The 144157-nt window shown below is 38.4% G+C and overlaps 6 protein-coding genes across 7 annotated transcripts; 3 read left to right on the top strand and 3 right to left on the bottom strand.

Moving 5' to 3' along the window:
- The first annotated feature begins 3340 nt into the window (after positions 1–3340).
- On the top strand, positions 3341–17822 carry LOC115921772. Its single transcript, XM_030979933.1, has 15 exons — positions 3341–3466; positions 4798–4961; positions 5306–5452; positions 5920–5980; positions 6605–6770; positions 7149–7346; positions 8016–8283; positions 8885–9081; positions 9946–10114; positions 10594–10745; positions 11267–11477; positions 13071–13564; positions 14194–14342; positions 14834–15038; positions 15562–17822. The coding sequence occupies exons 2-15, from the start codon at positions 4835–4837 to the stop codon at positions 15811–15813; spliced, it is 2796 nt and encodes a 931-aa protein (XP_030835793.1). The 5' UTR covers positions 3341–3466; positions 4798–4834; the 3' UTR covers positions 15814–17822.
- An 856-nt stretch (positions 17823–18678) lies between these two features.
- On the top strand, positions 18679–35622 carry LOC100893236 (sodium/hydrogen exchanger 9B2). The gene is made up of 11 exons (XM_030979934.1): positions 18679–18810; positions 26342–26903; positions 27245–27363; positions 27740–27891; positions 28594–28769; positions 29350–29456; positions 31019–31168; positions 32473–32581; positions 33273–33409; positions 34038–34115; positions 34891–35622. The coding sequence occupies exons 2-11, from the start codon at positions 26375–26377 to the stop codon at positions 35134–35136; spliced, it is 1803 nt and encodes a 600-aa protein (XP_030835794.1). The 5' UTR covers positions 18679–18810; positions 26342–26374; the 3' UTR covers positions 35137–35622.
- A 4696-nt stretch (positions 35623–40318) lies between these two features.
- LOC115921773 (transcription elongation factor SPT5-like) lies at positions 40319–51939 on the top strand. The gene is made up of 9 exons (XM_030979935.1): positions 40319–40981; positions 41847–42080; positions 43023–43151; positions 44595–44813; positions 45265–45420; positions 46663–46739; positions 49603–49655; positions 50700–50870; positions 51485–51939. Exons 4-9 carry the CDS (start codon positions 44729–44731, stop codon positions 51786–51788), a joined length of 846 nt encoding a protein of 281 aa, XP_030835795.1. The 5' UTR covers positions 40319–40981; positions 41847–42080; positions 43023–43151; positions 44595–44728; the 3' UTR covers positions 51789–51939.
- A 3790-nt stretch (positions 51940–55729) lies between these two features.
- LOC115918467 lies at positions 55730–60155 on the bottom strand. The gene is made up of 4 exons (XM_030979937.1): positions 60045–60155; positions 59183–59302; positions 58200–58387; positions 55730–57422 (listed from the first exon to the last, which is right to left on the bottom strand). The coding sequence occupies exons 2-4, from the start codon at positions 59291–59293 to the stop codon at positions 56768–56770; spliced, it is 954 nt and encodes a 317-aa protein (XP_030835797.1). The 5' UTR covers positions 59294–59302; positions 60045–60155; the 3' UTR covers positions 55730–56767.
- Positions 60156–68355: 8200 nt separating this feature from the next.
- Positions 68356–81992, bottom strand: LOC593133. Of its 2 annotated transcripts, none has more exons than XM_030979939.1 (4): positions 81580–81992; positions 74408–74507; positions 73794–73981; positions 68356–70429 (listed from the first exon to the last, which is right to left on the bottom strand). In XM_030979939.1, the coding sequence occupies exons 2-4, from the start codon at positions 74504–74506 to the stop codon at positions 69763–69765; spliced, it is 954 nt and encodes a 317-aa protein (XP_030835799.1). In that variant the 5' UTR covers position 74507; positions 81580–81992; the 3' UTR covers positions 68356–69762. The 2 variants fall into 2 exon arrangements, with proteins under 2 accessions (XP_030835799.1, XP_030835798.1); XM_030979938.1 differs by having other exon boundaries at positions 81529–81989.
- Positions 81993–88313: 6321 nt separating this feature from the next.
- Positions 88314–102537, bottom strand: LOC115918468 (rhodopsin-like). The gene is made up of 6 exons (XM_030979940.1): positions 102237–102537; positions 94795–94892; positions 94085–94400; positions 92550–92769; positions 90875–90965; positions 88314–89714 (listed from the first exon to the last, which is right to left on the bottom strand). Exons 1-6 carry the CDS (start codon positions 102515–102517, stop codon positions 88996–88998), a joined length of 1725 nt encoding a protein of 574 aa, XP_030835800.1. The 5' UTR covers positions 102518–102537; the 3' UTR covers positions 88314–88995.
- Positions 102538–144157: the final 41620 nt, after the last annotated feature.

A 144157-nucleotide genomic window follows, 5' to 3' on the forward strand; every position in this document is an offset into this window, starting at 1 on the left:
AAACGGTCTAGCGACGCCCCTGAGTCTACCCCTACCCTACCCCAGCTGTCCTTCCATCCTACCTCAACTACTATCCTATGTCTTCTACCACCCTACACGTTCATAATGCAATCGCATGACCGTAACTGGTCTTTATCTTTAAGTGATTCGCACACTTCGCTTACTCACCACCGCCCCCAAAATAAGAATCTAGCTACGTGCTTGCTGTTAAATATATAGCTCAAGCCCGTACAAGCTTTTAAGGAGGGGGGGGGGGGGGGTCTTATAGGGTTGCCACTTTTGAGCCAGTGGTGAGAGTGAGTCATTGCGAGGGGTGTAATGAGCACTTAATTTTTTTTCGTGAGAAAAAGTTTATCCGCGAATTAGCCGGCGAAAAGGCGGGGGGGGGGGGGGTGGGGAGGTGGTGGTGAGCACTAATTTGTACGGGTGTAGCTACGATGTTGACTAAGTTAACGAAATAAATCTTAATATATTTATGTTGTCGTGGAAAATGACCATGTGCCAATATCGCAAGTAGGCCTATTATACAGCGCGTCCCAGAAAAAACGAAACCGAGAATTAATCACAATAATAAATGACATATATTTGTAAAGCATAGATCCTCCTCTTTCATTTGATGTAACTCATATGATGCATATTTCACGCACAAGTGATTAAAAACAAATTGAAGAGAGGGTACCAAAAAGTCATTTGGCGGGCGTTATCTGAATTTCAAAGAGAAAATCACATTTCTAGAAAGTTTATTTTTTGCCCTTTCATACGACACCTCAATCAGGAATAACAAAGTTCTGTTTGTTTAAATTAATGCTTGCATTTCCATAATTTGATGAAACGAATTGGTTTTTATTGGTTGCCAGCAACGAGCAGACTTGACAAAAGACTTAACTCCGTTTCGTTGACAATCAGCCATGCACAAAGAGGACGACAGAGCCCCCAGAAGCTTAGGGGTTTGGGGCATTAAATTTCCATCAGATTAGCATCCAGTGTACCGCCTTAGGGCAAGCGAATCACTTAAAGAGCGCGCGTGGGGGAGGGGATGGGTGAAAGGCCTCCCGCGCGAAGCGCGGTAACTTAGACGTTTCATTAAATTATTATGAAAAGAAGACGATTTGTTGTATACCGTTCTCGACTCTTAATCCTTGTCTGAATTCAGTTTCCCCATCCCACGCGCAGCGCGGAAGCTTAGACGTTTCATTAAGTTATAATAGAAAGAAGACGATTTGTTGTATACCGTTCTCTACTCTTAACCCTAATTGTCTGAATTCAGTTTCTCCCCCTCTCGCGCGAAGTGCGGGAACTTCAACGTTTCATTAAATTATTAGAAAAGAAAGACGATTCATTGTACCGACTCTAAATCATTGTCTGAATTTTCAAAAATGTTTCTTTGTCCGATAAAAAGTCAAAGTTCGAAGGGAAAAAAAATTGCTGGCCGACCGACATAAAAAAAAATCCCACCGACTTCAACCCCACCCCCCCCCCTTTAGCGACGCCCCTGAATGTAGAGTGGCCTGAGCGGGTAGGCACAGGGCGTGGTTCTATCTGAGATATCTGAGCCCCACCAACATATGGGGGGGGGGCGCTCAATGATATCAGAGTCCCGCCAAAATATTTGGGGGTTACAATGATATCCGAGATCCACCAAATATATTTTGGGGGGTCAATGATATGCGAGATCCAATGTCTGGCATGATAGTTAGGGCTAGTTCTGACCGGAAAAACGACACAAATATCGGATTATGGCTAGCTGCCCCAGGGCCTTGTCCTATATACGGATCAGGGAAACAATACTTGTCAGGTCATGTGGAACGGCGGGCTTGGGGGCTCAAGCCCCCCCCCCCCCACATTTTTGAAAAAGTATATTAAAGATAATCAAATAGAAAGAAATAGAAAAGAAAGTATGCTCATGTGACCGTAATTAAATGCCCATACCACTGAGCTTCCGGGGGCACTGCCCACTGGACCCCACCTTGTGCCCCAAGGCTGGCCCCTGGATGCTCATCTGACCGTAATTTTAATGCCTAAAACCCCTGCGCTTCCGGGGGCTCTACCCCTTGGACCATACGCCAATTAGTGACCTGCTAGTGTCATGAATAAGGTATTAAAATATGCTCACCTGACCGTAATTAAATGCCCCTACCCCCTGAGCATCCGCCAATTTGTGCTACGCTCTACCTTATCTTAAATACTCTAGCCTCCCCCACTCACTTTCAACCACATTTTATTTCCCATTTAACTCCTTCATTAAACCTCGAAACGCCCCCAAATACTTGGGGGCGGGGCCTGGATCACGAGTATTATACTAGTAGTGAGTTGGTTGAAGAACGAAGCCACGTACAAAAGGGGTAGTAAGCACATTTTTTTTTTTGGTCCTCCAAAATTTTAAAATTTGCACCCCCAAAAAGGTAAAAATAACGTGATTTTACATGATTTTTTTCTCAAAGGGGGGGAGGGGGGGTCTGCAGGTACAAACCCTGGTCAGTCGTAAAAGAGAGTCTGCACTATAAGACCAAAGGCCATGTACTCTAGCTGCTCCTGACACAAGTAGGTAGCTGGGCTAGGCTTCTCTCAAGGCACAATGGTTTTTTGATGAAGTGTCAAATTAGGGTCTGTGTTTGCAGAATTACTACCACCCTACCCGTCCTTACTACCTCTACTACTATGAGTACAATCCTACGTCTACTACGTATGTCACCCGTCTACCCGTTCTTCCATCCTTCCTCTACTATTCTATGTCTACTTTCACCCTATACATCTACTACCATATAGGCCCTACTACTAAAATAAAATCCTAGTTACGCGCTTGGGGTGATAGTGATAGTGATGGTTATTTTACTTATTTTACCTGACAGCTAAGAAAGCAATTTTTTAGTAAGCAACCAGAAGACCGACGGCTTAAGGTCCTCTCCGAGGGACCTGGTAACAAAGGGCACTAGCGCATCGACTTGGTTTCGAACCCGGGTCACCGGATAACGGATAACGAGACCACTGCTCTACAGACTGAGCTAAACTTCTAACTTATGCAATATTGTTTGTTTATACTAAATACAACAACTGAAATAAAGAGAGAGAGAGAGAGAGGGAGGGGGAGAGAGAGAGAGAGAGAGAGAGAGAAGAGAAATCGAAATAGCACCCCCCCCCCCCCTCGTAACCCCAGGGGCTGCCAATGGAATTTCGCCTCTGACCTATTGCATCCATCTCTTTACGCGAAACCTGTTCCTGTAAACTTTTAAATATGACAATTTGTATGCATAAATAGGAATAGAGAAAAGGTCTGCAAACAAGACTAAGTACCTGTAGACGACTTTGTTGTAATGCGCATGCGCATGGAAGCCATCTGTGAAGTTGTTATGGGAAACTCGTGCAAACAACTTGTGGATTCATGATTCCATTCTGCAACCAACGAAGGACGAGTAGATATTCCTGGTAAAGAGGCACCAAGTTAAACACCAGTAAAACCGAATAAGAGGTACGTTTCAAACGCATTTTAATTTCATGTATAAATAGACGTTATATTCATACAAATTCATTAAATAAATTAAATTATAGTCAGAAGAAATGACTTTTAAAGGTACGTCGACTGATGCAGATACCCAAATAACTTTAACAAGCGCCTACCCCAACGGAGTGGCCACCGCACCGGTAGCGCACCGGCGCGGCGCCGAGGCAGCTTGTGCCTTTTTTTAGGGACCAATAACCGACACGATTTGTCAGCTTCATAATTACTTCTCAAAATTATGGTCCCAAAAATTGAATATAGGCCTACGTCAAGTTATCTTCAATGTTTATTTGAAAACTATGTATCAAATTGGCAATAGACCTATGAATATTCATTTGGGGGTAGCTCTAGAAAAACCTTCCTTTCCATATTTTTACTTGTTTTTGATTGGTTCGATTGTAAAGAGTGAGGTAATTCTATTAGTAATAGCATAATGTTTTGATCAGCTTTGTTTTTTAATTGTTTATGAGTGACGTCATAGCAGATATGGCGCCGCACACAGAGCGCACGTAATCGAGTCTATGAGAAACATACGTGTGCGCAGTCAAGCCATCTTTTTGGTGGACGACCTCTGCCTCTGGGTCGATTTCCTGTAATGTTTCCTTCAACAGTAATTTTTGTTAACAGAAGGGAAAGCCGAATGGAGTGACACTGCCAGTGACTGAGGGCCGAGACTGAGTGCCGAGACTGAGAGAGTTTATTTACTAACTTTTTCAATTCTAACAGAATATTTCATAATATTAATTTGCCAATTTGCAGTCTGGGCAAGCCTGTGATGATGCCATCTGGTGTTGTGCCTGTGGCAAAATAAAAAATAAAAATAAAAAATAAAAATCCAACAAGTGACTTTATTAATTTCACATTGATTTTAACATCAATGGACATGGCATGATATTAGTTTTTTATTTTGTTTTGAATGGTGATTTCTGACTCTTAAAATTAAAAGATACCTTTACTTGATACAAGTCTAATGTAATTGCCTTTTTGGATCATCATTGAGTTGTTCATTCTTTAAATTGATTATTTTGTTAAAAATGTTAACAAAAAAAAATCTTTTTTTAATAGTTAATTTCCAAACTGCAGCCTCACAAAGTCAAGCTATTTTTCACCAAATTCATACTTTTGCCTAATGTGTGTGTACAAGCATATCCCAAATCTGTACACATTCTAGAGTTACAAAATCTATCAAAGTCTAAAAAGATTACAATCCTAGTTGATATTCAGTCCTGTACTGGTATATAATATAGCCTATTGATATGTTGCTGATAAAATATGTATTTCTTTTCCTCTTGTATTTTTAGGAAGAGACTCAAGCTTCAGATCAAGAGCCAGAGCAACATGCCTGAATCATATGGTGCAGCTGAAGCTGTGGAGGACCACATCAGGACTTTCGTTCTCTCCAAAAGCGTCCGAGTTGCAGAGTTCTTCAAAGATTTTGACAGCTTGAGATCTGGCTTTGTAACACGTAAGTCTCCATTAACATAATTTTGCATTTTATTTGTCTTCAAAAAGGTTAGTACTATTTGAAATTCAAATCTAGTTAATGATTTGTGAACAAAATAAAGATAATGAGCAATGAAACAAGGAAACATGATTGGAAATTTGACTCATAAATCTTTCTTTTGGTGTCCATGTTTGTAAATGTGATGGCAAAGGAAGGCATACTTAATCTTAAATGTAAAAGAAAGAATGAAATGAATTAATTACACTAACATATATTATGCCATGTCTATACAATTTTCTTTTGTAAATTCTTAAAATTTTATCATTTAGTAAATAATTGTCCTATTTTTTTAAACACAATTATAGGGGGTCAATTCCGAAGATGTCTTGACCAAGGATTCAACCTAGACCTACAAGAAGATGTTCAGGCAGCGCTCATTGCTAAATATGAAACAAGAAAGGATGGCGCTGATCTGGTCAACTATCAGAGATTTGCAGATGTCATTGAGAGAAGTAAGTGTATCTACAATAGAGTAATCAAACCCTGCAGGAAGGGTTATTGGATTTAAAAAACAAAATAATCATATTATTATTTTTTGTTTGTACATTCTAAGATTCATTTCAGTTTTGTCCAGCCTCCCCAAATAGGAAACCTAATGGAGCACAGAAAAGAGATCTCCCATAGTGTTACTTGAAATTAGAAGTAAATGTTTCTTCATCAGCTGAATGTTAATGATATTAATTTATGAATTATGTAACTTTTGCTTAATAGAGTATTTTTTCTTTGAACCTGGTATGATTTAATTTTAGTATATGACACACATTTTTCAAAGGCTCCAGGTCAGGCATAGCATACAATGGGTTTATATGGGGGATGGTGGTAATCACTTCTTTTTCTTTTCTAATTCAAATTTATTACTCCCAGGGAAAATTATCTGTTTAAATCATTGAAATATTTTTGTTTTGCTTTTTTGTTACAGCATTTCAACCAGATAAACTCCAGGAAAGACCAGAGACACAGATTATCCAGGCACCAGAAATGTAAGTTTTTTTCTTCCCTCCTCACTTTGAAATGTTTAATTCTTTACTGAATATGGTCAAGTAATGGGACAAATAGTGGACTGCCACATTTCTTTCACACATACATTGCAAATGTAAATGTACTATATACTCCAATCAATGTTGCAGTGTGGGGTTTCAATCAGTAATAAGCAATTAAGGTATGGAATGTATTACAGTAACTTATTAAGTACTATTAAGTTTTAATCATTATAAGGGGCATGGAGAGAGCGATCTGTAAAGATTACTATTACTATTACTATTACTATTATCAGTCTCCTTGTTCTCATGTAAAAATGTTGTTTTCCTTCCATTTCATATTAAGTACAGTCAAACCTGTCTATAGCAACCACCCAAGGGAAACACAAAAAGTGGTCTTTGTAGACAGGTTCCTTTAGTACATGATTCAATGAGAAACCATTTTCAAAGGAAACAACAAATGTGGCCTTTGTAGACAGGTGGTCACTAAAGCAGGTTTGACTGTAAATCATTATTTCTAAGATATGTTTCTTTGTTGTGTCTGTTGTTTATACTGTGTATGTTTACTGAATACTGGTGATGATAACTTTTCTAATTATGTGACAACCAATTACACTTCGTTGACAGTCTTGGAACATCCCGAACGATCAGACCTCTCAGCCCTGCTTCACAGAGCCGCATCACGGGCATGATCCAACATATCGCTCCATATTACAAGTACCATGAGATAACCATTCGCAGCTCCTATGAAGACTTTGACAAGCACAACAAAGGCATCATCACAGAACCTCAGGTATAGTAGAACAATGAATGTACAAACAAAAAAAGGAACAACATAATTCAAACATTTATTTATCCTTTTCTGACAGGCTTAATAGACTTAATTAGGGCAACCTTGGGTGTAGAAGTACATGTGTGTGCATTCTTGAGTTAATGTAACACAATTTTGACATTAAAAAAATAAAAAAATTCTCATATGCTGTAAAGATATTTTACTGTGAGGTGTGCCATGCATGTCTGGAGCTGATAGATACCAGCATTATTTCCATATGATATATATATCGCATAAAATATCAAATATATATTGGGATTTGTACTGCCACAGCACTTGAAGAGCTAAATAATCACATTTGTTATCTAAACCCCTTCTCTCTTCCTTTCATCATCACAGTTCTTTCGTAGCTTTCCCTACCCTCCTGGTATAAATGAAGAAGACGTGAAGCTCCTGGCCAAACGCTATCGTGACCCGAGCAAAGAAGGCATCTGTAACTATCTCAACTTTCACAACGATGTAGAGAAGGCAAAAGAGGGAATGGTGGAGAAGCTCTTTGAGGGCAAACCTCCTGCAACATACAACATTCCTAAAGAGGTATACAGTGTTTAGTAGTTGAAATCTGTTTCTGTCTTGACCTGAAATGTCTGCATTCAGAGAGAAGAAATAAACTGAGATTGGGGAGCAGTTTAGATCAGGAGAGAACCCTAGCTGGAAATCATAGAACAAATATTAAAGTGATAAAAACAAATGCTGTGAACTGCAAGGGGGAAACTTTATTTCAATGCAGCAAATCAACAAGGAGAACTCATGAACTAAAGCACTGAATCGTTAAATGTCTATCTTTTTACTCAAAAGCTTTTTATGCATTATGTTATGGCCATACCAATCCCAAAGAAATATGTATCTTTCAACATTCCTTACTATTTTGATAAATATAATATTGAGCATTTTAGATGTGCCTACCATTTCTATTCCAAAAATTCTCAGCATTTAGAATTACATGACATTGGTAAAATGTAATATCAATATTCATCTGCTTAGATTGATTGGTTTACCTCACGTTTCAATGTGTCTGTAATGGGAAGATGTACTAGCAAATTCCCTGACAAAAATCAAATTAAATTAATTATTTAAAGTGGAATCAACTATCTTGGATTATCCTCAATGTAAGTACGAAAGAAAAGTCAAAACAGTTTACAGATGACTAGTCAAAATGGAAGATGATGCATGATTAACACATATTTTTCACCTCTTTCCCCTCAGATTGAAGCTGATGGTGAACTAAACCAAATCTTCTCCAAGATCCAAGTAGCCATCCATAGGTTTGGCATCCGTACCCCAGAGTTCTTCCGTGACCATGACAAGCTCCGCAGCTACATCATTACTGAGAACCAGTTCAAGTGTGGTCTGTTGCTGTGTGTAGGTAACAAGGTCAGCTTGACCAGGGATGAGGTCCAGAAGCTCGTGGATTACTACAAGAGGCCAGATGGAAGGGTGCATTACAAGGAGTTCTGTGATCTCATGGAAAATGGTAAGATAGTAATATTAATAATAGCTTGTTCTTATATAGCGCTTTGCAGGACTGCAGGCCCTCTCAAAGCGCTTTACAGATATATATCATTACCCCGGTCATCAGATGCATGTTCAATACTGTTCAGTTCTATTCTAGCAGTGAATAGATATCCAATACAAGGATCTAGAGGATCAGATATGAGTTTGGCCTAGAAAGAGAGTTGTTTTCTTTCTGAAAATAAAGCAGTCTGTTCCATGTAAGAAATGTCAATTCTACAACAACAAAAATAATTCAGAGAGCTCTATTCAGTATACATGTCTATTAGATTTGATAATAATAATAATAATAATAATAATAATAAAAACGGTGCTTAGAAAGTGCTTACCACCGAAGTCTCTAAGCGCTATAACAAAAAAAATACAATGATAAACAATTACATATTAAACAAAACGAAAAAGTGCAATAAACCTACAAATTACACTACATATAAAATATACATTAATGTGAACAGAGTAAGGTAATCATCAAAAGCAATTGATATCATTAATTGTTTGGTCTAGTGTGAAATAAGTAAATGAGCAATCTTTATTACAATCTTTGACCACCTTTTCCAATTCAGCTTTTAATGACCCAAACCTTGAGAAGAAGCCTACGACTGAGGTTTATCGTCCCCGGCGAGGAGAGCTCTCTAGAACCCTGAACACGCTAAGTTCACCCAATGAAGAGGATAGGTTGAGCATCATCTTGGATAGGCTGTCTACCGACGTCAAGAAGAGGAGGCTCATGATGATACAGTACTTCCAAGATTACGACAGGGTGAGTAAACGTTTGGAATGTCTAGTGACTGGAACTGGCGGGGGGGGGGGGGGGGGGGGGGGGTTCACAGAGACTAAGATCGTCTTTAAGTTGAACTTAACTATGGCAGGCCATTCATGCCACCGGTTGCTTTCACTATTTACTGGCGATGGTCTCTCAAGGGACGTACAAATCATGGTCACGCACATCTACAGAATTCAGCTTTTTTGATAGTTCATTATTGAAGGAAAAAATATTATCTAATGATCATAATTGAGAGACCAATGGTGAGAGCAACCAGTGGCATGAATGGCCTGCCATATTTAAGTCCAATTAAAGTTGATCTTAGTCTTTGTGAAACTCTCCCCTGGCGTTCAAAAATGATAAATCTGGCTTTAGCATGGCTGCCATTGTGGTGCTCTAGCATTTCATGTAATTAATTCCTGCTAGGTTGCCCATTTACCTCACCTAGCTGGGTGGAGTGTGGAAAATTTAGATTAATGTATTAGTCACTTTAACTTTGAATAAGTGAAGAAAGCAAAGGAGAAAATCAATGTGTTTTTATTCAGGATCTATGGATTTAATTTGCAAAAATGATATGGATGTTATCATTAGGTTTTCATTATGATTTCCCAATGTTTAAAGACTGAGTAACTTCTTGCATAATCTTATTATATGATTTTTACTACAGCAGTATAGACTTTAAGACCACTGATATATTTTTAAGGCCAAAGACCCTATGTTGAAAAGATGTCCCCTTTCATTCTGAAAACAGCCTTTAGCTGAAGTATGCCGCCTTGCTAAAACAAACAAACAAACAAACAAACAAACAAACAAACAAATAAACAAACACAGTTACATTTATCTCCATTTTCTTTCCTGCAGAGCAAAGCCTACACCCGTAACATGACCAAGATCCAGTTTGGAAGGATGCTTCACTTCTTGACTCTCAATGTCGGCAAGGAAGATTTTGAGATTCTTTGCAGGAAGTTTGAAGATCCATCTACTAAGGATACCATCAACTACCCAGCATTTGTGCAAGCAGTTGATAAAGGTATGTCTATCAACACAGTTCTTCCATTAGTGATCAATAAATAATGATTTCCTTAGAAGTACCTACATGTATAAGGCCTATAAAAAAAAGATCTCGTATTGCCCTTTGCGACCGACCCAAAAATCTTGAAATCTATGGTCGGCTTTTAAAAAAAGAGTCTTTTTTCTTTTCTGTTTTTTAGAGAAAAACAATATTAAAGCATTAAAAACTGAAAAATATCAGCTCAAAGAGGGAGAAAAAAACAAAGATTTCTGACCGACCGACTGACCGACCAATGTTTTGGCACTTTAAGGGCAATACAAGATCTCTTTTTTTAGGCCTAATTGATGTCATGTTTTTATTTAACCTAACTTGAAAGAGGGAAAGCAAGTGTATGCTTGAAAATATATATGTTCTACTCTATGTGTAACTGTGGACCTGATATTTTTGGTGTACTGTAAATTGACTTATTTGAAAATTTGCTTTATCCTCCATTACAGAATACATTGGGTTTACAACTGATAAGAGTGGTGATAAGGCTAAGAAAAGACCCAGAACACCAACTGCTGACAAACCGATTGATTCCAGTAAAGTGAATGTGGCTGAGCTGGTGGCTCGCATCAGGCATCATATACTCACAAGCAGAATACGAGTAAGATTCTATTTTATATTTTCTTACAACAAACAAAAACTCCATTTGCATTATCTTGAAATCTCCTGGATATATGGCGTGAATCACACAAAACTTAACTCTTCTTGCATCAATCCTAATGCCAATCTCTGTTCAGTTGCATAGTATTCCAATTTCACTAAAAGGAAGAAGAACAATTTTTTTTTTTTACTATTTACTAATCGTGGTATACATGTTTTTATAAAATTATTATAATCTGTATTTTAGTTTCAATTTCAGTGATTCAAAATACCTTATTCCCACATACAACAATAAACCAATCATGTCTTCACTGGCAAATAAACCATGCTGTAGTGATGTTAGGGATCGAGGGAATTCTGTATGTGTACTATGATTCAATCCATGATGCCATGTGAGGTAGTTAACATTGTAATGTAGGGATCGAACCTTATTATAATGTATATGTGTGTTTTGAGAGAATATTTATTGTGAATTGTTACAAATAATATATTTTTTCCTCCTTTTTCTTCTGCTCCTGTCAGGTTTGTGAATACTTCCATGACTTTGATCCACTGAGGGAGAGGTCCATCCCACGTAGCAAGTTCCGCATGGGTCTAAGTGCAATGGGACTGAGTGCTCTAGGTCAGTTCAACATGACCGAGGCTCAGTTCAAAGCACTCAGTGAAACCTATGCAGACCCAGCCAACTCAGATGCTGTTCTCTGGCAGAACTTTGAGAAGGATATTGAGACAGGTAAGACCAAAGTTTCAAAGGTCAATTTTTTTAATTTGGTCATTCTAATGTTATAGGAATTCTTGTTAAGCGTTTAGAATTGTTATGGAATGTTATGAACGGAAAGTGGTATTCCTATTCTGAAAGTGTCACATGAACTGATGAATCATAGTTTGTTCAGATTGTTCCCAAGCTTATGAAATAGAATTGTAATCCTCCAGTACCATGCACTAGAGCAGGCTTGTATTCGAGCCTGCCGAAATCACCCTACAACCTGTATTTGATAAAGCATCATTACAATTGCAGAAACAGACGACTTTCTGTGTATTTCTTGAGAAATATGTTTTCATTGTATGACTGTCCCAGGTCCAAAATCCCATAGAGACCAATAGAGACCATTAGAAAAATTCTATTGGTCTCTAATGGTTTCTGTTGGAGTCTATTGGTTTCTATTGGACCCATAGAATTGAATCCAATAGAGACCATTCAAACCATCAGAAACCAATAGAAACCAATAGCACCCATAGAAACCAATAGAAATAGAAACCAATAGGACCAATAGAAACCAATAGGACCAATAGAAACCAATAAGACCAATAGAAACCAATAGGACCAATAGAAACCAATAGGACCAATATAAACCAATAAGACCAATAGAAACCGATAGAACCGATAGAACCAATAGGACCAATAGGACCGATAGGACCAATAGAAAACCAATGAGACCAATAGAACCCAATGGGACCCATAGAAACCAATATGTCCAATAGAAACCAATAGAAACCAACAGCTAAATCTATCTCATGCATATTCATGATTACTTTATACGTGTTCACAGAAAATGACATTTATCATAATTTGTTAAGCAACTTATGACAATGTACATCAATTTTGTGATTTTTATTTTCTTTCGGCAACTAATGACCAATAGATTATTTGTTTAATCATGTTACAATTTCATTCATGTTTTAGCAATAGATATATTGATTATAATGATTACTAACCAAAAAACAATTCATGTATGTTTATTATATAGAATAGTACAAGCCTTCAGTTAAAATAAAGGATATTCTTAAACTCACTTCAAGTGATCTATGTGATGAAGTTAATGCAATTGAGATTAGAATATACTTTTTTTGGTGGACAGTTGCTAAAATCGATTTTGATTTATCATTATTGATTTACCAATAGAAGCCATTGGACTATTGGTTTCAATAGGGAATTCAGAATATGGGACCATCAGAAACCCATAGAAAGATCTCTAATGGACCAACAGGAACCCATAGAAAATATCTAATGGACCAACAGAAACCCATAATAGAAGAAAATATCTAATGGACCAACAGAAACCCATAGAAGTCATGGGTGGATGCTGGTCCAATAGAAGCTTTCTGTTGGTCCATCAGCAATTTTTCTGTGGGTTTGTGTTGGTCCAATAGATATTTTCTAATGGTTTCTGTGGGTCCATCATTTCACTTTCCCTATTGAAACCATTAGGCACCAATAGCTCTAATGGTTTCTGATGGTCCAATAGGATCGGATCCTAATGGAATTTCGACCTGGGTTACAACTAGATATTATTTTACTGTTTCACCCTTGCCATCCTCTCTGCAGTTTTCACTCAAGTGGTTCCCAACCTAGAAAAGACCCCCACCAACTCTGTCGTTGCTACGGAACAGTTCTTATTGGACAAACCAGGCACAATCGACTGGAGCACTGCACCTAGTGAGGTCTGCATGACTGTTGACGAGGCTATGAACCGCATGAGGGAACGCGTGGAGCAACGTCGCGTCCTGCTCAAGCCTTGCTTCGAGGACTTTGACAATCACAACATGGGGATCGTCACCAAGAGCCAGTTCCGCCAATGTCTCTTCTACCTTGGTCTGAATGCTTCGGAAGAAGAGATGCTGATGCTGGAAGCCAAGTACACCAATGTGATGGGATTCAACTATATCAAGTTCCTGGAAGATCTGCAGCCCAAGGCCCAGCAAGAACTGAAGTATGTCCAACGTCTGAAGGAGCTTGATCTGGTGAATAACAGGAAGGTGTCTCTGGAGAAGAACCCACTCAAGGATGCAGACAGTGTCATGGAGAAGGTCAAAACAAAGGTATGTATGTCTGCATTTTTAAAGAATTCAAGGTCTTTTTTTAAATCACTTTTCTCCATTGCGTTTCACTTTGCTTATTTATTGAATTCTATTGGAATGATGATAATGTTGATAACAGCTACATTCGTATTGTGCACATATCAGGCCTGATAATTACCCGATATTTTCCCCCTGATTTTTCCTTATTTAAAAAAAAAAATATATATATATATATATTTTCTCTATTCCTCCCGATTTCCCCCCAATTTTCTTACTCAAAAGAGGGGAATGTTGTTAAAAAAAAATTTCCCCCGTGAATCCTGTTTCAAGGTTGGCGTGGTTGAGGGAGAATTTTTTTTTTTTTTTTTTTTTAGTGCTCACTATCACTCCTGACATATTCATCAAAGGGGATCTTCAAGGTGGACGCTTGAGGTGTCTTCAAAGTACTGATATTACTGGGGATTTAGCAAAATGGAAGACTGATACTAAAGTAACCTTTACCTTAACTGAAATTAAAATTAAAAATATTTCAATCTCGCATGTCTTGCTTGAGAAGGTGAACATGTTGAAAGAATTGAATTCAAATGAAATATTTTAGAGTAACTAGAATTACATTCCATTGTCATTCTTTTTCTGTGTTTTCTTTTTAGGTTATAAAGGAGAGGATGAGGGTACATGAGTTCATGCGTAATTATGACAAGCTTCGTACTGGCCGTATGCTGAAGGAAAACTTCAGACGAGCTTTGGACAATGCAGGCCTTGGTCTCCAACCGTCAGAAGTAGAAATCCTCATAAATGCGTAAGTTTTCCTATACTAAACATAGAACATTTTTTAATGATTTCCTCTGTATGCCAAAGTGATACTTCCAAAATTTCGATTTTTGTGTCATTACAAAGATTTGTAGTTTGATGTATTTTCAGTTGTACCTAATTCTGTGAAGTTTCTAATGCGATTATATTGTTAAATCAATTACAATATGAAAGTAAAGTTTGCAATTTTTGTGCTGATGATTGAAAAATATAGATAAGCTAGAAAGCTTTAAGTCAGCTGGCCTCAAAATCCATCTTTTTAAACAAATGTGTGGTACATGACTTTAGGAGGAGCGGGCGCCTTTGAATGTTTGAAACAGATAAATGGCGCCATACAAGTGCTGTGGATCATCATAAACCTTTTTTTGTTTTTTTTGTTTTTGTATTAGGTACTCAAGGATAACATAAAAGCCAACTGGCTGTTTACAATAATGTTCAGGAATGTATCACTTATTATTTTGTTTTATTATCATTTAACAGATTTGAATCTCCCAGAGATGCCAGTTTTGTGGAGTATCTTGCGTTTAGTGATCACGTAGAGAGCATCTTCACATTGAAGAACCTTGAGAAGGATCCTCTGATCACCCCAGAGCAGTTCAAGCCAGCGGTCCAGGTGGAGAAGAACATCCTGACTGGAGCCGAAGAGAATATCCTCAAGAACACTGTCGAGAAACTCGCTCAAAAGGTAAGGCGCAGATCATCTCTTTAATTGATTCATCCGAGGGCGCAAGTTCGAAAGTGAGTCACGTCTTTCGGATGGTGACGTTAAAGGTCGGTCCACAGACGTAAATAATCATATCTAATTGATACACGTCTGTAAAAACCCAATTATACACACACATATCTTTAATTCATGAGTTGTTACTTTTTAAGCCCATCTAAGGACGTGTATTAAAAACTAATGACAAATGAAAAGTACACATCACTGTTTGATGAATTCGGTTATTACTGATATAAATTGTCTGTATCTAATGTTTGCTCTTTAGACTACTGAGCAAATATAAATTTTCGACCAAAAAGTATGACAGATATCGTATATTTTTGTAGTCTTGAAAATCCAATGTAAAATTAGTTTGATTAAGTGAGAATTAAGAATATCAATTTGACATGGTATGGCTTGGAGGATATGACTTATGTTGGTATGTGTTATGAATTCTCAAAATATTTCCTCTAACATTGACTCCCTGTATATTGTTTTACACTTACAGGTCAATAAGGGCCGTGTTCAACTCTACCCTCTGTTTGAGGACTACGACCGGGTCCACAACGGCACAGTCTCAAGGTCTCAGTTCCGCCGTGTCCTCAGTGAACTCGAGCTTGCACCCCTGGTCAATGAAGTCGAACTCGACGTCCTTTGGAAGAAATTTGAGATCACAATTGGCGGGAAGTTTGATGTGGACTATTGTTCCTTCTGTGATTTGATCTACAAGAAAGCAAAGATTGAACTCTTCAGGCCATGAAAAAATATCTGTTTAACAAACATAATAAACTATTCAACATTGCAATTTATTCAGCTGTATGTGAAGGAAACAGCATGCTCATGAAATAGTCGACCTAGTCGCTGGATACAAATATTTGCTTTAAACAGGAGCATGGAAGAAACACATCTGCATTACAGTACAATAGGGCCATAAATGATTTGTGAGCAGGATGTTAAGAACTTACACATATAAAAGTTTGGTTTCAAGTCAAATATGTAAATGAGGCTAAATTAAAGAGCGGATAGATTAAATTGGTGAAAAAATAAGAACAGGTAAAGCAAGATTACCAAAGATTTGTTGTTGATGGCAAGATGAGAAAAGTTTGTCAAATTGTAGACAATGAAAATATCATCCAGTTTGTGATTGTGTCTTTTAAAGAGCAGAGAATTTAAATATTTTGGATATCTTTAAATTGATAAGACTCTAAAAAGTATTGCTTATCTATAAGTATCAAAGTCAAACGTGAAAAGATGAATTCCTCATTGTGTAGTGTCACTTATATGTTGAACATATGAAGCATATATTGGGATAGATACATATTGAATAAATTGAAGTATAGATACAGGCAAACACTGGCTTTCATATGGGTGTTCATAATGTACCTTTTCCATTTCCATGATGTAGGCTTGGCACGAGTTACATTTACCTATATGTGTCATCTTTGCCTCGATCACTGAAGATTATTGATATTGTGTATAAATTATGAGTAAGAAATGTTGGTCAGAACAATTCAGAATATTGCAAGGAGTCGAGTTAAGCCTTCTATCATGTACAATAGAAGGTGCTTCACACAAAAAACTTTGGTAGAATTTGTATTGTAATGAGAAGATGAGAAAATGTTATATAACAATTACAAGAGTAAATAAACTTCAAGGCTATCCGTTATGAAGCGACCAGTCTAAAATCATATTGGCGATCGGAAGTCTCTATTCTGATGCTCTGCAATTATCTTGAGCAGACATCCATTCCTAAGGCATTGACAATGACCAAGTTCCAATGTACGAGGGTATACCCTTGTACATTGGAACTTGGTCCTTCAATGCTGAGTTTGATTCACCTGTACAGAGAATATTTATGTATATAATAACAAATGTAAATAAAATGATAACTTTGTGCATGTTGAAATGCATAAAGAGATTGAATGAAAATCATTTTCCTTTCTTCAAATGAAACCATTACTCTGGTAATCTATCTATCTTTGAATAAGTTGCATTATTATGTATTGATATGCGTCAGCAGCTTATAGCCTTTTTATCATATAGGATTTACTATGCAGAATAAATCACCTTGTTAATGCATGATGGTATGATTATATAACACAGTTGCAAATATTTATGGCTGCTTTTTTGTGTGTGGTAAAATTGAGGTCAGGGTATTTATACCTCTATAATTTATAATTTACATTAGATTTTATGTGAGGATTTTTGAATGACCAGATAGGTTATCATTTGACTCGAGTTGCTGATACTCAATGTGTTACAAACATTTTTAATGAAAGACACATCATTTGATAAAGAGATGAATCTGGTCATGAGAAAATATTTTCTCTCCTTCTTTTGTTTGTTTAATTGTAGTAAAAAGGATATAAAATAAATTTTGAATGATTTTTGTTTAAGAAAGAAATTAAATAATTATTATATTTTCAATTTCTTATATTGTTTCTTAGGACCATCAATTTGTAATATACATGTATAACAGTGTTTTGTTTTTATCATACAGCATGGCACACTATATTTAATGAGTCGACTGTATGTTCCACCTTGACATGATTAGTGCCTTTGTCAGCTGCACACATGTGTTTTATAGGTCTATGCAAAGTTTCCTTTGAAGTATTCAATAGAATCACCAAAATTTGTATGCAGCTTTTATGTACTCTGCCATAGAAGCACGATGAATTGAATATATGAATATGTTTTTCAATTATATACCATATGCAACTATTTCATTCCAATTGATAAATAAATGTTTTTCTGTGGTGCATATTGAAATTAAAAATTTCCGTCCTATATATATATATATATATATATATATGTGTGTACTATTTTGTGTATTATATAGAGCTGATTTCTACCCTACATCTGTGATTTAGAATGGCTTCAGAGAAACATGATAAAAATAAATGTTCAACAAAATGACTATATTGCATATAGTATTGAATATGTGGTGCATTTTCCATCTGCCATATGTTGCTTCTATTTGTCTTCTGGAGATTGATTAAATGTAAGATTTAATTCAATTTAATTGTTTGTTATTGTTCTTTGTATATGTTTTGTGTGCTTGATATGATTTGTGAGTTATGGAATGAGAATATAAACATACTTCCAGGGGGATGACATATTTATAATATACATACATCATATGCATAATATACCATGACATTCATGACATACAAAGACTCCTGAATGTATCACATTTTTTTTACAACAGTGTTTAATACATGCATGTATATGAAAGTGATAAATGTTGTGTTTTTAATTGTCTTTAAAAGCAATTTGGTCTTCTTTTTTTGTAATACAGCACAAGATGCTCCGTGGAAAAATATTTTCGCCAAGTCCATAAGGAGTATAAAACGTTGGCTTTTAGAGTTGATAAATGGTTAAAATCTAGAGAAAGATACTAATCAGCTTTGTGAGCAAAAAAAATAAAAATAAAATAATAAAAATAATAATAAATAAATAAATCAGTTTTATTTTTGATGAAACGTTCTCTATCATACTTCTCCGTTTCTCTTCCCCCACCTACAGCACAAGCAACCTTTTACATGTTTACTTTATTTTCTTTCTTAAAATTCTATTTTTTTCTTCTTTTTATTTTAAGTGAAACCTTCCCTTCGAAGATACCGCAACTAAAATTGAACGTAAGACCTATTTACAAGTTAGCAATGTAACTTGTAAGCGGCTTTAAAGTAGGAAAATACCAAGGTAGAGGCACAATTGAAGATAGTAATTCCGGGCAAGCATCGCAGCTATTTTGGAGGTAAATTTAGGTTTTCATATTGCAATTTGGTGTGATCATTATCCGTATTGCCCGACTCGCTGTGCCGCTCAGTTGCTACGGAACGCGGACTGCTGATCCGCCGTTCCTCTCCCGATGACTGATGTGATGGTCTGGCAATTTGGCATGCCCCTCCTTTCGTGAGCTGTGTGCATGTAGGCCTAAAATCTAAATTGTTTTGACTTTGAGATGAAAAGAAGACACCAAACTTGACGGGAAAAATTAGAAGTACTACCCCTCAGAGTGCTGTTGCTATTGTTGTTGTTGCCGATTTGAATTTGTTAAAAGTGACTGATGCAGTCTTGTGAAATAAATCATTAAAGATAATATTAATATTAATAAGATTAATGAAGCGGACGTGCTGATCAAAATAAACTCTTCTAATATTTAATCTAGACAGTCTGTCATTAACAATCTCAATGGTGGCATTTAACTCACCTAGAATTCCCATACTAGGAGGCCATTCGAGGAGGCGCGATAGCTCAGTCGGTAAAGCAGTGGTCTCGTAATCCGGCGATGCGCTATAGTGCCCTTTGGTAAGGCATTAATCCTCATTACCACTACCACTACCAGGTCCCTCAGAGGAGACCTAAAGCCGTTGGCCATCTGGTTGCTTACTTACAAGCATTTATGCTTACTTAGCAGTTGGGTAAAATAACCACCACCACCATATAGGGATTGATATCGTTTAACCGATACCGATACCGAGATGATCGGGATCGTGATCGGGAGACTAGAAAATGGACTGTTGTCTGTAAGATTCTGATTGTTGTTTCTAAGGCCGTTGTCGCCTTATTAAAGGTGTTTAACCCAATTCCTGTCTGATATCTAATCATTCCTGTCTGTACTTAGTGAATCCCCTTATACTGGCGTAATCGGCAGGATTTCTTTGTACTATGGCCTTTTGGAAATCTAAGGATTGGGTGAGAAATTAACACGGTCTTTTCATGCAGTGTGTGACTGTTGTTGCCCCACTTGTTGTTGTGTAGGCCTAGGCCTAACAAGTTAGTGCTTGTTGATCTAGTAGTAGTAGATCTAGGGTCTAGATCTAGGTCTAGACTCTACAGATAGACTAATCAAAGTTAAGGTAGCTATTAAACAAGTAGGTTTAGTTTAGTATTGAAGTAACATTAAAAATAAAATAAAAAATAAATAAATAGACTAAGGTCTAGATCTAGATAGGGTCTAAATAAATAAAAGTTGATTAAAATAGTAGATTTAGTAGTCTAGACCACCGGCAGACCTATTCTAGATAAATACTAAATAGGTCTAGATCTACTGACGGAAATATTTCTCTCACTAACCATACACCATACACTAAAACACACACGTTTCATAGGTCACTAAATTAAATTTAAACTAGATCTAAAGTTAGGTCTAGATTTAGTCTAGTATAATATTCAGTGCTCAATGAAAGATAAAATTAACCATGACAGACCGAGCAGCATATCTCGGCAGATTTACAGCTGAGCACATAGCACACTTGTGTGAATTGAATCATATTGATACCAATGCTGTAAAGACCAAGCAAGAGCGGATCTCATGTTTATGTGATTTGCCTAAGCTGGTAGAGGATGAACCAAAAAACACAGGTGTGGGTGTGGATGACCTTTTGCGGGTCATGAAGCACCTTGAAGATTCTCATCAGCATGAGACTGAGAAACTATGCAAATCCTTACTGTCTGCTGCAATCGGTAACTCTGCACAAACTGGTCCTCCGTTAAAGGGATTACATCAGCTAAGTAACGATGATGATATGGTGTGCTACCTTAGCACTTTTGAGCGACTAGCCCTGGCAGCAAACAAGCCAAAGAGTGAATGGCCACGGCTGTTAGAACCATATCTGACCGGAAGAGCTCAGCAGGCATTCCACGCCCTGAGTGCCAGAGAACAGAATAATTACGACGATGTTGTCCTGGCCATAAAAAGAAGGTACCACCTCACTCCGGAGGCATACAGAATAAAGTTCAAAAAAGAACATAAGAAGGCCAATGAAAGTTATGAAGAATTCGCTAGTTATTTACAAGACTATTTTTTGAAGTGGGTGGAAATACCCCAGGAGGCAATAGAGATGCCTGAAGTCTCTAAGGGGCTCAATCTGGTCATGATTGACCAGTTCTTAGAGAGAGTACCCGATGAAGTGTTGAGATTAAAACTGAGGGAGCTACAGGCCACATCCCTCATGGTAGTTGCGCGCAAGGCGGACGAGTTCATGATCCAGAGAGGGGCGAATTATGCTGGTAATTACGCGACCTCAGGGAGTGATCCCTCCACTCCACGAAGGACAGGTGCAAGCAGTAACCCCACAGGACGGAGATCCTTTAATGCTGCTTGCTACCGGTGTGGCCAGCTCGGGCACAGAATTGCCAACTGTCCGGTACCTCCGGGGGCCACGGGGTCGGGCTTCCAGGGAGGACCTCCACAAGGCTTTGGTCGAGAACCGTCGCCAAGGTGCAATTTCATTGCAAAGGATAGGGGTGATGCTACAATTGCAGATGTTGTTGTTCAGGGTCTAGATGACAGAGTGGTGAAGACCCGAGCCCTGCTGGACTCGGGGTCAGAGGTTTCCCTGGTCACCTTTGAATTGTGTAAGGAGTTAGGGGTAGAGGTTACTTTTGAAACTGAAGGGGTGTTAGGCATGATCAATGAAACTGCCTTAGTGCCTGATGGTTTAGCATCCCTGCAAGTGGGTCTAGGAGGCAGCACTGCGACTGAGGTCTTTCATGTGGTTGGTAGGCTCCCAGTACCGGTCCTCCTTGGTGCTGACTTTGCTGAAAAGGTGAAACTTATCATAGATTTTGGCAGTCGTAGTTATAGCACAAGTAGCAATGGGGCCAATGAGCGGCCAGTTAAGTTCTCGTTGAATGGAGGGCAGGAGATGTCACATGTTGGAGAAGAAGTCGATATTCATCTCCAAGCTGAGGATGAGATGAAGAAACTTGATCTAACTGAAACAGATAGACATAAATTAGATCTGGTGTTTCAAGATTTCCCAACTGTGTTTAGTGAGGTACCTGGTCATACGAACATGGCTATTCATAGAATTGATGTAGGAGGGGCTTCCCCCATCCGCTCTCACCCGTACAAGGTGAGTCCTGAGAAAAGACAAGCTCTTGATGAAGAGTTGGATAAGCTTCTGGACATGGGGAAGATTGAGCCTTCAGATTCACCTTGGGCCGCTCCTGTAGTGATGGTTCCTAAGAAGAACGGGAAGTACAGGATGTGTGTCGATTACCGGAAATTGAATACAGTGACAAAGATTGATGCCTTCCCCATGCCTACAGTGGATGACATTTTGAGCTCTCTGCATGGTGCCTCGGTTTTCTCATCATTAGATCTGCGCAGTGGATACTGGCAGATGGGCGTTGCAGGTGAGGATGAGGAGAAGACTGCTTTTGTTTGTCATAGGGGTCTATTCCACTTCAAGGTCCTTCCTTTCGGTGTGGTGAATGGTCCTGCCAGTTTCCAACGGTTGATGTCCAAGGTGCTTGATGGCCTGATCGGGCGAAATTGCTATGTCTACTTGGACGACATTGTGTGTTTCTCTCCGGATATTGAACAGCACATCTCTGATCTTCAGGAGATCTTTTGTTGCTTAAGACAAGCGGGTCTGACCGTAAATACTGAGAAATGTCAGTTTGCCTGCCAAGAAATGAAATATCTTGGCCATGTTGTCAGCTCAAATGGACTCAAGATGGACCCCGAGAAGGTGTCTACCATTGTTGACTATCCCCAACCTAGGTCGATCAAGGAATTAGAGAGGTTCCTTGGGATGGCCGGATGGTATCAGAAATTCATTCCTAGCTTCTCAGATGTTGCTGCACCCCTTCATGGATTGAAGAAGAAAGGTGTTCCCTGGAATTGGACTGCTGACTGCACTCGTGCTTTTCAGACCTTGAAGAAGAGCCTCCTCACTGAGCCAATACTAGGCTACCCTGATGAAGAATCCAGGTTTGCTGTACACACAGATGCCAGCAATGTTGGGGTCGGTGCAGTCCTGATCCAGCGGCAACCGTCTGGGACGAGAACTATCGCCTATGCAAGTCGGTCTTTGTCTGCTGCAGAAAGGAATTATAGTACTACTGAGAAGGAGTGTTTGGCTGTAGTATGGGCCCTAGAGAAATGGCGGCCATATCTAGAAGGTAGAGAGTGTCATGTTATAACGGACCACCAGGCACTTTGCTGGTTATTTCGGAAGAAGAAGCGAAATGGGCGACTTGCACGTTGGATTCTGAGGCTTCAGGATTTTCGGTTTCAGGTGATATATAGGCCTGGAAAGCAGCATCATGTCCCGGACGCACTATCTAGGATTCCTGAGAAAGGTGTTGCCCCTTTGGTGGGAGTTGTAAGCAGGGTTTTGTCGAATCGAGTCTGTGGCGGACATGAAAAGGACTTATGTGCGGCCAGTGATTGCATTTCCCCGGATGATGAGTCGGTTGGTTGGGTACAATGTGATGATTGTGATAAGTGGTATCACCAGGTTTGTGTCCATATTGGTTCTCAAGAGGCGGAGGATGTAGACAAATACTCTTGCCCATCTTGTGTTGGCAAGTCAGAGGCCACGGATGAAGTCGTTCTTCCTTTGGATTTGACAAAGGATTCTGTCCTGAGGGCCCAACGGAGTGACCCAGATCTTTTGCCAGTCATTCAGATCCTTGAAAAGCAAAAGAATGGTGGTGGGGAGGATCAAGGTCCTGTTCAGAAGATTTCAGATTTCAGTTTGAAGGAAATGGTGTTGTATAAGAATGAATGTGTAGTTATCCCCAAGGTGCTTCAGAATGCAGTGTTAGTTGAGTGTCATTGCAAGCCAATAGCTGGGCATCTTGGGAGAAAGAAGACACTTCAAAGGTTGAAGTCAATGGGTCTCTGGTGGAGTGGTATGTCGCAGTCTGTAAGAAGCTTTATTCGCAGTTGTAAGGTTTGTCTTCAAACAAAGCCTTCTTACCAGAGACGTCAAGGAAAGATGCTGTCTAGTACCTCCTCAAGGCCTTGGGAAAGGGTTGGTGTAGATCTCATGGGGCCTTTACCAAAGTCATATGCTGGGCATGAGTATATTCTGGTGGCTGTCGACCATTTCTCAAAGTTTGTGGAGATTCTGCCTTTGAAGTCAGCTACCAGCCAGTCGGTTGCAACCACTCTAGTGAGGGAGCTGTTCTGCAGATATGGACCTCCAGGAGCCCTGCTCTCGGACAATGGCCCCCAATTCAGAGGGAAGGTTCTGCGAGCTGTCTGCACAGACTGGGGGATAGAGCAGATCTTCATCACGCCATATCACCCCCAAACGAACTGGGTCGAAAGGGTGAATCGTAACATCAAGGCCATGCTTCAAGCTTACACCGGATCTGACCATCGACAGTGGGATGTTCATCTCGCTGAACTCGCGTTTGCCCTGAACAGCAGTAGTCATGACACACTTGGTGTAGAACCATCAGTAGTTATGTTTGGACGGCGCTTGGCTTCTCCCTTGACTAACCGCCTGCAGACTGAGGGAAACAAAGACATTCCTACGCAAGAAGAAATCGCACACAATCGTCAACGCGCTGTTAGTAGCTCCAAACAATATTACGACCAGAGCCGTGATGAGTGCCGCATCACTGAAGGAAGCCAAGTCATGGTGAAGACTAAACCTCTGTCAAATGCGAAAAAGAACTTCTCAGCTAAGCTAGCACCACGATGGACTGGGCCGTTTGTTGTGCAGAAAAAACTAACCCCAGTGAATTTCCTTGTGGTGAACGCTGCCAACAAGAAGGTGACTCGCATCGTTCATGTGGACCAATTGAAAGGGTGCTAATTACTTCGAACATAGACTTCGCATGTTGCCAACGCTGTTAAAAATTGTCGCTTATTGTAGCATATTGGATCAGGACTGGTTGAAAGTTCGCGACTCATGATTACATTGACTTACCTCTATAGCCGAGTAAGATTGCAGTTTGGTCGAGAGCGGGACTGTCACAGTTGGGCTATGGATCGCGATAGAAACGAAATGGACGCTAAATTTAATTGATCTGGACTCTTAATATACATTTTCACAGACTCTTATTTCAACTGATATTGTATGTTTAATGTCAACCATTTATATTGGTGCATACCCTTGTGCTTTATTTCTGGCTCATGCAGAATTGTGCACTCTTCAGAATTGTTTGATGACTACTATTAACATGTCGGATCCTTAATTTTACAGTTAAAGGATAAATACAACCGGTTGGGAATTGTTGAAAAATTGGAACTGTATAAAAAAACTTGTGATTTCCTGTGAATTTTCTGTCATTGCATCTAGTGTTTTACTTAGAGTTATATATGAACACTGAATTTTTGTGCACATGAAATTGTTATACAGTATGTACACAGAAATTGTGTTTCAAAAGATAAACGAAACAAAAGAACTACCAATTGAGTGTAGTTTATAATTTACACATATACAGCTGTTAGTTTCGCTAACATCCTATACTTTGGTAAACACTATATCTGACCTGAAATCGGGTATAACAATATATATATATATTGTTATATATATATTTACATGTTTTTTGCCGGACCTGCTGACCGGATTTACATTAATAGAGGATATGAAGTATGTTTAGTCGACATACATCCTACACTTTAGCCATGCAGGTAGGGCTAAATTACAAATTTGTCTAAGAGTTATTTCTTTTAGAAAGAAATCAAACAAAAAAAGAACTCAGCTGTGCTGGTGCTGTGTTACTTACATGTATATTGATTTTTTTTAAGGTATTCATGGATATGCTTGAACAGGTTAAGACGATAATCTGTATTGGAAGTTTTTTCTTGTTGGTGTTTGACATTATGCACTTGCATCTCTGTTTTGCGGGGAAAAGCTATCCTTTTGGGGTGCGGTGTTCGTTCTTCTTATAGTGTACATTTTTTGGGTACTGATGGTATCTTGCACAGACACGCGAACTGAATGTATAGATTTACCCTGAACTCAATATAGAAACAGTCGATAGCGATCACAGCATATTAAGAGACCTGGTGGTCGTATGTTTTGTCTGTACGCGCGCTTGGTTGCGATATTGTTGCTTCACGTGTATATGTCTCGGGCGAGATTTGGCTTGTTTTATGAGCAGTTGGAAATGTTAAAAAATAGTATTTTGAAAAAATAAAAAATAAAAAAAAAAACCTGTAGGGTATTTTTGGTGGGGGAGAGTATAGGGATTGATATCGTTTAACCGATACCGATACCGAGATGATCGGGATCGTGATCGGGAGACTAGAAAATGGACTGTTGTCTGTAAGATTCTGATTGTTGTTTCTAAGGCCGTTGTCGCCTTATTAAAGGTGTTTAACCCAATTCCTGTCTGATATCTAATCATTCCTGTCTGTACTTAGTGAATCCCCTTATAACCATTAACCCACACTTTTTACTCAGGAATTGTATAACTATAATTGAATTCTCTTTTCCATGTTGTACTGTTTGGAGCAATAAGGGCTTTAACCCATATACTTTAACACAGAGTTAACGCCCTTCTCGCTCTCACATTTTCCCTTTTTTTAGTTTCCCTTCAGAGTCTTCAACCCTTGAGAAGAGATGAGTTCCGGTATGCCTGAAACCATTAACCCTTGGAGCAGCAGGCAACCGCCCCCCTCCAGAGCCCAGGTGTGCAATGAAGATGGTCTCTCTCCTCAAGACGTACTCATGTCTCAGCAAGGTACATTAGAGTTTGATGCTGTAGGAACAGGTAGTAACCATGGTGATGAGCTCCGTAGCAAGGATTCGGGAGATGCAGTACAGAAGGAGAAATCAGGAGGATGTTCAGCGCGATGCAGCTCCTGCTGCTTCACTCTCTGCAAACCCTGCCTGGTGGAACATCATCCTCTACCTGCACAGCCAACACACTGTCAGAGGTTCCGGTATCTCCTCATGTGCCCGCCGCATGGAGCCTTATCAAGATGGCTAACAATTCTTCTCCTTATTGTGCTGACTTGGGTAGTATTGTGGGCTGTTACAGGGAGTGAAGCATTACCAGGGGGTAACCTTTTTGCTCTCTTCATATTGGTGGTATCCTGCAAGGCAGGTGGATTAGCCATAGAGGTCATCAAACTACCAGCTCTGCTCGGTGAGTATTAATTGGTAATCAAAATAATTTACTTTAAAAAAATTATTTATTTTTGTACATTTCCATTTCCGTTCATAGTAACATATAAATGGACAGAACAATGTTATTTTGCATCAAATGTATGTAACGTTGTCAGGCCTGAACTTTGTAGTATTGATCACAAAGAGGATTGTTGAAAATAAGCTAAGGTTATGCTAGTCCTTTACAAACCAAAGAAATAGCTCTAAGAGAGAGAGAGAGAGAGAGAGAGAGAGAGAGAGAGAGAAAAGTAAAGTTCATGTGTTTTTGTGTTAATTTTGGTATTTTCAACAATACAAGGCTTGTGGCTTGTTTCATTGCAGGAATGCTTGTTGTTGGTTTCATGCTTCGGAACATACCAGTCATCAACGTAGCAGAGGACATCTCTCCCACATGGTCCTCATCCCTCCGAGACATGGCTCTAGTCATCATACTCTTGCAGGTTAGTTTATGTCTGCTACCAAAAATAAACAGTTTTTATCAGAAATTTGTAATAATTGATGAATAATTGATTTTAGATCTTGGCTGTGACTTGTTTTATTTATATGACATTGATTGTTGTCATGAACATTTTCTAAATTATATTTAAGTTAGTATTGTCTGTTGGGAGCCAGGGGAGAACAAATAATCAAATTCCTCTGTCCCTCAACAGAGAGATTAAAATATATTACATTGTTATGTTATTTATAGTTATTTGTCTATGATATGTTTATGTATTGTTATATTTTATCCAAATGTGAGTCGTAAGACGATTTTATGCCTTCATTTCATTTTGTGCATGACAATAAAGAAATTTAATTCAATTCAATTCAATTCAGGCTGGTATCGGCTTAGATGCTAGTGCTCTCAAGAGGCTGAGTATGGTTTGTGTTCGTCTGTGCTGCATGCCCTGTATAGCTGAGGCCTGTACAGCTGCTGTTGTATCACACTTTCTGCTTGGCTTCCCGTGGGCCTGGGGTTTCATGCTAGGGTAGGTTTCATTTCATTTCATTTATTGGTTCAACCATTTTTTGAAAAACAAACACTCAAAATTACAAACGACGTTTGAAATATGCATACAAAACATATTTGATATACAAGAAGTAAAAAATGATTAGGGAACCGGAAAGAAGCTTGAGCTTGTAGGTCAACAAAATATTATCAGAATTTAGTTTTTGTTAAGATTGACAGCATGAATTCTTTCAAAGGAATAAGAGATCATGGAAAGGGCAATTACAAGTGTATCTGTAAAACTCCCTTTGAAATTTGAACTCTAGAACTCTCATTGTTTGTATAATAATATTCTGTGCTTATATAGCGGCTAGCGCTTAATTCATTGCCAGTGTCTCTAAGCACTTTACAGATATATTATTACCCCGGTCTTCAGATTCAAGCTCGCCCGCACACAATGTGTGCACATTCTCCACTCCCTGGGGAGTATTCCAGCCAGGCGCCAATTTACAGACGCTCACAATGTTGGGCTTACTACATTAATGTTCGCATCCAACTGGGTACCCATTTAGCACCAGGGTGGAGGGGAGCAAATGTAGATTAACGTCTTGCCAAAGGACGTTAGTGTTGGGCTGGGATTTGAACCCTGTACCTTGTGATCTACAGTTTGGCGATTTATCCACTAGACCACAACACTTTTGTATCATGCATCCTTATACAGCTGGTTTTTCCTCTTCCATAGATTTGTTCTTGGAGCTGTTACTCCAGCTGTGATAGTACCATCTCTACTGAGTTTACAAGCCAGAGGTTATGGGGTGAGACAAGGCATACCAACCCTGGTCATAGCAGCTGCTAGTTGTGATGATGTCCTCGCCATCGGTGCTTTTGGAGTGATCCTGGGAATCGCATTTGCAAAAGGTGAATTTCAACTCTTTTTTTGTTGTCGTTGGCTCTTTGCAATATGTTGTTTTCATTTTACTTGTAGTTTCATCGGATGGAATGTTATTGAGTTATGATTGCCCTTTCTTTTCTAGATGTTATATTGTGATATATTCAGACTGATCTATTCTTTTTGAGGTGATTAAAACAAAAAAGTTATTGGTTTTATTTAATACAATTTTCCACAAAAGCACTCATCTAATTCTTGATTAATAATAATGATAATAATAATATGGATATTTATATAGCGTTGGTATCTGCCCGACTCTGACGCTCATGAAGTACTGAATGAGAATGAAGTGCGAAATTTTTATTAATATTAAGTCTTTTATATTTTTGTATCTCTCTCTCTCTCTCTCTCTCTTTTTCATTCTTTCTCTTTCTTTCTCTTTCCTTCTCTTTCTTTCTCTTTCCTTCTCTTTCTTTCTCTTTCTTTCTCTCTCTTTCTCTTTCCTTCTCTGTCTCTCCTTGTGTATGTCTTTGGTGTTTGTCTCTCTTTATCTCCCCTTACTTCTCCCTCTCTGTATGTGGATATGTATCTTGTTCCTTCTCTGTGAAGGTGATATAATTTACAGTATTTTCAGGGGTCCTCTGGAGCTAGTGATGGGGGTATCTTTCGGCTGTGCGGCAGGGTTTCTTCTTTGGTATATCCCTGACCCAAACCAGGTAAGCACATATCCAGGACCTGACACTAACAGGTGCTTGGGACACGTAGGTATGCAAAATAGAAGTCAGGATCCCCGAAATTTTGAAGTTTTTACATAGCTGCAGACCTGCCAAGTGTCCCATCGAGCATTCCGGAGATAAAAATCCTGAAAATGCGGAATCCGAATGTCCTGCATTCTGCAATTTCTCTGTTTACAGAGATCAACTGGTGTCCAATATTACTAAGGCCTTAAAAGGAAAAGATGTTGTATTTCCCTTTGAGACCGATCCAAAAATCTTGAAATCTACGGTTGGCTTTCAAAAAAAGTTTTTTTTTTTTAAACCGTTTTTTAGAAAAAAAATGTATTAAAGCATTCAAAACTGAAAAATATCGGCTCAAAGAGGGAGCAAAAAAAAGAGAAGATTTCTGACCAACAGACCCCTGTTTTGGCACCTAAAGGGCAATACAACATCTTTTTTTAGGCCTAATATCAGTACATACGATACAACATGGAGCATGCCTGAAATTTGCTGTAGGGTTGAGATTGCTGTCAAATTGTTACTGAATTCTGAAACCATCTGCTTTTCTTTCATGATGAATTTGCACATTTGAGCTTGCGTCACTTTGTTGAATAAATGGACTCTAATGGACTCTTGATGACAGTTGTCCCACATTGCAGTTTGGAAAACTTGGCATGTCTGTAGCTGTCATGCCTACAGAATGTAAAGTGTTCGATCCGGAACCCCTTCCATAATACTTAGTGTGGTTAGGTAGCTTAGCATGATGTTGTTGTATGTAAAACCACTCTTTTTTAACAAAGAAACACATCAAGCTAATCGGACCAACTACTAGTGGCTAGATGTGAGATAGTTGAAAGATGAATGAGTCATATCTTTTCATAAGATTTCATAATTCCAATCAAATAACATAAACTTTAAACATATATAATGAAAAATACATAAAATTTGCACTATATGACAAATCAACAGTATATGAGAGGAAAACAACCATACATAATGGAATATACCTTGAATTTGGATTACAAAGATTGATAGCAATCAACCTTTCAGGTTCTCCCGATGCACCAAACCTGTTCTTTTATAATGTTGCATCGATAGAAACATGAATCAGATGATAAATTATAACAATTAAATAATAGAAATAAATGACAGGGCAAGTAAACAAAAGATGTACAGACTGCCTGGGTCAACAACTAAGTCATAATTATACAGTAGGCTTGTGGTTGCACCATGTGAGAGAGAGGGGGAGAATTCGGAGGACCTGGAAAGGAATCTCTGTAATCTTTCTTTCGTGAGTGGGTGTAGTCCTAAAAAGGACTGTTGATACTATAGTCTTGTAAAAGACTGTTGGTTATCTTTCTTAGCTTATAGTTCTAAGGAGAACTATAGCGCCCGTTGGAGAGGATGGGTAGTAGGAGTGGCTCGACGTTTCGAACAGGTTGACTATCCATCGGCTCTCACATAGTGCAACCGCAAGCCTACTGTATTATCTACATCACCATGTAAGCCGATACTTATAAGCAGCATTTAAGTCATGATTATTATGTGTTCATGATTGTTAGATCTGGTTACCCAAGAAGCGCTTCATCCTGCTTCTCTATGGGGGAATCTTTGCTGTCTTTGGTAGCGGTGCTGCACAGTACCCTGGTGCAGGTGCTCTTGGCTGTCTCACCATGGCATTCATTGCTGGACACAGATGGAAAGAGCGAAAGGTGAGTTTCTTTATAATGATGATAATAACATCTAGATCTAAGAGGTAGTGCATCCGCTCTTCTGTTGGAAAGACATTTTTTTGTAGTTTTTCAGTCTCATCAGCACCTTTGATTAGGCAACTAGATATTGGCGCTTTATAAATACCTGGATTGGATTGAATTGGATTGGAAAGAGGAAAGGTGAGAAATTTTTGTTTTCATAATGATGACAATGACACATTTCATAGGTAGATCTAATTGGGGGGGGGGGGGGTCCCTTCCCCCCCCTCTCTCTCTCTCCCTCTCCCCCTCTTTACTGAGACCTTGGAGAAAGCCAGCCTGACTCTGGAAATCATGTTACTGGTGACAAAACTTAACAATAAACTTTAGTTGATAGATAACTTTAGTTGAATTAGTACTGACTGAATGAGATTTATTGATTGATAGATCATAAAAATAACCAAAAAAGGAAATAGTCAAACATGCAGCTCAAACAAATGCATTACTGTTTACCTTAAATCTCTGTGTATAAGGCACACCTGTGTATAAGGCGCACCCCAATTTTTTTTTTTTTGGGGAAAAAAAAAAAAAAAAAAAAAAAAAAAAAAAAAAAAAAAAAAAAAAAAAAAAAAAAATCGTTTTTGGTTGATGTTGTTGTTGTTTTGTTGCCGAAAACCCACGCGGGGAAGGACCTTCATTTTACATCGAGGTGCAGTAAAGGCGCTGATTTGTGCTTGTTAACTTGTCACAAATAATAGTACCAATGTCGTTTTTAGAAGAATGTGTAAGATCATTAATGTAAATTAAAAACAAAAGAGTACATATGGTACCAATGGTGCACCTTGTGGTACACCATTTGTTATAGAAAAAAATATTTGAGGAATTATTATTATAAACTACATATTGAGATCTATCAGAAAGATTACTTTCAAACCAAGTTGACAGACAAATTTGAGTGTTGTTGTAGTTTCCGAGTGGTGAGTCAACACACTGATTACTGAGCTGGGAGACATTGCCAGGCATAGCGCCATAAATCGAAACTTAAAAAAAAAAAAAAAAAAAAAAAAAAAAAAAAAACTTTTTTTTTCTGTACCTGTGTATAAGGCGCACCCCCGACTTTCAAATTTTTTCGGCGGCAAAAAAGTGCGCCTTATACACGGAGATTTACGGTAGTTGTGTGAGATCTCTAAAGTAATGTAACTATATGTAATGTTTTGATCATGCTATTTTTTTCTCCAAATCTGTTTGTGGTCGTTATAATACTCAACTCAACTGCATCTAAAATGGAACTGTAATATATTTTTTCTTTTCCTTGTTGAACGTAGGAAGGTGTAAATACTTTGCTGTCGTATCTCTGGTTACTGTTTGAGCCTCTTCTATTTGGCTTGATTGGAGCTGAAGTATCCATTTCATATCTGGACCCAGCTACAGTAGGTAAGGATATCAACATCAATCAGACTTGTGTATAAAGGTCACCAAAGGGTCACATTAAAAGGACAATTCATGGATATCATATGGGACATACAATATTTCTGTTGTCATAACTGTACGCTTGATGGAAAATGGTCATGGCGGAGAGATAGCAGAAAGAAACGTTAGCCAAATGAGTCAATGGTCATATTGAGTGATTCTTATTGTTTTGTTTTTTCTCTTTGTATAAAGTAAGTAATCAAACCCTCAAACAATTATCAATGGTGTACTGTTTATCTGAGCACAGAATAACTTCATTTTCTTTCCAGAAACAGAAACTACATGTAGTCCATATATTGTATGTTTGTTCCCAAGGAATAAGTTTTAAGACCTTATCTGACAATTTACTATCAAATTTTGACTATTGAAAACTGTTACATGGTAAAGCCTCGGTCACAAATGCCATTACGAACTGCTACGAACGCTGTATGAACGATTTTCAGACAATGAAAATTTGAGAAGACAATGGAAAAACAGGGAGATTCTAATTTCGTACGAAATTATCGTTCAAACCTACAAACGTACAAACCTTTGTGACTGTAGCATTACTGACAATAAATGTGGTTGTAGTGTAGGGGTTGAGGATATGAGTGAACCGCTTGTTAAAACTAAATGAATAACCAATATTAATACTTTCTTTCATGTCTGGCTGAAGGTTTAGGCTTTGCCACACTCATCATAGGTCTGTGTGTTAGGATGGTTGTCTCTGCATTGGCTGTCACTGGGGCCGGTCTGACGTGGAAAGAAAAGCTGTTTATCTCCCTCGCATGGTTACCAAAGGCAACTGTTCAGGTACTACCTCACTGTTAACACTTCAAGTACAATTCTCTATTTCACTGCCTCCGAACAGTTACTCTTTAATCTGCTATTTTTGAGTGAATTTCACATGTTTTAAAGCCTGTCTGCACTAATTCGGCCAGGGGGGGGGGGGGGGGGGGGGGGGGGGGGGGGGGGGGGGATTAGACCACCCAGCGTGGTCACTGAGAGTGGGTTATATCATCAACTCAGCTCTTAATCAACATAAGAAAAAGAGGATCATGGGGGACCAACAGGCACTGCTTATACATTGTTTTCTATATAGAGGGAGAAATTAGCTACAAGTAGTGCAGTGGGCCTTTAAGTCATGAGTCTATCAGCACTTGTAAATGAGCTGGCAAAGCCTGTGCAAACATGTATCGTACTGTTTTGCCTTGCATAAGAGTTTTTAATGATTATGATAATAATGGGTTTGTATATTGCTTATTTCTGTCGTACATGACATTGGTTTAATTGTCGATTTCCCATATGTTGGAATAAAAGGAATAAATAATAAAGAGAAGTAAATCATCAGCATCATGCGTCATTGCATTGTAAAACCAGTCGACAAATGCATCTTGAAAACACATCTAAGTTTTGTTGAATACTTGGTTTCTCCTTCCAGGCTGCAATTGGATCCGTAGCTCTAGATACAGCGAGAGACAGAGGAAGTGAAGAAGAGTTAGAGATATATGGAATACAGGTAGGTAGTGACCATAATGAAAACAGTAATGATAATGAATTAAAAATATAACATCAATAATAGTTCAACAAATTAATAATTGGACAATGCGATGTGATCCTAGCTGATATTTAAAGTATTGCAATTGTATGAACATGTACATCTGATGGTCATAATAGCAAGTTTCTGCGTATATATACAACATTGATCTACATTTGCCACTCTCCACCCAGGTGTTAAATAGGTACCCGGTAGGATGCGAAAGCTAATGTGCTTAGATTAGCAAGTGTGCGCTTGTAAAAATGACGCCTGGTTGGAATGCTCCCCAGGGAGTGGAGAATGTGCATACGTTGTGTGCGGGTAAGCCTGAATCGGATGACCGGGGTAATAATATATCTATCCGTGAAGCGCTTTGAGAGGGCCTTCGGTCCTGAAAAGCGCTATATAAGAACTAGCTATTATTATTATTATTAAAAAGGATTAAAGTGTGTCATTTGCAGTGTTGATGTGCTTCTAAATGATGTGCTAGCTCCCACCCCCATGTGATAGGTATGTTACATGCATGCAAAAACTTGTAATGTACATAGAAATGAAACTAATGCAATTACGTGTGTTTTTTTTGTTCAATCAAATAGTTACTTCATGCACCAAACATGTCAAGACCTTCTGTCCTTGAGTTAAGTGGAAACAGTGACAATCTCATCCCCCCTCTCCTATCTGCTCCACCACCTCTATCAAATTCCTTCTTGAGAATTTCAGAATTTAACCCAATTTCTCTCCAATCTTTGATTCGTAGCTTTTGACGGTAGCAGTCCTATCCATCCTGTTCACTGCACCCCTAGGAGCTATCGTCATATCGCTGACCGGTCCTCGCCTTCTGAGATGTGCCCCTCCAAACCAGACAAGTTCTCACAGAGACGTACCGGAAGTAGCAGAAACTCAGCCAAGATATGAACCAACAAGAGGGGGCAGCTGTAGAGAGGGGCTTAGTGTGAACAACGTCTTATTAGAACAAACAAGGGTGGCAGAGAATTCAGTTTGAGTGTCATGGAGCCATTGTCATATCATTGATGGGTCCTTTCTTGATAAGATGTGCCCCTCCAAACCAGACAAGTTCTCACAGAGGCGTACAAGCAGTAGCAGAAACTCAGCCAAGATATTAAGCAACTAGAGGGGGCATGTGTAGAGAGGGGCCTGGTGAAAACAATCTCTTATTTGAACAAGGCAGAGGGGAAGAGAATGCAGTATGATCGGCTGCGGAGAGGAATCAAGGAAAAACAAAAAAGATATTTGATTCACATGTGTTATTACTGTCATGTTTCTATTCCAATCAGGGAGGCCCATGATCAGAGGAAAGAATGGTGTATTGCAGCCAAAATGAATTGTGGGCGATTGATCAAGAGCCTTTCAACATGAGCCAGTGGCATGTCTTTCACTGTACTTTGACTTTTAAAGTGGTGGCTCAGTGGTTAGAGCGCCCGCCTCATGCACAGGAGGTCGTGGGTTTGAACTCCGGCCGAGTCATACCAAAGACATAACAATGGGACCTTCTGCCTTCTAGTTAGGTGCTCAGCATATTAGATTGAAGAAGGGTAGTAATAACATATTTTGTTATGCAGGGCCCGCTGGAAGAGCAGTTTCATAACTGAAGTGGCTACCCTGGGTAAATAAAACATTATTATATTATTATTATCCTTCCCTATGATTCTACTTGAATTCATTATCAATATTCATACATTTAGTATTATAAAATGGGTTCAAGAATGTAGCCAATGAGAAGTGTCAAAATGGATCATGTGACCGTGCATTATTTTTTAATATATGCACAGTACCATCTGCATGGGGGTGATAACAACCGTGGATGAAGGTTGCGGGGAGATATCTTATGGCTTTGCTAAGTAAGATTGTCGACCCATTTTATGAAACAAATATTACACAGGTTTTTGTTTGTGACGTTATGGGGATGCAGTGCTATTCAGGCATTCACAGTGGCACAAAATTAAATTGGCTATGCCTCATGAATTGTATTGCACCATAGTAAATACCCTCATGCACTGCGTCGACCATTATGCGCTCATACCTGTGCATTATATGTATATTATGATTTGTACTTACTTGGTTCTCACTGGGTAATACATGTAGTAGTTATGGGAATAAGATGGTATCTGTTTTACAAACTGCTTTGTATTCTGTCAATGTGTTTTATTAGTCTGCCATATTTGTTGGAAAGACAATTAATCAAGTTAATTCAATTTTACCTTGATTAAATTAGAATCCATTGCCTACATGAATCGGGTTTTCACATTAAGCCCATTAGAGAGTTCAATTATGACAAAGATGATGTTGGTACATGATAGCTCTGGCAACACTTTTTCCTGGGTCGGCTTCTCACCAAATTTGTAACTTAAAACTTTGATTTAACATTATTTTTAACTTAAAATCAAACAAATAAAATGTCTTCCTTCAAGCCAACACTGAAGCCAAATGTAAACCCAGAATTAGAATCTGATTCTAACCCTTACATATTATATAATTGACATAATTGCCTGGAGCATATGGCTGGAGTAAATGTTGGATCACAAAGTTATCATTTGATTTTTCTACTGACTGTTCCCCCCCCCCCCCTCTCTCTCTCTTTGGATTACATGTGGACATGACTAGAAGAAGAGGTGAAAGAAGAACTATTTGTGTTCTTGTTGGTTAGAAAAAAGCTGGAGAAGTAGAGGAGAGAGAAGAACTATTTGTGTTCTTGTTGGTTAGAAAAAAGCTGGAGAAGTAGAGGAGAGAGAAGAACTATTTGTGTTCTTGTTGGTTAGAAAAAAGCTGGAGAAGTAGAGGAGAGAGAAGAACTATTTGTGTTCTTGTTGGTTAGAAAAAAGCTGGAGAAGTAGAGGAGAGAGAAGAACTATTTGTGTTCTTGTTGGTTAGAAAAAAGCTGGAGAAGTAGAGGAGAGAGAAGAACTATTTGTGTTCTTGTTGGTTAGAAAAAAGCTGGAGAAGTAGAGGAGAGAGAAGAACTATTTGTGTTCTTGTTGGTTAGAAAAAAGCTGGAGAAGTAGAGGAGAGAGAAGAACTATTTGTTTTCTTGTTGGTTAGATAAAGCTGTAAAGAGTACAGAGGTTTCATTCAAACTGTGTGTGAATATTTAGAGTGGGGTCCTCTTTCAGTGGCTTTACTTTATGGGCGTTGAAGTATTGTGTTATTATGCGCATTGTAAACAAGTGTAGATGTTTGACTATTTATATAAGCAATAAGTGTAGATGTTTGACTAACTATGCAAGTATACTTTCTGAAATTATGAAAATATAGGGTAAGAAAAGTTTCATATCTTAATAATGGATGGCAGTGCTAGTTGTGCTAATTTTTGAGTACCGGTAACTTTGACATCCCTGAAAGTTAAATTTATTTTGATAAATTGGTAACCCTAGCCCAAACTGTTGTTGATGCTATGTTGTAATGGCAACATATATTATATATTGGATATAGTGTTCAAAGAGTGAAAGAAAGAAGTTTTGGTCATTTCATCCCTCAATCTACAGCAATATTGTATTCATGGATTGGCCAACTTTTAATTCTACCTGTAAAAAGAGATCGCAAAAAGTAATTCACACATCTTTAATGATTCTCAGCAGATATTTTAATCTTTGGCTTTGGCGTCCAAACTGAGTCAATTTAGGCATTCAGCTTTCTCTGGGAATTGTTTGGGAGGTCCAAACTGGAGGCTGAAAGTAAACATTGACGGGTTGGTGCTGAAAAAATATTTTAAGTATTATTTCTTTATTCTTCATCTTGCCATTGCTGCTTCATAAAGAAATAGATGAATTAAAAATTATTTTTAAATGAACAGTTCTATTTTGCATTACTCCATGATGATATCCTCCAGGTTCTTGCTCGTCTGTTGTGTATTTGATTGATTGATTGATGGATTGTTTGATTGATTGATTGATTGTTTAATTTACTGATTGATTGGTTGATTGATTGATTGACTGAGTGATTGATTGATTGATTGGGTGGTTGATTGATTGATTGATTGGGTGGTTGATTGATTGATTGATTGATTGATTGGGTGGTTGATTAATTGATTGATTGATTGGGTGGTTGATTGATTGATTGATTGATTGATTGGGTGGTTGATTAATTGATTGATTGATTGGGTGGTTGATTAATTGATTGATTGATTGATTGATTGGGTGGTTGATTGGGTGGTTGATTAATTGATCGATTGATTGATTGATTGGGTGGTTGATTGATTGATTGATTGATTGATTGGGTGGTTGATTAATTGATTGATTGATTGGGTGGTTGATTGATTGATTGATTGATTGATTGGGTGGTTGATTGATTGATTGATTGGGTGGTTGATTAATTGATTGATTGATTGGGTGGTTGATTGATTGATTGATTGATTGATTGGGTGGTTGATTAATTGATCGATTGATTGATTGATTGGGTGGTTGATTGATTGATTGATTGATTGATTGGGTGGTTGATTGATTGATTGATTGGGTGGTTGATTAATTGATTGATTGATTGGGTGGTTGATTAATTGATTGATTGATTGATTGATTGGGTGGTTGATTAATTGATCGATTGGGTGGTTGATTGATTGATTGATTGATGTAATGAGATATAATGAAAGAAGAGATAAGTGACCAGGGTCCCCGTTGCATAAAACTTACCATCGATGGTAACTTTGCCATCAATGGTAACTACCATGCAGTGGCTGATCCAGCCGGCGGTAGGAGGGGGGGGGGGGGCCAATCCGTGAGAAAATATTCGTTGCGACTCAACCACCGGTATATAAGCGGGGGGGGGGGGGGGGGTAGGAGGCACTTTTTTTGTCTAATTTTTCATAAAATATTTTACCTCGACTCGGCCAGCCGGTAAATAAGTAAGGGGGAGGGGGTGGGTAAGACCACTTTTTTGGTTTTTTGGCCTTCTTCGTGAGATTAAAAAAAAGAAGAACTTTTTTGCTGTTGTTGACCCGTCAGCCCCCCCCCCCGTGGATCCGCGCCTGCAGAGGATCCAGCCGGCGACAAGGGGGGGGGGGGGCAAATCTTAATACAAAATTTAGCGTCGACTCAGCCGGCCGGTGAATAAGTCGGGGGGTGGGGGAGAGCACCTTCCTTCTTTCCCTTTTTTGATCGAGTTTTGGAGGAAAAATTTAGTGCGGACTCGCCGGTCGGTCATTCAATTATTATTATTTTGTTTATTTATTTATTTTTTATTTTTTTATTTTTTATTTATTTTATTTATTTATTTATTTATTTATTTATTTATTTATTATTTTTTTTTTTTTTTTTTTTTTTTGGGGGGGCGCTTTTGTTTTGTGCTTTAAAAAAGGTTAATTTTACGTTCTTATCCTATTTTGTTATCGTTTTTTGGGGCTAGGGGGGGGGGGGGGGCCGGGCCGGAAAACTCGCAACGTGGATCCGCCCCTGCTACCATGGAATTGATTTTGATTGGTTGTTGAGCCCTGTTACCATGGTAGTTGCCATTGATGGCAAAGTTACCATCAATGGTAAGTTTAATGCAGCGGCGCCCAGATGATATATTCCAGGATAACTACCCTTGTCATATGTGAGGAGAGCGGGTGGGTAGGAAGGAGTGCGGATATGGATAATCAAATTATCGACATTGCGGGCCTCGGTGCAGGAAACCTGAAGGTATACTTCTGTCTTGATCTTTGGTTAATAAAAGGAAAAGTTACGTCATTATGTAGAGGGCGGAGAGGTGGACAAAATAATTTGTGTTACGAATAAGAATCACAAGAATGAACAAATAAAGAAAAAAAAATCTCTGAAAGAAAATATTTGTGTAGGTTTAACAAAAGATATTGAGTTTATGCTGTAATACGTGTATCTCATCCATTGTTACGTGAACAATAGCTTTTCTATTCTTCAATCGCTGCTTCATTTCGAGAGCAAATTTGCTTTTTTAATACACTTGTTTTCACGTCACATTTACGTGCCGTGAGTCCTAAATCCTGAATTTAGACAGAGATAGGATGCGTGATATATGAGATATAATGTAAAAATACTTGTCACTGCTTGTACACCATCCTTTTACAGGAGGCACTACTGTCGACTTTCTTGTTATTATTGATCGACGTCATTTCTGGAGATTGTGGGGCGATTACATTGCAAACTGTCATGACTGTAGCAATCATTGTAAAACCAAAATGATTTTAGTTTATATGGCTGCAGCCTCGTGATGCGTGAGTGATTACATGCGAGTCCGCCGTTGTTACGTATTTAAAGAGACAATCATATCTAGTCTGGACAAGAGCTCTGCCAGTCCCATTGCGTGTGTTTTACACCACACTTCAGACATGTACCTGTTTTGCTAACCGTAAACATATATTCATGGAATGCTAGTACATTTCTATGCAATTAAACAACGACCGTTAGTTGAATTTCATCTGTTTGTCGACGAGGTGGTGAAAGTGGGGTCTCCATCTACATACTCCTGAGTAGACACTGAAAAGGCATCGAGACTAGACATCGATCTGAATAAATAATAAGTTCAGAAGTTTCCCCAACTCTTAATTGTTCGAAAAGGGCCTCGAATCATGAAGTTTGCACTCCTCCTGCTCATCGGTTGTTTCACTGCCTCTGTGGCTCTGGGTGCTCTCGCGCCGATTCAGCAGGGTAAAGATGTCATCAATTTGGCGTTCGCAGCTGGAACAGCTTTGTTACCGAACCCAACCAATCCAAACCAGTTAGATCTGGTTATCAATACCTTCGATCCGACACCGTCTACTACCGATGAGATTTACGTGGTCAGGGATGTCATTGGTCAATTACAAGATGATGGAAACGATGGTCTGGTCACCGAAGTCCTGGCTGAAGGGTTGATCTGGCCTAGCACTGTCGAAGCTGTGCCCTGTAAGTCTTATTTTAACAAGATAATATATAATATGTTACTCTCTTAACGCAGAGGAGCCGTTTCAGCTCGAGCTAGGATAATTTCTTTGGAGTTGAATGTACTTCAAATGATAGTTGGATCCGCTCCAAGCAGTGGTCGAATGGACTCTCAAACATTAACAAACATGGATTTCCAGTCAAAACAGAATGATCTGTAATAAGCCTCCCCCCCCCCCTCCCTCCTACCAGGTGACCAGATTTTGACATTAGAACCAATTAACTTTCTATAGGCCGTGGCTTCGGATGGCAGGGGTATATTCAAGCAAAAAACTTTATGGGGAAGTACCCCTGTCTAGGGCACTGCCGCCCCTCGTTGCTTTATGTTTCTTAGTTAATCTGTGACGTCTCTAGAATCATAAGCAGCGTATTCTCCTTAAAAAAGGGGGAGTGGTCGTAAGAAGCCCAGCTTTCTGTAGATCCATTACAAGTATATCGTGTTGGTCTCGTTTCATTTTAATCCAATATTGCGCTTAGGTTCACACATACATGACATTAATGTTATATTAATTGAAATATTAATTGAAAATTATTTTGTCTTTCACACTGCTTTATATTGATACATCAAGTACTTGAGTGATCTTTTTATTTCTAATTTGTATGATAATTAATTATCAATGTCTATTTCAAAGTATTTTTCCATTAATTCAAAGTGTTTACAGGTTATTATTGTTTTAAATATTTTAAATCGATTATCCTATTTTATGTCCATTGGGGATGGGAATGGGGTATTATTTTAGGGTGATGGTCCTGGGGTTAGTTGTCCAAAAATCATGGATATCACTTTCTTTGCAATACTATATTTCTACTATTTGATTTCTGTCCTCAGGGGACGTGTTCAAAAGTAATGACTACTACTTCACTCCTGGTGGTTTCCTTCGCCCTACAAAAGACATCGGTAGCATCACACTCATAGATGCTGCTAGTCAGGGTAAGACATCGGTAGCATCACACTCATAGATGCTGCTAGTCAGGGTAAGACATCGGTAGCATCACACTCATAGATGCTGCTAGTCAGGGTAAGACATCGGTAGCATCACACTCATAGATGCTGCTAGTCAGGGTAAGATTTGATGAGCTTATGCGAAGCATCATGTTCCGCCAATGATTTCTCAGAGATCAATATCCTACAACAGCTGAGTTATGAAGTTCACCGCTGGATGGCTCCCTAACTCTTAACCTAAACCTTAACTAAAATCCGATTGCGACCTTAACCCCAAATCCGTATCTTTGTCGAATTATACGGGGTTCGAATCCCGCCGCAGCACTAACGTCCCAGCTTTGGCAAGACAGTAATCTACATATACCCCAGCCCCCCCCCCCCCCCCCCCACTCAGGGGTCGGAATGACCGCATGCGTGTTGCCAAAATGTCCGGTAAAGGGGTACTTTTCGTGCGACAAAGTCCGGCCCGAGAATTGTAAAAAAAAAAATTTAGGGGGGTCTCCAAGGCAGGAAAAGCCCGCAAAAAGCCCGCGAAAGGGGGGTTCGGAAATGTTGGCAGTCCTCAGATAGGGGGTGCCTTCAAAAAGAGGGAACGAGCATATGCGTACCCTAAATAACACTGAGTGGGGGGGCCGGGTATATACCACACTCGACCCAGGTGTTGTAAGTAGGTACCTGGTAGGATCCATTCTTTGAATGCCCTTAGCGTTACGGTTGCCAGAGCTTATAAAGCCGCCGGTAAAAATATATAAAGTCCAATGGAAGCGAATAGAGACCTTATATCATAATGTGATTTTGTATGCGTCATACAAGAACGGCATATTATTCTTTTTATTTCTATCCCTTTACTTTTCCTTCAAATTGGTCGCAAGCGGTAACTGTAGATAGATATCCAGAAGACGCTATTACCACATGGCAGGATTCAAACGCGTGCTATTTGATAAACTATAAGAGATATAAATTTATTATAGGCGTTTCATGTGTACTCACTCAGTTTTAATTCTATATGCCTGCTCCTACGTTTTTAGTATATTATGAATGTTCTATTTTCTGATTACCCAGAGTATCCCGCGGAGACCATTGACCTGACCCAGAAGACGAATCCAGATACTGTATGGTTCAAGAACGCTATCTTCATAGATGTTGACCATGATGGCAGAAAGGATATCTTGGCTGGAAGAACTAATAGTAGTAAGAATCTATGTCTATTATACTTTCATGTGTCTTCATGTCTTATTTTATTATTTTCATCATTATCATTATCATTATCATTATTCTTCTCTGTCTCATGTGTTCTGCCAAGGGCAGGTCCACACACCAGATTCTTCTTTAGTTCTTTCTCCATCCATCTCTATCTTTAGCCTTTTTCGTCATTAAGTCAGCTGATGTAACCTATCAAGTGTGACACCAACCAATTCTTGTTCTTTCTCTTCCCCGTTTACCATCCATCTCCCCTTCCAATATGTCCCTGAGCATGTTACCCTCGTAAGCAGGCACGTAGCCAGAGTTTGATGTTTGAGGGGGGGGGGGGGGGGGGGGGGGGGGGGGGGGGGGGGGGGGGGGGGGGGGGGGGGGGGAGGGGGCATATACATGTAATCGATCGAGGTCAACAAAAAGGGATCTAAAAAATTTCAACCGATCTTGGACAATTTTGTTTGGGGGTACGTGCCCCCCCCCCCCCCCCCCCCCCCGTGGCTACGTGCCTGCTCGTAAGATGTGTCCTATCAAGCTTTTCTTCCGTCTTCAGATTTTTCTCTCAAGCTCCTTTGTAAATTCACTCTATCCAACACTTCTTCACTGGTGACCCTGTCCCTCCAACTAATAACTTTCATTTGTATCTACAGCCATATTTCCAAACTTCCAATCAACCATTCCTCTGCTCTCCTGATAGTCCAAGTTTCATAGCCATAAACAGCTGCACTCTAAACCAGCCATTTGACGAGTCTCTTTCTAAGATTTAAATTGAGCCTTTTTGCTGCCAGTACCCTACTGTTGATAGAGAATGCCTTATTGGCTAGTGATGTGCTAGTTTTGATCCGGTTCTGCTTTCTTTTCACCGATTATGATGTTAAAGGTATAGACCAGTTTTGAAAACGCCCCCCTCTCAAAAAATGAAATGGAAGCTCTTATTACCAATCATGTGAATAAATATCTTGTGACTAAAACGTGATGATACAAATTTTGCCGGGAAACCGCCTACTCATTGATATATTTGGTAAATTATCATATCGATCCGGCCTGGATAGATATCGCGAACATTTGGGCATATATTTCTGCTTTTTTTGCGAATTTAGGTCGAAGTATTGCCATCTAAACCTGTGAAGACAATATCTAAACAATATTGAATGGATATTTTGCACCCAAAACCCTTGAACTTGTCATTGTCTTTATTATTATTATCACCATCATTATTATGATGATGATGATGAAACCTATTATTGTTATTTTCATCAGTATTATCAGATATAGATGGGCATTTAAATGCTCGTAAAAGGTTATTTAGAGAATGAGAAAATCATTAGACAAGTGCGATCATACCTAGAGAAAAGGAAGGAGAGAGAGAGAGAGAGAGAGAGGGGGGGGGGGAATAATACAACAATTTCCACAATTTGTCGTTAAATCATTTCTTGATAGCTAATATCCGAGATGTAAAGACAGCCCTGGTGTGGTTTAAGCAACCCAAGAAGGATCCTCTTCTCAGAACTCCATGGAAGGAAAGTGTTCTCTTTGAGGATGCAGGACCAAACTTCCAGTACCATGTCTTTGAGATGAGCCCATCCGTGACACGCCACGCCCTATTCACAACGCAATTGTTCAGCCGAAGTATTGAAGTGCATTGGAACGACGTCGTAGGTAAGAGTACATTTACATAGTGTATTTTCATTTATGACGGTATTCTGTATTTGTTAACCCATTGCTTACTGGGAGCTGGTGGTCCCTGTGTTAAGTCTATGGGAATTAGATAATTCAGTATTCAACGGGTAAAGCGCATTCAATGAGTTTAAAGATAACTTCTGTCTTTTTCTGGCAATTATAATAACGACTCTCAATCTCAATCTCGATCGGTAAATCAATTTCTACCTATAATCGTCGTTATTAAACAATTAGAATAATATTCTTTCTGATTCATGAGACACGATTTGGTGACTCGACATGTGCTCAGGCAACAATTGCATTTGGACTTATTTTATCAAACATGTCGAAGGTAAGGATTGTGGAAAGCATGGATTGGGTTGTTGATATGAGATTGTATGTTAGGTTTCGGTTACGTAAATTAATAATAAGACTTATGTTTTGCAAACAGATGACGACAGTGATGAAGACGATGACAGTGATGAAGACGACGACAGTGATGAAGACGACGACAGTGATGAAGACGGCGCTTTCGAGAACGAAGTCAAGAAGAAATACGATGCCAGGGACAACGACGACGATGACGATGATGATAATGATGATGATAGTAAGATATAAATTAAATTGTGAAATCGATGGGACATAATGATGGGTATCCATGGCACCAATAATGATGATGGTGATGGTGATGGTAGTGGTGGTAATGATGATGATGGTGGTGATGATGATGATAGTAGGCCTAGTTATTGTGTTAATACTTTGTCATGGTTTGCCGTGACCCTTCACCCTTATGATTGCACGGCAACGTTTACCATGTTTATTTTTTTATTTATGTATTTATTTCTGATTTTAAGACAGGGTGATTCATTATCACCAATAACGGTGGTCTTCCATGAAGCCCTGTTAAACATAATGAGGTACATTATAGTCTAACAAATATAATATATGATAATAATATAAATAACAAAATCTTGAACATAAATTCATAACAGCATTAAACAATAAGTAAGAACATGTTTAAACATCATTATACAAAGTATGTGGTATCCTCATTATAAAAGAATGGTAATAGACCAGTTATAAAGGTATAGACCAGTTTTGGAAACGCCCCCCTCTCAAAAAATGAAATGGAAGCTCTTATTACCAATCATGTGAAAGAATATGTTTTTACTTATACGTGATGATACAAATTTTGCCGGGAAACCGCCAACTAATTTATATATTTGGTAAATTATCATATCGATCCGGCCTAGAGATACCGCGTGGTCCCATATACATCTTTCTGTGTACAGTGCTTGTAACTTTATAGACTGGGCCAAATTTGTTATCATTTTGATGAGTCCAGAACCTTGCAGTACACACCAATACTTATATGCTAAATGATCAACCTTTTCTGATCGATTTTACAACGTTTCTTTCACAATGTAATCGCATGGCCAAAACTGGTCTATACCTTTAAGAGGATTGCGTTTTAAGTTTATATTTCGCCATGTCAAAGCAACCATTGGCTCGTGTAGATCACAACGTTTCAGTAATATACGTGCTTTAGTATAAAGGAAATCTGGTGTAATTTGCAGATTTTTAAAAGAGTTTAAGGAGTTTGTCATGATCCATCTAAATGGAAAATGTAGTCATAATTCATTTCTATAATACAAAGATAGCAAGCATTCAAACGAATCAGTTAAAATTGTACCCTTAAAAAATATCAGCAATGCTTTGTGCTTCCAAGTATTAATGTGGTTTACTGGAGCTTTTGCATACTATGCAAAAGCTCCAGTAAATCACATTAATACTTGGACTCTACTGTAGTTTAAAAAGTGTATTATGAAAGTTTAAAATTGTTTTCCAGATGACGCACCAAACTTCTTCGAGTTGACGCGACGAATAATAGAAAACGAGGGAGGCAACATGTACTTTGATAGCTTGGTAAGTTTTTAAATATATAGTTGACTTTTTGGTATCTGTCGTGTAATTGTGCACTTAAGACATACCTGTACCTATCCAGCGGCTAAATCTTTCTCTCTTTCGCTTGTTTCTCATTAATTTATAATTTCCTTGAAGTAAACAACATTCTCTTTGGATAATGTGCTAAATAAGAAACATTTATTGTATGTATTATGTGAAGGCCTTTGGTTTGAACGTTAGCACAGCGCCAATATCCGTTTGGTAAACATGTCATTTCATACCCAGGAGAGGAATTGACATAATGACGAAAGCTATTAGATTTCATATGCCTCCCCCTTCCCATGGTGACTATACTGTCTCATTAAAGAATACTTCTGAGGGAATGGAGATGATGCACACATTACTGACATTAATGCTGCTCCTGTCAGGGATTTTATAGGATTTGGGTTGAAATTGTGGTTCAGGTAAGGGTTGTGGTTAGGGTTAAGGTTAGGTAAAGTGTGGATCAAAGGTTGCAATTAGGAATTCGGTTAGTAGTCGACAATCTGACCGGTTCTTATTTTCATATCTCTATAATATTCCCTACACTTGCTGCAAGCTGCCGAAGATGGCGTTATCAACGAACTCGTACGCCCAGCCTAAGATTTTTTTTCGCAGGGCTTAGTCATTCGGGGATCACATCATCTTCAAGTTCAAGTTCAAGTTCACTTTATTCAATACTTTCATTAAAAATATACAAAGGAATACAAACATATAAAAGTTACAATATAATACATGTATCAAATTATAACATGAAAATAACACATAAGACATGAGGAACAAGGGGAAAACATTTTAAATATGTACATTAATGAAAGTATTTGGAGACTAGACAGGATGGCCGGGCCTTGTGTAAAAGTCTGTCTCCAGTAATTGTATAAAAAACGAAGTACATTATTTAAATTATTTATTTTTACAAAAGGAAGAAAAAAGGGAAATAATTTGCATTTACACATACATTCTTTCTCATACACACCAACACACACTTTTCTGTCTGATGCATATTAAAATATAGGTTATTGCACTATTGAGTATTGTCTTAATAAGTACAGTTTAAATTTTCTTTTAAAACTATTCAGTGATGGGCTCAGTCTAATATCTATTGGTTTGTCATTCCAAATGTTGGGACCCCTAAAGAAAATTGTATTTTGGGAAACTAGTGTCCTTACCCCTGGAATATGATTTTTTTTTTGAACACCTGGGTTGGTGGCCATGAATATTTTTATTAAGTTGAAAATAACGCAAAATAGAATTTGGTAAAAGTTTTTTAAAGCATAAATACATAAAAATTGCACATTAATACACATAAATATCGTCTACTCTTAAAATGTTTAGGTTGTAAAAAAGAGGAATAGTATGGGCAAGGTATTGGCTGTGCGATATAATTCTTATAATTTTCTTCTGTAGTTAATTAAAAGCCTATTTGTATTTTGTATACTAGAGCATGCCCATACAAGAATACAATAATTTAAGTGGGGTAATATTAATGTATTATATAAAATCATCAATATTTCTTTAGGAACATATTTCAATTTATAAAATACACCAACATATTTAGCCAATCTATTGCAGACGACACCAGCCATTGTGTTCCTCCCAATTTAATTTATCATCAATTGTGACTCCTAAAAATGTTAAATGTGTGACCTGTTTAATAACAGATTCCTTCACTTCGACGTTTATTTGAGTAACATCGATGTGTTTTTTTAAATATTGGTTACAAGTTTATTTGTATATAACCAATCAACCAGTTTAGCAAATTCTGCATTAAACCTATTTTGAAGAGCTACAATATCTTGATTGGACATGAACACACTAGTGTCATCTGCAAATAATATTAGTTCTAGCACTTTTGAAACATTGCAAATATCATTTACATATAAAAGAAATAATAATGGCCATTGTCTGTGATTCAAACTTTTCTAATACAACATATTGTTTGCGATTACTTAAATAACTTTTAAACCATTCCAGTACAATTCCTCTAAAACCATAACATTCCAACTTTTTGAACAAAATTGAGTGATCAAGAGATTCAAAGGCCTTGTTAAGATCTAAAAACAGGCCAATCATTCAATTCACTTTGAATTTGAATTTGACTATATAAACATTTCTCTAAAATCTTTTAAAAAATAGGAAGAATAGATATGGGCCTATAATTTGATAAATTATCTTTTGATCCATTTTTATAAATGGGAATCATTTTGCAATTTTAAGTTTATCTGGGACAATACCAGCATTTAAAGATAAATTGATAATGCAGATGAATTACTTTTTGTTACATATTGCATACAGTCCCCAGAATTTACGAAAGAAGAAGACAGTGTATGGCCTATATTTACAAAGTATTTATTAAAAGCATTACACATTGCACCTGTCCCATTTATTGTTGCATCATTCCACTGAATTGAACTTAGTAGCACCTTCTTCTTCTTCGGGGCGACAAGGTTTATTGCCGTTTGGTCTATGACCAGTTCGTCTACTACCCAATTGGCCTATTCCCATTTGGTCTACACCCAGCCCGTCTAATATCCACATTGTTTAAAAATCATTTCGTGTACTTGTCATTTGGTCTAATTACCATCTAGGCTAGTAGTCATTTGGTTTAATTTCCCTTTGGTTTAATATTCAATAAGTCTACTACCCATTTGGTCTATTGCTCATTTAGTCTAATTTCAAGTTCGTCTAAATTCCACTTTGTATAATGCCCATTTCGTCTACTACCCATATGGTATAATAATCATATAATCATAATAATGATATACATCAAATGATTATTAGACCATATGGATGATAGACGAAATGGGCAAAAAAAATTATTTCATCATTTTTTTCTCCTCGATAGATCGATGATATCAATGGGGATGGAAGACTGGATATCGTAGCTACGATCAGCAGGTATAAAACTGACTAATCCGGTCACACTAACAAGACCGACGATAGACCGACGACAGACCGATGACAAACCGAACACAAACCGAACACAAAATGACATTAGCCCGAATTGAAATCGGTCGGTTTAGAGTCGGTGTGGAGTAGATTTAGCGGTGTGATTGTTCTGATGTCGAGTTATATAATAAAAAGACTGATACCCAACTTTACATGAGCCATGGTGTTCATGGTTCTCAAGCTGCGAGAGAATATTTTAACAAATTTTGTCCGTATCAGGACAATTATTAGCCCCTGGAAATCACCCCCGGAAAATTACCCCCCGTAAAACTACCCCAATGACAATTACCCCACCCCTGAAAATATCCCCCTAGGACAATTATTAACCCCCTCCCGGAAAATTACCCTCCTGTTCCTTAAAGGGGAAGTCCACCCTGATAATAAGTTGGTTATAATAAAAGAAGATTATTTTCGGTGGAAATTTTCCTCAGGAGGTAATTGTCCTAGAACCAATTTTGTCTTATGCAAATAAACAAAAGGTAAGGATAATTATTGTTCAACGAATGACAAGAACGTAAAATCCTAAACAAAAACATTATGGCAAGACGATGAATCGAAGGTTAGAATAATGTGGGTAGGGTATAGAAGCCTTCCCTCCCACCTCCCGTCTAACCCTACGGAGAAACAAAATAAACATCTGTTCAAACAAAACAAAACACAGCGAATTGATTTTTTTGTTGAAGTTTTGCTTTCAAAAATACATTTAAGCTTGTATTTAGTTTAGAAAACGTTCAGTTGAACTGGCCTTGAGCGTGAAGATTTTGCAAGATGAAGTATCGAAACGTTACCCTTTCAATGAATTTAATATGTTGGTCTATCGTTTCTACCATCCTCGATGAAGGGGGGAGGGGGGAAGGGGGAAGCTTGGGGGATTTTGCATCAACTTCCTTCTTTCTATACATGTGCCTTGCTTAAATTTATTGATAATCGAGAAAATTATTTGAAGGCAGTGATGCTAGAACCGTTACGGAGAAAGTGTTTTTAATTTTTCAGCACGACAAACGGGAAACTGGTAGCATTCGAGATCCCCGATGATTGGGAGAACGGTGAATGGACCCAACACGTGTTAGCTGAAGGCTTCAAACCACCGGAACCTAACCCTCGACCAGGAAGAGGTTCCCCAGGAAGAGCACAGGTTTTCTTCCCTGACATTAATCAATCAAGGTATGTGTGCCCCATCAGTGGCGTAGCCAGGATGGAAGGGGGCTCGGATATAATTATTCCTATGCTTCTCGATACCCAAAAGAACCATTATGAAGAAATCGAGCAAATGAAATGTTAAAGGTCTGGCCATATCCGCAGAAAGTTTCCAAATTTGCTGACCGAAAATCTTAAAATTTGTAATCTATAATAATTTGTGCGTGTTAATACGTCTCCTATGTTTTGTACACTGTTTTGTTATTGTTATATTTTTTATAGCCAATTGTTGGAACTTGTATGTATCTTTTAATAACAGGGACTGCCTCGACAGAACCTTATGGTTTTATTTGCAGTTTCCCCAATTAATTTCTATTGCTGATTAACTTTGTATAATTCCGGTATATTTTTAGACATGTTTCCATTTTATGTGTGTTCTGTGTTTTCTATATTGTATATAATCTGTATCTTATATGTTTTTTATGGATTTGAATTGAAATAAAACTTGAACTTGAAAATAATAATGAGGTGGATGTCACATCCTAAAACCCTTCCATCTCCAGCCACTATTCTCTCAACATCCTCCTGTTTCAGGACCGTCATGGTCGATAATTATATCTTTTTTCACTTGGCATTGGCAGGATGAAGCCGTTTATACTGATGACTGGAGACGATGATGGCAGGGTGTACGTCGTCAAACCTCTGAACGACGCCGACCCATCTGATTGGTCGTACAAGGCTGACGTGCTGTTCGAAGCAGAGGGCAACACAATAGGCGATCTGACTTATGCGGACGTGGATGGAGACGGTGTAAAGGAGGTCTTTGTTCCGATGTTTAATGCCGGTCAAGTGCGCATCGTTCCCTATAAAGACATAGATTTGTCAAGCGTCTTTGTGCAACCAGCAGTAAATGATTTTTCTTCCTCATATGACGGTACTTTGTAGTCACCACACCAACCAAAGATAACATAACCCTATACCATGGGGTGTATACAATGGGATTTCCCATAGTGTGATCACAGTACTACGTATATGTATTTCTGATGTTAGGGACTTTTAGATTTACACGACGAGAGCGTGGACTGCCGCGTGTGGCACTGGGCCGTGCCCGGCAGTGCCTTAAAAGGACGTCACATTACCTTAAAAGGATGTCACACATGGCGGTCCATGTTCTCGTCGTGTAAATCTAAAAGTCCCTATTGTCTTGCAGCTATCGACAATGATTTTCCCTTACTTCAACATATATTAGTACGTTGAAAACTGAATGCGCAGAAAATTAACAACCTTCGTGGCCATGAAAACTTATTTTAAAAAAGTACAGATACTACAAATTACAGTTAGATGCCCCTATTCTCTCTCCCTTTCTCTCTCTCTGTCCCTCCCCATCTCTCTCTCTCTCTCTCTCTCTCTCTTTCTCTCGTCTTTATTTATCTCTCTATCTTCACCGATCTCTTGCTCTTTTTCCTCTTTGCATCTTTCTCTATTTCTCTTTCTTGCTCCCCATCCTTTCTTTATGACTCTCTCTATGACACCCTCTCCCTCTTCCTACAATTTAATATCATTTTCTTACTCTCTAATACTATGTTCTTTTCTATTTTCTTTTGTTATTCACTTCCCGCTTCTTATCCATTGCCAGTTTTCATATAGCAATTATGATTGATCTTTATGGATTATTCATAAAAGAAATACTTGAAAGTTCTAATGTAGAAAAAGAATAAGCGACTGATGGATGTGGATAATGATAAAGTTTTGACCTGTTATTACTTTGTTACATTCTTTTTTTTTAAAACTGAACAATCGCATTACTTCGTCTATCATGTTATGTGAATGAAGTTCAAAGAACAGACGATTTTGATTGACCGCGAGCAACAACAAAAAATATTGTCATATTAATTGATTGCTTCCAAATAGGTGATTTAATTTGGTTGTTTATTTGTTGTCACTGTTCGTCATTTTGTTGAGATCATTTTGAATATTTATCTTCAACGATAAAACCCTAACATTGTCCCCGTATTTTCATTTCCAGATTCAAGGTAATGTAAAGTCATATACGTCTTATTTTGCGTGTAATCTGTATAGTAGCTCTTTCGTGAAATCTTCTTGTCAACTGAAAAGGCATTTTGGTGATGTGGAGCCTCATAGTGATAATAAATAGCACCTCCCCAAACGAATCATTATGTCAACAACAATTTGTCTTTCTCAGAAAATTGATAGTATTATGTGAGTGTGAGTGTGAGGGGGGAGAGAGAGAGAGAGAGAGAGGGGGAGAGGGGGAGAGAGAGGGGGAAGAGAGAGAGAGAGAGAAATATCAATAGAGATGGATACATGGGTAAATACATTGGAAATCGTAGAGAAAAGAAGAGAGGAGAGAGAGAGAGAGAGATAGATATACAAAGATGTGAGATTTCATGATGTCGCGTGTGGTATGATATGGAATTATGGTGCGGTGTGGTGTGAGCCTTTGGACCTAAACTGCAAATATCACTTGGATAGACAGAAGTATAAACATGAAAGTCAAAGAAAGCGCAGCGCCACTCGGTTGTACTTTGGAGCATAGAATATTTCTTTGCCTCGCCTTTAACTAATGTCCTTGGTTTCATCGAGAATAACAAGTTCATTTCTATAAGGAGAGGAGAGCTACAGGAATATCACAGGACGTTCTCGTCGTGCAAATCTAAAAGTCCCTAATTTTAATTGTAAGACAGATCCTGATTCAGTCATGTAACTTGGGTCCATTTTTTTTGTGGGGGGGGGGGGGGGCAAACCTCTTACTGAGAAATGTGAATTGGCATATTGCCGCGCCACCGATTTGGACTGGGTAATATTATGACTGTGTGGATCGTCATTTTTCTTATAATTATCTTTTTCCACCCTTGCTTTCTTTATCCCTTCTTTCCCCCCTTTCTCTTCTTTTCAATCCATTATCCAATTCGATGGGTTTTTGATGGGGGGGGGGGGGGGGGGGGGGGGGGGTGGGGGTCGATGGGGAGTGGCATGTCAGTGCCATATATACGGCACTGGGGCACGTTCTGCAGGCACTCCCTCATAGCTTCGTCAATATCACTTCGAAGTCAGTAAAGAAATTAGCTTAAATATTCTTAACTCATTTTCTATCGAATTTGCGCTCGTTGAAATTCTAATGCACATTTTAGTCTGAATTAATTTGATGGCAAAAGAGAGCAAGCCAATTGTTCTTTTAATAAACCGATGCACAATTCTTGAGAAACAATGACTGATCTTAAGCTCGTTTCCTTATAAATCCATGTCCAGTATCCCCATATACAGTTAGCAACTGAATTATTCATACCCATTGTAAATTTGATCCCTACCCCTCAAAAATGAAAGTTAGACTGGTTGCATTAGGGCCTCTGTTCAATATTTTTGATGTAAACTTTAATATGTCACGTTCACAAGAAATATAAATCAGGACAAATCAATTATTCGCATGAAAAATGAAATTACTAACCTTGGTGAGGGTATGAATAGTTCAGTTGTTGACTGTATATTTCTGAACAATGGCGTACACCTTGACCCGTTATCGGTGCAAACTTTATGCATGACATACACAGTTAAGGTCAACCCATGCAACCTCAACAATAAATGTATTCTAACAAACTTGGGGGGTGTTTCACAAAGATCCTAAGTTGAACTTATCTCTAAGTTAGACTTAACAGTTATGGAAAGCCGTTGGCATCCTTGAAAATATTTTGTAAAAGTTATTTTAAAAGGCATAAAATGTACATTCAAATCATTCATATTTTCTATTATCATGGGAGATTTCATGTTCTTGATGTGGAATTTATGAAAAGTCTAAAATACTTGAATTTTTGATTTTGAATATATTTCATTATAAGGCTACAAATGGCCCTCCATAATATTTAAGTCCAACTTAGAGTTAAGTTCGACTTAGAATCTTTGTGAAACACCCCCCAGGGACCACTTCAATATCCGACCAGAGGTGGCGGCCAAATGTCCATGATTGTGCATAATGTGTATGGGTAAAAAGGCACAACAGTTGACGGTTGTTCGAATACTAGTAGTATACAAGTTATGGGGGCGGTAGCTGAAGAAATGCAGCACTATAGCGCACCCCCTCAACCTCAATTTAAGCCCATGACTGCGCATGACAGTGTATGGGAAAAAAGACAGAAAAGCTCCGACCTTTTAGTTTGTATAAAAATTGCTGCATTTTCATTGTTTATTTAAAGACAGGATGTCAGATGTTGATGAGAAGCTCTTCCGGGTCATGATGTAGTGTGTCACTCGATCCATCTCAACAGCTATCACTAAGAGTTTTAGTTTAATTGACAATACAGAGGTAATCATGTACATTTTTCTACATAATGTATATCATTGGGGTATATACTATAGCTAAGGGGTACGATTGACACATTGTCCCGCAATCAATGGTGACAAAAAGAGAGAAAGAGAAAAGAAAGAAAACGGACAAGAAAGAGATAGAGAGAGAGAGAGAGGGGGGGGGGTGTAATGCGAGGGAAGAGAATGGAAGGGGAAGAAGAGTGGGGGGTAACTAGTGGACAATGAAGAAAGATAGGTAGACAGATACAAACGGGGGAAAGAAATAGACATAACACGCTGTAGCTGGAGCTGCTGGATCATTCCAACTAAAACAACTTTTATTTATAAACAATACGGCCCGAATTCACAAAGGAGGTTTGTCGACAAACCTTGGTTTTCGTACGTCATAATTATGACGCGTTTTACGCGTTTTTTTACAAACCTGGTTTGTAAAGAACAAAAGGAGGTTTGGCGAAACAAAAGGAGGTTTGAGCTCAAACCTTGCTTTGTGAATTCGGGCCTACAAGTTTTGAACGTCTCATTCAAGAGTTAAGAAACACATCTAACACTCTCTGAATGCAAAAAACGAAGGATTAAACAATGATTGCCTTTATTCGAATGCATTCAAACAACAATCTGAATTCACTTTAGGTATCATACCTTAGTCAAACCAACGAGACAAACTCCAGACCGACAACAGACTAAACATAACATTACATTTGTTTGTTTGTTCGTTTGTTTGTTTTATTTCTGTATAAAAGATACATCATGCATTCACAGTAAATCAATAACGAATAAAATTATAAATTACAAGATTAAAAAAACGGCTGGATAGCCCATATTCAGCGGTATCGTTATGATGCCGCTGGTCTTTCATGGGGACCAAACGCCCAAGAATCGGTCGCCAGGTTTGGAGTCGGTTTGGCGGTGTGACTGAGGTATTACAGGTTGAGGGCTATTAAAAAAAAATCTACATTATTATGTTATGTATGTACTATTTATGTACTTAGCTTTATCGTTTAAAGGGGTTATTCAATCAAAAAATAAAGTCGTTAAGAAAGATTACTCTAAGTTTAAAAAAAATATATATATTATTTTTATTATTTTTATTTTATCACGGTGGCATACTTCAGCCAATGGCTGTTCTTAAGCATGGCCGTGCAAACAAAAAGCAATCACAATAATTATACAAAGAAACATACATTATAGACTAACATGATTTACATACAAAGTTTTAAAAAAACATACACATATATATAAAAAATAAGTAAGAAGGCGAGAAATCCAAACAAGCCCTTATTTAGAAAAAGAAAACGAACAGAAAAAAATAGAAGAAAAACAAATCAGTTGACATATAGGTTCATTATTCCGATAGATATTTGGTCCGTATATAATTATATACGGTATAGGCTTACAGTATGTAACCACGTGATTATTCCAGTCGATAATAAATGGCTTTATTTCATAGTGTTCATTGGTCAGTTTGGTCAGTAGATTGTGACGTAGGACGTGGATGATTCTCCCATTTGCCGTGTACAAAAATATACCTTTTCCCCTTCAACTTGGTTTTGGCAGGTCAACGTGTAAATTCTTGTAGATGGAGTATGCTGCAAAAAGCCCTAGTTTTAGTCCAAAGTGATTCGAGTTGCCGCCATTTTCTTGTAATAGTCCATGGTTTCGTCGATTGCTTTGATTGCATCAGGTGTCATGTCTGACCTTTGAAGTTTTGGTCGCGATGGTTGGAAAGACGACGACGCTAACGCTCTTTGGTGTGTCACACCCCCACTACCCATCGGGTACAAGGTCTTCCACTCACCCCCTATCGCCGGACTAGCATCCCAGGATAGTAGCCTCTCATCCCAAGGCATTCCGCAAGCTGCGAAATACTTCGGTAAGAGCTCTCTGGGGTTGGATACGAGCTCGTCAATATCAATCACTACTGGTTCCGGGTCAAAGTGTTCCTTGACGTGCAGCCATAGATCGTACTGGCACTTGTAGGTGTATCCCGGCATCATGAATCCCGGGTCTGTAGTGAGGTCAAAGGTGGACTCGTCGATAGGTTTCTGACCCGGCAGCGGATGTGCCTTCATCTGAGCCATGAGTAGGTTCCTCCATGACGGGAACATCCTCTCAGGATCACGGATCAAGAAGGTGTGTTTGAAGCCGGATTCTTTGCTTGGGAGTAGATCCAGGAAGTTGGTGACGCCGTATGCCATGTCTTTCAAGAATATAGATCGATCTTCAGGTAAGGAATTCAGCTGCTCCCGGACGCCGTCTCGTCTGTAGAGACAGGTTGATGAATCGCGAGCAGGGTAGTGATTATAGGAACCATATCGATGAAATGAAAGGAAAGAGAAGGAGAGAAAGCATGACACTGAGTGAGTGTGAGAAATTGCTTTGTATTTTCACTTGTAACAGAATGAAATTTTCACCATTTTGGAGAGCGCACATTTTGTATGGTTTCCAGAATAGGATAGAGGAGCTTTCGCCTTTCATAATCATATCCCAACCAGAGCAACCCAGAGCAATCCTCCCCATTATGCACCCATGCTTATAAAACACACAATTAAAGGAGCTTCTTATATTTTAGTTTGTAATAGAATGTAATTCAGATGGCAAATCATTTCTATAGATTATTTGTAGAGGAGATTCCCCTCATATCCAGCAGATCAATTTTCCGGATACGGCACGGTACGAGGAAGAGTAAACGAGAGAGACATACACTTTCAGGAATCTTTAACAACTCTTAGCATATTTTCCAACATTTTTTGGTTGGTGATACTTTCATTATTAGGGCCCCCGTTGTATAACACTTACCATTGATGGTAACTTTACCATCAATGGCAACTACCATGGTAACAGGGCTCAACAGCCAATCAAAATCAAGGTTTCCATAGTAGTTACTATTGATATGGCAAACTTACCATCAATGGTAAGTTTTGTGCAACGGGGCCCTAACGACTCTATAATTATTTTGTAATTATTAGAAATAATGAGAACAATTATGAAAATGAGTCACCAAACTAAATACAACATAGAGGCTTAAAACTAACTTACAATAATATTGAGAGATCCATCATTTCTGGCTTCAGTTGGTGTTCTAGAGGTGTTCCTTTCACAGCAGCTTTTACCCTAGCGATGTAATCATCAGCATCAAAATTAGTCACACTCCTCGGCAACGTCAAACCCATGTATTTCATGGCGTAGTCTTGAAAGAAGGCTAGACAGTAAGGCTCGAACCAAATCTGAAAAACAAATACGATAGGAAAGAACACAATGGCAGTGGAAACAGAATGTATTTGTATAATGTATTTTGTAAAATGTAAGGTAAACATGGTAAAAATTGATTGCAACAACTTTAGAGTTGAAGCATCCCTCCCCCCCCCCTCCCCCCCTCTCTCTCTCTCTCTCTCTCTCTCACTCTCTCTCTCTCTCTCTCTCTAAAACACTGCTGCTTTCGAGAAATTGGTGCTCCCGGTAAATTTCAAATATTTAAAATAGCGCCTAAGGCCATTCCATGGTGGCGACCTTGACAATCTCAGAATATGCCAATCGGTCGATTTTAGTCAAGAAGCATTGTTTTAATTAAAGCTAAAGTAATATCAGTCTTGAGAGGGAGCTAAACTACATAAAGAGTTAATTATTTTCAATTTTCATCACTTTAGACTCGTTTTCAACCGCGACAACCGCGATCATTGAAAATAATAACATTGCATATGCTTCCAATATGTTCATTTGAACCAAATTCATAACCCCATACCCAAACTTTGTATCACCTTTAATGCTTCGAAATTCTCCAGCTCAATCTATGATTGTTACAGTATTCCTGACTTGTTTCAGAATACATGTAATTGTAAACTGAAATAAAGACCATCTTTTCGAAAAGAGAATCCTGATTAAGATAAAGGTGACTAATTATTAATGCAGGGTTATAAGGGTTATTTATTTATTTACCACGATAATAAAACAGAAAACTTTCATAGAGTTTCAAATAGATGATAGCTAATTCATTCGAATTGTGATTTTTTTTCTTCTCATACCTTTGTATTGTCTATGAAGCTGAAACATTTTGTTATCGCAGTTGAAATAGACCGTGGGACACACCACATGATGACCCGGAAGGGCTTCTGGGGGTTGCTGTCGGTAGACATTCCGACACCCTGCATACAACAGAATATCATTAATGAGATTATATAAGAATAAGATGATTATACGAAAAAAGTAAATTCACCAAAAGAGATTCAGAGGCTAAGATGATTTATTATTTCTTTATTGCAACCAAAACTCGAGGTTAGATTTTTAAAAATGATGCAAAGAAGTATAAAGGGAGAGATTCCCAGCATTGTTTCATTAATAGGCGCAATTAAAAGAGACAGGGCATTAATCATAATACATATGCCAATAACACAAGAATGATATGTAAAGCGTTGGTCACAACCGGCCGTGCGTGTTTTTAGTCCGTACGGTTTTTGGGGAGGCCACGGCCGCCACGTTTTTCTGAAAACGTAGGGAGGGAGTGGCAAAGGCAGGGAGGGAGTACCGGGCTCGCACGTCACACGCACTGGGGTTAATCGGTAGCCCGAACGCAGCCCGAACGCAGCGAAAGTTCCTCGTACACTAAAAGTCCTACGGTGTGTCTGCGTGCTCCAAAATCCGTACGGAGTCGGTACTCACCACGTACCGATACCCAAATTTTGCCCACGTTTTTGCACGTAGACAGCACGCACTTGCAAGTACGGCGGGATGTGACCACCGCATAACGCTATGCAGAACTAAACTGTAAGATATATGTCATGGAAAACAACAATTTTTATTTTCAAAATCCATGCCAGCCTTTACCCTGTACCATTGATATCATTATTACCCTACAATGAATCATGATTATATTTCAGTTGTACTCACTTATGTAGAACTACGTATATAGCACGGTAAAAAAGCCTATGATCGAAGTATTAGCAGCAAGAATAGGGATGCTCGATTCGATGGTAGGCTACTGTATGACGGGGATACTTTAAACGTCTTAAGACGTTCGATGACAAGACGAATTCTTTGCATCAATGCACACGTATTCATGCTATTATGTGAGCATAATAGTTGTGCGAGAAGAGAGTTTGCTCATCTTCTTAGGGTGTTATTTTAAGGTGATTCACAGTGTACGTGCGTGTGAGTCTGGGACTCGTATTCATGAAACATTACTGACCAAATTGAAAATCTAGGCATGGAGTAGTACTCCTGGGGGTGTTTCACAAAGACTAAGATCGACTTAAGTTGGACTTAACTATGGCAGGCCATTCATGCCATCATTTACTATCACCGTTTCCTGGCATTGATCTCTAAAGGAAAGTACAAATCATGGTCACAAAATCTACAGAATTTATATTTCTTGATATTTCATTAGTGAAGGTAAAAATACTATCTAAAGATCATAATTGAGAGACCAATGATGAGAGCAGCCAGTGGCATGAATGGCCTGCCCTAGTTAAATCCCACCTAAAGTCGATCTTAGTCTTTGTGAAACACCCCTGGTCTACATAGCACCGAAGTGCTCGTGCTCGTCGTCCAGGTTACTGGTTCTAAACAACAGAGAATGCTTATGAGGTTCACTGCGAAATTATTTAAGCAACGATCTGCATGGAGCAGCTAGGCTTATCCAGTGTTTGGCGCTGGTGTGATCACCACACCATTATTTAGCGCAAAGTCGTTTAGAACTAGCATAGTATACTTCTTAAATGATATATTGTAAACCAGGCGCGGATCCAGGATTTTCCAATAGGGGGGGGGGGGGGGGGGGGGGGCCGGAAATTCGAAATTCGCGCAGACCGTTATTTAAACTTACCAATACTGACAAGGTCATATTAGAAGCACTGTACTTTAATAGTGTACTGGTACCTACAAGCGGGCACAATTATTTTGGAAAGGGAACATGCTCACGTCACATCTCTTGTCCGATATCAACATTCCCCGTTTTCAAGTTATGCTCGCGCGCAATTTTTTTGACATTTCCATCAGTGGGGGCTGAAGCCTCTTCCCCCAATATCTATTTCCTGGTTTAATAATTTGGCGAGTGAGCGGAAATTTGAGCTTATGTATGTTGTGAAAAGTGTTAATTGTCACCAAAATATACGAGATAAGATATAACAAATGCATATTGGTAATTTTTAAATTTTCGGGGAAAGAGAGGCTGCAACCCAATCCCGCATTAACTGCAGGTGTTTTGAAATCAAATCAGACTCCCCAAAAAAGTATTAACCAAAACGCACGAATCCTGTTTCAAAAATCCAAAAAATGTCAGCTTCAGAGGGGGGCACATCACCCCTCAGACTCCCTCTAAAAGTATTAACCGAATCGCACGAATCCAGGTAAAAAAAATCAGCTTCAGAGCTAGAGAGGAACCCCCCCCCACACACACACACACACACACACACACACACGCACACACACACACACACAGACACCCCCTGTGCACGCAAGCGTGAAATTAACGCTGGCGCTAATGCGTAAGCAGGGGCGGCGGAGCTATTTCCAAAGTGGAAAGCACCAACAAAAAAGGGCACCTACAAAGCGAAATCTCAAAGCGAAAATATACATTTTTTTAGACATTGGTATATACCCTTTCATTGTGATGCCATTATCAGGGACGATTTCAATATTTGTTTTTCTTTATATATCATACAAGATATTGCTTAAGCATCACACTTTCGGCTGGGTGTGATTGTCTGAATATTCATTTGCGAGCGAGAAAAAATGTAAGATCTGTGAGGTCGCAGAGTGAAAAATTACATCTTATAAAGAGGAAAAAACAAATCATGATGGGGGTTATAAGCATCACGGAAGACTGAAAAAACATTTGTTTTAAAGTGACATATTGTATCATCTATAAATGCGAGCGAGCGAGCGACCTTTTTAGGGGAAATTACTCTTTGTCGCTTTATATTAGGTGCAAGACTAATGATGAGCAGGTTAGGGGCACGTGCCCCCCCCCCCCGTGCCTACGTGCGAAAGGGATAAAGACACTTATTAGAAAAGAAAAGGAGCATGTGTCAAGGTACAAAGAGTAATTATCAAAGGTTCAAACGGGGCACTTCTTACACCTGAAAGGAGGCACTCACCAGAAATGAGATAGGGCACTTATGAGTATGGGAAATGGGCATTTGTTGACGGAAAAGGGGCATCCATCAGAAATTGATTTATCAGAGGTGAAAAGGGGCATTTATGAAAAGGGGATAGGTCCCTTATTAGAAAGGAAAAGGGGCACGATTCAAAATAAAAGGGCAGTTAGCAAAGGTGAAAATGGGCACCCATCATAGATGAAAAGAGTACTTATCAGGAGGGGAAGGGGTACTTTTCAAAGTAAAACGAGCATCTCTCATATTTGAATAGGGGCAATTATCGGAGGTGAAGAGCGCACTGAAGTAAAAAGAATTAACTTCTCATATATGAAAATGGTCATTTACCAGCGATGAAAAGGGACACTTTTTATTTATGAAGGGCCTCATTTTTCTAAATAGCCCTTATCAGATAGGAAAGGGGGCACATGTGTTGATGAAATGTGCGCTTATCCGAGTTAAAAAGGGGAAGGGGCACTTCTTTACAAAGTAAAAGTGGCCCTTTGGGGGGGGGGGGGGTACTTAAAGAGTGGGGCGAACTTTGCCCCCTACCCCTGCCACCCGACCCATCATCTGAAAATCCAAAATGATGTTGTAGGGGCCGGGCGCGGCTTTATCATGAGTGCTTTTATGTGAACTTCTTTTTTATAAATATATTGTGCTGGATTCCGACCCAGATTGCACACTCTAAAATGATAGTATGATCATCCCAATACGCTTGTAGTTCACGTATGCACCCCTTCCTCTTAATCCGTCGTTACCGTCACTGCCATTTACGTATGGCCGGCCGGCGTATTTTTTATTTACACGCTAGCGAGGGGAATTTCTCGATTAATTCCAATGAAACCGCTTAAAATTCCAATGAAACCGCTCGCGAAGAGTCTAGCCTAGATCGGAGAGCTCGCTAGTGCTATACGCTAGTGTGAATTTACATCCAGGAGAAAGTTTGCTTAACTTTTTCTTGAAACACTTGAACGGTTATGGAAACTGTTTGTGTTTCTAATCTCCAAATATTAATATTATTCTTCATCAAATATAAAACATTTATTTCTACTGTGATATGTAAAGGCACGAACTTACGTTAATACATACCCAACCAAGAAGGTGCACCATGGTAATACATTTTAACAAACACATCAACATGTTACCTAGACAACTCATCACCATAGCCATAACCATAGCCAAAACCATAATGATACATGTAAAATATAGATTGAAGCAATTCTCGTCAGTTGGCTGTATCCTGAGTGTGATTTATATAATGGATTTTGAGTAACATTTGCATCTACCTGTAGTTAAAGAATAGATACAGTGTATAACATCAATTAAGTTGGAGTTCAATTGGAAGGAAGTAACGAGGAATATTAAAGCAAGGGAGACTGGGAGATGAGGAATGCAGGAAGTTAGAAATTGAGAGATTACTCGCGAGATAGCCTTGCATTAATGAATCCTTTATATAATGTCGTCTTGAGAGAAAGTAGACGATTTTTTTTAATATTGGAGATTAGTGCAAGTATTAGATATATTGGAAATAGAATTAATGAGAAAGTTATTTTTTATCAAGATCAATACATGGGGGGGGGGGGGCACCATCAAAATAGGGCACTTTCTGGAATAAGATGCACCTACAAAGGGAAACATCAAAATGTAAATCTACCATATTAAGACATTGACAGACGTACGCGTAACGCATGTCACACACAGAAAAATGAGAAGAAAAGAAAGAATAATGTTTTTAAAAAAGAAGATAGAGGAAAAGGAGAGAGACAGAGAGAGGGAGAGAAAGAAAGAAAGAAAGAAAAAAGGAAGAACTTGAAACTTTACTTTACACTTAGGCCTACATATTACATTTCCGACTGAGTTGGATCGACATGTGCTTAAGTAGTCTGCGGACAAAAGTACAACAATACGAAAACAGAAGTTATATGAAATTGTCTTTAAGAGAGAAAGAGAGGTTAAATTCTAAAATGAAATGAAAGGGGTTATGTGACCCTCAAGGAGGAAATTACAATTTCTATCGCTCATGACGACTATTTGGAATTTCCTAATTTTTTTTAAAGTTCAAGAACTTCCTGGGGCTCCGCCCCATGCAAGACTCCCGGCAACAGCAAATTATTTACACAATTTCTTGCTGTCTGCTGCCTCGAGATCACTGGAGCGAAGAAAGGTAACATATAGCAAGAATCCCTATTCAGTGAAGGATTTATCCCTTTTATTATTAAAGACTCCCGACAAAGACTCTCCCCCTGCAAAATTGGAGAGAGTTTTATGTAGTTTAAGCTTCTAACAACCACGCCCGTGGACCTTTTATTATTTACACAAAGGTAAAAGTGTATAGCAAGAATCCCTATTCAGTGAAGGATTCATCTTTTTTATGCAGATGCTTCTTCTACCATTCTTGACCAAAAGTGCGTTTCAAACTCAATGATATGGGCATCATCCCATTGAATGTTGTGTCCAGTGTTACGGGTTTGTTTTGCTACTTGCTGCCTAATCTGAGGGCTCTGTTGTGCTCTTTAAAAAGAGGACACAATAGGGGCAGCGCAATTTAAATATCAAGGAATGTATTAGAATTTATTTCTAAAATGAAATGAAAGGGATATTTGACTTTCAAGAGCAATAAAAACTCTAATCCATCCCTTGAAATTTAAATTGCACTGCCCCCTTTCAGTGTGCTATTTTCAAAGAGCACAAAAAGGCTTCAGATTGAAGATTCCATCGTATAAAATTGTCTATAAGAGAGAAAGAGAGCCTTATTTCTGAAATGAAAGGGCTATTTGACTTTCAAGAGCGATAAAAACTCTAATCCATCCCTTGGAATTTAAATTGCACTGCCCCATTCAGTGTGCCATTTTCAAAGAGCACAAAAAGGCTTCAGATTGAAGATTCCATCTCATAAAATTGTCTATAAGAGAGAAAGAGAGTTTATTTCGAGAGAAAAAATGAAATGAAAGGGCTATTTGACAAGAGCCCTTTCATTTCATTTTAGAAATAACCTCTCTTCCTCTCTTATAGACAATTTTCTCTCTTGAAAGTCAATAACCCTTTCATTTCATTTTAGAAATAACCTCTTTTTTCTCCTAAAGACAATTTCTCTCTTGAAAAGGCTCTGCCAGGCCCCTCAAGCTCTGCCATGTTGTATGGATCCATTAGAAAGCAAAATAAGCCCACTCAATAATTAATATATATTAAAACGCCATAGCGATTCATCCAAATAAGAAATCCACGTAAGAGGCATTTTGAAAGTTTTAAGAAAATTCCTTCAAATTCCAGGATATTGGATGTTATTTTTCAGGAAACTCTATTAAAACGAGTGGAAGCACTGGCGGTTCTGTTTTTTTTTTTAAACTGTAACAATTCTCCTTGGATCAGATATAGACCAAAAACAAGCCTCATTATCTTCAGTATACAAGTGTCATTTCGGACCTTACAGCTTTCATAGAAATCGCTTCTGGACCGTCAAAGAAAAAGTTTGAGAACCCCTGGTCTACGCATTATACACATCAGGACCAACTTGACAACTTGACAAAAATTTGAGGGGGGTTCGACCCCCCCCCCCTGCGTACGCGCCTGCATGTGCATCCCTTCCTCCTTATTCCCTTATCCATCGTTACCGTCACTACCATTTTAGTAGGGCCGGCCCCCTCCTTTTAACGACTCCCAAGCCATCAAGAATGACCCCATAATAATCCATTATTTATGGATTACCATTCTGCCGTTCTTTGGAGGGGCCGGGCGCGGCCTTTTCAGAAGTGTTTCTACACTAACCTTTTCATGCACTCCGGCTTAACATAAACAAGCACTGGGCTAAGATTTTTTTGAAAAGAAGCATAATTTAGACTCAGTTTCGCATAACCTAAAAATAAGAATACGGCCAGTCACCCCTCCCCCTCCCCTCAATGCATCCGCCTTTACGCACCCCCCCCCCCCTTCCCCTTGTCTTTCCCTTATTCGTCGTTACTGTCACTAATTTTTAGTGCCATTTCGTTGTCTTTCTTTCTCCCCGGTTCCTCTCTTCTTTTTCTTTCCTCTTTTTTGAACTCTCTCTCTTTTCTTTTATCTTCTTCTTTTTTCCCCCCATTTTTTCCCCCTCTTTTTTCCTTCTCAATTTTTTTGCGCCGCCAATAGGGGGGGCCGCGGCCGTTTCGGCCCACCCCTGGATCCGCCACTGTGTAAACGTTGTTTATCCCTTTACTCTTCTCCAGCTGACTGAGCTTTTTATTGTCAATTATATTGTGACGGGCTCAGGGTGTGCCCATTTATCAAGCCACTGTGGCTTTTACGGATGCACCTTTTTCCATCCTATACTTTTAGTAGATTTAATCATGTCTTCTTTTTCTTTTCTTTTTTCCAATGTTTATATATATATATATATATATATATTTCAATGTATTTTTCTTTGGCTATGTTTTACAACATATATATTTCAATGTATTTTTCTTTGCCTATGTTTTACAACATATATATTTCAATGTATTTTTCTTTGCCTATGTTTTACAACAATGTATAATGTCATTTTTACTGTGATTGGAATCAAATAAAGTTCAATTCAATAAATGGAAATAGTCCAAGCCAAATAAATCGGTTTACTAATATATTCAAATTTAAGGAAGTTTCTTTCCCGGGAACCCATAGTGACGAGTTACTCCATTACCCTATCATTAATGATTGAACTACAACACTTGGAATCCAGTCTGCATAAAATGTGTATTGCTATGTCGGGCAAGCCTCGGGTGAGCTTTAATGTTTTCAAGAACAAACTTTGTTTAAAAAGTCGGCAAAGCATTTGAATTATGTTAGTAAAACTGTTAATTTTGCCCCAAAAATTATCGACCAGAATATCTAGAATTTAGCCAATCTGGGTCCTGTCTTAGCAACGGTTGCGATTAACCGCAACTTATGTACGATTGTTATCAATCGCAACTACGTACTTAAGAGATGGAAGACTGTAAACTTGCGACAGATTGAGGGACTCGAGATTGTTTCGGATCAATCGCAACTTTTGATGAGACGGGGCCCAGATCATTACATTAAATTAATTATAACTCAAAAAGAGATCAGCTAGACCTGGGGGGTGTTTCACAAAGATCCTAAGTAGAACTTAACACTAAGTTGGACTTTAAAATTATGGACAGCCACTATTTTTTATTTGCAGGGGGAGAAGAAACTATGTCACGTTAAGAAATCATAAAGATCAGTTGTATTATGCGTATATACATAATTATGATAACAGAACAAAATGTTGATTATCAGAATGTCATTTTGGAATACCTCTATACAAATACCCGATCTAAATGTGCCGATACCACATTGTCTTTAGCCCGTATCAGTATTAGTACGAGCCAATATAAAGTTATTGTTCTTTATTCAGTTTAGTATAATGCTTTTCCTCAAAAATAGTTTCGCTATTTTTTTAGGGTTCAGACGCTAAGAAATGGTTTCAAAGTTACATTACACAAACCCTGAACCATTGCATAATGATGGTGGTTCTCTCTCTCTCTCTCTCTCTCTCGCTATTTATTTTAATCATGCATTATCAACTACATATAAAGCAGCAACAAAAAACTTTGGGTTATCTGGGATAGGTGAAAGTGAGAGTTAAAAAGAAAGTCATGCTAAAACGGCGCTTCACCTCCCCACCCACCCCCCTCCCCCCGCTTTAATATTCACTGGCAGGCTGAGTCGGCGCAAACATGTTCCCAAAAAACTGGACCCCTAAACAAATATATGAACTCTTATCCACCCCCCCCCCCCACCCCCCGCTCATTCACCGTTCGCCGGCTGGCTGATTCGCCACTAATATTTTCTCAAGATTTGGGCCCCCCCCCCCCCCCCCTCTTGCCGCCGGCTGGATCCGCCCCTGGATATAACCATATGTCTAGACCACATGACGTCAGAAATATGTATTTGACTTGGCTCCTGTGTCAAACTCTCCGATTTCAAGACGTAGTGCTGAATAAGAGTTTTCATACACAAATAACTATAACTATATATTCTTTGATAAATCTAATGTGTGTTGATCAGAAGTAGAAATAACATTGATATTTTTAGAAATCGAGAGCAATTCATGGACAGAAAATCACAAACCACAAAATATACACATTCCATTGTAATCAAGTCATTGCTGTGATTTATTTCATTTTTACGTTCATTTTGGAAATAATTTATAAGAAGCGACTTTTTCCATAATTATATCTAACGTAGTTCATACCCTTTTGTCAATGCCTAGACACCAAAAAGCAACTCAATTGCAAAAAGCATACAGTAAAATAAATATCACTTTCTTGAAGTGACATACTATTATCATTAATATATATTTGTTATACTGTTTGTATTAGCAATGCGATTTTGATTTCCTAATGATAATTGTACGAAATATGGCATACTTCAATTTCAATTTCAATTTTCAATTTCATTTATTTCCACAGATTCATAAAAGACAATATAATTTACGATCAAATATAAAAGCATTAAAACAACAGATTAGCCTGCATAGGCGGTGATAAAAAACCACAGAGGTTTATCGGGGATCATCCCCTACTTAAAATTAAAATATTAGAATACAATTATTTTAAAAAAAATCAAACAATAAACACATACATAAACATATATAAATATCATTAGCAATTCTATGTGTGAGGTGAGTGGTATCATTTCATTATTTGGAGCAAAAGCCTTCATTTTTCGAATGAAAGATATATCAATAACGAGTTATACAACAACTTTGTTAAAGCACCTATCTAAAATGCAGTGAGATCTGAAAATAAAATAAAATTTAAAACTAACTAAACTGCTCCATGATAAAATCAAATTCATGATATTTTATTGACTTAAGTATGGGAAATATATTCATAAACCTTTTAAGAGACTCGATCAATGCCAATATGAATGTAGCATTTCAAATTTCCTTGTCATGCTGACTTGGACAAAACAACTGTCTCAGCTCATAAATATGTCAGACGTGTCTGTTGTATTGTTTGAGAAGCATTACCGCCAGTGGCGTTAGTTGGGTGGTATGTCGGGAGTGTGACCCTTCTCCTCATACAGTCTTTGGCAAACAAAGGGCAAATAGAGAGAGAGGTGAAAGAGAGAGAGAGAGAGAGAGGGGGGGAGGGGTGAGATGGAGGGAGAAAGGGCAGAGAGCAAAAGAGAGAGAAAGGGGGCTAGCAAAAAAAATGATGATATTGTTTATTACATCCAAGATTCTTCATGCCCCAAACCATCAAATTAAATTGATCTACAGAGGCCTATAGAGTGCCAGTGCCCCCTCCACATGCGGGGATGGGATGCTACCATTTTACATGTACGTATGTTGCATATTAGAAGAGAGGATATTACAGTCAAATGTACTTATTGTGTCATTGTTTAAACATCTTAACAAAACAGTCTAGTCAGTGTGTTCCTAACTTATACATGTTATTAAATATGGCTTCCAAATTACAACCTTAATGACCTTACCTATCATAATTACATACAGATCAGAAATACGTATTCGTTTCATCATGCACTATCAATTATAATTTGATCCTTGTCTCTGCCATTTCTTTATAGTAGTCTACTGTGGCATCTATTGCTTTGATTGTATCAGGTGTCATCTCTGATCGAGGAATCTTGGGTTTGGATGCTCGGAATGCGGAACTCTCCAAGGCATTCTTGTGGGTGACACCTACAATATCATCGGCTTTGGTCCCAGACATAGGGAATAGACACCGCCATTTCTTAACGATGTCTGGAGCACCTTCCCACTGGAGATACTTGGCGTCCCAAGGCATTCCGCATGCTTCAAAGTACTTGGGAAGCATCTCTGCAGGATTGGACAAGAGTTCGTCCACATCTATGACCACAGGGTTAGGATCCAAGTTCTCCTTGACGTGTTTCCAGAGGTCATACTGGCACTTGTAGGTGTAGCCAGGCATCATGAAGGGGACATCGGTGGTCATGTCAAAGGTATCAGGATCGATAGGCTTCTGTCCAGGGGTTGGCATCTGAGCCATCTGAGCCATGAGCAGGTTCCTCCATGATGGGAACATCCGTTCAGGATCGCGGAGCAGGAACGTGTGTTTGAAACCGGTCTCCTTCTTAGGTAGGAGATCCAGGTAACCCGTGATGCCATACGCCATGTCCTTGATGAAGATGGGTTTTTCAGATGGATCATCAAGCTGTCGCGTTACGCCATCGCGTCTACAAATTAAGAGAAAACATTACGAGAAATCTTCAGGAAATGTTAACATTACTATTACATGCATTCATATCCAGGTATTGCCTTAATTATAGAAGTTGTATAATGTTTGCCTGTTAAAAAGATCCAAAGAAAAGCAGAAGAAGAAGAAGAAGAAGACGAAGAAGAAGAAGAAGAAGACGAAGAAGAAGAAGAAGAAGAAGAAGATGCTTGGAGATATTTCATTCAGGGGACCCAAATGCTCTTACGTCATATCCGAGGGACTCGGTGATCGGATCAATGGGGCAGCAGGAAATAGACACTAGCGCATTGGTAGCGCCGTTGACATTCCAGGTCATGTGCCACTGTTCACCTTCAGGTAGAGTTGTTTGTTACAGGCTTATACATTTGACTGATAGTTTCATTCCGGGTAAAGGTGAGCGGTTGTTAATGGAGAAATAAATAAACATCAATTCCATTGTGGATGTTAAAGATACTATGTCCCTTTTGCAGCCAACATCAAATTCTGTAGAACTTTGCAGGAATTATGAATACGTCCTTTATGCCCTATCTGTGAAATTAAATTTAAACGTTAGCAGTGTCCTAATATTCAAATTATGCAAGGAAACCCGTTTACTTGCTTGACTTCACTGTCAGACAGTACAGACACTATTGAGTGACTAACTGGCCTTTTTTCTTTTTTAGTAATAACATACATAAAATGAGCTGTAAAGGGTACATGAGCATTTGTCTACATCAATAACCCACTTCTTGTGATGGCCAAGATTAAACTGATTGAATATTTGCGCAGCATAAAACGTACGACCATTCGGTTCAATGGTGTGAAAATCAAGACTATTACTTACTGGCTCTATAGCTCTTAAGTCGATTCAACAACTAATAGTCGTTATTTTCCCACTTAAAGACATTTTCAAGCCCTCCTTTTTTAAGGGAAGTTCTAAATTAGTGCCGTTGAAATTTAACCTTTTCATTTTTGGGGGCCTGCAAATGGAACATCGTACCTTTAAAGGAGGTGCAAACTGACGAATACAGGGGAGCGTCTCCTTTTGGACAAATGCACGTAAACGAGTGGACTTGATTAACGGTAGTCAGCGACTAAATGGTCATCGTTTCGAGAGACAGACCGAATAACTTCTCCTGACGATGGACGCTTCGGTTTTGAGTATGTTGCACGCCCGTGATCGCAGCTGCGATCACGTCCGTATTATACCCGATTGATCCCAGGCCATGGGAAAGACACATAGTTTCGTCAGTTTACACCCCTTTAAGATATTTTGATATCCAGAGTCTTCTTGTAAAATTACGTTTTAGCCAATGACCAGACCACCCTAATTGAATACAAAATGATGAATGAATTATATTTTTGTGATAGTAATACATGTATGTACAGCAGGCGCGGATCCAGGATTTCTTAGGGGGGGGGGGCCCAAATTTCATATTATGCGAGCCAAATATTGGTACGTAATGGTGACCAACAGTGACGTAATGCGGGGGGGGGGGGGGGTCGGTGCAACGCGAAACGCGGAAGCTTTGACGTTTTATTAAATTATTCGAGAAAGAAGACGACTCGTTGTACCGTTCTCGACTCTTAATCTTCGTCTGAATTTAATTTTTCCCCTCCCGCGCGAAGCGCGAAAATTTTTACGATTTATTAAATTATTAGAGAGAGACGATTCGTTGTAAAGTTCTTGACTCTTAATCCTTGTCTAAATTTCAGCCCCCCTCCCCCTCCTGCGCAAAGCGCGGAAGCTTTGACGTTTCATTAAACTATTAAAGAAAGAAGACGATTCGTTGTACCGTTCTCGACTATTAATCTTCGTCTGAATTTAGTTTTTCCCCTCCCGCGCGAAGCGCGGAAAATGTTACGATTTATTAAATTATTAGAGAAAGAAGACGATTCGTTGTAGAGTTCTAGACTCTTAATCCTTGTCTGAATTCAGGTCCCCCCCTCTCCTCCCGTGCGAAGCGCGGAAGCTTTTAAGTTTCATAAGATTGTGAGAGAAAGAAGACGATTGGCTGTGCAGTTCTCGACTCTTAATCCTCGTCTGAATTCAGGTCCCCCCCCCCCGCTCCCACGCAAAGCGCGGAAGCTTTTTAGTTTCATAAGATTATGAGAGAGTCGATTGGCTGTACAGTTCTCGACTCTTAATCCTCGTCTGAATTCAGGTCTCCCCCCCCCCCCTCCCGCGCGAAGCGCGGAAGTTTTTAAATTTCATAAGATTATGAGAGAAAGAAGACGATTGGCTGTACAGTTCTCGACTCTAAATCCTCGTCTGAATTCAGGTTCCCCCCCTCCCGCGCGAAGCGCGGAAGCTTTTAATTTTCATTAAATCATTAGAGAAAGAAGACGATTCGTTGTACCGTTCTCGAAAATAATCCTCGTCGGAATTTAGTTTCCCCCCCATCCCGCGCGAAGCGCGGAAGCTTTTACGTTTCATTAAATCATTAATTCGTATTACCGTTCTCGCCTCTGAATCCTCGTCTGAATTCAGGTTCCCCCTCCCGCGCAAAGCGCGGAAGCTTTGACGTTTCATAAGATTATGAGAGAAAGAAGACGATTCGCTGTACCGTTCTCTATACTCTTAATCCTTGTCTGAATTTCAAAGATGTTCTTTGTCTGCTACTTTTTCTTCCTACGTCCTCTTCCGATTTGGGGGGACCGCGGTCAGATACGCATTCAGGGGCCCGCCTTAGGGCCCCTGGTGGGGTCGAGGCGGCGGAGCCGGCCCCGGAAACTCAGGGGTTTTAGGCGTTTAATTAAGGTCTATAAATACCTATTATTTTGTGACACTGGAAGGTCACTATTTGGCGTAGGGTCCAGGGGGCGGAGCCCTCCAAAAGAGGGGTGTTAGGCATTAAATTACCGTCAGATGAGCATCTAAGGGCCCGCCGTAGGGCCCTAGGTGGAATCCAGGGGGCAGAGTCCCCGAAAGCTTTGGGGTTTTAGGCATTTAATCACGGTCAGATGAGCAATCAGTATCAGTACGCCAGTATCTCCTCTTTTCCTTTTTTCTTTCCCTTTCCTTCCTTCTCTCTTATTTTTTTGATTGCGGGGGGGGGGGGGGTCAACAGCTTTGGAGGCAAGGCCCTTTCGGCCCCCCGATCTACTTCTTCCCTTTTCTTTTCTTCTTCCTCTTCTTTCTTTCCCTTTCTCTCCCCTTTCCCTTTCCCTTCTTTTCCTTTTTTCTTTCTCTTTTTTTTTTTTTTTTTTGCGGGGGGGGGGGGCCAAGGCCCGCTCGGCCCCCCCCCTGGATCCGCGCCTGATGTACAGCGCCATGAGCGTCAGAGCCTGGCGGATACCGGCGCTATATAAATATCCATATTATTATTATTATTAAATGAGTAAATGTACAGTTATCGACTTACATAAAAAGTGACCCATCAATCTTTTCTGGCGTGAAGAGATGTTCCATGGGAGTACCTTTCAACATGGCACCCATTTGAGTGAAGAATGCTTCTAGTTTGAAGTCATCATAACTCCTTGGAAGAGGTACACCCATATTTTTCAGCATAAAGTCTTGAAAGAAGGCTAGACAGTAAGGCTCGAACCATACCTGTAATCAAAGAATTGTTATGTTTAATTATTAGTTTGACTTGTTTGAATTTCAGTGGCGTAGCCAGCCACGAGAAGCAGGGTGTGCACTCCCCTCCTATGCATGGAATGACGAGAGGAAAAAAAGGAGAGAAAGAGAAAAAAAGGAAGCCGGAAACGTAACATACCAAAAAGATTATACCACCCTCTTCCACGATATTCAGTTTCTCACATGGACCTTTCATTTTCGGCACGCCAGCTCAATGGTGAAATTCCAAAAGTAGAATTGTTGAAGGGTTGCTTATGATTAATGAGCAATACATCCTAGTATAACATTTAGACAACACTGTATCCATCTCATTACGATGGGATTGATTCCATCACCCTTTCTTTAAAATAACTGGAGTTATTGTCGTCCTCTAGAGTATGAATACCACAATATACTGACCTCTGTATTATCGACAAAACTGAAACACTTGGCGATTGCAGTCGATATCGAACGTGGTACGCACCACATGATGACCCGGAAGGGTTTTGTATCCGACATCCTGTGATCAGAAAAGAAGAAAGAAAGAATAATGGTAAGATAGGGGATGTACCAGTGGTGGATCCAGGATTTTCCAACGGGGGGGGGGGGGGGGGGTGGCTGAAATGAAAATCACGCCGACGATATTTCGCTCAGTGGGGTTTAAAAAAAAAAAAAAAAATTAAAAAAAAACTCAACACCACCCGTTGAGCAAAAGGAAAAAGGTACATTTGTGGTTATCATCTTTTAAACAAACTTTTATTGGGGCCAATAAATAATTTAATAATATTTTTAGGCCATGGGGTGCCCCCCCCCCCCCGTGGATCCGCGCCTGGGTTGTACAACACATATATCTTATCTGGCGGCAGTTGCTCCGCCGACAATCTCCTTGAATATCCGAATTTCTAACTGCACATCGGCCGTGGCCTAATCTTACCCTAAACCTTATCCTATTATCTTTGACGAAATAAAGTCCGGAACAAGGGCGTATCCAGGATTTTTAAGGGGAGGTGTTTTTTGGCCCAATTCGTGAGAAAATATTTAGCGGCGAATCAGCCAGCGGTTGAATAAGCGGGGAGGGGGAGGGGAGGGGAGGGGGAGGGGGAGGGGGAGGGGGAGGGGGGGGGGGGGTAAGGGGCGTTATTTTAAATTTTTTTTTGCCCAATTCGTGAGAAAATATTTAGTGGCGAATCAGCAAGCCGACGAATAAGCGCGGGGGGGGGTAAGCACTAAATTGTTTCTTTTTTCAACCAAAACACACCCCCCCCACACACACACACTCACTACGCCAATGGTCCGGAGCATTATGTTACAGCACCTACGTGACACAAGATGATGGGCTCGAACGTGTATAATATGCCATGACAGAGGCAATATCTAGGACCTAATGGGACCTAATAAAAGAGTTGAGATTGATTAATTACAAGTCCTCCAAATAATCGCAAACTGAGAGTTAAGTCAATTTGAGAACGCTTTGGAAAGTTTGAATCAATCGTAACTAGTTGTACAACGGGGTCCTGATATCAAAATGTGAAAAAGTTCATGTGCTTGGTAATGCAAACGATAAAATCCTCAGGGCAAACCGACCCCATTATCAAAACTTATCAAAACACCATGTTTAAGGACCTCTTTAAACTAATGTAACAATGACTTGCCAAAAGGTTATCTGTTTATCATTATCAGAATATAATTGGATTAAATGTTAATAATTATGATGCGGTTACGCGAACTTTTGCCAACTACATGCAAGTAAATGGTACAAAGTACAAACACTCTAGACGGGGGCAATTCGAAAACATAGAACTAGTGCGAAATGTGGGAAGACATTAATTTTGTGTTAACTAAACATTGACGTTATGAACAGGCATACTAGCGTATTATGTATTTAAAGGAGGGGGTAGGGAAAGAGGGGCGGGCGGGGGGGGGGGCAATTCACTCACACTGACACACTCGCGACCATGAACATCTTATTTAAATATAGCCATATTTTACGTGTTTATATAATCATTTTAAGTACAACATATTCTTCTCAAAAAGCTCAGAAGTTTTACCCCTTCTGATGTAAAGGGCTGGATAAACCACTGAACATGTATGTATAAGAAAGCATGTCTGTATGGTTAAGGAAAGGAGACAAATAAAACTCATTGGCCCGTATTCTGAAGTCGTGTCTAACTCCTGTTTAACTAAACAGTTGTAAGCCTGTCTAAGTCCCGTCTAGTCTGTTAGGACGGGGCAAACAAGCGATCGATAAGTGATACCCCATGGTTGTTGGCAGTTGGTTATACTGTAGCTTCATTTTGATGGAGCATATACTGAGACGTGCGCGACTGGCCCTTTCGGTTCTACAACACATATATCAGCTGGAGCAAAGAACATCAATTACGAACATAATGAGGGGCATTCGAGTTATATCAGTCGGGTACGAAACATATATGAATTTCCTTTTCATGGTTGATGTTAATTTGCCAATCTGAAAATGTTGTCGTTGTGTTTGATGACCTTATAAACATCAAGAACGAAAACCATTTAAATTTAGTACGCTGAATAGCAACATGGTATTGTCTAATAGAGACAATATCTAAGTTGCATATTGTGCAAATTCAACTGCTTTTCACCTCTTAGATTTGTTTAAACTTTTAGTATGTTGTTTAGGATTATTCCTAAGTTGTTTTTTTGCAACTTGTTTTGGGTAAATTGCTTATTTGATTCGACTAACCACTCAATGCTGAGCTTAGCTAAAGCTGTATAATAGCTAGCTAGTACGTGTAATGCGATGCAATTAATTACTGTAAAAAAAGTTGGGCAGACGTTACTGAGCAAATCAAAGTTGGCCAAATTTTGTCCAATAATTGGATGATTTTCTCCCAACCATTTATTGCATGAAGTTACCTCATGAAGGGTAAAATATAGGTTGGGTAGGTGTTACTTAGCAGTTAGATCGATGTTGGGCAAACGTCGCCAAGCAATTGTGTTATTCCCGCCCCCCTCCCTGGATCCGCCACTGCCATGTAGTAACCGATGAAATAATTTTGTGATTTTATTGGGCAATTCAAAGTTGGGCCATTTTGGACCAAACTTTGGGTTATTTTCTCCCAACCATTTACTACATGACTGTTTTTACCCAATTAAATATTAAAAATAAGTTGGGCAGATATTACTGGGCAAACGTAGGTCGGGCAACAATTATACAACAATAGGGTTATATTCTTGTCGAGTGGATATGTCACAGGATTGTGGATCACAACTTTCGCGGTTCTAATCCCCGCCGTGGCACTAATGTCCTTTTATATATAATATATATAATATTTTATCCAACTTATTTGCCCAACTAGTGTCTAATATCCTTCACCTTATGGTGAGAATTGGGTGAATTTTTGTTGGTTAAAAATTGGGCATTTTCACTTCATTCAATACTGGGTAAATCATGCAAAATCTTAATTTTCCCAATAGTTGTTTGGACATCACTGCCCTCATGTTAGGTACAAATTTGGGAATTTTTTGCCCAACATTTTTTAGAGTATACATTGTCGGGTGACAATCAATCCTTGTAATAAACTCATTGGTATGAAAACAGATAAATAGAATGATAAAAGTTGAAATAAATCGGATTAATGATGAGAGAGTTGAATAAAGAGACGATTGGTACTACAAAATAGCACAGAAAACAGACATGCTAAAGCTTCTCGACTTACACTTATCGTAGTAAATCGCATGAGTGAACAGAAAGCCGAAATCAGTGAATTCACGGTCGGAGGAACTTGATTAGAAATGTTGCGATACACAATTTTACCATTTAGCTTGACCATATAGCTTGACCATAATATTTAGATAATAATAATTATAATAATAGGTATTTCTATAGCTCCGTCTATCTAGATAATTCTATTCCGAGGCGAATTTATTATTACCCCGGCTTTAGCCTAGCTGACGTTTATACAGCGCTCCAGCATTTCAAGGAATTAATTCCTGCCAGGTACCCATTTTGTTGCAACGGTTGGATTGTCCTGTAATTCAGCTTAATTTCAAACATCACTATTCTAGAACTCTGCATGTGTATGGAGTTCGATAGTCAAATAAACCGGAACTTCATGACCCGAAAGCGAAGTAACGGTCTGTGGAAAAAGACTATTTTATATTCAGGGTTTCCTGGTTGCCTTGGTTACATCCGGGAGTCCAGAGTCCAAAATTATGGAAGCTATAGGCGCAGTGATTATAAAAAAAAAGTGCTGTGATCGAGTTGCTAAAGTACGGAGCCCCTAAGGGGACATAAAACGATGTGAGAAATTATTTTTTATCTCGTGGCCACGACTTAGTATCTCGTGGCCACGACTTAGTATCTCGAGGCCACGACTTAGTATCTCGAGGCCACGACTTAGTATCTCGAGGCCACGACTTAGTATCTCGAGGCCACGACTTAGTATCTCGTGGCCACGACTTAGTATCTCGTGGCCACGACTTAGTATCTCGTGGCCACGACTTAGTATCTCGAGGCCACGACTTAGTATCTCGTGGCCACGACTTAGTATCTCGAGGCCACGACTTAGTATCTCGTGGCCACGACTTATCACGAGGGTTCGGAGGCCCTGTACATTGAGTGAGTATGACAAACTGTCTTCATACGTTACATAGCCGAGAATGGATGAACCACAACGAGAACGAAATACTGTGATTAAACTATGTTTCGAAATGGGACTCTTGTATAAAGATATAGTTAGGATTCTTGCCACAGAGTGCGGACTTTTGATTTCTATCCGTCATTTGAAACGGGTGCTTTGAAACTACCTAGCTGCCAGGGCTCAAATTAATTGTTTGTCTACGGGGGCTCTCCCCCTCCCCCCATTTAATTCAGTATAATGCTTTTCCTCAAAAATAGTTTTGCTATTTTTTTAGGGTTGAGACGCTAAGAAATGGTTTCAAATGTACATAACACGAACCCTGAACCATTGCAAAATGATGGTGGTTCTCTCTCTCCCTCTCTCTCTCTCTCTATTTTAATCATGCATTATCAACTACATATAAAGCAGCAACCAAAAACTTAGGGTTATCTGAGATAGGTGAAGAGTTAAAAAGAAAGTCATGCTAAAACGGCGCTTCGCCCCCTGAAAAAAATAAAATAGATTAGTAGTCCTCCTCTCCAGCATCCCCCTCCCCCCGCTTTAATTTAATATCACATTTTCACTTGGCAGCCCAAGGGGGCTGGGGGGGGGGGGTGGGAGGAGGGGGTTAAACCCCCTAACCCCCCGTAGATCTGCCCATGTTACCATATCATTCCACGACATTTTGGTCTTCCTCTTCTCCTCAAAAGGGACTTTTAGATTTGCGTGGACGTGGACGTGTTACGTCCTTTTAAGGCACTGGCAGTCACATGTGACGTCCTTTTAAGCACTGGCAGTGCCTTAAAAGGAGGTCACACGTTGCAGTCCACGTTCTCATCGTGCAAATCTAAAAGTCCCTAATATTGATTTACTGGTCGAGGTTCATTATTTGCTGACAACGAAAAACTTCTCCAGGCCATGACCATGTTTCTGCCCTTGCGCGATCGCCTCCAGCTCCAGCAGACATGGCGCAGTCACAACGGTACATAAATCAGAAGACTGTTGATCAATAATAACAAATTGTTTACGATTATTCAAATAATTTTCAAACCAATTCAAGGAAATACCTCTAATACCATAAAATGAAAGTTTTTGTAACAAATATGAATGATTGACACTATCGAAAGCCTTAGAAAGATCAAGAAAGATACCAATTGAAACCAGTTTGCTTTCTATGGCACGGGATACATAATTCATGAATTCTATTAAAGCCATTGAGGTTGAATATTTCTGCCTGAATCCAAATTGTTTTGAGAAAAAAATATTATTTTTATCAATATAGTCAACGAGTCTTCTGTAGACAAGTTTTTCTAAAATTTTGGAAAATACTGGCAAGATAAATATTGGTCGATAGTTGTCTTAACACTCTTTACCCTTACTTTTATTTATAGGAACTACTTTGGCAATCTTTACTTGATCCGGTATTGTTCCAGAGATAAATGATTCGTTAAAAAGACAGCACAAATGCTTTGTATACAAAAATATGGTCTTTTTAACAAATGTTGGATCTATATTATCGTATCCCGCACTTTTACCCACTTTCAATTCTTTAGCACAATTAATTATTTCTGATTCAGTTACAGGTTTAAGAAATAAAGAATTAACATAATTGCCTGTGAGATAATGTTTAAAATTTGTGCTCAGCAAAGGTATCGACTGATTCCCAATAGAACTGCCGATTGTACTGAAATATTCATTAAATTCCTTTGACATTTCAAGTTTATTAGGTTATCTTTAATTCTTTATGTTATCTTTAATAATATAGTCAGGACTATTGTTTTGCTTTTTTTGCTTTATGATTTCATTCAAGTATTTCCAAGTCTTTTTATATCATTTTTTATAGTATGGAATTTCTTATAAAAATATTCTTGCTTTGCATGCCTAATGTCGTTGTTCAAAGAATTTCTAAAGTGTTTATGATTGCTCTCACGGTAAGGAGATGGATTCAGAATGAATTTCTTATATAACCTGTTTTTCTTTTTACACCTCTTTCTCAAATCATTAGTTAACCAAGGTCTAATGCAACTACTCCTTTTTACATAGACTTTCTTCAGAGGAAAGCATTCATTATACAGTTTCATGAAGGATTGTAGAAACATATCGTATTTTACATTAATATTAGGTTCATCATAAAAGTCATTAAAATCTATTGCATGAAAATTTGCACTGAACATTTTTATACCAAGTTCAGATATCTTCCTACGGTAAAAAGATTCCCGTGACTCGTGTACAGGTTCATTCCAAAAAATCGTGACAAAGATTGGCAGGTGGTCGGTTATATCAGTCAAAAGGATTTTCTTATGTCTGTAACCTATGAAGCTTGTTATGTAAGATGTAGTCTAAGAGGACTAAAGTTTAATAGAGAGATGTCAGCTGGTCCTGTGGTCGCCTCATTTGTCTTCCTATAGTATACTCCGAGATCGAAACCCATTTAGTCGCTCTAGTTTTGGATAGCGACGCTTTGGCTTCGATAGCCCCTCCCATATACCCACACATACACACACAATATATATATATATATATATATATATATAAATTATAACTTGTAATTAGAAGGTATTCAGGGGTGGGTGGGAATGGGGGAGAGGGATATTTCCCTGCGATGTCATCGCAGGGAAATATCCCTCTCCCCCATTCCCACCCACCCCTGAATACCTTCTAATTACATAATATGTATACAAACATCGCAGGGAAATATCCCTCTCCCCCATTCCCACCCACCCCTGAATACCTTCTAATTACAAGTTATAATTTATGCGGAACTGGTTTCTGAAAGAAGTACGAAATACATGTGCGCTCTACAATACAGGCACTAGACTAGTGTAGTACATGGGGCCACGCCCACTCTCCCTGCCTACCATATACATGTACCAATATACTCCAATTATTTTCCTCCTCTCAAATCGTAGATGATTATTTTATTGTCACTGAATGATTCTATGGTCTTACCTTGATTATAGTTATCTCGTCGACTATTCCCGAAAATAGAAGCACCCTCACCTTGTCGTAGTTTTTCCACCGTTTCTCCCCGCGTTTCTCACACAGGTTCGCAAGCATAGAGGATTACGACTGGAACGTTTTGGTACAGCCAGAGAGGTCAGTTGTTATAGCTGCCTACCGAAGTTGCACCATCCATATAACCAGAAGGTCCACGGTAGCACGCATGTCTGCGCAAACGGAGTGTAAATATGACCTTTTGACACTTATTCAGCAAAGCCTCGCCTTTACCAAACTATTAGAGAAATATCATGCGAAGAGCGTATAGACTAGAAAACGACATCGTACAATTATCTTCGTCGTATAAAAAATGTGTCAATGTTGATGAAGGAAAGGCTCGTGGCCTGCAATAGATGTAGTTTGAGGGAAGTCCTTTATTGATTATTGAGTCGCAATTCTTGCAAACAGAAATAGAGAGAGAGAGAGAGAGAGAGAGAGAGAGAGAAAGAGACAGAGAGAGAGAAAGAGAGAACACGACCTAGTAGGTCCATGGTGAGAGAAAAGGAAAATGGGGAGGGAGAAGCCTATAGAGACTAAAGCCCTCACGACGGGGTTGGAAGAAACAGGCCTGAATATAGAGACTAACCACCTTCAGCTTCATACATGGATATCTAATCGAGATGGACTGATAGTAGGTCAACGCAAAAGCCATCAGAAAAAAGCAAAAAATTAATTTCTTTTACAAAAATTGTTTAATATATTTTGTTTTGACTAAAGCCCTCACGACGGGGTTGGAAGAAACAGGCCTGAATATAGAGACTAACCACCTTCAGCTTCATACATGGATATCTAATCGGGGTGGACAGATGGGCGGTCACCGCAAAAACCATCAGAAAGAAGCAAAAATTAATTTCTTTTAAAATGAATTATTTGATATATTTTGCTATTGCAAAAATAATAAAGGAATTAAATACTAACTAGGCAAACTAAGACATAACATATAAGAATATAAAAGAATAAGGCAATAACTTTGTGAAACCTTCGTATACAGTATAGTATTTTATTATTTTTTAATGATCCAGTACATGTATATGATATTCCAAACACCGTCATAAAAACATTTGATATAATAACATTAATAAACATTGATTGCATTTATTCGCATAGTGCACAATTCTCATATCCTTGACAGATATTGATATTAATTCAACATGAAAGGTTGCATCGTTCATTGTAAATAGCACGAGTATTTAGTGACGCGAAGTATTTTTCGGACTCTAATGATTTCGACAAAGATATAGGGCTACTGAATTAGGGTTGCAATTGGTTTTAATAATAATAATAGCTAGTACTTATATAACGCTTTTAAGGACTACAGGCCCTCTCAAAGCGCTTTACAGATATACGGTATATCATTATCCCGGTCATCAGATTCAGGCTTACCCGCACACAATATATGCACATTCTCCACTCCCTGGGGAGCATTCCAACCAGGCGCCATTTTTACAAGCGCACACTTGCTAATCTAAGCATTACACTATGAACATGACTGACAAAGAAAGCGGACAAAATATACAGTTCCTCAGGTAGACAAAAGAACATCCCTTCACTGCTATTATGTAAAAAGGTGAATATGCATGTGACACCTGTTCTGCACATTTCTACATAATAGCAGTGAAGGGATGTTCCTTTGTCTACCTGAGGAACTGTATATTTTGTCCGCTTTCTTTGTCAGTCATGTTCATATTGTTAGCTTTCACATCCTACCTACCGGGTAACCATTCAACACCTCCAGATTATTTCGAGATTTTCTCAGGACTATTAGATTCGCCTATAATGAAAGCGTCTATAATATTCAATAGAATTGTCTATACCTTGGTGGTGGTTCTGTTCTGTCATCAAAAACGATTTTCTACATGAAGAATGTAGACGGTACTATATCTTTATATTATTTATTTGTAACAAAAATTAGACAGGCACTTAATGTCGGCAAGAAAACTTAAACAAACACACATTTTGATTACGTTCGTGGGTTAAAAAAAATCAAGATTACAAAGACTTTGTAAGACTTCAACTTAAAGGCAATTTCAGTTACACAAACGCTATAGAAATCATGTTCGCTTACGCAATAATTTTAGTCACATTTTCGAAATGTCAATAGACGGCACACAAGGCTATCAACACTACTTGATGGTGATTTAAAACAAATTACCAAGGGAAACAATAATTATACATCGGGTATCGCATGGATAAGCAAATCTTCATAAAACTAACAGGGAAATCCAACTTTAGCATACAACTGCTCAAAAAGAAAGCAGGAAAAATCATAAAAGCAAATTGGTGAAAGTTTGAATCGAATCAGAGAAAAGGTAAGAAAGTAATGACATCATGTTTTGAAAGTTGTAATCACTATATATGGGCACTTCGAGCCAAGTTGACTGAATCGGCAATGTCACTATGACGAAATGCCGGACTACTTTCTTAATCGTTTCAAAACAAAAAATGATTAAAGTGTAATTTTTTTCAAAATGTATGATTCAGGAAGGTCTTTTCTTTTTAGAGGACCTATACTATTATGCTATTGCTGCCCATAATATAGTTTGATTCGTGCCCCAAGTGAGAAGGAACTGAGGAGACAAGAGAAAATAATGATAATTGTGTATGCCCGGTGGGGTCACTCAATTTGACTTCCGGACCGCATGACCGTTACCAAAATCGCGGAAAAAGGGGTCAATTTCAAGTAATGTCCGCGGACAAAATATTCCTCGAAATAAAGAAAATAGGGGTGCACAGGTGTCCTCGAAATTGATAAATAGGGCTAAGGAAAAGGGAAAAGAGAAAACCGGGAAGAGAAAAGAGAAAACCGGGAAGAAAAATTCTCGGAGCCGAGTCTTGTCCTTGAAATATGGTAAAATAGGGGTAAGTTTGCGAAAGTGTCCTTACAATCTTATAAATAGGGGTATTCCAAAGTACGATTTTGTCCTTGTTTTGACGTAAAAAAGGGGGTTAAATCTCACAAAATGTCCTCGAAATTGACCGCAAAAGGGGGTTATCTGCATTTGTGGTAACGGTCATACGTGTCACTCTCTGCAGGGGAGTGACCCCACCGGGTGTGTATGCCGGCCGGACAAACGGGAGAAATATCCCGTTACTACGTCTCAATCCATTGACCAAATTACCAATTTGAGATTCGCATGGATTTAGTGATCTTATATATTTCAAAACATTCATACTTCCCTTATTATTGACCTGATTTATTTCAAACTCTCGTCATTCTATATCTCTTATTTTTTGCTACCATACCAATGACGTCAATTGAATTGAATTACCCTTCAAACCAGCGTAGGATTAAAATAAATATTGGGGTGTACACGTAATTCAGATAAAGGTAGGTAGACCAAAGTCTAAGTTTCCCCTTTATAACCATGGTGAGGCAACTAATTCAGTAGACTCCAGGCCCATTGTGTGTAATGATGCATCTTGATAACTAACACAAACAACTATGAATCGGCTTGCATGGTGATGTAGGTATACAGTAGGCTTACCTGTACATTCTAATCAATTACACCGGAAGGAGAGACCCGAGGGTCACCGATATTTGATTTTCAATTTTGTAAAACTCGAGTTACACATAATTTTATTTCATTTCTTTTCATTATAATAATATTTGCATGTATAGTTCAAATGTTCAAAGTGTAGATGACGTCAAATACAGTCAGTGCATGATATTATGCTATGTATTATTTTGTTAGAAAATAAAATTTATTTGACACTGTACATAATGTTATTAACAAAATATCTCAAGAAACAACACAAGTTTCTTCCCAAATAACCAAAAATATGTCAAGAGGATTTCATATCGTTTTTCAAATTCTGTACACTCAGTATAAAACCGCTATCACAGTCGATCATGATTATATATCACAATCTATATATATATATATATACCACACGATTCTAGGCTTCTTATCGGTCAAAAATGGCAGGCATGAAATTCACTACTGACTGCTGGGCAGCATAGCTAAAACTATTGACCGGGCGCGTATTTTTTTTATTTAAACGCTAGTGAGGGTGAATTTCTCGATTAATTCCAATGAAACCGCTCGCGGAGAGCCTAGACTGTATTTTAAACCTTTATGTACGTACTGTACTGATATTAGAGACTTTTAGATTCGCACAAAGACAATGGGGATTGCTACGATCGGCGTCCTTTTTAATGCACTGCCTTGAATGGACGTCACACGTATCAGCCCACGCAAATATAAAAGCCCCTAATGATAATGGGATGATGCCCACATTGGCCCGAATTCACAAAGCCTTTACAAACCTGGTTTGTAAAAACGCGTCGAAACGCGTCATAATTATGACGCACGAAAACCAAGGTTTGTCGACAAACCTCCTTTGTGAATTCGGGCCATTGAGTTTGAGTTTGGGGGGGGGGGGGGGGGGGGTAGTGAGCACATTTTTTTTTTTGATCCTCAAAAAAAATTCAATTTGCACCCCCCCCCCCTTGAGCGCCAGGGGGGGGGGGGCCCAAACCCCCAAAAAGGTAAAAATCACGTGATTTTACATGATTTTTTTCTCAAGGGGGGGGGGGGGCCCGGGCCCCCCGGGCCCCCCCCCCCTCCTGGATCCGCCACTGCTCGAGGCAGCAGACAGCAAGAAATAAATAATTTGACTTTGCCGGGAGTCTTGGGGAGAAGCCCCAGGAAGTTCTTGAATAAAAAAAAATCGGAAATTCAAAATAGTCGTTACGAGCGATATAAATTATAATTTCCCCCTTGAAAGTCACATAGCCCCATTCATTTCATTCTAGAAATAACTTCTCTTTCTCTCTTAAAGACAATTTTATATAACTTCTGTTTTCGTATTGTTGTACTTTCGTCCGCCGCTTCTTAGGCACATATTATGTCAAGCCAACTCAGTTGGAAATGTAATATGTAGGCCTAAGTGTAAATTTAATTCTCTTGTTCTTCCTTTTTTTTTACTTTCTTTCTTTCTCTCTCTCCCTCTCTCTCTCTCTGTCTCTCTCCTTTTCCTCTATCCTCTATCTTCTTCTCTTTTACATTATTGTCTCTTTTCTTCTCCTTTTTTTGTGTGTGACATGCCTTACGCGTTGGTGTGACATCGCACATAAATGCCAGTTGTAGATTCCCTGTCTAATTACAAGTATTGATCTCGATTTAAGATTTTTTTTTAAAGTTCCTCATTAATTCTATTTCTGTTTTTCTAATACTTACACTAATCTCCGATTAAAAAAAAAAATCGTCTACTTCCTCTCAAGACAACATTATATAAAGGATTCATTAATGCAAGGCTCTCTCGTGAGTAATCTCTCAATTTCAATAACTTCCTGCTTTCCTCATCTCTCAGTTTCTCCTGCTTTAATATTTCTCGTTACTTCCTTCCAATTGAGCTCCAACTTGATTTCTACACATCTCCATATATTCTAGTTTATGCACTATATCTATTCTTCATATACAAGTAGATGCAAATATTACTCAAAATCCATTATATAAATCACACTCAGGATACAGCCAATGGACTAGAATTGCTTCAATCTATATTTTACATCATTAATATATGGTTTTACAATGGCTATTGTGATGAGATGTCTAGGTAATATGTTGATGTGTTTGTTAAAATGTATTACCATGGTGCACCTTCTTGGTTTAAAAAAGATATATTTTGTATGAACTGTACATGTATTAACGTAAGTTCATGCCTTTACATACCACAGTAGAAATATTATATATTTTATATTTCATGCAGAATAATATTAATATTTGAAGATTAGAAACACGAACAGGTTCCATAACCATTCAAGTGATTCAAGATAAACTTAAGCAAACTTTGTCCTCGATGTAAATTCACACTATATAGCACTAGTCTAGACTCTTCGCGAGCGGTTTCATTGGAATTAATCGAGAAATTCCCCTCGCTAGCGTGTAAATAAAAAATACGCGACTGGGCAGAGGTCTTCTAGCGAGTACACTTAAGGAAGCAATATAGATGCGCCAGTGGATACGCGCATTTCTTTTAAATTCGTAAATTACATTTTGAACGGGATATAAAAATAAATGACGAGCAGCAAGCAGGATGCGGTATATAAAAAGACATGTTGATTGCTGTATTTTCGGGTTACGGTTAAAACAGTGCAATTTCTAGATCACATTGGGCTATAGCTGTTTTATAAAAGGTAAAGACCAGTATTGGAAACGCCCCAATTTCAAAAAATGAAATGGAAGCTCTCATTACCAATCATGTGAAGGAATATGTTTTGACTAATACATGATGATAACAAATTTGCTGGGAAACCGCCTATTAATTCATATATTTGGTAAATTTGTTTCTCTCATGGTCTGTGAGAGATATAGGGTAGTCCCATATACATCTTTCTGTGTATAGTGCTTGTAACTTTACGAAGAATGGGCCAAATTTCTTATCATTTTGATGATTCCAGAACCTTGCAGATGCTAGATGCTAGATGATCAACCTTTTCTGATCGATTCCACAACGCTTCTTTCACAATGCAATCGCATGACCATAACTGGTCTTTACCTTTAACCGAAACCCGAACATTCAAAGCAGTCAATATTTGTATGAACCTATTTAGATAGTGACAAGCATTAATTTTGCGAACATTCTAGGAGAGGTGATTTGAAAACAGTAGCAGTGGGAACGACCGCCCCCGTTGTCGCAAAAGAAATAGAATAACAGAAGAAAAGAGAGAGAGAGAGAGGGGGAGGGGGAGAGAGAGAGAGGGAGAGGGGGGGAGGGGGAGAGAGAGAGAGAGAGAGAGAGAGAGAGTAGAGCGAAAGAGGGAGGGAGAGAGAGAGAAGTAGCGCGCTTTAGGCATGCAGCTTCGACTTCTATCAGATCGAAGCCTAGAATCTTCATGAAGCGGTTTATAATAGAATTTTTGTTAATAAACGGTTTAAAAACTGTCATATCGTTTTTGCATCCCACAACCCATTGTGAGGTTCCTTGAACCTTTATGGTATAGAATTACAACTCTATAAGTATCAGTGTCCAGGGACTCGTTTCACAAAGCTTTTTTTCAATGACAAATGCAAAAATCAGTGACAAATCGGCTGATAACCAATCAGAAGCAAGGATTTCAGTAGCTTATAACAAAAACGATCACTTGTCACTGATGACAAGTTTTGTGAAACGCCCCCAGGACATATTGTTATTTAAATCAAAGATCAGGCAAGCTTTCCTGTAGGCTAGACACTGCTCAATGTTTGAGAAGAGACACAGAAATAAAAGGCATCTTATCAAACGGGTGCAAAACAATTATGCATGCCACAAAAGAGATTTTAGGGGGCCGTCTCTCCTGCTGAAACTTATTTATGCAAATGCTCTTCATTAACTTATAATTAAATAGTATAAATATAACATATAGGTCATTTTTTATATATTTTCAGTTCACCTTACTCTGGTAAATTGATCGGCTTTTTAATGCTACACTAGCAGCTATATTTCATTTTCTATTTGCCTTTGCACGCTAATTTGTGATTTCTTTGCCGTGTTGCAATTTGGGCTCGTTTCAAAAACACCACTGTCCGCATTAACACTGCTCTGAGAGCTGTAATAGTCTATCGCTATCGCTGTCTTTCTTTTGTCTTCTTTACCTCCGGCAGAAACAACAGAGCAACTAGTCTTGTCCAACTTGCTCAATTTCTTTGGTTCTTTCACGGGAATTTCTTTAATTTGGTCACAACTTGTATCCTCTTCTTCATCATCCACGTCTTGTTTTATTCCAGCATACTTGCCGTGGATTCCATCGATAATATGGTTCAATTCTAAGGAACAGTTATCCGTCGAGACTGAATTCTGCTTTGCGCGATCCCCTATTACCTCCACAGCGCCCTCTGCTGTCACGCAGTTCTGACTCTCCTCGTCAAGTTGCGTTACCTCCTTCACGACTGTCTTGTATCCAGTCTCGGGTATGCCAATATCGGATGCGCGTCTACCGAAATAAGGTGGGCGTCCTTTCCCGTGTTTCCCTGGCAACAGCTTGTTTAACCGTTCCATTTCGATAGCTGCTGATAATCTGTTACCGCTCGGTTCGACGTTGACTTTGGGCAAGACAGCAGATGGTGGCACCGGAACGGCCGCCGCACATATCTCGTAGTTACCTGGTACAAGACATGAACTCGTCTGGTCGTCTTTCTTCAGCTTGCTGTCACTTGCTGTGATTCAACAAGAAGAAAGAAAAATGAAGATATCATAACCATTACCAAAAGGAGATTGTCATTTCGCCTTACATCACAAGAGAGGCATGTAACCTACTAAGAGACATGTACGGTGCTGCGACCTCAAGACAACTATATACCAAGTATACACAAACACTTTATTTGATGAGTGTTTGTAAAGGCTCGTTCGGAAATGACGCGGTCCCGACGCGGTCCCGACGCGGTCAACCGCCGCAAACAAAATAATGGCAACTTACGCGTAACAAAGGTCCTGCGCGTATTGAATGAGCTCTGTATAAAGGTCATTTACACAGCTTAAAACACCATTTTGAAAAAGCAATGATTTTTTTCTTCTTCTGCCTTTTACATTAGTGGAAAAACATATTTAAAAAATCCATCGGTGTTTTGCTATTCTGACTTTTTCCGGTCAGTAGTGCTTTAGCTAGGAAGCGAGGAGAGTCATGTGACCCAAAACCGGAATAAAATCAATGCTCGATTTCTAAACAGATTCCGTTTTTGTTCAAGCGACTCTACTCGCTTCCGTGCGATCGCATGAAGAGCACGGACACTGTCATGTGTCACATGCTTTTGATAATCGGATCACAGGGAGATCGTATAGTTTGTGGTCGGCTTAAAGGGACTTGGTAACATTGTTTAGATGAGAGAAAATGGTGCGATGGTAATGATTTCAATGCTTGATGTACAATTGAAGATAATCTGAAAGTTTGAGTGAAAACAGACCATTATTATTGATAAAAGTTGGGGAAATCTGATCTGATCGATTCATTCATTCTCCCAACTATATTATTGCAATTTAATTACGTTTTAGGTGAAAGTAAATTGTCACAACGCAATAAATTGGCTCTATAAAACATTCCAGACATGTTGAAAGTTTTTTTAAAGCCTGTCTTATGTCTTATTTTCATGGGGAAATGGTTGGAAGAATTAACGGTTAGAGGATTTCGCACAGTGACGCCTTCAAAGAAAACAATTAATATCTTTGTGGTTTGAGAATTTGTTCAGGATTTTTTGTATATTACAGGGTTAGTACGATAGAAGGAATATAATAAGTAACATTTTATCCAACAATTACGCAGTTTTCTCATCAACCTTCAACAATGTTACCGAGTCACTTTAATATAAGAAATGATACTTACATAGGCCTAATTGTATCGGTCTGGAGCTACTAGGAGGACTTTTGTCAGTCATTATGTAAGTCATACACCCAGGGAAGAATGAAGTCAGCATCTGAAACGATAAACAAAACATAATAATAATATAATAATAATAATAAAGCGGTGCTTATAAAGTGCTTCCCACCGAAGCATCTAGGCGTATGTCTCTAAATGACATACATGTTAGACATTGTCACTACCCATTGCAGGACAAATCTGGCTTACGCCCCTGCCCCCCCCCCCTCCCCCTCGATCAAAACATTGATACAACCGTCTTGTAAAGATTACGCTTCCTATACCAACAGTGTCCCCCCCCCCAGCCATATATGGGTCCTTTTCCATGCCAATTTCAGTATGCGCCATTGGTGTTATTGTCGTTGTTGTTCTTGTTGTTCTTTTCTTCTTCATGTTCTTCTTTTGGACTCTTTTTGTTCCTGAATATTGACATATACCCAAGAGCTTTTGTACTTCTTGCTACCATGTCTTTTAAATTCAACTTTGTTTACGCCATTGGAGCATCGAGTTGAAAATCAGGCGTCCAGTTACGAAGTCACGTGACCTTTTGTAAACGCATGTCGGCCCTCAAAGTGAAGAGCTTACGAACTTTAAGTACAAGAATTGATATTGTATTTTCTTGTTTTCTTCGTAAATTAGTCATGATTCATGGTGTATTTTCATCTGTTTCATCCAAATGTTGTTCTAGACGAAACCCTTAAATGTGACATTCATGTGGATTTCATAAATTAAATGTTTGAGTTGATTCATTTGTAAAATCCTACTGGTCCCATCTTAAAGGGAAGTTCACCCTGATATTAATTTACTTTCGATAGAAGCAGAAAAATGAGAGCAACATGTCAGTGAAAAGTTGAGCAAAATCCGATTAAAAATACTTAAGTTATGATTTTTTAAATTTGCGATCTATCAAACAAAAATTGGCAACTCTGTCACATATCTTGCGAGCTTCCCTCCCATTTGCTTTGTACTAAAATATATTCAAAAATGTTCCCTAACGAAAAGTGAAATCATACATGCACCCCAAATATATGTAGGCCCTATTGCATATATATTGTTATACAACCCCTGTATGAAACAAATCTTTAATCCTTTCATATTTTAATACTATGCAAGTTCTCATCAGAAGACAGTCTGGGTTAATATTCAGAGTGTTATTCAAAATAACTGCAAGGTTCATTATTATTTCATTTTAGACAAATTGTCCAAAGATACGCTGGTACCCTTTACTTTGCTGTCACGGTAATAAACTTTTAATTGTTTCTATTTTTTATAACAGCCTTGAATACAATATTGATATTAAGTCACTAAATCGGATAATAAATCAATCAAAGGCTGTTGTTATGGTGGCTGTTTTCATCTTGTAAACTTGTCAAGATTCGGCGGCGTAGCTTAGGGGGCAGGGTTACGAGTGGAAAAGAATACAGACCGTAGTGTTGAAACACTTTAAAGCCCATCTGCACTAGTTCGGCCAGGAGGGATTAGACCTCCCTGCAAGTTCACTGAGTCCAAAGTTCAAATCAGCTCCAATTAACATAAGGGAAAGGGGATCATGCATGGGGGACCAACATGCACCGATTAGGCATTGATTGCTATATAAAGGGCGCAAGTAGTGCAGTGGGGCTTTAAACATTCTGATCGTTACCTTCTTGAGGCTCTTCCTGAACACTCTGCTGGTGACGGCATAGATGATTGGGTTTATCATGACACTACTCTTAGCGAAGAGAGAAGGTAGAGTAGTGGCCGTCAGCGAGAGCAGTTCAGATCCACCAAAGACAACAATCATTGACGTAATGGCATACGGTGACCAGGCCACCAGGAAAGCAATGGCGATGGCGATAAGGGTCTTCAATAACTTCTGTTCTCTGTGATGATAAATGACAGTAGAAACCCATTATAACAAAATCGGTCAAGTAATTGCGACAGGAAACAATTATCTAATTTATCTGTGATTAAAATGCAGGTTAACACCATTTTAGCGAAAAGCGGGGGTAGTTTGAAGGGCAGAAAGAAACATATTCTGATAATATTTCTCTGAAATACGATTTCAGGACCCACCATAACTTATTTTTCTTTATTATACGATTTCAAAGCAGGTCCATTTTATGCCACGATGGTCCAAACAGAAATGGGTAAATGCCTGACATTTTTCAATGAAATCGTAAAAAACAATAATGGGGATCATTTGATGTTGTTCTTGTTGCTGCCGTTGTTGTTCCTTTTGTTGTTGTTGTGTGTGTTGTTTGTTTTTTTTTGGGGGGGGGGGCGGGAAGCTGAGTGGAAAAAAAAAGAAGAAACAATTCATCCATGTGTAATACAGAAGTTTATGGCACTAACACAGAGAGTGCAATTTGGTGTCATAACTTATCGATTCGTGGGGTTGAAAAAACCATCCGCACTCTTTAAAAGCGCATCGGGTTCGAAATGAGGGCGCCATCTCGTGTTTCAAACCAACCATTGGTCTGAGTAAATCGAGGCTGTGTCATTATAGCCTTACATTCACGAAATATCTATTTTTGATCAAGGTAGAGTATTATTAGCTAATATACAAGTATTTATATTGTTTATGACGAAATAGAGCAAGGTTATCAATCATACTTCACTGCGTAAATGTGATTGTAACACGTTTCTTTCCTTTTTCCTTCTGACATACATTTTATGCAATGGTTTCTATTTGAAATAAATAAGCAAGATGAGTTGTGTTGGGTCATGAGAAGTATCCATTTAGACATTTCTCACCTTGAAAGAAAGGTTCTCACTATCACCACATTGGAATAAAATTGTGTTCACACTTGTTATTATAGAATATCTAGCCCTTTGATAAAACAATGTGCAGTTCGGAGCACCCGATAGTGTAAGATGCGCTGGGCTTTGTCCTAATGACCTTGAGAAACTTTCTCGACAGAGTCTATTTCGCTTTAGCGAGTGCACCTCGTCAGGCGCGTAGCCAGATTTCGATGTTTTTTTTTTCTTGTTTTTTTTTTTGGGGGGGGGGGGCACATACATGTAATCGATCGAGGTAAAAAAAAAAAGGGGTCTAAAAAAGTTCAACCGATCTTGGAAATTTTAGGGGGCACGTGCCCCCCCCCCTCCCCCCGTGACTACGTGCCTGCACCTCGTCCCACGCACCTAGATCTGTGCAGCATTTCGAATGGCATGTCATAATATTAAAGAGTTCACCTTCTTCTTCTATTCCTCTCATGTGTCTTGATGCTGTTGGACGTAGCCCATCGTGGCATTCTCCTCGTCGTGAGAAAGATACAGATGTAGCAATACATCATGATCACGATGCTGGATATGAACGTTAAGAACATCATCGCGAGTACGTAAGACATGATCTGAGGTTGATCACTATCCCATCTCACACTACACCAAGCACCTGTTCCTTCATAGGTGAATTCACCCCAACCGGCTAGTGGAAACACGGCCCAGGCGAATGAGAACACCCACGGTATGGATATCATCAAGAAGGCCTTGGGGTACGTCACCACGATGCCTGCACATAGAGAGAGAGAGAGAGAGAGAGAGAGAGAGAGAGAGAGAGAGAGAGAGAGAGAGAGAGAGAGAGAGAGAGAGAGAGAGAGAGAGAGAGAGAGAGAGAGGAATATTTAAACCGATGTACGCATAATAATACACAGGGATATATCGAGTATAAACATATAATTACAGCGTTTCATCCCCGTGATAAGCTCTCCGAGATCTTTTGAAATTGAGGTATTGTTCAGTGTTTAACAGTGAAATAAAAGTTTTTACATTCTACAGCCATAACATTAGATTACTATTTAGCACATAAATAACGCAGAAAGTATTTCATTAAAACGTTTTTGGTATTTAAGTTCAGTCCTCACTAATTTTATCACATTCATTTGAACATTGATTTTTGAATTTACCGAAATGTGGTTTTGTGATGACAAGATATCGATCGACAGCGATCACAGCATGGGACATTAACGAGTTGAGACCAAGGAACGTCATGATGAATGCATATCTGCCAAAGAAAAAAAAGAAGGAGCGTTACAAAATGTAAACTGATCAGTTTATCTTGTGATAATAAAACCTATAATAGGCCATTCTAACAAAACGTGAACAAACGATTCTATCGTTTTGCATCCTCAAAAATGCCCTGAAGGTAATATTGTTTTGTTACTGCATTGATGGATTTAATCACTGTAACTTCAAACCACCATTACTATTAATTGAAGAGCACTTGATTCTTAATATAGATTCTTATTGTCCAAATACAAAAGATATAAATATAGTCATTGGATAAGCACAATAAGCAACATATAAAATGTATATAATTATGGTAAACTACTTTCAAGGGAAAAAGTAATATACTTTTTCGATATGGCATGTTTTTAAAAACGAAATGCAGTTGAATAAAATCATATTATCAAATGCTCTTCAACATTTTAACTGATTACTACACCTCTTTCTTTTTGAAAATGTAAAATCAATGTTTATGAATTACGTGTTCAAATCCTTTTTAAGGCCCTTTAAAGTGCTGGGAGCCCATAATTCGCCCAAAACTGGTGGCAAAATTTCACTTAAATTGTATCATAATATGAAAGAGGATGTCTTTTAAGACACAATTCTGCAAAGATTTCCCCCAAAAAAACTTTGATAAAAGAATACATAATTTAGGATTTCTGTTGTCCGCAGGAAACCTGAATTTTGTATTCTTTCCCATTATGAGAAATTTTGCCATCAATTTTGTTGGGCTCCCAACACTTTATAGGGGCTTTGACGTTATTATTGTTGTTCAATGTGTTAATATTCATTTGCTAAATACTTTTAATGTTGTTAATGTTTCCGCATTGTATAATTAATTAACAAGCTACCTCTGAAGACGGAAATATGAACAAAATATCTTGTGATATTACTTAATCTCGATAAAGAATGACCTGCAATGCTAAAATATAACCTCAATATGAAGCTACATTTATCTGGCGTCACATTAATGTGTATGTTAACAATACCATGTTATCTGCTAAATCCCTACCCACCCTTATCCCATTTTTCTAACAAGTGGCCCCCTTCTTCTACTGCGTTACGAATGAAGTGTTTCTTGGTTGCAAGACTCATCACCGCTTACGTATGTATGTACCCATCCTTGATTGGGCAAGGGAATACGTTTTTAACACATCATAATACAGTCTCAAATAAATATTCATCTTTCTGACAACATTATTCTCCCTGGAATAATTCAAGGTAAGCTTGTTTATAATTACTTTCATCGTACATTAGAGCTATAGGTCATTATGCCACAGAATTGGATATATCGGCTTGAATGCATGCGTGTGAGGCACACGGGATAGGTGAGAGAGGAACCTAAAGCCCCTCAGTCTGTTTTCTAAGGCATAGCATACTTTCCAACCATCAATAACACATTCAGAAAGAATTTAAAGCTTATCTGCCGTAGTTTACAGGAGGGATTAGACCGCTCTGCAAGGTCACTGGACAGGTGGTTATCTCATCAACTCAGCTCTCAGTTAACATAACAAAAAGAGGATCATAGGGGACCAATAGTCACCGATTAGGCATTGTTTGTTATATAGAGGGCGCAAGTAGCTACCAGTAGTGCAGTGGGCCTTTAAACAATATTATTCCTGACTTCTTGTACCTGTTTAGATACTCTATTATTATGTAAGCTAATTTTTTTAATAATCTTTTTATATTTACTTGTTTAGCTTTTTCTCTTGAATATATTGTAAATATTTCTCTCCTTTTTCTTGTTTTACTCCGATTCGCTTTGTCATTATTAAAGTTCTTTTTTTTTTGGGGGGGGGAGGGGGGAGGGATAAGTTGTCCTTATTCCTGTACCATATATTTAAATGTCTTTTATGTCTATATAGGGAACCCTCTGTAAAACAGCGTTTTATGCTAACAACTCTGAGTAGGCCTTCCCTCCGTCTTCCTCGTTTTAGTTTGTCTTTATATTATAATTGTAAATGTCTATATTTTGTTTTTAATTGACGGAAAATAAATACAATACAATGCAAATTAAAGAATATATTCAAAGCATTTAAAGACATCCGCATTCCATTAACTTTATTCCTTTTTGTTTTTGCTGTACTATGTTTTGATGACAAATAACGAAAGGCGCAATTAAGAAATAAAAAGAGTGTATATTCAGAATGATCTTCGCCGTCATTACCACCACCACCACTATTATCATCATCATCACCATAGTCAATACTACCACCTACACCATAATCATCATTCTTCAACATAGGGAATCTATCATTTATACATTTATAATTGAACAATTCAGTCGTAACTGTTGTTGTTGGGTTTATCGGCGCTAGCCATCGATTCCGATGTTTTCCGCCAGGCTGTGTGTGAGGGCGTCTTGCTCTCACTTCTGCTACATGCTCTACGTTTCTGTGATTCTGATACTTGCCCAGTGGGTGAGATAAAGATTTATCTTGGCCTTTGTTATTGGCGAAGTGCAAGTACAGTACGTTTAAGGCCTTTTATAGGCAACTTTCTCAAAATATCAAATCGAATAAAAGACGTATCAAATATGGATAAAACATACACAATTTGGATATAATGTAATCCAATGACAATGACCATTATGAATCTAAAACATGTATTTTGACATTTGGGAGTGAGAGGGGGGGGGGGGGTCTGTAGGCATTAAATGTCAATCTAATAATTAATAACAGTTGAAACATGGAAAAAGACTGATGCCATAATAGAAAAAAAAGGAACTTTAGATGAAATTCCGAGAAAAATATAATGTTATTTACAACATGTATCTATTATGGCGTCAGTCTTTTTCCATGTTTCAACTGTTATTCTGAAACTGGGACGCAGACAAAATAGTGAACAAAATGACTCCATCCCTAAGGGTTTGTCTTGGCTGTTTACCTTTACGAGCATGAACAGAATTTTCCCGGAAATCAACACAAATTCAATTCTCAATCAACTATTCATTGACTGAAACCTAAATATGCTTGATAAACATCAAATCTATGACGCGTGAATTATCCTTGATCGTCTAATGACGAATGCAATGAGAACTGTTGGTGATTTAATATGTTGTGAGAAATATTTTTCATTTTCGTAGAAATAATGTAACTACTCATTTTTTTACCTTTCAAATTTGATTCTAGAGTCTCTCCTAAAATAGATTCAGATATAAAATCCAAGCACATATTCTAGTTTATAAGCTTCGGGCAGCAAGTAACCGCTTTTTTATGTCTTTTTACATTGGGGAAGAAAACAAAACGATTTCTTTGGTGGAACAGATCAAAGAAAATGAATATCAAATTCTAAAAGGGAAAACATGCTGACTTCAACCACTTTCGACATTAAAACCCGTTTTGGGGGTCTTCATTTACTGCAGTCTACAAGATCATCAGAATCCTAATATGATTTCAAAACAACACAGGAACACTAGCAGAAAGTTGATTGGATATAAATTATGAAACATATATTTTAGGGCCTTTTAACTACGTTAGGTTGGTCATAAAACTATGTAAAGAGGGCACCCTCCTATTTCGATAATACCAGTAAAATATTGAACATTTTCCGAGTGAATAATTACATTAGAGGTGTTTTATTGCCTTCTATACTCGTCAATATGAGACGTATAAGCTAGGAGCCTCATTTCACTTCTGGGCCCCGTCTTACAAAGAGTTGATATCAATTGTAACTTTTATTATAACAATGAGAGTTTTCAATCTTCAATGACCAGACTTAAAACAGAGTGAGGTTGATTTCTTATTTCAAAAAGTCTTTTTTGACTTTGAATTGTCTATTCTTGTTTCAGGTCGTTTGAAATTTAAATTCTCTAGATCCTAACAAATTCCATACGTTTCCATAAAAACCCATGACAAAAAAAAAAAAACAAAAAAAAAAAAAAAAAAACAATTAGCTATGATTTTTGTTTATAGCTAGTGCTTTGTGTCCAGATGAAGGTAGTCGGTAGAGAGAAGGAAGGGGAATACACGAGGTAGAAATAAACTTGAAAACAGCAGAAAACACTCGGTATCATTGCACTTGTAGCTGATGATAAAGTGCATCCATTTCATGTAAAACACTTATGGCTAGACAAGTCAATTCATGACTTACAGTGAGATAAATTGCATCATTCATTGTGACGTCTACCGGATGGCTGCAAAAACAACGAATCCAAACATGCATACAAACATGCATAAATAACAGAAATTGTATTAAAGGAAAGAAGGAGATAGAGAGATAGAGAGAGAGGGGGGATAGAGCACTAGAGAGAGAGAGAAAGAGAGAGACAGAGAGACAGACAGAGAGAGACAGACAGAGAGAGAGAGAGAGAGACAGACAGACATACAGTCGGGCAGAGACAGGGAGAGACAGAGAGAGAGAGAGACAGAGACAGCCAGACGGATAGAGAGAGAGAGAGAGACAGACAGACAGACATACAGTAGGGCAGAGACAGGGAGAGACAGAGAGAGAGAGAGACAGAGACAGACAGCCAGATTGATAGAGAGAGAGAGAGAGAGAGAGAGAGATAAAAATGCATAAATAACAGAAATTGTATCAAAGGAAAGAAAGAGAGCGAGAGGAAGGGAGTGAGAGACAAATAATAATAATAAGTTGGTGGGTGTGGAAGCTGTACGGGTGTTCCGGGTCGTGATGAGAGAGAGAGAGAAAGAGAGAGAGAGAGAGAGAGAAAGGGAGAGAGACACAGAGACAGAGACAAACAAAATCAGGAAGTTTGGACATCATTTTCCCAATCTCAGTACAGCCTGATTTTGAAATGGGGGGGGGGGAAGAAACTTAATTCCATTCTTAAATCCTCTGTTTTCATGGTGACATGTCGTTTGAACATCGCTGCAGACATTTGACCCTGTGTTGCACTTACATATTGGACCTAATTAAAGCGATTCCTCTGATAATGAAAATTGAAATATTTGAATGTCATGGGAGTGGTACTACTATGCGTTGGAATTATAAGATTGGTTTTGCTGATGTCGTTTGAACATCAATGCATACATTTGACCCTGTGTTGCACTTACATATTGGACTCCATTAAAGCGATTCCGCTGATAATAGAAATTGAAAAATTGATTTTGAATGTCATGGGAGTGTTACTACAAGTGACCGGGTTCAGCATAGCATGTTGTTTCTTTCGATATGGAATATAACATTAATATCATCAATACAAACAAAAGATACACTTTCATGTGAAGTATCAATTTGTGGAAATAAGAGCGAAACCATGGCAACGTACGTGTTTGCTAATGTTAAAGGCCAATTGATTTTGTCTCATATCTACGTTACCATTACATCAAATATTTTAGTACGAGGAGTGAGCCAAATCAACAGCCCGTTCGAATTTGACCAAGCAGAGACCGAAGTGACATTTCCGATGTTCATTATTGTTTTCATTATATGATACTTTATAAAGTAAGGGAAACATTTTTAGATAGATTTAAGATAAGTCTTTTCACAAATTAATTTTCACCTCTTCCCAGAACCCAACCTTCTCTTTAATTACGGTTAAATCATGGACTACGATATATTTTCTGAAGGCTACCATGAAGCGTAAATTATTGTCAGCATTCAAATCATAATTTAATAAGCGCTCCAAATGCGAGCACTCGCACACACACTTGCGTATGCAACTGCTCCTTGCACATATTTATGAATATAAATAATACGTTTCGCAAAGACGTATCCTTATATACTACACGTTTAAGCTTAACACCTTTCATTTGATGCCTTAAACATGATTTCCTTCCCTATTTGGCTGTTATAATTAATTTCTTTCCGACTATATGCATGAATATTATAAGTTTGATCGCTCATCTAGGTCCTTTCCGGAGGCCGCCATCACGTTCAAGCTCTAGCTTAAAATGGCTTTCTTTTGCATTTTATATATTTTGGAATGATTGTCAACTACGTTTTGTTGTTGAAAGGTATGATTGATTTAATTGCTTTATATAATAATATGATTATAAATGTTCTTTGACTTATGTTAATAATATAGGCCTACATGTACTTAGTTTGTATATTACAAACAAACAATCAAACAATCTAAACTGATTCAGCATTCATCATATCGAATGCTAACGCATCATGCCACTAATAAAAAGAGAATCCGAGAGTGAAACAACATTAAAGCACGTTTCGCTTAACAATGATTAGATTAAGTCACCTAAATCTTTCAATCCCGACTACAGAAAAAGTTCGTTGCCTAGCAACCGTTACATTTCACTTCATGTGTAACACAAGACCTTGCCTAGGACGAGTGAGCTATCCTTGGATGGAGTAAGATGACGAAATTGGATTACACTTTAAAAAAGGTTGTTGCAACCGGTCTGCATATAAAGTCCACTCCATAAACATCACCCGGCATTCTACGGGTGCATACGTATAGGACTAAAAGTAAAAATAAGGATAAGAAAACACTTGAACAAGGAAATCAAGTCGGCTTTGGATTCACTCCGTGAGAAGGTCAAGTGTTGTGGATATTACCTCCCACATACTAACTGTGGACAATTTTGTTTTGGGTGATTGCTACCTTTAATGTAGGAGTACTGGTGATGCTTCTATACTTTCAATTGCTTAGTAACTGAAATTTCATGCTTAATACGGCATTCATGCAAAATGTTTCGATCTTTATTCTTGACTCGTTCTCAATTTTATGCACAAGAATTAATTTGACTGTATCAGCAAAGTTTCTCGTTCTTTTCAAAGGAAACGAAGTATTTTTTCTCTCAAAATCTTTATATACTAGCCTCAATTCCCTTTGGTAACCATTTACATTTCACATTCGTAATTGACTCAAAAGGAGTTTGTACTTTGTCTGTAAAGTACGTCACCTTTTTGATAAAGCTTCTATTTCAGAGTGAAACATTTGCATTAAAGTTGGTATGATGGAAAACACGAAAGTCGTGGAAAGATCATTAATTGTTTTCCTTGATATATACATGATTATACATTCTTATATTTCCTTTGAAGGGTCCTATTTAGATACTACCTCTCATGCATTATTAACTGCCATAACAACTCTGTTTATTAATAAGCCGACACTAAAATGTAAGTTTATATATTTGCACCCATGAAAAACTGAACGTTCATGTAGCTAATAGAAAGTATGCTCATGTCAATCTTTTGAATCGGATTTTAGATTTATAGTTTTATTTATTACAATTTATTATAATTTACATGGTGGTTAACATACGTAGCTAAAATGGATGGGGGGGGGGGGGGGGGGGTAAAGTCAACTTGGTGAATTAACGAATGAGATCCCCTGCCAGTCAGGCCCAAACTCTTGTGATTATAAACCCACGCCATTGCCATTTATATTGTGGAAATAAGAATGGTAACATATACTCACGATATACAACCAACGTGGGCGAAGAGCCAACGGTGTGCATATATGGATGCCGTCACAAAAGGAATCCCCACGACTGTTACGAGCCAATCACTGATGGTAAGTGAGAGAAGGAACATGTTGGTAGGAGTTCGTAAGTGGCGATCCCAGGCGAAAAGAAAGAGTACGACACTGTTACCGATTATGGATATGATGAAAACCAGGGTCAGAAAAGAGCCGGCCAACAGGTGGGCATAACCAGGCCACGCATCCCCATCGGTGTTTTCTTCATTTGTCCCATCCATTACGATTGATGTAAAGTTTTCCATCTGAAATACAAAAATGTAGAAACAATAGTAATGATTTACCATTACTCCAGGAAGATTGTCTAAGCTCAAAATAACAATAAATCATTCATTGGTTTAAAAAAAAAAATTGCTCGTATTATGATATTGGGTATGATTAAATAATATTTACATAAACATGATGACTATATAGTTCGCTTTAATGTCACCGGGGTATTTGAGAATGTATACCGCCTTGTCTGAAAAGCAGCTGTTGTCTGTTCGTACACGATTAGATAGACATTCAAACTCCAACCAATTAATGAAATAGCAGGCACATGTAAAACACATTCGGTTACCAGGAAAGCATCTTCACACAACTAATATTCCTTGAAAGTACTCTGTACTTCTTCCTCCTGCTGATTAAACCTTGAGAGTCTATCAAGTCTTCGACTCAACGCTAGATTGTAAAACCCAAAACAAATCATGCTTTAACAATCGTCTAAGTAAATGATTTATGAGGTCAATGCCACCATGGTTATTAAGGTATGGTAACGTATCCTATTGGAGTCGATCAGTGACCGTTAAGCCAATCCTTCGGGGGTCGAAAGTAATTAGCTGCAATTTTGGTGAACTGAAAATGGCGCCATCGAGACGTACATTTATATAGTTTACATCGAACTCCTATGAAGCCATACGCCATCAACACAAGTTAATTGTTTCAGTCTCTTTGCATTTCTCGTTATAAGATTTTCTCTGGTTTTGCTCTCTTTCTTTCTCAAACACATATATACTCCCGCACACCCTCACTCAATCTCTTTCTATTTATTTTATATCTGTGTATAATCATCTCTACTTCCCCATCTCTGTGTAACTATCTCCCTCTCTCTCTCTCTCTCTCTCTCTCTCTCTCTCTCTATCTCTCTCTCCCTCTACTATCTCTCTCTCTCTCTCTCTCTCTCTCCCCCACCTTTCTCTACCATATATCTCCCACCTCCCTCTCCCTTTGTCCCTACAATCATCATATCACTCTCTCTCTCTCTCTCTCTCTCTCTCTCTCTCGCTCTCTCTCCCTCTCTCTCTCCCTCTCTCTCCCTCCCTCTCCCTCCATCTCTATCTCTCTATAGTCTCATCAGGGTCAAAAACATAACAAACAAACAAACAACATTTAGAATATGCTACTCTCTAAAAAAAAATCGAGTGATCACGGACGTCACTCCTCTGGAGAGTGAATATGTAGTGAAAATAGAGTGAACATTCACTCTTTTCTTCTTAGAGAGCACTCTAAAATCAATCGATTTTCACTCCTCAACAAGTGATCACGGACGTCACTCCCAAGAAAGTGAAAATAGAGTGACAATTCACTCTTTTTTTTTAAAGAGAGTACCGTGCTTTCGAGCAGTTTGTTTAGCTTTATTGTAGAGTTGTCTGAAGACTCGAATGGTTGAAACACTTGACTGAATATGCGACGGCCTTCAATTAAGAAAGGTACGTGTAGGATAATGATTAAATCTTTCACATCCCACACAAGGGGGTTAATTTCCTCTTCTCAAGAGCACTGAGACAAACACTCTTGAATATTGCACTATATTACGATAAACATCATGTTTTGGCCATCCTCTCATCTTCGGTAGATATGAATACATAATATATGAACGAAAGACGGTGGATAAAATAATGTCACGAAATTGGTTTCATTTCGTAGATAGCTATTTCGGCGTAAATGGCGTAATTCAAGTTACATATACGATGCTATAGTCACGTGTCAATTTATAAAATGTTTGATCGTGCATGTTTTCGACAGTTTTAGTCTAATTACTTTTCTACCATGAATAATTACTTGTTCTCTTCTGTTTAGTTTTATAGATTAAAACTAGTGCTTTCATTTGATATATGGTTTGTTTCAATCTGATATTTGAAAGTGAAGTTATATCAATGTTTATGTAATTCTTGGAAACCTAACGAGAATAACAAATGTCTAAGAAATGTGTATATAAATCAAGTGTCTGAGGTGTAGATGAGTTTCCTGTCATAATCTACATAATTGCCGTCGCCCACTGGGCACACTTACTCTGTAAGGCAATTAGGCTATGTTTGGATATTTGCCCAATAAAGTATTGCGTGCAACGAAATGATTGAGATGATCGTTTGCATGTCTTTCCATGAGGAAGCCTAAGGTTGATTTCTGATCTTAGGTGACGACCATGGTTAGAATCTAGGTTGTGTTTGTTGGGTCTTTTGCGTTCTAGCATTAGACAATACCAGGGGTTGCTCTTTCGGTGGTCCAGTGACCGTGGTCTGGTAGTGGTCTGGTAGTGGTCTGGTAGTAGACGGATGGTAGGGACTACTGCGTAGCAGAGCCGGTGGCATGGTCGAGTAAGCTGACTGTACAAAGACAGACGGTCTGGTTGTTTGAAGGTGCATGCATGAAGCAAACTGGTGCGGCCAATGGAAGTTGCATGCACAAGCAGACTGGTATAGACGTCTAAAAGGTGCATGAAGCAAACTGGTGCGGCCAATTGGAGTTGCATGCACAAGCAGACTGGTATAGACGTTTGACAGGTGCAGAAGCGGAATGGTTTAGTCGGCTGGTGGTACACGACGGTACAACGGTTGGTAGTAGACGGTGGTGAAGTACAGACCTGTGACGGTCTGGTAGTGTCGACTGGACGGTGGTCGAGAGGTGGTGTCAACGTCAACGGGGCAGTATATCTCTGCCAAACGGATCCACGGCGAAATTTATACCGGACTAGGAAAACCTGCCAGCAGGAGGCATCCTGACAAGATAAACTGCTGGGAAGAACATCGACAGGAACCGGTTTCGTTACATGTGGTGGCAGCAGTGGGATCCAGTGACAATGGCACAAGGAAGAAATAGGCAGAATCGACCAACGCCAGGAGAAATGATGAAGCAATTAGAAAGGAGTATGACAGAAGTTGATCAAATGATGGAGCAACTACGTGCTTCGATGAGTCAGGTACCAGTTGCAGACCCAGAACCAGGCCGCCAGGAAGCATTTCCCCCAACTCTGAGTGGACAAACTGCATCAGGACCAACTGCAGATTCACAGATGCCAGCGGCACAGCGGGTTAGATTTAGTTCAACGCCCCGAGAACAAAGTAGACGGCTGCCCAGTGCAGGAACTGGAGTTCATATTACACCACCGCTTTTCTCTCCACCTATGCATGATGTGGGGAGGGCAAATGATGCATTAATCGGCAGACGACCCCATATGGTACCTGACAGATTTGACGGTCGCAGTCCTGTCGAGGATTACTTGCACCATTTTGAGGCATGTGCTGGAGTAAACAAATGGACCAAAGTAGAAGCAGTGCAGTTTCTTGCTGCAAGTTTGAGAGGATCTGCTGTGAAGTTGTTAACCCAACAGCCTGGAGTGGATTTGACATACGACGAGTTGGTATACAGACTCATGAACCGGTTTGGTCTTGGAGGTAAAGCTGAGGTATACCTAGCAGAGTTGAGACAGCGTCGTCGGCAACCAAAGGAAAGTCTCCAGGAATTAGGACAAACGATACGGGAGCTGTGTGCATTGTCCTACCCCGAGTTCGATGAAAAAGGACAAGACCGACTAGCCCGTGGGCATTTTCTGGATGCCGTAGTAACACCAGAAATAAGAGAAGGATTGTTCCGTGCTCAACCTCGCACGCTTAATGATGCCGTGGAAGCAGCTTTAAATACTGAGGCCTTCCTGAGGATGGAGGGTCAGAGAAACGAAGTGAAGCGTTCAACCACGTACAGTCGAGCACTGGAAGAGTGTGAGGTTTCAGCCATCCGAGAACAGCAACCAAGGAATCCTACTATCGATGAGATAGTAAAGAAGGTATTAGATGCCTTAGACATGAGAAATGGGAGGAATACGATTAAACCATATGTACCAGATAGGAGACCGGAACAAACCATGCCAACTAAAGTCTCGGAACGGAGGGATAACCGGTGTTTCAACTGTAATGAATTGGGACACTGGAGGAACCAATGTCCTTATCCAAGGAAAGTTAGGGGAGGAACAGCACCACCAGCAGCAGAGAAAGCAAATACAAACTTGCAGGGGGCAACTGCAAATGGGATGACAGATGAAGAGGAGCAGACCAGAGTTGGTTCGTCTCAGGATCCTAACAGGAAAGGACTTTTCCTGGAAGGGAAAATCAATGGACAGTCCTTGAAATTACTGATCGACACCGGAGCCACCAACACTTTGATTTCAGATAAGGTGTTTGACCGGATAGAGGAACATAGAAGATCTGAGTTATTACCAGTGACCAGCGTGGTACTACAAGCAGATGGGACCCCGTTGAGGACCAGAGGTAAATCAAGGCTGGAAGTGCAGATCGGAGATTCACTTGTCACTAAAATGGTTACTGTGGCCAGCCTCAAGAACGAAGGCATTCTTGGGCTAGATTTCCTAGTTCAAATTAATGCCGTACTTGACTGCCAGAAGATGGAATTGAGGACCGAATGGGGCATAATTCCATGCCTAGATAGTGAAGGAGAATCATTCTGCAAAAGGATAGTAGCGGGGGAGGAATACTTAATTCCTCCAGGACACGGAATGGTGCTAGCAGACAGAGTAACGGGTGAAAAGATAGCACTGTGTGAAGGACTGGTAGAATCTCCTGTGAACCCAACCGAGTTATGGAAAAAGGGACCCATCGTTGCCAGATCTGTCGTGAAGGCAGATGAAGATGTGTTGCCTGTCAGGGTGTTTAATTCAACAAGGGAACAGGGGATCACAAAGGCAGGCACTGCCATTGCCTCATTGTCAGCGCTGGAAGAAGTGGGCACAGAAATGTGCAACCAGACGATGCCCATTGAAACCAGTGCAAGCAGAAACATGCCACCCGACAAGCAGGGAGACAAGGACGTTGATGCCCGACGTACGACTACCCATTTCTTTCAATGTGACTCCTGTACCAAAAGTTATGAGAAGAAAGACTCTTTGCAAAGACACAAGCGGGAAGTGCATATCCTGAAGTATCGTTGCGACCAATGCGATTATCGCATGGGTAGGAAGACGGAGATGGAGCGGCATCAGGGAGCCCACGATGTAGCTGTGGTTCCCGTGAGAAAACACAGCTTAACACCTGTTTCTTCGCCAAGATGCAAACCCACTTCCACGCCAATAACAGGGACCTCTGAAAAAGCTGATGCATCGTGGCGTCATGTAAGAATGGACTGGCGGTCGCCGCCACGTGATGATCCAAGATTGGACCGACCTCGAGGGAGGTCACCACGTCGTTACCGCTCATCGCGACGAAAATCCAAATCGCCCCAAAGAGACCTGACGAAATCGTCATGTCAAAAGACCCCGGAGTCTCCACAGCATGATGGATCGGAAGCTTCCCCTCGACATAGCCGACAATCTACGCCCGAACCAGAAGAAGAGTTGGATAACGACGAAAGGTCCCCTTCACCACTTGACTTGCGATATTCATCTAGGAAAATGGCGTCGGAGACTGCATGGGCTAGTGAGTGGACTGAAATTGCTAGTAAGAATGCTGAAACTCAAACTGACACTGATAGTTCTCGTTAAAGAATTCAGTCAATACTGCATGAACTTAGAACCGCTGGTTCCGGTGGGAAGGATACCTAGATGCCCATGGACGTTATTTTCTGTAAATGTGTTATATGCAGTTTGTAAATTGTTGTTAGATATCGCTCGGGGACCGAGCTAAGGAAAATAAGGGAGTTGTGTCACGAAATTGGTTTCATTTCGTAGATAGCTATTTCGGCGTAAATGGCGTAATTCAAGTTACATATACGATGCTATAGTCACGTGTCAATTTATAAAATGTTTGATCGTGCATGTTTTCGACAGTTTTAGTCTAATTACTTTTCTACCATGAATAATTACTTGTTCTCTTCTGTTTAGTTTTATAGATTAAAACTAGTGCTTTCATTTGATATATGGTTTGTTTCAATCTGATATTTGAAAGTGAAGTTATATCAATGTTTATGTAATTCTTGGAAACCTAACGAGAATAACAAATGTCTAAGAAATGTGTATATAAATCAAGTGTCTGAGGTGTAGATGAGTTTCCTGTCATAATCTACATAATTGCCGTCGCCCACTGGGCACACTTACTCTGTAAGGCAATTAGGCTATGTTTGGATATTTGCCCAATAAAGTATTGCGTGCAACGAAATGATTGAGATGATCGTTTGCATGTCTTTCCATGAGGAAGCCTAAGGTTGATTTCTGATCTTAGGTGACGACCATGGTTAGAATCTAGGTTGTGTTTGTTGGGTCTTTTGCGTTCTAGCATTAGACAATACCAGGGGTTGCTCTTTCGGTGGTCCAGTGACCGTGGTCTGGTAGTGGTCTGGTAGTGGTCTGGTAGTAGACGGATGGTAGGGACTACTGCGTAGCAGAGCCGGTGGCATGGTCGAGTAAGCTGACTGTACAAAGACAGACGGTCTGGTTGTTTGAAGGTGCATGCATGAAGCAAACTGGTGCGGCCAATGGAAGTTGCATGCACAAGCAGACTGGTATAGACGTCTAAAAGGTGCATGAAGCAAACTGGTGCGGCCAATTGGAGTTGCATGCACAAGCAGACTGGTATAGACGTTTGACAGGTGCAGAAGCGGAATGGTTTAGTCGGCTGGTGGTACACGACGGTACAACGGTTGGTAGTAGACGGTGGTGAAGTACAGACCTGTGACGGTCTGGTAGTGTCGACTGGACGGTGGTCGAGAGGTGGTGTCAACGTCAACGGGGCAGTATATCTCTGCCAAACGGATCCACGGCGAAATTTATACCGGACTAGGAAAACCTGCCAGCAGGAGGCATCCTGACAAGATAAACTGCTGGGAAGAACATCGACAGGAACCGGTTTCGTTACAATAACTCTTCGAAAAGTCTGCACAGATTTTCTATTTCACTTCAAATTATCGTTCTTCCTTAGAAAAATGATTGAGTAATATGAATATTCAACTTCTGCTGATCGGATGATACGATATGTTATGTAGATATGAATACATATATGACGAAAGACGGGGGATAAAATATTTCTTCGCTTTGGAATCGAAACGTCTGCAAAGATTGTTTTTTCTATTTCACTTCAAAATTATCGTTCTTCCTCAGAAAAATTAACGATTAATATTAATATTCAACTTCTGCTGACGATACGATATGTTATGTTCGTGTAGTACTCTTGAATTGCCACCGGTCGTTTAATTCCTAATGCTTCGTAATGTTTCAATAGACTAATTATTTGTTAGCATAATAAACACAAATATCCATATATGTCCCTTTGACATGGAGCGATGCAGCTGTATACATTTTATAATGAATCACTGCCAAAGTGAAGGAAATGCTTCATGAATAATTGTTGTTTTCTCTTTTGTAAAGAGACTTTAACATGGGATCATGGAATGCCATAAGCTAATAAGCGAATACTGATCGAACATCCTTTATGACCACGTATCCTGTATTCATATACGTGTGTGCGGCTTTACAATAACTGGAAACACATGACCCTGTGCTGCTCATGCGCAGACTGCTTCTGCGAATTGATTTTCGAGTCACAATTATTGATACATTATATACTTTTACCATAATTATTGTTTTCTAAGACTTGCCTGATATAGACCAAACAATTTCAAGCCAGCAAAAAGTAGAAATGTTTAGTTTTGTCAAAATTATGTTACAACACTAATGAGTATTTCTGAATTAAGAGAATAGTAACAGACCAGTTTGATATCATACTCCGATATAATGCAGACCTCCTACATTAAAGTTACTCGTTTCGGCCCGATATACCAAAACAAATTCTATTCATAGCATGTAAAACACAAGGGAGCAATGCAGAAGAGTGTGGGACTTATCATTATAATGTTAACATGTAAATTCAATTATTCCTATACCCGGGATGCAATATTAAAAACGAACACCGAGAATGAGGATTTTCTTTTAATTGTTGAACCTTTGGAAATACTATGAAACGAACTGTTGTAAGAGATCCGCAAAAAGTTTCCGAATTTAGAATTGTTTTAAAATGCGCTCTACTTGGGAGCTTGATAAACCACGAGATTGAGAGGCTCATGTATATTCAAGGACAATGCTTGTTTGCGATTTGCTCACTCTTTTTCTTACTCCCTCTCTCTCTCTCTCTCTCTCCCTCTCTTTCTCTCTCTCTCTCTCTCTCTCTCTCTCTCTTTTCTCTCTCTCTCTCTCTCTCTCTCTCTCATTTGCGCCTTATTCAAGTGCAACTCGTTGATGTACATAGCGTGAGAAAAACACGAATAGTAAATGGCATTGGATCACCCCAGAAGTCATTTTTTTAAAGAGACATCTTCTCGCACTACAATACATTGTATTATCATACCAAACACATCCGCCCTTACCCACATGCACTCCCACACATACACGCACACGTACATCCGCACGCACATACACGCACACACACACACACACACCCACACACACGTACCCAAACACAGTCATGCTCACGCTCTCAGCCCCACTTCTTTGCTCATGCACCCACTAACTTACCTCCTCTATCTAAGTCCTTGCTTTCAGGTAATTATGCGGCACACACAAAGTGAAATATCGCTGTAAACCGACGCCACAAGGCGATGAACTATCCATGAAGGGGCATTAAACATTGAAGACGGATCATATCGCACTCTGACAAATTATTCCCTAAGCGGGGAATCTCAGGCAATCTATAGAGACGAGTGATACCTAAATGGCTTCACGTGTCGGTGCATGTTTACAGTGTGGGCTCGATGAAGAAAAAACACACGATGCTTTATTAAAATCACCAAGGTAATCATGATAATGTTAAATTAAAGTATGGGAGGTCTCCAAAGTGTTGTGTTTACAGGCCTAATGACATATCTTAAGGGTACTCTCAATAATAGACCATTTTCGTAAAGTTATCAAATATAATGCACAAATCTTTGTTGAGTGCCTCATTACGAATACTGTGATTCGCATGCTACTAATAACTGTTTTTCAATAAACAGACATCAATCTTCACATTAGAGTGAAAATAATCACTCATAAATTGTTTATTTGACATGTTTTTTCATCTTGAACAGTAATTACATGCTAGAGGGAGAATCGAGTTGTTTCATTTTCGATTAAACACATACTCTTGAATAATAATAATAATAATAATAACAATAATAATAATAGCCTAATAGTCCACTCCAAATTTTATTAAACCGAAACGGAAATTCTTTTTGCCCAATTGATCGTGAGCCCGGCAGCCACTGAGCAGCGCCAGATCGACGTTGCTCTATCCCTTATTGTTGAACGCCAAACAAGGTAGCAACAACTCCCATCTTTTAACGTCTTTTGGTATGACGCGGCTGTTTTAAGGTGAAGTACAGGACTAGACAGACTCTGTGATAAGACGTAAGTCAGAAATCCTAGTTCGATTCCCGTCAAAAGCTTCTTCTCTATTTTTGTTTAAGGATAAGGAGGGTGGCCTAAATGCGATTTACCCAACCACCGTTTCACAATTTCGTCTTACAATATATATTACAAGAGTTGGAAAAAACTTTTTCTTATGTCCCTTTTGGTGTAAGTAATGAGAGATATTAAAAGCTCATGCTTGGGTCCCCCCCCCCCCCTACTTCGCGTCGGCAGTTTCATATCTCTCCCATATCTTTTACTTTATATCTTGTATTCAGTACAATAGTATCCGCTCTCCGTTTCCGGAACGCACATGAAACAAAACAGGAAAAAGAATCTTGATAAAACACCGTCCCGATAATTATTCTGACCCTTTCCCTATTCTTTTTTTCGTACAGCAAAGCAGGGGCAACACTTTATGTTTTAGCTTTACACCTCCTCTCTCCCTCTTAGTTATGTCAGTACTGTACTGTTAATCTTTATTAAAAACATAGAAACATTGTAATACGTGTAATACATGTATATTGTTGTACCAAAAAAATAACAATTTATTAAGGGCAATTTTTGGCTGTAAAATAAGTTGTCCCTTCGTAAACTCGCATAAAATCAATATGGAAAATATATGGATTATATAGGGTTGGGTATCAAGGCTCTGTGAGGGGGAAGTACTTAAGCTCTCTTTTGTGATGTTCACCTGCCCAACTTATCCTTCAATAATCAGGATCTTGATTAAAGGTTACAAAGTGACAAAAGTGAGCTACTAAGAAGGAGTAGGGTAATGGATTTCTTACTCCTCTCTCTCTCTCTCTCTACATGTATATTATGTATGAAGCTATTCATCTTGACCCCCTATTAATATTGGATTGGTTCTATCTACAAACATGCAGCTCTGGTAGACTCACTTGACCATAATTAAAATGCTATACGTGAAAAGTCATCAAGATGGAGATCAAATTTAGAGAGCAATAGATATGAGGTAAAATAACTTACTGGTTCAGTGAATTTGATAGCAGGTCACGGGAAAGTGCACGTATATCCTCATAATATCAGATGTGCATTTTGTTCGCTATCCGTAGCAGTATTGATGACAGAAGCAGTAATGGTGATAGACTGATAGTAGTTTCAAAGAGGTACAATAATGCTGTAATGTCGGCCAAAGATGATAGAACGTGTTTGACTCCGAGAAATTTTTTATGTTTTTATTATTTTTCAAATCCTTATTTTGACATTGTTTTCTTTTCGTCCAGTTGAATTTCTTTTTGTACGAGAGCAAAGCCTCTCCACTCCAGCAAAGGTCAATATACTAGTGCTATACGATAGAATGGCCATGGTTGAGTAATAGAGCGCTCTAAACATTGTATTGTAAGAGGTTGACCTCGGTTTGAAATCAAAACGAATATGCATTCGTTACGGGAGTGAGTGAGGCTGTATTATGATTGTAAGTATTGTATTGTTAGGGGGTCGGGTGCGTAGGAAGGGATCACTCCATTTCATATTGATATAATCTGATACAATTTAAACTATCCATATAGATATTTCGGAAAATTCATTATCAAAAATTTCTACCCTCGTAGAAATCAATTTAAAGAAGATTCAAATTGTACAATTTGTGTTTCGTTACTTAGAGAAATTTGACTCTCTTTGGGTATAATAGGGTAGATGGAACAGAAACGTTCAGCCTGAGTAAGTAGATGCTATGGTAAACGTTCAGTATCTAAAGCCCTTTGATTTGTTTGAGAAGCGCTGACATTTTGAGAGGGAAATCGTTGAAAGATCTTAGATTGGTTCGGCTAAATAGAAATTTATTTTGCGCTCCTACTTCTCCACCTTCCACATTTTGACTCAAAATCTCTGGGGATATTTCCTTGCACTGTCTAACATCGAGGCTATACAATGGCAATATGTAATTTGTTTGATATAGCCATATGGATGTTCATCTATCTCCTTGATGGGTGGGGGAGAAGCAGCAATAATCGGAAGCACCGACGCTACTCAGATACGAGATCACAAATACGTATAGAGGAGGAGGAGGAGGAATCTGTAAAAGAAAGGGCTTACCATTCCTGAAATTTGCTGATGGATTATTTTAGCACAATAATAAAAGGTGATCAGAATGTATCGGGGTGCACGTAAGGAAACTTGTGTAATAAAGGTAATTTGGATATGTCACTTGGATTTAAAAAAAATGGGGACCTGGGCCCGTCGTGATTCGTCTTAATCCACCACTGTGAGGGGTGGTGGGGGGGGGGGTGTATTGCGTCAATAAAGCTTTAGCGTGGGGTGCGATAATATTTATCAAGTTTTATGGCAGCTGCCTTTTCCCTTACCCAGCCTCTACCCCTTTGAATAGACGTTTCCAATTACAGTAATCCACCCTGTTTGTGATCAGTCTACTTCATATTCATTGTTAACCACTCACTGTTCCCCGCACACATTATCTTTGCACCTTATACCTTTATGCATGTGTTTCAATTCCGTTACATCAAACGTACTCTAGTTTATACCATGATTTGTTTTAGATTTCCTTTCAATTCTAGCTGCACTAGTTTGCCCAGGAGGGATTAGACCTCCCTGCATGGTCACTGACAGGTGGTTATCTCATCAAATCAGCTCTCAACTAACATAAGAAAAAGGGGACCATGGGGGACCAATGGCCACCGATTACTTTGCTATATAAAGGGCGCAAGTAGCTATAAGTAGTGCAGTGGGGCTTTACTGTCCCTGGAAGTCGACCGAAGACCTCGAATTTGTGTAACCGTTAGGTCACAACATTCTGGGTTTGCCCTTCATACTATATCTAATAAAGCCTTACGAAAGACATGTTTTTTTTAATCGTTATGTCATGACATTCTGTTTGTAATTCGTATTGAAGTAGTATGACAAATAACGCATTCCGAGAAAAGCGACGAGGCACGAGAAAAACTGGGTCGTAAATCGATTCAAAGCATGTTTGTAGGCTATAATTTTGATTTAAATAGATATTCAGCCACAATTGCCGTCTCATACTAAATAATTAATTTCAATTCGAAGGTAGAAGTGTCTTCTTTTCTGAAGGTGTTCTTTTTATAAAGTTCAGTCTTTTTTGTTTAAGTGTCTGTCTATAATTATGTTCGTTGACTGTAATTTTGTATTGATCTGATTTCATAGTCAATAAATAAAAATGTTTATTCAATTGGATGCAATAATTGCTGATACTTGTTTTTATTATTGATTTTTTTCTTCACTGATGTAATTCTTAATGTCTTCGTTCATATTAAAATCGTTTTGAAGTATATCGGGTTGTCTGGACCCTATATAGCAACCAGTCTGGCAGTTACCATAGTAATATGATTGGCGCCTAATAATAGACAAATGAAAGTCATAAGAAATAACATAATATAACTTTTGATGCACTGCCTCGGGGGGGGGGGGGGTTGTCTGCATCATACTGAGAGAAAATCAGTGAAAATAAAATCGTAGCAGCGAAAAGATGATTCCAGAAGGACGAGGCGAGGCATTCATTTTTATTGTTGTTGTTGTTGTTGTTGTTGTGCAATATATTTTTCAGCGGATGAGCAAATTGAATCCAACGACCGGGGTAGTAATAATTACAGAGCGCTTAGTAACGAGTATAAAGCGCTGTATTAATATGACTATTATTATTATCATTATTATTCGTTAAATGCATAGCACAAACTTCTCTCAATGGCCATTAAAGAGATTTAGAGATTTAGAAGGTTTTTTTAGTGCACATGAAAAGATCCATAAAGACACTTAGTCCGTTATGGTTAATAGCATTTCGGGATTTAAACTTCTCACATGTCTTTTATTGAAAAACTCTTTTGAGCTTTTATTCTATTTAGCCCCTCTTTAATATTACTGAAGTTTCCACTAGGTTCATATATTACACTAATTAAAAAGGAAGCTTTCATATATTACGATTGACAACACTTTAAATTGATTTTCCATCTTCAAACGCAGGATTATAGTCTCAACCTAGACGTATTTCTGTCTGATCGTTTTACATGGTAGAACTATAAGTGCTTCGGATTCTCGATTTCAATTACTCGCTTAATAACTCACGCTTCATGCGATGTTACTTCTTCTCAATTACTTTCCCATACCCATGTCTAACGCAAATGATGGTTTGAAGTTTTAAAGACAAATTTAATTATACGCTATCATCTATACTTATATTTTCTTTCATTTAGGCACGGGTGTTGCCTTTTAATGAATCTTATACAAATATATAAGTACACAGTTGACTTAATTGATTCATCAATGTTGTTTATTCGATATATTGCGAGGAAAATATTCAGTCAAAGAATTATATATTCTTGTAATTTATTTACCAGTAAATTGTCCATAACCTTGTAATTGTGTGCAGGCGTTTGTACCAAAATCAATTAACAAAATGCGGTCAATAAGATTCGTCCTCTTGGCTATTTTCACATGATTGGACTTTTGGTCTCGATCAAGAGAGTGTGCGAAGCATTTAATCACTGGTTAAAAAACCGATGGGTCTTAAAGGCATCGTTTAACAATATTAAATCTGAGTTGTGTGGCCCTACGTGTTATCAGTGTCTGTGATATGGTGTAATATTGAAGCCCTAAAAGAAAAGAAAAAAGAAGAAAAAAAATCTTTGAATAACCATACTCATTTTCCCCAATAGACTGTAGTGTTATAAAACCGGTTAGGAAAATGAATTTTAAATTCGATATCCAATCATAAATATCTTGATAATCAGACAAGCGATCGGCTTGAAAAATTTATGGAGTTACTGACTGACCTAAAGGTTTATAATTATCATTGCTAAATAGAGGATTTTGTTTCAGAATCTGAGATAAAGTTACCAAATCCCTTTATAGCACTAACTATAAGCTAAGCTTATAGCGTGAATAGATTATGATTAAATACAAATAAATTGATGACCTCTTCATTGCCTTCTGAATAGTGTCTTCAAGAAAATGATCTTGAAACATCCACTATAAAAGGCGTAGTTTCCCTCACCAATATGGCGAGTGTAAAGAAAGTAAATGGCAGAATGATCCTTGCTCCAAATATGAATGCCTTAATTATTATATCTTTTTTTTATTAATCTGTTTTCTCAGCCTCATCCATCCCAACTACTTTGAAGTCAGACAGTCTAATCCTGCGTCGGACTGGGTCAATTCGTTTATCTTGACTATTAGTGTATTCTCAAATCACGTTCCTATAAATTGGGGATTCAAATGTCAAAAGATTAGAATTAAATCAATACGTAAGGGAAAATTTACTGACCATATTGATCGGGAATCCTTGAAGGATCGATAATTCTAACAAATTTCTGTTTTAGAATTGTATATGGCCTCCCGTCATAATACTTATACAGTGGAGAATGTGCATGCATTGTGTCGGGTTAAGCCTGAATCCGATGACCGGGGTAATAATATATATATCTGTAAAGCGCTTAGACACATCGTTGTATCGATGTATTGGGCGCTATATAAAAGCGGAATATTATTATTATTATTATTATCACTCTATTCTTCCCTAATAAAGCGTGAAACTTCATCAATTGTTGTCTTGTCTTCAAAACTAATTTGATGGCTTAATTTGCACATTAAACCAGAATCTTGATATTCATGTGTATTGTATTGTATTCATTAAACTTAATTGATGTACATCAATATTCTGTTTATAAACATGTAAATCAATATTCTGTTTATAAACATGTAAATCAATTTACAATGCAATGTAACAAATCAATATTCTGTCTGTAAACATATATATCATATAACTCAGTTTACAATGTAATGTAAGAAGTCACTATTCTGTTTGTAGACAGTATATCATATAAATCAGGTCCATGTGTACATGAACGAATGTTGTTATACTTTGATCATAGAAATACAATCATTATACAAGTTTATCAAACTGAGAAGCCGTTAAGATTGGTAGAGAACAGCTTGAAACCGCTGATTAATTCGAGTTTAAATCTGCTCATGAAGTCAAAATCAGAATTGCCATTGTCACATCTGCCCTTCAAAACTGAAACCATTGTGGAATGACAAGAGCATCACAATGAAATCTAGATTGAGCTTGATGAGAGCACTGGTAACATCAGTCTATATGGCTGTGAAACACGGACAACGACTGCAGAAATGGAAAAGCGAATCAATGCTTTTGAGAAGAATAATTGTATGAGAAGGCTTCTGCATATCCACTACTCTTCACATACGTTTAACGAGAAAGTGAGAGAGATAGTACAGAGTTATATAGGGAAACATGATCACCTCATCATAATTGTGAAAAGAAGGTTTTGGCACATAACTTGATGGAAGAATAGCTTATCGACAAATACCCTCATGTTATAAGGAGGAACCGATGGGAGAATAAAGAGGGGTAGACCAACTAGGACATGGACTGATAACATCAGGCGCGTACGCATGGGAGAGGTTTGGGGATCTAACCCCCCTCCCCCCAATTAAAAAAAAAAAAAAAAAAAACGAAACGGAATAGCGATCGGCCAAATTTTCAAATTTCGGGACAATTTTTTTTGTTTTAATGTGCTCTCACCCCCCCCCCCCCTCCGCTTATTCAGCGGCTGGTTGAGTCGTTGCGAAATTTCCAGCGCGATTTTCAAATTTTAACCCCCCCCCCCCCTTCTTCGAAAAAAATCCTGAGTACGCGCCTGGAAGCACGGGACGGGAATGTTATTTGAACAGCTAACGATTATCGTAGTGAAGTGGTTTAAACACTTAACTTGAAATTTAAAGGTCGTGGGTGGTTCAATCTCCGACACGGCACTAATGTTTTTAAAAGCATCAGTCTATATTTGCCACTCCATACCCAGGAGAGAAATGGGGACATGGTAGGATGACGAAAGCCTTTGTGTTAGTAAATATTATAAGATGAAGACGTGGATCCTAATCAAATGATTGGTTGAAAGCGTACACGTGACCAGGCATTTATTTTGCCTAACGCGTAATCGCGCGTAATTTGGGTAATGACCGGTCATTATCCAATGGTAATGACCGGTCATTATCGAAATCATGTTAGAAAACATCATTTTATGAAACAAATAAAACATAATCTTATAAAACAAATAATACACATCATTTTGTTTGAGCATTAGTAAAATTACCCACACTTGGTACCTTCAAAACAGTGTTAGACTGTTCCAAAGGTACCTCGTGTGGGTAATTTTTACTAATGCCCTCACTGATGTGTATTATTTGTATACTATATTCCCTCACGGTGACCATATATACTCCCCAGGGAGTGGAGATGGTGCACATTGTACGTGAATGAATCCGATGACCGGGGTAATAGTATCTGTAAAGCGCTTAGAGACGGTATTTTGTATTATATATAATATTATATAGCCATAATGCATGGCCGTACAGAGGATTTTTTTATGTTGGGGACCGGGGTAAAATGCAATGAATTATTGATAATTTATTGCATTCATTTTTTTATTTGTGGGAACTGTCCCCTACCCTAGCCCCCGCTGCGTACAGTCATGGTTCAGTGGCAAAGCAATGGCCTCGTAACTGTGAGGCCCCATGATCAAAACCGTGTCGATGCGCTATATTAGTGCCCTTTTGTGGGGCATTAATCATCATTACTGTCATGTATGACTTAAGGGCGTAGGTCGCCTAGTTGATAAACATAGTAGCATACACATGCGTTAGCAGTCACGCAAAACAAACACTGGCAAATTATTGTTAAATAAAATCTGAAAATGTATACTATTATCTAGATCTATTAGGAATAAATCATTGTCAAAATAATTTCATAAATTGGGGTAAAACAAAAATATTCCAACTTTATGAGCAACAGTGTAGTGAAATGCCTTGCTTCCAAGTTACGCCGGGATTCGATCCAACATCCTGTACCAATCTGGCCAACTCAGGTAAATAAGTTTATTTTGTTAGGATCTATATTGCAAACAACAGGGACCCGTTTCACAAAGGATTTTTTTTCAATGACAAATGGAGAAAAAAAAAATGAATCTGCTTATAACTAATCAGAAGCAAGGATTTCAGTAATAAAAACTGTAATTTGTCACTGATGACAAGTTTTGTGAAACGGGGCCCAAAAGCGCGTATATAATGCTGATAATTGTGGTTGATTATAAGATTATTCTTGTGAAGAGTTAATAGGCTACAACTTACCTTAGACTTTTAATTGCATAATTTAGCGACACTGGACTCAATTAAAATTTGAACCTAATCACCACTAATATTGGTGCATGCATGGACCAATAAAATACTCTTGAATCTCCAGAAAGGGATCGAATGCGGCGTACCAATCAGTTCAATTTACACTGTACTTATAGGATTTCATTATCAACTAGAATTCATTATATCACAAAGCTAAGGATTACAAGTGTTACCGAGAAATCAGATGCCTTCTCTTGAGCCTGTCACCGAATGAGGCTTATTGAAAAGGCTTTTGATATATTCGTTTGTCATTAAGAACCCGCTTATGGGGCGTTTAGAGAAACTGAGGAGGAAATATAAAGGAAAGGGAATGAAAAGACGAGATGAAATGAAATGAAATGAAGTTTCATTATTACACGAGACTTATTAGTTTTTTTTGTTTTCGGTGTTGTGTACACCAAAATTGAGGTGAAATGAAAGGAGGAAAGGTAAGAGAAAGAAGGAGTGATTGAGATTGAGAAGGTTGTGAGCCGATCACACGATGAACAGAACACACACTTCAAAACGTGTCGATCGAGACATGCAGGTATACTCCTTTTCACGAAAGAATACTGTAGTACAGCAAATATTTCAGAACTACTGAAGAATACCAACTTCTCATTTTTTTTGCTTCAACTTCTGTGATTTGCTCATCACCTTTAAATAATACAATTGGATCGGTTTTCTTTCGACCTTACATAACGAGCCAGTGCCAGACCATTTATCGTTGATTTTCTTGGCTGATTGTGCTAGCAGAATATGTAAAAGGAAAAAGAGAATCAAGGACAGAAATCTATTTGTAAATGATGCTTATTTCCATTCTTAACACACCTAGTTAGAAGAATTGAAGAAATTTATGTTAATCTTTATCAGCTGTACCTCGCCAAATGGATAAAATAATGCACACTACTGCTGGCTGCAAAATATTCATAGATCGAAATCTTGATAGGTTAATTTAACCTGATGATTACTAAGTTGTCAAAGTCCCATAGGCTTAATACAGGGACTACCCAGTTCCCGTAGGAAACGGGTTAACTTAACTGCTGCTTTTGTGACATTTACTGTTGCAAGAACGTTTCTATGGTAACAGAAGTACTACATATGGAAAAAGTAAAAAAGCTCCCTTGCAACTCCATCGATCGGATCTGGCAAGTTATGAAACGAATTGATTTCACGCTTCCTCGAGTATGAATCGTGTTATAAGGTTAACAATCAAAGGCAGCATGTTTTTTGAAAAGGACGACCTTTTCCTTTTATTATGATTTTTGAAAATATATTATTTACGTTTCTATTTGTAACCACCATATAAAGTACCTATCTACATAGCTAGAAGGGTAATACCGTTTTTCGATAAATTACAGAACTTTTATTTTATAACCTTTATGCTTTAAGTCTGAGTATTTTTGGGACACTCTGGTAATGTTTTATGTTATAAACTACATGTTGTGAATATTAATTTTGTTATCGGTCTGAAAATGTTGAGATTTGTTTTTTTGTATTAACTACACCCTGCTATGACATCACTCACATAGGTAAAGAAACCGTGGCACCAAAGATTTCAAAAATGCTACAAAAACGAAAGGCGTGGGCTAATTCGATAGTGTTGTATCGCATTCTAAAAAAGAAACCCGATCCTGAGATTATTACATTTGTACATTATCATAGGTGTATACGGGCTCAATGTCTCACTCAAGAAGGGGGTGGGGGAGGGAGGCCTTTCGCCCGTATATCACCTTAAAAGGAGTTAGGAATGTCAGCAAATGAAGCGGGCGACCAAAGCAATCAACGCCTTCTTATAGTGATAACATTATTTCATAATCAAATTATTAGAATTTTCTACTACAAATTGCATCGAGGACATCACGCTGCTGAATATCATGTGCCTGAATATTTCCAATAACTGGTGGGAGGAGGTGCTTCAGTCCCCCTTATTCCCATTACCATTCTAAATCTTTGTATTGAATGCTATTTTCATTGACAAGGTTGCATTGGAATCAAGATTGATGTGCTCTGCTACACGTCAGCAGACATTTCTGTTTCCTGTAGCATCTTCTCCTATCCGCCATGCGTTCTTGTGAGCGGTCAGTGGTGCATTAGTGCATTACATCAATTTATCGGCTACTTAAAGATACTATGTCCCTTTTGCAGCCAACATCAAATTCTGTAGAACTTTGCAGGAATTATGAGTATGCTATATATGTCCTATCTGTGAAATTTAAACTTGAGCAGTGTCCTAATATTCAAATTATGCAAGGAAACCCGTTTTCTTGCTAGACTTCACTGTCAGACACTATTGAGTGACGGACTGGCTTTTTTCATCCTTGGTAATAACATACATAAAATGAGCTGTAAAGGGTACATGAGCATTTGTCTACATCAATAACCCACTTCTTGTAATAGCCAAAATTAAACTGACTGAATCTTTGCGCAGCATAAAACGTACGACTATTCCGTACAATGGTCTGAAAAATCAGTCTATTACTTAATGTCTCTATAGTTCCTAAGTCGATTCGACAACTGATAGTCGTTATTTTCCCATTTAAAGACATTTTCAACCCCCCCCCCCTTTTTTTTAAAGGGAAGTTCTAAATTATTATTGTCTTTCAAATGCCGTTGTAATTTAACCTTTTTCATTTTTTTGGCCTGTAAATGGGACATAGTACCTTTAATGGATGATGACCTATTTTATAGGTGGAGAAACACTATAGCATTGTTTTCTTTATATTGATAAAATGAATTTCCCATTTCCCCCTAAGAGTCCTATATCCTCACACCATATTGATAGTTATGTTTTTGTTCGATGCACTAGTATAGAGATTTTTTTTCCAGTTAAATCATGACAAATTTGAATTTTGATAAACAATTTATATAAAAATCAATGATTATGAGTATACAATATTAAGAAAATAGTATTCTTCAAAGTTCATAAAATATTTATGAAATGCCATGCACGCAACATGATACAAATCATATGACCTGGGCGAAGGCATGAGAAATCAAGTTTTTTGGGGGATAAAAAGGGAAATTAATGGGACAAAAATATATAAAGCAGTTGATAAATATTTAAAATGTTATGACTTCCTTATTAGTTATCCTATTTTAATCTTTTTTTTGTTGCTCTGTTTCTCTTGTTTTTCTGCATCTATTAAAAGCACATTATTTTTAGAGTGGACTTACTGTAGCCTTTAATAACTGTATCGTGTCTGCCCAGAAATGAACAACTGGATTACACGGTTGTTAGACAATTCCTGAGGCTAGACAAACCTAATGAGATGTTCACTTCAGATTCTTAGTCGAGAAAACTCCATTTTAGCAAGGTTCTTCACTCCTTTCTCGCTATCGCTCCTGGCTGCCCCTTGAACTGACTAAAACACCCTATACAGTGCGTCCGAGAAAAAAACGAAACCGAGAATTATCGATGTTTTATCATAACTTAGACACATTTATAATCAATAAATGACACATATTTGGAAAGCTTAGATCCTCCTCTTTCATTTGAAACTCAACTTTCTAGAAATGTGATTTTTCTGTTTGAAATTCAGATACCGTCCGCCAAATGACTTTTTGGTTTCTTCTCTTCAAAATTGATTTTAGTCACTCATGCATGAAATATGTATCATATGAGTTGCATCAAATGAAAGAGGAGGATCTCAGCTTTCCAAATATGTGTCATTTATCGATTATAAATGTGACTAAGTTATGATAAAACATCGATAATTCTCGGTTTCGTTTTTTCTGGGACGCACTGTATATATGTACTGTAATTACGGTGAAAGTAGAGAAACCATAACGAAATAGATGTGTATTCTTAGTGGAGAAACTCATTTTAGCAGGTACTTCACTCATTTTTCGATATCAATTCTGGCTGACAAGGAGGTTCTAAAACACCCTGTAATTATGGTAAAACAAATTTAAAAATAATTATTTGAAGTGCTCACTACCTCCCCCCCCCCCCCTCTCCCCCTTGAGCAAAATAAAAATTGCATACGGTACGGTACACTGGTTCATTTTACACGTTTGGCGGGAGGTTTTTTCATAAATCGGGAGATTGCGAGAGAGCGGGAGGGAGTGCGTGGTGGAGTGAGACTCCCTCCAAATGCGGGAGGGTTGACAGCCCCGTCTACATTTGCCACTCCATACACAGGAGAGATATGAGGTACCTGGTAGATTGACATGAGCCTATGTGATAGTAATGGTCAGATGGCCACTACATGGAGATCACATAGTGGAGATGGTGCACACAATGTGTGTGAATGAATCTGATGACATACCCTAAATTTCTTTTTCATTAAGTACAAAAATTGTACAAGGGAGTTTTTCGGTTTAGTTTTCTGCGTGAACATAACAATTTAAGAGCAATCATGGGTTTTCACTTCAGCCATTGATTCAAATACCCTACTGACTCATCATATGATAAGGGGGAAGGACATTGCGTGAACATAATAATTTAAGGGCAGTCAGGGGCATTCACTTCAGCTATTAATTTCAAATACCCTATCATATGATGGATGCACTGTGCGTTTTATCGTGCGTGTGCACGAGTCTGTAGTTGTGTATTATTTGTAAGTGTGACCGTGGGACTTAGAATGAAATTTCATTATCAGATAATGTTTGGCCATCGTTGTGGCTCATTATTTTCATTAATGAATCATTGAACTGTCACTTATTGTTCTCACCACAAAGAGCAGTTTAATAAGCGTCACCTTACGTGTAAGGTGAATGGGGCCGCCAACAATAGCCTAATTTGCTAATGTAAAACACAATGAGAAACTTGCGATGTGATATTATGTGATGTGATAATCTTTAGTATATAATAGTTTAAAGAGGCATAGTGGACATTAGAATTGGAAAAGTGGAGAAACCTAAATGGAATGGTTAAGTAATATTGGTTAATGAATGACCATTGTAAAGTCAATGTTTGGACTTTGCTGCTTTATACTTTGGATATAAGTATAAGTAACATAAGAGAGAGAGAGAGATATAGAGAGAAGAAAATTACTAGGATAGGTTTTGTAAGTAAACCTTTAGTTATCGAAAAGTATGGACCCCATTTAACAAGGCTTTTCCAGTAAACTTTACCGGTTGTAAAATATGTAAAAACATATCAGATCTGTGTTCGTCCTGACAACCGATGAGCCTTCAAAGGATTCTTGTCATCTTGAGCTTGTAAACATAGGAAGACGTATGCTCAGATGTGGAAGTACTCCTTGCAGGGTTCTTAATACAACTTTCAAGAAGACAATATATTGGATATCGCCATCAAAGTATAATTTGTCATCTTCTACACCACTTTATGCCGAGCAACCCCTGTCTTCACAAGGTCATTGTGACGTATGATGTTGTACCTCGGGGCGTTGCACTACATCAAGTTCATCTCCCTATTCACGGAGCGCGCAGTAATCGGGGGGGGGGGGGGGATTTTCTTCTAAGTCACCCTACCCCGCCATAAAACATCTATATATGTAACTGTGACACAACTCTAAAAAACTCAACTAAAGGGCAATTTTAATAACTTATTTTATAAATAATGTTCGGATAGTGTAATATGTCTTTTGTCTATTCGCACAGTATTCAAAGGCTTTTGATAATTATTGACCTGCGTCGATTTTTTAAGGAAAAGTTTCCGATCACGTTATTGTAAATTAATATGGATATGATGAGAGTTAGAAAATAGTAAAGAAAATGGCCAAACAAAATACAAAATAATGATCAATTAGATAAGGGAATATAAACAAATAGAAAGTTGTGACGAAAATTCAAGGAAATATTTTGATGTCCATTTTCACATTCAGTATGTCTTAACCTTCATTTTGGATTTGCCCCACCCGTCCTCCGAGGCCGACCCGCTATTATGACTCGGTCACATCAACGAGACCGACAACAGACCGACAGCAGACCGAACCCCAAAAATCACAGTACCCAGAATGGCTCCAAATTGTGGGTGTGGGTGTGGTTGTGGTTGTGGGTGTGGGTGTGGGATGGGTTTGATTTGGAGGTGTGAAATAGGTTTAATTTGGAGGTGTGAATGAGGTTTAATTTCTGTCTCTCTTTTACACGGGACTTTCGCTGTTTCATGCAAGGAACGTGTGTTTAAAGGCCGTCTGTACTAGTTTGGCTAGGAGGGATTAGACCATCCAGGGTGGTCACTGACAGGTGGCTATCTCATCAACTCAGCTCTAAATTAACATAAGAAAAAGAGAATCATGGAGGACCAATGGTCACCGATTAGGCATTGGTTCTATATAGGGGGAGCAAGTAGCTACAAGTAGTACCGTGGGGCTTTAATGCAACTAAACCTGAGGCTGCATGTGAGCGAGATCGATGCATGTTTATCATGCACAGATCTGAAGCTCTTCTATCCTATTCAGTGCGTAACTTCGTGCGGAATGAATGAAAAGAAAACATAATGATCATGAATGCACCACATATAAAATATTGACATCTCTATAGAGCATAGAGATTTGCTTGTATTCCCGTAGCAATAGAATAGAAACATTTAGATATGTACATCTACGATGTCTCTAATAGCTTTGCAAATATATCATTACCCCCGTACCTCATCAGGCTTTTAGAATCACCAGGCTTGCTAGTCAACAATATGTGCACTATCTTCACTCCAGTGGGGAGCACTTGACCCCTTTCTTTGAGATGCTCACAATGCTATAGTGCACAACCAAGTACACGGAGTTACCTGGTGCCCATTTAACCTGGGTGCAGACAAGGCATTCTAGACAAAAATGTCTTGCTTCATTTGTAGGATATAGGTGCCATCAACAATTTGCAATACAGCTCGAATCGAGAAAATGCTCATTTTTATCAGGCAAATATCAGTGGTGTACTTCTAAGTAAAACAGAGTGACAAAATATTGGCACTTTAAACGGTAAATGACCTTGATCGTTCATTATAAATTAATGTCTCATTAAATTAGATCACGTTTTATCATCGGAGCCAGCTATCCTGGTAGATTGCCTGGTATTAGCAACATGAATGAACATCTATTTTGGTGTTACATGACTACCGATCGACCCTCATTTGAATGTCACTTTCAATGTCACTTTGGTGTTATCAAAGGAAATTGAGCTTTCGGTGAACTAAACAACACAAACATGAATGTCTAGTATGGCTCGAGTTTCATTAACTCATCCTCAGAGTATTCACCTCAATTTTCATGACCTTTCACAAGGACATTGGCTTCAGTAAACTTTCATGTGCCATTTCGCCGTCAAGTATAGTTGTCCTTCACTTATGAACTTATCTCATAAACTTCGCTACGACGTCTGGGCCTAAACGCTTCTTTATAATGTCAAATTAATTACTTCCTTCAACAATGATCCAAATTCTATTTCCCATCTCATTTGTTTTCGTTTTGAACTGGTATATATTAGAAGGGATCTGTGACTAGGACTCCGGGATAAGCACTCTTCATTGCCACTCAGACTCAGAGTAATTTGCTCTATCACTTCTGAAGATGTTTTCCCTTAGGTTAGCATCCAACCCTCCTGAGAATAACCAATACCACCGACTCTATAGGAGCGAAATAACAAAATTACGAAAGAACGAAACGCCGAAATAAAGATAAATGAGAATAGCAGGAAAATACACGTATCATATTTGTAGAAATAATCTGATAATCTTACAGTCCATCAGAACAAGCCTTTTGGGATCATATTTTGTAAAAAATAAATGAATAAAGAGCAAGCCGCCATTGATGCATCGCAACAAGGATTTTGTGTGATATTGTCAAAGCTTCAAGTAAATTGGTTCGCCTTTACACAAATTGTCTATCGCTCTTACTTCCGATTGAAGTAGATCATCCGGTATTTTCTTAACTTTCAACTAAAGTGGATCAACCCGTCTTTTCTAAATTTCGTGCTGAAATGGATCAACCCGTGTTTTATCGTTATCCATTTAGTGTCCTTGTAGACAACGGTTTGCATAACCATAACAGTTTCAAAAGGAAACATATCTTCTTTCTGAAGAAAAAAAATCCTCTGTATGGCCATGCATTATGGCTCAAGGCATGGGCACACGGAAGATTTTTTTTATGTTGGGGACCGGGGGGGGGGAATTCAATGAATTATTGATAATTTATTGCATTTTCTTTGTTTTTTTATTTGTGAGAACTGCCCCCTACCCTAGCCCCCCGCTGCGTACAGTCATGGTTCAGTGGCAAAGCAATGGCCTCGTAACTGTGAGGCCCCATGATCGAAACCGTGTCGATGTGCCATAGTAGTGCCCTTTTGTGGGGCATTAATCCTCATTACTGTCATGTATGACTTAAGGGCGTAGGTCCCCTAGTTGATAAGCTTAGTAGCATACACATGCTCTAGCAGTCACGCAGAACATACACTGGCAAATTATTATTCAATAAAATCTGAGAATGTATACTATTATCTAGATCTATTAGGAATAAATCATTGTCAAAATAATTCCATAAATTAGGGTAAAAAAAATATATTCCAACGTTATGAGCGACAGTGTATATCGTCTATCTTATTCTCTTTTCGCTTCCTCTTTTCCTTTACCCCCACTCAGTCTCCATCGCTCATCATATATAGCCCCGGTATATTTCATGATAGGGTTACGTTTTAATTTCTTCATCGTATTTCTTTCAATCCATCTGCCTGGCTGGCATATTTTATTACAAACCGTTGTTTCAACTGAAACCTATTCAGCTGCCCATATTTGTTTTTTGATATAACGACGTTGTTCAGATGAGAGAACATGGTGCTAAGGTAGTGACTTCAATGCTAAACGTACAAATTAAAGATAATCTGAAGGTTTGAATGAAAATAGACCATTATTAATGATACAAATTGGGAAAAACTGATCTGATCGATTCCTTAATTCTCCCAACTATATTATTGAAAACTACTGTAGTTGTGTACCAATGACTCATTAAGATCGATCCAACTCATTTCATTGTCTATCAGAAGACTTGATGGTGGGGATGTTTTTGACAACTCACCACACCTTCTACACAAATTATGACAGAAAATTTAAATATTTTTGTCTGTCCAAAGAGTATTTTTACCTTTTGATTGTGTTGTTGTTGTTGTTGTTTTGTTTTGTTTTGTTTTGTTTTTGTTTTTTGGGGGGAGGGGGGCTTGTCAGAATAGCTCTGGTGAGCTAATTGGCAATTGGTAATTGGCAATTGGCCGACAACCCCTCCACTCCTTTCCTTTCATAATGGTCTGGCGACGATTATGTGATGTTTGCATGACTTGTTGAGAATACATTTGTGCTAGGAATATTTTGAATTTTCCCCGAAAGAAAACAAAACATCACTGACAAATTTAAGCCAAAACGAAGGTCATGATCAACAAATTACCAAAAAATGAAAATGTTAACAGCTTCAATCTCTGCATTTCTTCATACTGTTTTGCATTGCCACTGAAAGCAATCAGATGCTATTTGGTGAACTTTAATCTAATCGCAACTAAATTATTGCATGCATCTGTTCATAATTTATTTATTTATTTATTTATTATTTATTCATGATTTCTTTCAATAGGGTAGTTCCATTTGTCATCTCGCTACATAGTAAAGGTCATGGTGTAATCAATGATTCCAGTTGCTGCAAATGTCCCTGGTGAAATCATACTGGTCTTGAAATATTTAATTTAACTTCTGCCATGGTTATCACTATACTCTAATGGAAGCAACATGAATTTAATCAGACGACAACCTTTCGACACACACAACAAAATTACGACATTGTATCAAATACTGTATTCATGTGTGTAGAATCTACTGTAGTACTTTTTATGCAATAAGGCTGGATGAACAGCGAACATTTTCCAAGATCTGAATAAAATAATGAGTTTAACCGTGAGATTCATTATGTTCAAGTTTGAACAAAGCGCGAACGTCCCTTACAGAAAATATGAGGAATATTGGTTTTGGAACAAATCATTTCTTTTTACCATGCTTGTTCCTCTATTAAACTTTAGGATAAATGTCATGAGAACGTTAAAACGCTTCTATTGAACATTTATTTACGTCACAAAAACGTTTTATATTCCCCGGTAAAGAGCAGAAAGTCGCTTTTCATACGACGTCAGGTCTAGAATGACATTTTCAAACGGAATGTACGTCATTACGCTTGTATGTATGGCTTCTCCAATAAACTACATAATTATGTATGACTTAAATTGTATAATTAGTCACGTTTTGCTGTCAATAAAGTAAGAAATTCCATTCCCTTTTTATTATTTTTATTATGGCGCAATTGCTATCTTTAGACACTAGATGAAGTGTTAAATTATGTATATTTGGGACTATTGGATCACTTCGTTGCCAGGAATCATGCTGATTTATCAACTTTACGTGAAGTTTATTGAATGAGGGGGAAAAGGGTACTTCGTTATGTATACATTTACAATAAATAAGGTTATATTCGGGGGCCCCGCGATGATATTATACAACGAGGTGAATATTGTCATATCATCAAATGTGGATATTCAGCCTGAAGCAATCCCGTTTCCGAAAACACACTATCTCGGAAAAGTTATTTCCTCGTCAAAATACCATAAGTGATATATTTGGGCATCTTGCGCTTTCTGATTCTTGTTTTTCATGAACTTGACGTTCTTCCAAAATATATCAACAACTTAAATATAATCATTACCCTATTTTCTTCCAATTCCTTTAGTATTTATTGTCTTGGTTCCTGTAAACCTTGGAGGAAAAAAAAGATCTTATGTGTGTATGTGTGCTATTGATCACAATTTTGCTCTTTATACGTCAATATCATATTTGAGAATTGACACAGAGATTGACAACAAAAGGAGTTCATCTACACATATATGAAACCATATCACATGATTTTGTCCATACGTCGTCATTATTTAACCATACATGTGTCACATTATACAGTTCCCATTTATTCAGCTGAGAAAGAGGAGAAAGAAGGAACAGAAGCAAAGAAGAAAACATTTTTATTTGAAAATGTCGGTTTTTACATGGTTTTGCTTCGGATGCTTTTTAGTTGGAAAAGGAGAGGGAAAACAAAATCAAATATAGATATTGTAAATTCTGTTTTACATCTGTTATTTTCTTTTACATTAAGGTGCAGAAGAAGGGGATGAAAAAAAGTCATATATATATATATATATATATATATATATATAAATATATTATGGAGAATTCTATTTTAAAAGTGTTATTCCTTTTACTGCTTCCTCGTATCTGGGAGGGAAAGAAGGGGGGGGGGGAATGAATTTGATTTTACATGTGTTATATTTATAAAGTTCCCTCACATTCATATGCGAATAGAAGGGAAACGAAGTGTGGGGGAAATGGAAATTCTTTATTTCTTAAGCTCCCTCATATCCAGAATAAAAGAGGGGGAGAAATAAGTATGGCATTTCCGGCTTTACATGGGTTATTTATACACGAATTCAGAGAGGAATAGAACGAAACTAAGGGGGAAAAAAAGGATAACATCATTATTGTACATGTGTGCGTTTTTTTCATACGACTTCCACCAATCCAGGTGGTATGGCTATGTTAATGACTATGTATCAGGAAGTATCCCAAAATATCCGTTTTGTATAACGGCAACGGTGAGCAAGAATCGCCGCATTCAACCACATGAATAGCAAGTATAGCGAAAAAGAACATACATTACGTAACTTTAACAGTTCCCCTGATTGAACCGCAGTTGCAGCCAATGGATAGATTTAAAGATAAAGTTGAGTTCTGGTCATGCGATTGCACTGTGAGAGAAACGTTGTGGAATCGATCAGTAAAGGTTGATCATCTAGCATATAAGTATTGGTGTGTACTGCAAGGTTATGGAATCATCAAAATGATAAGAAATTTGGTTCAGTCTTGGTAAAGTTACAAGCACTGTACACAGAAAGATGTATATGGGACTCCTGTCCGGATAGATATAATAATTTAACAATTTTATCAATAGTAGGTGGTTTCCCGGCAACATTAGTATCATCACGTATTAGTCAAAACATATTCTCTCACATGATTGGTAATAAGAGCTTCCATTTCATTTTTTGAGAGGGGGGCGTTTCCAAAACTGGTCTATACCTTTAAACAGAAGTATTAAATGGAAGAATCTCTCCCTCTCTCTTTGTCTATCTCTCTCTCTAGCTAGGTGACTATGATGATTATAGTGGCATTGCATCATCGAGTAACCTCCATGGGTATAATAATGAATCTATTTTAGAAAAAAATGTGTATACATGTATGTAACGATGTTACTGATTTTCCTTTACCTTTTTTCCTTCTTTCTTGTTAGAGCTAGAGAATTTTTTTTTTTTACCTCGAAGGTTGCTGTCAATAAACCATTTTCATATGTAATCAATTGCAATGCATATATCTTCGATAAGTAGTGAGAATGCGAATTGCATACATTAAAGGTAATACAAAGTTTTGGTATGGGGTCATGAATTTGGTTCAAATGAAAATATTGGAAGCATATGCGATCCTATAATAGTCAACGTTCGTTGTCGCGGTTGAAATCGAGTCTAAAGTTATGAAATTATAAATAATAAACCCTTTATGCTGTATAGCTCCCTCTCAAGGTCAAGATATTAATTAAGCCATAAAACACGTTTCTCGACTTAAATGGACCGATTGGCTATTTCCGTTTGGAAAATATATATCACAACTACATATTCTGATATTTTCATGGTCGCAGCTATTATTGTGTGGCCGTAAGCGCTATTTGAAATTTTTCAAAATTTACCGGGAGCACCGGTAAATGTTTATATTAAATTTTACTCAAAAGCAGAAGTGTTTTAGGGGCTACATTTTCTAGTGCTTATAATACATCTACAGGGGCATCCAATACATCAAAATTGTAAAGAATCACTATCCAGCCAATTTTCAAAATTTCCCAAAACTTTGTATTACCTTTAATTGTTGCTACAGGTGGGACACACATTACAACTTGTCATACCAAGCAACACGGAATGTACGCAAGCCTAGGTATCAAGTAGGACCACTTTTAATTTCCGTATTTAATGATTTACAGAACATTTTTTCATATTATTGATTACTATGATTCAAGATTATTCATTTTCGTATTACTCAAAGAAATATTAATATTTTTTTTAAAAATTATTATGCTTCGTTAATTCTGCGTGGAATATGAACAAAAGCAATTAATCAATCAATTAATTTGTATGTTAGATTAATAGATTTTAAGTGATGTCCTTTAGAAGCGCTTATGTAAGTCCTTTTCGCTATATGTCAATGGTATTAGTAGCAGCTTTTCCCTTCAAACACTGTTTAAAAAATATATATATATCGGGGTAATATTCAACTAAAGTCTGAGTTTCATAATGTTGCACCACATGATGTTCCAAATGTGCTGTTACTAATTGAAATTCATGATCATTTGTACATAATTTTCAAAGCACTTTCGAAGCATAAATTATATAGGGACATGATGTCATAATATGATGATGTGCGGTAGAGACACAGGATTGTTTCGAATCAATCATTTTGTTTAGGTTTTACGACATATGCTCCAGCCATGTAACTAACACTAACCCTAAATATGAAACAAACCATCATGTTTAACTGACTTGGAACTCTAATCCTGGCCCATACCCTGACGAAATAAAGCCCAGAGCAATAATGTCACCGGGGTAAAAATGTGCATGGATCAAGATTATTACCCATAATCTACAGGTAGAGGTTTAAATCAGATCAAAGCTTCTTACCTTTGTGCTTCCTTGTCTTGGTCAGGTTAAGCAAAGTCCGAGATTCGGGCAGGTGATAATCTTGATTTCTTTTCCACGCCAAATAACCACGGATCACAGTCAAACCAGGGGAGTTGGTTTTGAAAGAATTCTCCAACCACTCACGCGCTGGCATTTATCTGTAGACTTTTACAGCTCCGAGACACGCGACCCCCTCGCATCGATTCCAACTCAATCTAAAACACAATTTGTGTCAACGGCTCGCTCCTCCATCCATCTATTCGTGATAAAGTACCTTTATTAGATTAGACTGCTCACGATTGGCGGAGAAATCGAACCTGAAATTGACGATCTTCTCGAATTTGCTGCGGAGATCAACTCGATTCTTGTTTTCGAAGTTCAAGCAGAATCTAGATTATTTATAAAAACACGCTTTTATGGTTTCCCACTTCTGACACTAACAAAATCAAACTGATTTATTATAAGCATGATATTTGTTGGCACAAGGCAGTCAGATATTCAGCTTCACCTTCTAAAAATAAAGCTTTAGCTTGACGTGAATGTAGAGCCAAAGAAGCAGGAGGGATGTTTTAGCCACAGTAAACCACCCTGGCTTTGAAGCTCAACACTCGAGATGCTTAATTCGCTTTCTCTGCGTGTCTCAGGAGGAGGAAGTGATGTTGATCTAGGGAAGCTCAAGAGAGAAGTGAGAGTGTTCGACATTGCATCTTCAATTAAAAGCTCTCCAAACCAACCCGCACTTTTGATACTCTCGCGGTTTGTCTATCCTCAGAATAGTGATGCCTCTATCTACAATGAGCCTTCCTTGAAAGCAAAAATCAGTCTTATGTTGGTTAGTATTTTTATTAGTTTGTTGAACTCTTTCCCACAGTACCCTGATGCTCATAGTGCAGGGGGATAAGGGCTAGGACAATGAGGGAACAATTTTACTTCTTGCTACCATACCGGGATACCAGATCTAACAGAAAACGAGTCTTTTCATTCTTTATTGGACATTTCATTTCTTTTCATTTTATTTTATTTCAACACGGATCACTTGCTTCAACCAATGGATGTTCTTCAGCAAGTCCGTGCATACATAATAAAAATCACTTACAATATATAAACAATTCAAAGTTTTAGACGCAATACAAATTAAACAATTAAACAGTAAAAGAAGAGCGGATTTAAAATCAATTGAATAAAATATAAAGAAAATAATTGTAACGAGCGTGATGAACAACATAATATAATAATTAATAAATACATACATTGATGGATGGGTGTAAATATCAAAATTCAGAATGGGTGAATTTGTAAACAACCCGAAACAAGCTCAGTTTACGTCATCCTTTCACTCGAACAGCACTTTCATACCTATAATAATACGGCAATGATTTCAATTACGCAAAGAGTTAGAATACTGGTAATAATCCATTTCTGTGTATGCTTTAACACATTAAGGCAATAAAATGGGTTTTAAACTGTAAAAGTACCCCTGGACTTTAACAAAGGAGCTGGTTAAGTCAAGTTAAGTGATCTGGTTAGGTGAAAACACCCCCATGCAACCCCCCCCCTTCTACTGAAAATATCAACGTTACAATCGATACAAATAGAAAGGCCTTATAATAAATTCATCAATAAAACATTGCTGAGAGCTGATTCCCTGATACCATAAAAACATGTTTCATTGTATAATCAATGCATCAAATAATATCAGTTAAAGAAAAAGTTAAGAACAATCGTCAGATAATTCAGTAAAAACGATCTTTAAGATTAATAGCCCAAAGAAAAATCATTTATTATCGACATCCATTATCGGGGAGAAGTCTATCCCTGCCCAGATCGCAGACCAAGAAAGCACTGTGGTCCTTACTTTACTAATTCATACCCTGGGTCTAATATCACTTTTAGCCTGTTTCCAAAACAAAACTTAGACCTTGGATTTATTTTATATTGTCATATTTATTAAAACCCGATTTTAAAAAAGGGCTTTAAATTGAAGTAGAAAACGAGTGTTTTGATTTAGGGTTCTGTTTGTCGTGAACATGATTACCCCCCCCCCCCCCGCCCACTTCCCTCCTTACATCGCTTTGATTGCCATGTGATCAATAAATAACTTTAATCATGCAGTGCTAATTGGTACTTGAAAATACAAAATAGTCTACAATTTTTAAAAGCATAATGTGACAGAAATACTTCCCCGGCCCACGTCATAATGACCATATAAGAACACCCATGCGCATGTTGATTATTATCATTCGCAGCCTTAGAAGCTTAGGCAAACGTATATGATATTTGGTACGACTAGTTTTGAAAGAGAAAAAAGTAGTTCCGGCTTGGTGCTGGTAATTTTACCAAGACTGTGCCAAATTTCTTATCATTTTCATGATTCCAGAACCTTGCAGTACACACCAATACTTATATGCTAGATGACCAACCTTTTCTGATCGATTCCACGACGTTTGTTTCACAATGCAATCGCATGACTAGAACTGGTCTATACCTTTAACTTTCGCATTTCTTTATTTTTTTGTAACTACCTGTCCAAATATAAATAATGGCTTTCAAAAAAATATTTCATAAGATGTTCATGCTGAATTTTGATGAGCCTACCTGTATTACATATCGGGCATCAAACCTAACCTCGTTACCTGCTCGTGCAAGATTATTTACCGGTTTACTCCTACAAAATCTAAAGATAGACAGAAAACCTTGATTTTTATGATGTCTGTTCAACAACAAAATGATTAATGATTAATTACGAGTATACTGAAGGTTGGCAATACATTTTATCTTCTCTTTATGATAATGCTAATCCCAAGCATTTACGGAGTATTTGATATTTGAGAAAATGACCAGGGAAAATGACCTCGTTTAGAGAATCAGGAGAGCTGAGGTATTTGTTTCCCGTTCACTGTGACTGTGTCATGGACCAGTGACGGCCTGGTGGTAGAGTCGCTGCCCGGCAAGCAGTAGATGGCAGGTTCAAATCCCGCTGGTTCCAAGGTTTCAGACTTGTTTTGAATTACAAGATCGAGCCCACGTTCTTTTTCTTTACAACATTTCTCCCAGGAATCATTTTGCTAATAAGATAATTAAAAATCTTAGTGGCAAATACGGGACGTGACTGTTTTGTTATCAAGGATATCCTTGATTTCTTTAATTACATGGCTTACTCTATTGATACATTAAATGCATCACTAGAGCACGATGGTACTATCATTGCCTGCCAAAATTTCAAGATTGATTGAAGCCTAAATTACATGTTACGAGTATGTAATTTGGCATGGCTTCATCCATGCATATGATACCTCATAAACACATCGACTGGTATCAATCAAGTATGAAGATACGTTAACTATAATATACATTACACGAAAATATAAGCTAGAATGATGTCAGTGATAAAAAATTCAGGACGAATTACCAGAGGTTAAAAAGGTAAATGAGAATAAAGGTGAATCTTAAATTAAAAGGTTATAGCCTTAAACAAAAGAAGACAATCGCCAAATTTCAACCACTTCAGCCTGGTGACTCTTCAAGTGGCTTACAAAATGGACTCGCAACGACCCCCCCCCCCACCCTCCCTCCAAAAAGACACATTTAACTGTACTACGCACCTAAGATCATTCATAACAAACGGAGCCCGTTGCAATAAGGCTCATGAATGCTAACACAATTCGAAGATAATTGTTAAGTAGCATGAGAGATACCTATAACTCTTTAAAACTCTTTGTATATAGTGGTTGTGTTTTTCGAAGTACAAATTACTTTATCAACATGAACCAGAATTTCGGCGAATCTCACAACCAAATTTATTTTTCTCCTATCCCGTATAACGGTTTGTCGTTAACTTACTTCCACGATGGAAAGTACAACATGCGGTTGTGGCATTGCTTAGAAATAAATGGCCCACTTTTAATACCAACGTCCTCTAGGCCAAAAAAAAGTCATTTGGTTGTCCTCGCTTGCTTTTCTGGAGTAGGGGCGGGCGGGCAGAAAATATTCTTGGCTTTAAAATACAGCACCTTTTAAAATGAGTTTAAGAATTCTCAGAAGCTGATTTGAATGAACCTCATTTTGACATAGAACAATAAAAATGGCAAGTTAATAAATACAGAATTGCGTACTGAAAAGACCAAACTGGCAACGGGACGCATTTTGATCCTTGCAAAATGCATAAAGTATTATGTCGATGAACTTTTAGTAAATGTCTGGCCCCTCATGTGGTTTAACGGCTCTTTTTAATTGTTAACAGGCTTAGTCGTTATTAACTTTTGTATACCTTTCGAGTTTCGAGCATAGTGCAATTATAACTATTAGTTTGTAATGTAATGGTGCAGGTTATGGTTTAATACTAAAATTCAGTTAGACCAAAACTGTACTCCCTTTACCAAAGCTCAACAATCCCTTTAAGTTTAAGTAGACAATACTTGATGGTAATTATAACAACATAATTCACTAGTGGACCATTACTATACATCGACTATTAAATAATGGAATAGTACCAAGTACTAAATCAATTGTACATGTTACGTATTGATGGGAGCCATCGTAACAACCATTCTGCGCTCTTTAAAGGGATCCGGTAACATTGTCTCAGATCCTTTAAAATCATCCTTGATTTAGGTCATGCTGCAATCACAATTACAAACCTTTATGCATGGGCATACATGAATCCCATGACATTTACAAGCCGATCGCCTGTCTGATTATCAAGATATTTATGATTGAAAATCGAAATCAAATTTTGCGTTTTCCTAACGGTTTTCATAACACTACAATCTATTGTGGAAAATGAGTGTGGTAAAACCGATCACTCAAAGGCTTTTGCTTTTTTGAGGAAATTCATGTTCATTTTGGAGCGAATTTATTTAGGGCTTCAATATTACACCATTTCACAAACACTGATAGCACGTAAACCATACATCTCACTCTTAACATTGTTAAACGATGCCTTTAAATACATGAGTAAAAACATTTTGCATTAGGTCTGTAGAGCAGGTGGCGTCTCGAGGTAAATCTCCTCGCCTAAGGAGGATGATATCTATGGTGGCCCTGAAGGGACATCGCGAATAGACGCAATCGCGAATTATTCACGACGAAATTCGCGACAAAATCCTCGTGTTTGGATTCCCCATAGCTTGAACCCCAAGGAAGTTTCACTCATTACGTGCGATATTGAGCTCTGATTTAGTTATACTTATGGGTTATATTTCAGTCAGTTGACACTTGTCAAGGCAAACAATGATATCGCTACTAGCGCTTAGGTTTCAGGGAAACAGTATTTTGGGAAAAAGCCCCGAAGTGTCAAAACAGAACAAAATAAGCATTTTTAGCACATCATATAACTTGCGGGAATAAATTTTCCCGAAAATAATTAGCTTTTATTTCCTAGACCACGTATTCAGGTCGTTAATGACATGGAGGTAGGACAATTCAATTGTTGACTTTGAAAGTACTGTCTGAGGTTAATTTCCTTTTCTTTTCTTCTAAGTCTGTATTTCTTTGAATTTGTTCGAGCGTGTTCATTAATTCTTCCTCTTCAAATTTATCCTGGCAATGAGAACCGTATACCTTTGGTCAGATAAGGCTATTGTAATTGTCCTCAAATTAAATCATACCCCGAAAGATGTGTCGAATTATTCAAGTCATTATTTACCCAACGAATCTTCCTATAACATTGTACGATGCAATATTGTGGAGGGTTTAATATTTTCATGTGGCATTCAATGCAAACCAATACACAGCATCAATCATACTGGCATCTATAATTCCACAGGCTGGTAAAAAATAGTTAAATCGAATTTACTGCCATTAATAAGGGTTCGGGAGGGGAAGCAGAGTCCTCTCAACCTTGTCCCCCCCCCCCTCCCCAAAAATGGCGACCGTTAGACCACCCCCTACGATGACACTGATTTTTTTACAAACCTTATCAAGGTAAAGAAGTTTATTGTGTGTATTATAAATACGTACTTTATTCTATGTTTTCTGTTTGTCTATTTTGCGAAGTTTTACAAGTTCGTCTACGCTCAGACTACAAATATTAAGTCGAGCCCACTCTCGGAATATCGGTGACAAGGAAATAAAAGGGTCATGATCATATTATTGTTTCCTCTAGAATTCTTGGACAAAACAGAATCACCTTTAAAGATAAAGACCAGTTATGGTCATGCGATTGCATTGTGAAAGAAACGTTGTGGAATCGATCAGAAAAGGTTGATCATCTAGCATATAAGTATTGGTGTGTACTGCAAGGGTATGGAATCATGAAAATGATAAGAAATTTGGCCCAGTCTTGGTAAAGTTACAAACACTATACACAGAAAGATGAATATGGGACTACGCATACGTGCGCGACAGGTGGGGGGGGGGGGGGGGGGGGGGAGGTAGTGAGCTCTAATTTTTTTTTTTTTGCTCCCGAAAATTTGAAAATTGTGCCGGCCGATAATTCGCTCAGGCCCCCCCCCCCCCCCCCCCCCTGGATCCACCACTGGTGTCCGATAATCTTTCACAAAATAACTAATATTTCTATTGTGCAAAATGTATGACTCCGGAGAGTCTTTGCATTTTAGAGTACCTAGATAATAGGCTTTCCATAATACTCTCATTGTCTGGCCGGTTTGTTGAAGATCTAACAAACTGCTACCGTAGTGCCGTAGACGAGTACAGCCAGCGACGTGCATGGGTGGGAGGACTGCAGATATGTTCACTACATTCAACAGTTGCTTCCCCTACTGACAACACGCCTTGCCAGCCCGTCAGTATATGGCAAAAAACCCTCATGACAATAATTATGGAAAGACAACTTAAAGGAGGCCGTAAAGCCCATGGCCGTAACGGTCGCAACACTCAGAGTTGCAAATTGACCAGTAAACGCATCGAAGAGGATTCTTTTGATGAAGTTTTGCAGTCAAAGCCAAATGGAAGCTGTAAGATGGAGGGATGCAATAAAACTGGCCAAAAATCTGAACTAAATATTTGTACATATTTATTTATTTATTTATTTATTTATTCAAGTCTTCTTTATACAGGGTGGCCCTTTCAATAACGAGTATTGCTCTTCCAAGGGGCCCTGTCTATACAATTAAAAACATGTAAAACATTGCACATTAATATGGTATACATACAAATAAAACCGATATACAAAGTAACTAAAATTACAACAAGAAATACGAATACAATATATGAAATATTTAAATAAAAATGCAATACAATGTTAGAACCTTGAGAACCGAGGAAAGTTTAGAAAGTTTGTTGGATGAACTAGAGGGATTCAAATGGGACGTCATCGGGCTCGCTGAAACGAAGAGACGAGGAGAAGGATTGACAGAACTGAAAGGAGGCACATGGCTCTACAACAGGGGAAAAACAGAGGATGACAAAAATACAAAAGGAATTGGATTTTTAATCCATAACAAATTTAAGGACTATGTGAAAGAAGTTAAAAGCTATTCAAACAGGGTAGCAGCCATGAAAATACAATTGACGGGAAAGGATGAAATGTGCATCATACAAGTTTATGCACCCACAAGTGATTATGATGATATAACAGTGGAGGAATTCTATGAAGATATCAATAAGGCCATTACAGACAATTCGGGTACCTACACAGTACTTATGGGTGACTTCAACGCGAAAATCGGTCAACGTGAAAAAGGGGAAGAAAATATCATGGGATCATTCAGCTACGGAGAAAGAAACAGGAGAGGTGAAAGGATGATAGAATTTGCAATGGAACATAAACTTAAAGTGACCAATACATACTTTAAGAAACACAAGAGTCGTTACTGGACCTGGGAGAGTCCAAATGGAGTTACTAAAAACCAGATAGATTTCATACTTAGTAACCAGCGAGGGATAATCAAGAACTGCGAAGTCATCACCAATGTAGATATTGCAAGTGATCATAGAATGGTAAGAGTCAATATAAGCATCAACAAGAAACTAGCTAGGCTTAGATTCATTCAAAATAAGAGGAAAACACGGATTAACATCATGAAGCTGAAGGGAAAGAAAGAAGAATTCCAACTAAAGCTTCACAACCGCTTTGATGGATTAGAGTTAGAGGATATGGACATTGATGAGCGATGCGATATGATGACATCAGCAATGCTAGAAGAAGCCAAATCTGTAGCCCCAACTGAGAAAAGAAAGATAGTAAGATCGGAAGAAGACAAAGAAATAGAGGAACTAGATCAAAGAAGAAAGGAAATACGACTGAAAGAATCCAAGACAACAACAGAAAAAGTGGAGTATGCAGAAATAGTCAAATTGGTGAAAAAGAAACGACGTCAAAGAAACAGACGAAAAACTTCTAAACTCATTTTGGAAACTCTAGAAAGCGGAAGGGGACCAAAAACAATACAAAAGATGGCAAGCAAAAAGTCCAGAATGAGCAAACTGAAGAAAAAAGATGGAAATATAACTTCTGACAGATCGGAACTGCTAGAAATATGCGCCGATTTCTACCAGGAACTTTATGGTTCAACGAAAAAACAACCGAAGGATCATATAGATATCTCATCCAGAAAATCAGACATACCGCCAATACTACAGAGAGAAGTTGAGGAAGCTGTAAACAGTATGAAGGACAACAAGGTACCGGGAAATGATGAAATAACAAGTGATATCATCAAACAAGGAGGGGAGGAGACAATCACACAGTTAATGGAACTATTCAACCAGATATTGGAAAAGCAACAGATTCCAACCACTTGGAAAGAGGCAAAAATAATTCTTGTATACAAGAAAGGTGACAAAGCTGATGTAAAAAAACTATCGCCCTATCAGCCTTCTATCTCATCTGTACAAGATCTTCACCAAAGTAATCCAAAATAGAATCAAAGATAGATTGGACTCAAATCAACCCAGAGAACAAGCAGGGTTTAGAGCTGGATTCTCAACAACAGACCACCTACAAGCTATAAATCAACTAATTGAGAAGGCAAATGAGTACCAACTTCAACTATGCCTCGGATTCGTAGACTACCAGAAGGCGTTTGATTCCATCGAACACACAGACATGTTTGATGCCCTACGAAAGATTAACATTGAAGAAGGGTATGTGCGCATCCTGGAAGATATTTACACCAACGCAGTAGCCAGAATTCACATTGATAATGATGTATCAAAGGAGGTCAAGATCCAGAGGGGAATCCGACAGGGAGACACATTATCTCCAAAGATATTCACAGCCACTATAGAGGAAGTATTTAAAAAGTCGCATTTAAATGGAGGAATAAACATTGATGGGGAAACGCTTACTGATCTAAGATTTGCTGATGATGTGGCCTTGATCTCAACATCAACCAAAGACTTGGAAGACCAGCTGACAGGTCTCAACAGGGAGAGCAAACGTATTGGCCTAACTATGCACAAAGAGAAAACTAAATATATGACTAATTATGACACAGATGAAAACATCGAGATAGAAGGTCGAACGTTAGAGAGAGTGAGCAGTTACAAGTATCTGGGACAAACTTTGAAAATGGAGGACACCACAAAAGAAGAAGTTATGATGAGAGTAAAAGCAGGATGGATGAACTTTGGAAGATACAAAGACATGTTGACCGATAAAAACATACCCATGTCACTAAGAAGAAGAATGTTCAACCAATGCATTCTAACAACTATGACATATGGATCAGAAACATGGTCATTGACAAAGGATCTAGAACAGAAGCTTGTGACTACTCAAAGAGCTATGGAGAGAAAGATGTCGCATTTATCTCTGCGAGACAAAATCAACCACAAAGTCATACGCCAGAAAACAAAGGTTAAAGACATCATGGAGAAAGTAAGAGAATCAAAGTGGAGATGGGCTGGGCATGTAGCAAGACTGCAGGACAATAGATGGACAAATCGTTTAACAGAATGGCAACCAAGGGTGGGAAAGAGAAGAAGAGGAAGGCAGAAGAGAAGATGGAGAGATGACCTAACATCATACATGGGAACGGCCGCTTGGACCAGGACAGCTAGAAACAGAAGAGAATGGAAATTTCATGAGGAGGGCTTTGTCCAACGTCTGGATGAACTATAGCCTGATAGATAGATAGATAGAATACTCTCATTACCTTAGCCTGCTTATTCGCTCTTTCAATTCAATGGACTTGGATTTCTCTGTGCATTAACCTGTACAATTATACTATAATTACTTTTACCTCTTTTATCTCAAATCTTTTTTTTTGAAGAGCACCTAAAAAGATTGTAAAACAAAGGTGTTTGTAGTATTATTATGATCATGAAGTTTGTATCGTTATGCACATAATCAAGAAACTAAGGTTACCTGTTTACGATTCTATTCCATATGGTGTTTTAATTATTATGATAATCAGAAAGGCTTGATTGTCGTGCACTAATTACGAACCTAAGATTACCTGCTTATACAACTCTATACCATATGGTGTTTTAATTATTATGATAATCAGACAGGTTTGAT

Source organism: Strongylocentrotus purpuratus, unplaced genomic scaffold (genome assembly GCF_000002235.5).
Source record: "Strongylocentrotus purpuratus isolate Spur 01 unplaced genomic scaffold, Spur_5.0 spur5_scaffold_10, whole genome shotgun sequence".
NCBI classification, from domain to species: domain Eukaryota; kingdom Metazoa; phylum Echinodermata; class Echinoidea; order Camarodonta; family Strongylocentrotidae; genus Strongylocentrotus; species Strongylocentrotus purpuratus.

Excerpts from the sequence above, each read along its gene's own strand:
- LOC115921772 (XM_030979933.1), top strand. The coding sequence starts at position 4,835 with ATGCCTGAATCATATGGTGCAGCTGAAGCTGTGGAGGACCACATCAGG. Across the intron at positions 5,453-5,919 it reads TGCAGATGTCATTGAGAGAA|CATTTCAACCAGATAAACTC; the intron begins GTAAGTGTATCT and ends TTTTTGTTACAG. Across the intron at positions 8,284-8,884 it reads CTGTGATCTCATGGAAAATG|CTTTTAATGACCCAAACCTT; the intron begins GTAAGATAGTAA and ends TTTCCAATTCAG.
- LOC100893236 (XM_030979934.1), top strand. The coding sequence starts at position 26,375 with ATGAGTTCCGGTATGCCTGAAACCATTAACCCTTGGAGCAGCAGGCAA. Across the intron at positions 26,904-27,244 it reads CAAACTACCAGCTCTGCTCG|GAATGCTTGTTGTTGGTTTC; the intron begins GTGAGTATTAAT and ends GTTTCATTGCAG. Across the intron at positions 28,770-29,349 it reads GGGAATCGCATTTGCAAAAG|GTGATATAATTTACAGTATT; the intron begins GTGAATTTCAAC and ends TTCTCTGTGAAG.
- LOC115921773 (XM_030979935.1), top strand. The coding sequence starts at position 44,729 with ATGAGCCCATCCGTGACACGCCACGCCCTATTCACAACGCAATTGTTC. Across the intron at positions 45,421-46,662 it reads TGATGATAATGATGATGATA|ATGACGCACCAAACTTCTTC; the intron begins GTAAGATATAAA and ends ATTGTTTTCCAG. Across the intron at positions 46,740-49,602 it reads ACATGTACTTTGATAGCTTG|ATCGATGATATCAATGGGGA; the intron begins GTAAGTTTTTAA and ends TCTCCTCGATAG.
- LOC115918467 (XM_030979937.1), bottom strand. The coding sequence starts at position 59,293 with ATGTCTACCGACAGCAACCCCCAGAAGCCCTTCCGGGTCATCATGTGG. Across the intron at positions 58,388-59,182 it reads GCTTCATAGACAATACAAAG|ATTTGGTTCGAGCCTTACTG; the intron begins GTATGAGAAGAA and ends TTTGTTTTTCAG. Across the intron at positions 57,423-58,199 it reads ATGGATCTCTCAATATTATT|ACGAGACGGCGTCCGGGAGC; the intron begins GTAAGTTAGTTT and ends CTGTCTCTACAG.
- LOC593133 (XM_030979939.1), bottom strand. The coding sequence starts at position 74,506 with ATGTCGGATACAAAACCCTTCCGGGTCATCATGTGGTGCGTACCACGT. Across the intron at positions 73,982-74,407 it reads GTTTTGTCGATAATACAGAG|GTATGGTTCGAGCCTTACTG; the intron begins GTCAGTATATTG and ends CTTTGATTACAG. Across the intron at positions 70,430-73,793 it reads ATTGATGGGTCACTTTTTAT|ACGCGATGGCGTAACGCGAC; the intron begins GTAAGTCGATAA and ends CTTAATTTGTAG.
- LOC115918468 (XM_030979940.1), bottom strand. The coding sequence starts at position 102,517 with ATGGATGGGACAAATGAAGAAAACACCGATGGGGATGCGTGGCCTGGT. Across the intron at positions 92,770-94,084 it reads GAGAGGAATAGAAGAAGAAG|AGAACAGAAGTTATTGAAGA; the intron begins GTGAACTCTTTA and ends TTATCATCACAG. Across the intron at positions 90,966-92,549 it reads TCAGGAAGAGCCTCAAGAAG|ATGCTGACTTCATTCTTCCC; the intron begins GTAACGATCAGA and ends TTATCGTTTCAG.